The sequence below is a fragment of the Mesoplodon bidens genome, assembly GCF_964165515.1.
Source record: "Mesoplodon bidens genome assembly, chromosome: 5".
NCBI lineage: Eukaryota > Metazoa > Chordata > Mammalia > Artiodactyla > Ziphiidae > Mesoplodon > Mesoplodon bidens.
In genome coordinates, this window is record NC_138161.1 from 15,089,492 (window position 1) to 15,204,434 (window position 114,943).

Genomic DNA, 114,943 nt, shown 5'->3' on the forward strand with positions numbered 1-114,943 from the left:
GTTCCTAGAATTACTAAGGATTCTGTGGTTCTCATATTTGCATTCAAGTGCATTCTTCTGTGTGACATTGCTGTTAGCTAAATATCTTCTTTTTTTGAGTTTTTTTAGAACAATTTTAGGCTCACAGCAAAATTGAAAATTAGGTATTATGATTTCCCACATACTCTCTGCTCCCACACACTACCAATATCTCCACAGAGTGGTATACTGATTACAACTGAAGAACCTGCATTGACATAGCATAATCACTCAAAGTCCATAGTTTACCTTAGGGTTCATTCTTGGTATTGTACATTCTATGGGTTTGGACAAATATACAATGGCATGTATCCATCATTATAATATCATACAATGTATTTTCACTGTCCTAAATCTCTTCTATGCTACTCTTATTCATCCTTTCTCCCACTGAATATCTTCTTGGTACCACTGGCCAGACATGCCTTTGCTTTATTTCCAAACTTTTTCTTGGACAAGGGGAGGTGATGGGGAAGGATCACTGATTTCCTGGGAAGGAACTGCATTTCTATAGTTGACATCTAATGAAGGACATTTTCCCTTACAAGGCTGATCCATCTAGCACTTCCAGGATGCACTGGATCAGAGAGGTACAGTGTTCTATGGAAAATAGGTGTGGGGGATCTTTCTCATTTCTTTTTGCATTCTATTAGAGTGTTCTTACTATTCTATACATTGTCTCATGAATGGATGATGGTACAAGTCAAACCTGAGTAACAAAAAAGATGCTTTGCTGATAAGAGTTTCTCCTGGCTGTCAACTGTGGCTCCATTACTCAGTCAAGGTCAAGAAAACTGGTTGGCTCTTTCTTCTTTCAAGATTTATTCTCTCCCAGAAAATTCCTCAGTTTCTCTAGAGGAACTTTCTTTTTGGCTTATTTCATCATTCACCACATGGAACAAGCCTTTTGGAACAAAAACAGTGAACACAGATTGAATCCTCCTCTAGAAGGTTTCTTAGCCAACAGGCTAGAGCAGCCTGTTTCACCAGTTTGTCCGACATGACCAGACATGTCTGAATCCACTTAAATTCATACTTGGACCACTACTGCTTATCTCTTGAGAAATTCTTTTTATCCTTTTGTAAATCTAAAGGAAGAGCATTACTGTATGAACAATTTCCCACTGAAAAAGTGTTACTTTTTAACCTACACTGCAGTTTAGATTTCAAATTAAAAAAACAAACATGGGAAGCAAAAAAATAATAAATGAAAAAGAAGAATTCATAGATCAGGGGCTCAGTGTCTTACATAGAAGGTGGCTTATATTATGGGGATGACATGAAGCTCAGAGTGAACACACACCCAAGTGCTATTAGCTGGAAGGCATCAACTCAAAGAATCTCCAGAAGATCGCTTTGTATGCATTTAACCTTGCTAGTGATATATAAACTTTGTATTTTCATGCATAAAGCTTAGTATGTTCTAAATCCCTGGGATAAAATAGAAGAGTTTTTCAGATAATTATTTTGTCCTTTAACTAAAAAGGGCAATGGAATGATCCTTGTAGATTAATAATGATGATAATTGCAGTTCTTGTTCTATATGATTTATATCTTTGATTTTTTTTTGTTTTGTTTTTCGGTACGCGGGCCTCTCACTGTTGTGGCCTCTCCTGTTGCGGAGCACAGGCTCTGGATGCGCAGGCTCAGCGGCCATGACTCACGGACCCAGCTGCTCCGTGGCACGTGGGATCCTCCCGGACCGGGGCACGAACCCGTGTCCCCTGCATCGGCAGGTGGACTCTCAAACACTGCGCCACCTTGGAAGCCCCTGAGTTTCATTTTCTATTGTCTAAAATTTAACAATATGTGAGTTGATTTGCATGTACTCTGATAAACATACAAAATGTATGAGGCTTCTAGAGGACTATTACTTAGAATATATAGTATGTGATTGCTCAACTTAATTTTCTCCAGACAGATAGTACCTCCTACTAAGTATGACCTTGTATACCATGTATGTTATGTTTAAATATTGGCCTTATTTGAAGGTGCTTCTGATTTTTTGAACTGTCTAGATGCCATTAAATTGGATTTGTGCCCAAACATAATTAGTGATTCTCCTGAATGTCATATCTTTTAGAAGCATACTGCAAAAGTGACGTTTATGTCCTTGGTTAGATTGTAAAAGAATTGGAAGCCAGGAACATGAGACATTTTAAAATTGTGGTCACTAAATAGTTCTGTTGAGAGAATTTTGTTTATATCTATTAAGTCAGTAATACATTAGAAAATAAGTAGGGGAGAAATCTCTTGATTAAAAGTAAGGTCTTAATTTTGAAGAAAGCATAATAGTGTTAGTTTTACCCCTGGTATGCTAGTAAATAAAGACTGCATAATTTAGGATCCAAGATTAATGTTAAAGGATAGAGTGGAGGGAGAATAATTTCTTGAAATGTGGATACAAAAAGTAAAATTTCTTACCCCCACTAAAAAGGGTTTTAGAGACATAACATTCATAATCACAACTCATGGTCTAATAGTTTATTCTTACACATGTACCCTTTCTGCCTCCAGGCCCTTTGTTCTGGTATTTCCATCCACCTAATACTACAAGACTGAAAAATCAGTCATGAAAATAATTCTCAATTTGTCTCCTCTCCTCATGCATTGATTTATCTTTAATTCTGCCATTTAACTCTTCTTAAAAGAGATCTCATCTTCTTCATCACCAATTCTTCTCCTTTACTTGACATCTTTTCATCTCTTCATCACAATATTCTCCATTAAGAGTCTTCTTAAATCAACTTTTACTCCATTCACATCTTAAGATGTCATTCTCTTTTACATCCATTGAAGTCAGACTGCTTGGGTTACAATGTCAATGTCGAATAACTCTATTACCTTGGGCAATTTATTTTACCTCATTAAGTCTCATTTTTGTTATCTGAAAATTGAAGATGATTTCATTGTTTTCCCTGTAATGTTGTGAGGATTAAATGAGCTAATGTTTGTAAAGCCCAAAGAATGGCCAGAGTAAATGATAGACTTGAGCTATAAGTATAATTATTACTCTAATACTTTCATTGCTGTATAACACCTTTTTCCTCTATTTCATTCCATAGAAGCACTTCCTCATCCTGTAAGGCCTAGCATATAAAAAGTATTCTTACATCATGGTCCTGAAAAAAAATAAAAATAAAAAATCTGTCCTCAACTATATTCTTTTCACGTGTTTTATTTTTTCACAACAACCTTTATTTTATAATGTGATGTTTGCTTATCTTTCTCCCCTGCTCAATAGTGATCTCCTTCATTGAAGTCTAGATTTACTCAAGATTAATGCAGCTACATTGAAATTCATTACAGACTCATACAGTGAAATATCTTTCTTTTTTCCTTCATTGCTGTAATACTAGATTCCTATTAAGACTGTAATACAAGATGGTTCTTAAACTTGATATGATCTTATTATAAGTTGAATTTCTTTTATGCTATATTTTTATGCTAAAATGAGAACTGAAATAATTTGCTAAAAAGATTTAAACAGCCCATATAAAACACTGCATTGCTTCCTAGGTAGACAGTAAATGCACAATTAAATTATCAGAAAACACATTCCGACGATCATTTGTACCATATGAAGAGGTTCAAATCCACGTTCTCTCCACCAGTCTACTTCTTCTATCCACCTGTCTACTCCAAGGTTCTGTTCAGAGATCTTAGGAAAGCACTATTTACTAAGCAAGGAAGTAGTTAAAAGAAAGATGACCAAGTCATTATCATTGTCTTCATCGTGTACTTTTCTTCCAGAAGTAAGAATGTAAGGAGAAATTGGATATATCTAACATAGTTCCTGATTGGAAGAGATGGAAACCACTTAAAAATAAATTTATTGAGAATACAGGTAACTCAAATAACCTGTTGGTAAGCTGGGAGATTAATTTAACAAACCATACAGGATCCAAGGATGTAAAGATGGCTGGAATAGCAACCAAACCAATGCTACAGCAATATTCTTGTCACAATATCACTTTATCCATTACTGTCACAGTTGGACTTATGTGGTGGGACCAGCCATGTGGTTTTTATAATTGTTAGACACTATTAACAATAATCAGAAACTTTGGGGAAAAAAGAAAAGGTCTATTACTTATAGGACCTGGAGATTACACAACACACCTGGGGTCACACAGCGAGGTCAAGGGGAGAGAGAGGGAATGCATGGGTCTGAGGTTCTGCTTTTATTGATATTGAGGGTGAGGACTTAGGGTTTCATGGTCTTACTCTTTATTGGTGAATTAATACATAAGAGTGAGAATTTAAAGTTCAGGAAGAGAAAAAAACAAAACAACAAATGGCCCAAATGGTCAGTTATTGAAATCAACCAAGAGCTCTAAAACAAAGGTGGCTTGACTCTCTTTATCTAATCATATGGCTGGAAATGTGTTTATTTGAGATACCTTCTTTGAAGTGGATGTCATTTTGAAGTGGATGCCACTTTGAAGTGGATGCCTGGGTAATCAAAGCTTAAGTCAGGCACTTGATTTACAAAAAGAAGAAAAGCAAAACACGACAACTGTCAAGGGTTTACACTACATGGTGAGAGTATTTTCTTCTTCTTCTTCTTCTTTTTCAACATCTTTATTGGAGTAGAATTGTTCTACAATGGTGCCTTAGCTTCTGCTGTATAACAAAGTGAATTAGCCATACGTATACACATATCCCCATATCCCCTCCCTTTTCCATCTCCCTCCCATCCTCCCTATCCCACCCCTCTAGGTGTTCACAGAGCACTGAGCTGATCGCCCTGTGCTATGCAGCTGCTTCCCACCAGCCATCCATTCTACATTTGGTAGTGTATATATGTCCATGCCACTCTCTCACCTCGTCCCAGCTCACCCTTCCCCCCTCCTCGTGTCCTCAAGTCCACGAGTATTTTCGAGATGTGGTTAACATTTACAATTAGTCCACTTTAAGTAAAAGAGATTACCTGTGTAATCTGGGTGGATCTAAACCAATCAATTGGAAACCTTAAAAGCAAAAACTAAGGTTTCCCAAAGAAGGACTTGGAATGCTTTTAAGACTGCAGTACCAAGTCCTGCCTGAATTTCCAGCCTGAGCGTGTGTGTGTGTGTGTGTGTGTGTGTGTGTGTGTGTGTATACTATTGCTTCAGTTTATCTGGAGACCCCAAAGATGCACCTTCCAAACAATTCCTCCAGTTTTCTATAGGTGGTGAAAATTTCCCTAAATCAAAGCAAATCATCACTTAGCACTTAAGGTTATGACATGTGATCATGGTTAGAAATGTCAATTTATTTCCCAGGGTTTGAGTGCACAGACGGTACATTACTCCCCACCTGTTCCTGGAACACTAGACACAAAAATATTGGGAAGAAAAGGAAAGAAGAAAACAAAGAGATAAATCTGGAGCAAGAGATGTGGTGTCAAGAGGGCAGACTCATGTGGAGTGAAACAGTGAGAGCCTTGGAACCTGTGAATGAAAAATGTTACCCTCCATATCAGTAAACAAAGGAGTTTGCAGCCATCAAACCACTACAGTCATCCCCAGCAGTGAGCCCTGAGGGAACTCAGGATGGAGACAAATGGGCTGCCCACCGCCAAGCCCTCAGCCACTGCAGCTCCCCGGTGGTGCACCCCAAGGGTACTCAGGATAAGAAAGCACAGGATACTGATCCTGGATAGCTAAGGTGTATATTAAAGAGATAATTTTAATGAGACCAGACTCTTGAGTCTTCCCATACATAGAAAAGTGCTAAATTCATTAACTTGAGGTATCTGGTTTTCTTTAATTAATAGTAATCTTTTGCTGTTCCAACTACCTGGCATTTGTTGCAAAAACCCCTATACATCCTGGATCCTCCCTTATCTCTTCAGAGCAGTTCCTCAGAGTTCTTCTGAGAGGCTGTCTCCCTGGCTTGAAGTCTTCAGAAAGTCCTCCAAATAAAACATAGTTCTCAATTTTTAGGTTGTGCTTTTTTTTTTTTTTCAGTCGACAAACCCAGGGAACAGTATTTGGTGAGGGAGATCCTAAGAACAGATGTGACAGGGGTGAGAGACAGTGACCAAAAGGAAATGGATGAGAAGTCACCAAAGATCAATCACCTTTACAAAAATTATGCTCCAAGCTTTTACTTGTTCTAAGTGTGTTGTAGAAACACCATCAAGAAGTGTCTATCTTACTTCTCTTCTGGGGGCTCTCTAAATCAGCAGTTCAGGCAAGTGAAAACCAGATAAGCTCTCAGGCCTCTTAGCTAAATTCAAAACCAACTTATGCAGTTAATAGCTGTGATACCTTGGGGCATGTTATTACTTAAGTGTTCTGTACCATCTGTGCAATGGGGGTAATAACAGTATCTACCTCACAGGATGATTGTCTTAAATGAATTAATACATCTCAAGTTTCTAGCACATAATAAGTATGAATAGACACTATTTTTACTATTATTATTACCAAGCTGAGATTCCTTGTCTCTATTAGTTGTCTGATTATCTAATAAATAGCCTATAAAATCTGCAAGGAAAGTGCTACAACTTTCAAACCAAATGTTTCCATCTTTACCTAATGTTCAAAGTCATAAAAGATAACTTCTCTCTAGTGTTTACTGAAGAATCTACTGAGAATTTAAATTCGTGACTTGAAATAACTTGGGTTAACTGATTTTTATTTTCAAGATATTTTCTTACCCTTCACGAATGGATTTTTATTGCTAAAAATAAAATAAGTGAGCATATGCTTTTTGATGAGTTTGAGCTACAGTGCTTAGCAGTTAGTCTGGCTGGCCTCAAATTTAATCACCTAGGATCAATTAAATTGAATTTAATAAAAAATCAACCATTTAAAGCTGAATAATTTGCAACAATGTGATGAACCTGGAGGATATTTTGCTAAGTGAAGTAAACCAGACACAGAAAGACAAATATTGTGTGATATTACTTACATGTGGAATCTAAAAATGTCAAACTCATAGTAACAGAGAATAGAATGGTGGTTCCAGGGTCTTCGGGCTGGGGAAAATGAGCAGATGTTGGTCAAATTGTATAAACATTCAGTTATAAGGTGAATAAGTTCTGGAGACCTAATATATAGCATGAGGACTATGGCTAATAATAATGTATTGTATACCTGAAATTTTCCAAGAGAGTAAATTTCAAGTGCAAAAAAGAAGTTAACTATGTGAAATGATGGATATGTTTGTTCACCTGATTATGGTAATCATTTCACAATGTATATGTATATTACAACAGCACGTTGTACACCTTAAATGTATACAGTCTTTATTTGTTAATAATACCTCTATAAAGCTAGAAGAAACTTGCCATTTAAATGTGCCATTTCACACTAAACATTCTATCCTCCTCATATATCTGTAGATGGGAAAGAGGAAGAAGGAAAACCCCTCTCTTTCATAAAATTCACTAAGGTTTTATTCCCTTCCTTACAAGGCAATAGTTGTCAAAAGTACCTTTGGACTCATCAACTTTTTTTTATTTGTTCAATTTCTTCCTTCATTATATCTTCTTTAGGTCACTTTATTTTAATCACCTTTGTCCAAATTCCCCGTTCTTTTCTCTAAACATTTCCTTTACTGAAGAAGGCAAAAAATAATTCCTTTCCAACATGTTTACCTCCTTAAATTCTTCCTACATTATATCTCTAAATTAAAAGGAAATAATAGAAAAAACATACAGAATCAACTAAAACATCCCTTGACAGATTAGACAGGAAATATAAATAACAAAAACAATTCCCTTTTTGCGGTAAATATCAAGTATGTGTTTGCATTTGAACAAATGCATATGTAGATTTTGAACTTTCTATATGTGAGGACCGTCTTGAAAACTATTTGAAATGAAATTTGTATTAATGTTTATCTGCATAAATACTAAGAGGAATACATTCCATTTTGAATATGACTGAAAAGTTTTTGAGCATCTAACCTCCAAGCAGAAAAAAAAGAGAAAGGACTTTTAATATGAGTTGATAAAATACTAAAGTCCGTTGTTTCAGTCTGAGTGTTCATCAGCTAGTGTTACTGAATTGTGAAGACATAATTTTAAACACATCTCCTTCCATATCTTTTCTATGAGTCTCTTAAGGAAGAGAATTGAGTCTTCAGAAATCAAAATGAGAAGTGCAGAGAAAAGAGAAGAAATGTTTTGCTAAATTGCTTTAGTTCTTGTCAAACAAAGATTGAGAAACAGTACTATAGTAGTATCATTGTATGAATATACCACATTTTCTTAACCCATTCATCTGGAGATGGACGTTTAGTTTGCTTCTGTCTAGAATAATGCTCAATAAACATGGGAGTGCAGATACTGCTATTTCTATTTTGAGTGAAATGTACTGAAGTTTCCATGGGTGACTTTATAAAGCATTGACCTTATAAAAAATTAATATGGAGAAAAATGTAGTTGCAGAGAAGAAAAGATATAAGATTAGCTAGCATTAAAGATACTAAGAACTTTAGAAGAGACAAGTACAATAGGAGAAATAGAATATACAAAAATATTATAGACATCACTTATTAATTACCTAATTTAAGTCAGGCATTTTGAATACTTTACATAAACTCTGAAAACATTACTATCCCCATTGTAAAGATAAGGGAATTGGATCAGACAGTGGAAGTGACTTGTCCAAGACCAAGCAGCTGGTAGGTGGTAAAGTCAGGATTTGAATCTGTATTCAAAACCCATGTTTGTTCTTTATGCTACACCCTGCTGTTGCCAGAGAGAGGTATCAGTGGTGATATTTGGGATAAATTGTGGATGGCAAGAGATGATAGATTAACTTTGTAGTCTTCACTGGTTAATTTATATTGAGCATTAATTGGTAAAACTCAATAGAGTTTTAGAAACCAGAAAAAAATAGAGAAAATGAATTTTGCTTAAGATCATAAGTTTTTCATTGGCATATACCTGGGAAAATTTTAGGAAACTTTAGTATAAGCCAACTGTGAGTAGTTTTCTATAGAATTTTGTTTTAGCATATCAAATTTTACATAAATTGAAATAGATATTAATAAATACTTTGTGTATAGCTGTTGAACAAGACCTATAATTTTAAGTAGAGGATGTACAGAGAATCATTTAAATAGAGGAAAATTCATAAGGCTCAGGATCACAACAGTGGGACTCGGTCTAGTGGATACGGGTGAGGGAAGAATAGTCATGTAAGCAGCAGATTCTAATCTTTCTTCATCCTCCTGTTACTCTCTCTCTTTCACCATGGGATATATAATGTCTCAAACCCTAACTTTTAAGGAAGGGAAACTTTGCAAAAATTCTCCCAGGTGGAATAAGACATTTTGTGGGAGAGAGCCTAGGTATTTGGAAGAAGAAAATTTGAAAGTATAATCCAAATGGAGCACAGATTCTCAAGTAAAGGGAAGATGGAGTCTTCTCTTCATGGAACATTTTCCTAATGTGCAATGTTGCCTAACACATAAAGTCTAGCTTCTCTGTGCTAAGAGTGGTTGAATTATTATTAGAGGGCAGATGGTTTGAACAGCAGAGGTCATATAAATGAAGCATTAATTAAATGTAGTTGTAAATAAAGTAATATTTGAAATTAAAAAAAAAATCATGGTTGTGGAAAGACTGTATTTGATTTTCTCACGATTCAAGAGCCTCTAAAAATCCCTGATGCAGGCAGACATCTTTTTCGTTAAGCAAGACCAACGGCTGCAGAGGTACCTCTGTCCACCAGGGGGCATGTCACCATTGTTTACTCTCCACTTTCCACTTAGGAAATTTCTAAAGTAATTTTCAGAACTCTCCTTCACTCCCTCTCTTGCTCATCAGCTCATTGATCATTTGGTTATCTTTCAAGACTGCCTTTGGTCTCTTCTAATTTTATCCTGGAGTCCGAAGACCTTGAAGTTGGCTGGGAGTTTCTACTGCAAGTGTCGTTTATAGGCCGACTGAGAGACATTTTAAGATTGGAATAAATCTCTTCAAACTTTCTTTATTTCAAAGCCTAAATTCTTTGTTTTATTAAGCCTGACACTTCTGTTGAGGTAGAAACTGCTGCAAATTAGGATGAGCACGACCTAGTTTTATATGCTTTGGATGGTTGTACTCCATTGCTAGTTTGCTGATGATCTTTCTGACCTTACTTAAAACAATTCCAATGAAAATCAATGCCAAATCAGTGATACTTAAGGACACATGGAAAAAGTCCTAGAATACTGTCTAATGCTTCTTAAAGAAAAAATATTCATTAGCAAAAATCCTTTATTTTTAGTTATTAAAGAGTATAGATTTTTGAAACTACTGAACCATAATCCTTGGTGTACAGAAGGTACTACTGCAGCCTTTTTGCCTTTGTCAACAAAAAGAAAAGGAGATTTCTCTCTCTCTCTCTCTCTCTCACTCACTTGCTCTTTCTCTGTACACACACACACACACACATCTTTATTACAATTTCAGGACAAATTGAAATGCAAATGTAAAATACAATATAAAAACCGAGCATTCTCAGCCAATTGACTTTTAACACTTGAACCTGAAGGAAACAGAGGCTGTGTATCAATAATAGAAAGCATGATGTTCAATTTGCCTTGCAAGGCACAGTCTCTGTAAGGTGAATCCCTCATACCGATGAGAGTTAAGCAACATAATGGAGAACAGCATCTGACGTGGTTTCTGAGGCATGCCGTAAATCATATTCTATTTCAATTTGGAAATGTCTCTGCTGGCAACAACCTTTGCATTCGGGGATCAAGTGGAATACTCATCTCCTATTAAATCAATGCAAAATGCAAAGCAAAGCTTAGTGGCTGTGTTGTGGTTTATTTCTCAAGGGACTCTGGTAATTACAAGTGAAAAAACCCTGGACTGTTCTCATGATAGAAGATTGTGTAGAGAAATATACCAACGCACAAATGTTGCTTAGTAACCTGGTTTTCATAAGGAAAAACCAATTGTTGAACCTTTCAGAAAGTCATCACTGTGAGTATACCATATTCCAGTGCCTTTAGTGAAAAGGTGAGAAAACTGGAAAAAGGCACAAACACTTTTGACCCCACTGTTGATGCTAAACTAGTGATGTTTATGTGTAACTTCCAATATTTATTTACTCATGAAAGAATTCACATTTTTGGCAACATCTGCTACAAGCTAAGTGTGCACTCCAAATGTGATGTCAATATCTCACCTCATCAGAACAACATCCACTATCTCTTAAAGAAGTATCAGATTACAAATAAAATGATTACCATTTCATAGTACTTCCATATTTTTTTAATGGCCATAAACTTGGAAAGAAGAGCAATATTGTAGGGGTCATTGTTTAAAACTGTTTAAAACATTGTTTGTCTAGGTAGCCTTCTCTAATTACATTAAGTCCAATGAAATAAATAAAAATGAAATTTCTAGTATATAACAATAAAAAAAAGAAACCTGGGTTGGATGCTATATTAGATTTTTAATGATGTATTCAAATGGTAGGAAACAAACATACATAAATGTCCCAATACAAAGAGAAAAATCGTTGTCATAATATAAGTAGCAATATCATAGAACAGAGGAACACTTCTGAGAGGGTGAAAGTAAGAACAGGCTTAGAAAAAGTCGAGCATTTCAATATATCAAAAACAGAGCAAGGTCAAAAACAAAAGCAAATGTATATAAAAGCATAGTATAAGAGGAACTGATGAACAATTTGGAATATGGCAAGAAGTAAACTGGAAACAGTAGGTTGGAGCCAAATAATAGATTATTATGTGAAAGAACTGTACTGAAACGATGAGTTTGGATTCAGACTGAGCTAAGAATCCTGGCTCCAAAAATTATTAACCCTGTGTGTCCTTGGGCATATTATTTGTTTTCCCTGACTTCTAGTCCCAACCACACTGAGTTGTGAGAATTAAGGTACTTCATGCAAAGACGAGACCTCATATTTAAACAGCAATGAGAGCCAGGCACTTTATATAAATGAGTACAAGAGAGCCACACATAAGGATTCAGTATATCGTTTTTCAAATAGTGTCTTAGATTCCATTTATTTTTTTCTCACAAACACACTTGGTTAGTGTGGTTAGTGTACTCAGTATGTAGAAATAATCTTTCACAAAGAAGTACGTGCTTTAATATTTTTAAAAACATAGAGACCTCTCAGTATTTTTTTCACTTTTGATAGAGACTAGGGTTCAAGAAATGTTTCACCGCTTTTTAAATTTTACATTATGATAGAAAACAGTGCAAGTACTTAAAAAAATTCTAATCACATTAGTTCTCAGTTTAAAAGAAAGAGGTGAACTGCCGCAAAGTGAGGATCATATCCCAGGATAAAAGGAAATATATCTACAGCTTTAATCGATTGTCCTGTAGGAGTCAGTCTGAGACTTACCAGATTATAAATAAAAAATCCGAGTAGCAAGATATCTTTTAATTTCTCCCTGTTAAAATCTTGAAAACCTATTCAAATTAAAAAAACAAAAACAAAAAACACCAGGGCAATCAACATATGTCCGTTGAACAAAACTGGGAAGAATCATTGGCATACAGAGATTCTCCATAACTACTTATTGAATGAATGAATGATGACTGACTGACTGAATGATTGATTGAATAAATGAATGCAGGAGCAATGTGGCCCACAGTTTTTGAATTCTGAAGTAAAGTATGTATCATATATGCAAACAGATAGTTCTCAATAAATCTTTATTCTTGTTATTATCGTTGGGAAACCACTGAACATCTTTAAGGGAAGGATTGATATTATCTGAACTGATTTAAGAAGACAACTCTGTCTTATTATTCAACTCTGTTTTATCAATTAAATTCTGTTTTATTCAATGCAGAGACTAGATTTATGTGGAAAGTAACCAGATGCAGTGAAGTTCTTGCAATATTGCCTGACAAGAGGTCACACAGGCCTACATAAGCAAATAGGACAGAAATGAGAAGAAATGGTAGCTATTCAGAACATTTTAAAGTACAGACTAATCCGATTGGTTGTGAATGAAGGTTAAGAGAAAGATAAAAATCAAACCAATATCAAGATTTTTGAGTCTCAGTTACAGAAGTAATGGTTTATCTTAATAAAAATAAGATATAACAATGAGTTCAAATTTAACAAGCTGCATTTGAGATATTGATGGTTAACATACATGGCAAGACAGAACTTCCCTGGTGGTCCAGTGGTTAAAACTTCACCTTCCAGTGCAGGGGGTGCGGGTTCCATCACTGGTCGGGGAGCTAAGATCCCACATGTCTTGGGGCCGTAAAAACCAAAACATAAAACAGAAGCAATATTGTAACAAATTCAATAAAGACTTTAAAAAAAATGGTCCACATCAAAAGATCTAAAAAAATAAAACTACATGGCAAGAGGTATAAGAGATATCTAGGAATTAGTTGACATTCAAGACTTTCTTAGGAAAGTAGTTAAGATTTTTAATGCAAATTTTAAAATTATCTGCAACATTGATAGTGGAAAACATGAAAGAATATGCAATTGTCCTGGGAGGGAATATGGAGCTTAAGAAAAAGAGAGAGCATGGTACTCCATCTTGCAAGATGCCTACATTTGAGAACTGGATAGAAGGACATGGGAATGGAGAGGTGCATGGTGAGAGATCTGAATGACACAGAATCAAATAAATAGTTTCATGAGAAGTTCAAAGGAAGAGAGAATTTCAAGAGAATGTAGAAAAATGGTCCTATGACACAGTTTAGATAGGTCAGGTACGTTTAAGAATGAGAAGAAAAGTACTGAGTTTGATCACTAGCAGGGCATTGGTGACCACTAACTCAGCATTTCAGCAAGGAGGAAGTGGTGGTGGCCAACAAAGAGTGAGCAGGTAAAAAAAAGAAGAGACATCAAATATGAAGTTTATTTGTAGGGACTTCCCTGGTGGTCCAGTGGTTAAGACTCTGCGCTCCCAATGCAGGGGGCCCAGGTTCGATCCCTGGTCGGGGAACTAGATCTCATGTGCATGCCACAACTAACAGCACACATGCTGCAACTAAAGATTCCTTCACGCGTCAACGAAGATCCCGCGTGCCACAACTAAGACTTGGCACAGCCAAATAAATAAGCAAATATTAAAAAGTAAAATAAAAATAAAGTTTGTAGATGTTGGTAAGAGTCATGGAGGTGAAAAATGGGGATGGGACATGTAACTAGTATGGAGGCAGGGGAAGGGGCTGCGTCAGGCAATCAGATTTCACCAAATTGTTCATTTTTTTCTCTGTTCTCATGATATGTGTTTAACATTACACTTTTTATTTGTTACAAGTTGATGAGTTGTATTGTGATTGTTTTGAGTCAGTTTAGATTGTAAACTCAGCATTTTCATGAGTGCCTTGAATTATTATTGTTCTAGTGACTAGACCTGGTAATGTAAGTGGAATGTAAGCTCTCTGAAGTCAGGAATCTTCTCTATTTTGTTCAACACTCTATACCCAGCATGTCTGACACATAATGGGTCAAAGGATGTTGACTGATTGACTGATGTAGAAACCCCTTTTGACTCACTTGCTCTAACGTTTTACTTGCATATCTACTTTCTTAATAGGAATATAAGTATCTTAATGATGAGAGGTGTCAGTTTTTAATTCTTTTGTTTTCCCACAGTTACTTTGAAGATAGGTGATATTCTTAAAAGGTTTCTGGAAGGGTGGGTGGCAATTAGATTAAATTATAAGGTGAAAAATATCTGATAAAACTGTATTATCAGACTTTTTTCACAGGCCTCTCACTGTTGTGGCCTCTCCCGTTGCGGAGCACAGGCTCCGGATGCGCAGGCTCAGCGGCCATGGCTCACGGGACCAGCTACTCCGCGGCATGTGGGATCTTCCCGGACCGGGGCACGAACCTGCATCCCCTGCATTGGCAGGCAGACTCTCAACCACTGCATCACCAGGGAAACCTTATCAGATTATTGTTAAAGGCCTACTTTTTAGGCATCCAGTTAGCTCAGGTTGTCCTAGATGCTTAGTCATGGAACATACTCTAATTCAGTGTTTTGAGAATTAATGGTTAAAATTATGTGAAATAATTACTTTAAAAAGATAAAAGATTTCTGAAAATGAAGTATTTGATTAGATTTATAACCTATAAGTAAGTCTCCCTCACCACTAACTCCCAGGAAATTCAACTAAATATTAATGCTCATGACATTTCTGCCTGCAGTTTCATTAAGGTGATAGATTCATCCAAATATCATGGTTGGACATCACATCCATTAGTAAGGCACAAGGGTTAGAATACTGGGTGAAATACTTTCTCAGACCATTCCCTAAAAACAAGTGCACCAGAACCATTATCAACTGACATTCTGGAAACTTCAGTCAGGTCCTTAGGGTTCCCTTTAGCTGCTCTCCTTCATTCTTCCTATCCAAGCTACTTTATTCTCTTCTTCATGCTTTTCAAGATGGCTCCCAAATCCACGAAGGCTGCCATGATTCTTTCTGCAATGCCGTTCACTATCAGTGCTCAGCCCCTGTGTATCCAGCCAAAACTTTCTCCCTGTCTCATTCTTGACAAAGAATTTATACCAGATAGTGGGATTACAGAAATGGATTTTACCATCTGAGCAGAGAATCCCCTGGGTTTCCATCTTTAAGTTATGATCCCTTGTGATATCTCACCAGGTGGAGAAACTGGTCACCTTGCAACTGATACATGAGCGTCCAGGACCTATGGCTGAATGTGTGGGACTTACCAATCAATGTGCTGGCCCTTTTGTTGGGATTCTTCTGGTTTTGAATATTAGCAATCTGCAAATACTCCATTATGAGGACATTGTAATGCAATATCTTTGAGAAAGTAGTAAATACCTGTATCTTCTATAGTACAATAGATGGTGTTCACAATGTAATGTATGTGTATTAAAGTACCATATAAACTGTAAACCACTATATGAAAATTAAGGAACATTAAACTTTGTTAAGAGTTTTACTTGAAATAATTCAAACTTGAATAGGTACTTGATTAATATGTTTTGATTACAAATATAAGCAGAGATATATGTGAGTTATTTTTTAACTGATTTAAATTTGCATCAATATACTTTCCTAATTGTTATTTATTCCTTTTAGAATAGCAACTCTGATTTTGTCCCAAGTTATCTTTCCATCTAAAGTTTTGTAATTTCATCTGAAAAAACGTGTCCAGAAATCTAAGATTTCTTCTATGACCATCTAGTGACCCGTGGTAGAACCATTGTTTAATAGGAATTTTGTTCCACTTACTGGGAGAGAGATAGTGGGATGTTATATAAAATAATGGAAAATGTTTGAGATAAGGTTAAGTAGAAGGACATAGAATTAGCTGCTTCAGTATCTCCCATGTGGGTAATATCCTTAGCAAAATTTTCTATATGTGAGTTTTTTATCATTAATGGGTCACAAAATCTATTTATTGATGGTGACCAGTACTTCTATAGAATAGGATAGGATGGGATGGAATGGGATGGGAAAAAAATTTCAGAGTTATCTCACACATTTTTTTCTGAAAGTTTGGTTTTTAAGAGAAAGTAAGAGACACACACACACACATACACAGAGACACATACAGAGAGAGAGAGAAAAGAAAGTAGGAGAAATAGATTCTGAAGTAAAATGTGTTTCTCAGTATTGGTCAGGGTCACACATACTTGAAAGGCTCTGATATTATAAGAACTTTCCCTGTCTCCCATTGCCCTGCCTGCATAGTGAAGGCCAATGTGTCAGGGATGGTGTGGAAAATCTGCTAGTAGAAGAGAAGATACAGTTCGGGATACTGTTCTGGATACAGTTTTAAAGACTCATACATAGAAAGAGAAATAGTAAAATTCCTATGCAAAGTGTCCATTTTACTCTTCCAGCACTTGAAAACAATTTTCTTCTTGTGCTAGATGGAGTCTATTGCTTCTAATGCACTTAAATACACATGGGGATTTTCTTTCTTTCTGCTACAGTTTTTCTAACCACCATGTAAGTTGTCTGAGGGTAAGAACCATGTCTCTTCATTTTGTAAACCCAAGGCCAGAACAGTGACTTCTACACTGTTGACATTCAGGGTTAAGTATCCACTGAAGAAATCTCCATGCTTTAGGACTTATAAATTAAAACTAGTAAAAATAATACAGGGAAGGACCTAACATTTGTGACCACCTTCCATTAGATAACAAGTGGTTTTTTTTTATATAATGTCTCCTTTAATTCCTAGTCTAAACCTGCCAAATACAAGATTTTATTCAATTATAAAAATGAAGGAATTGAGGTTAGGAGGTAAGTCCCCAAGAGTCACCAGTTTGTATGTCAGGAAAAAGTCACCCTTGATAACTAAGTTTAAAAGGAAAAAAAAAGTTAAGTAGATTTCTCAAGAAGAAGATGTGGAAACTGAGAGATGGGTCATACTTCCACCATAACTGAGCTCAGAGGATATTCAGGATCTCAGTTTCTCAATAAAAAGAACCTCTCTTTATTACTTAGTGTTATTAGATTCAGAAAACACTTTACAAAAAAGGAAAACACTTTTATTCTTAATAGAGCTCATTTTATATATAAATATAAAATGGTTGTATATATTAAATGGTTGTATATGCAACAGAATAAGAACTGTAGATAAATAATGAATAGTTATGTGTACTCATTGAAATATAAGGCATCTTTTGGGGTTGATGTGAAGAATCAACAAACTAAATAAATCCTAATTCCTCATAATAGGATTTGTACAAAATTGGCCTATTTCATAATTTTTAAGGGGCTAGACTGAATTTGCATTCACTTGACCACTGCTTCACAGGAGCCTGGTACTACGAACTTAAGCAATTTAGAATTTATCATTACAGGCTTGCATCCCTCTGTTTCAAAAGGCAGCAAAAAATATTCTGTGCATGACATACAAAAGAGCAAATTAAAATGTTTCATAATTTTAATTTTCTTGTTTGTACTTTTTGTGTTCCTTCTATAATTATGTGAAATCCGATTACTTAAGTCAATCTCATAATAGTTGGAAATCTCTAATTTAGTTGTTATGAGAATGTGGTAGCCACATGGGTTTAATGAGACTGCATTGGGTCATATGTAAGAAAGCCTGCTCTTTGCTGGGGTCTTCTGCATGAACACTCTTGTCTTTGCATAGAGGTGTCACAATTTAAGTAAAATAGAGCCTCTCTTCAATTGCAGGCAATTTTGTCCAATTCTTCACACTATTTCTTTCATGTCATCATTTCTCAATTTGCACTTCACTTGCTCAAAAAATATTCTTAGATACTCATCATGCATATGGCTATAATTATTCAGAGTGTTTTTCAGCATTCATTTTACATTTTACTGGGCTTTACAAAATAAATTTGAAGAAATGCAATTTGTTAATGGCATAGATTCTTAATAACAAAATGCTACATTTTTCAAGGCCTTTGAAAAAGTAATGTTCAATATTTCCTTGATGTCAAAAGTTAGAAAATGTTAATAAGGAAAATAGATACTTTATTACCTAGAAGACTGTGATGGTTCACCATCAGGATGTGTTCTTTCTAAATTAATTAATTAATTATTACTCCTTGCATGGGTGATATGTTAAAAAGATAAAGTGTTAAAAGTAAAACTGAGTTTATAATGCATCACTAACTAGCTGTATGATCTTGGACAAACTGACTTCTCTGTACATTATTTAAAAACAAAACAAAAACAAACAGACAAACAAACAAAAACCTGAACTAATACCCAACCCAATTATTTGTCTTGTTTTATGGAGTATGAGTATATTGTTATAACATGTATTATTAAAAATGAAAGCCCTCAAAATTTAGAATACTGCTTTTAAAAGTAACATAAAAGTGGATGAATTAATGATTGTAATTGTGATAACTAATTTTTATTTTTGTCTACAATGAAACTTTTTAAATGTTATGATCTTTTTTTCAGCCAGCAATAAAAGCCTAACAATATAATTTGGTATTAATGGAGCGACATTTTTCAAAACGTCCTTACACACAAGCATGCTTGAAATTGTCATTAATAAGAAATATGTGCTGCTTCTGAGATGGAACATTCAGCTCCTTTGAGAGGATTGTTCTCTCTCCAAAATTTTCTCCTGTTCATCAGGAAGCATGACCTGTCTGCAACATAATAAGATACATGCCAGAAACACCAAGAAATAACAGAGATTTTTGTCGATCAAGACAACTTCTGAGGGATAGAAGATATCAAGGTAGTTTTCTACATTCAATAAATAATTTATAACTGAAGTGCTGTGCTCCCTTAAAAGAAGAGTGACTCAATTGTTAGCATTTTATTAAATGATACTCTGAAAGTAACAAATTATGAAGAAGATACAGTTCTTGTCTTGGGGCTTCCTTTCAGGCAAGTTGGCAAGAGTTGGAAAAAAAGGATATAATCCCCTAACTAGAAAATATTCCTAATACCTTTCTGGCCAGAATGATTCCAAATGATAAAACATGAAAAAAAAAGTGAATTGCAAATATATTGCAAAAATGTATTGACTAAAACAATCAAATGAAAGTTCTCATTTAAAAATCTGCCCCCCAAAATGCACATTAAATTGAGGTGACTGAATGAAATTCTAAAATTATTACTCAGAAGTTTCTATTGATCTCCAGTTTCTTATATAATATAATCTAAATTTGTAACTATGATACCCATGGCCAAATAACCTTTCTAGTTCAAGCTCAAGCTTCTTTTCCACACACAAAGGCAAGGGAGTATCCTCATATATACTCTTTGCCTATTTCACTTGTCCTATTTCCTGTGACTAATCTGCCTGTTCAAATGTATTATCTTCTAAGTCCTACCTTGAGCTTTACTTTTTCTGGGAAATGTCTTCCAATCTTCATGTCTTGTCTTGTGAGATTATATCAGTCTAACTAAAATTATAGTTAGTTTACAGTATTGTTGATAGCTGTGTGTCAGTTTCATTACATTATTACTTAAACTTGTATTCTCCAGGACCTAGCATAAACCCTGGCATACAGCAGGAACAAATAAATGTTTGTTTAAATAAACTTGTTTTCTTGTATTTGAAATATGAATCTCTTTGAGTAGATGAAATATTTAGCATGAAATATTTGGTAGATACAACTGAAGAAGTTCATAGTAAAGTACCCATATGATGAATTGAATTGAGATGTTGAGATACTTAGAGAGTAAAACCTGTGATGTCAGCTTCAAAGCCTCAAGTTGAAGAAATATAGTTTATAATCAACTTCATCACTGCTGGCACATACTGAAAAAGTTGAAGTTTTTTTGTGGAGTACACAGAATGAGTCAGACAAATTGAAGAAAGCTCTCAGAATGTCCAAGAGATATTGCAGCAGAGTCTATAAACCAGCAATTGGCCTCAGTTGGGCTTGACTATTTGAAACAGAGTGAGAAGATAACTAAGTCTTACTATTACTTTTTGGTCTAGGATGATCAGAATAGGTGTGATCCCAACAGACAACTTAGACATTCTAGAGCTGAGAAGCTTGTCACAAACATACCATTTTCTTTTCTCTAATTTTATTTGAACAGATCATTATAATTGTGATAGTTGTAAACATAATCACAACTACTATATTTATGTGCAATAGTGGAATAATGTTTGCCAAGTAAGTATTCAACATTATTTTAGATGTATGAAGTATAAATACACTTGGGTGGTCATCATTCATAACACCTCATTAATCCATGGAATAAAGTACTATTGCATTTTTACTGTTCTAAACCTATCCCAAATGTGGGATTTGTTCAGTGTTCGCAGTTAAGAACTATCCCGAACAGTTCATTCTCAGAATACCCATCTAAATCAGTCGTTCTAAACAAGGGCTAATTTCACTTCCAGGGGGCATTTGGTAATATCTGAAGACATACTTGTTTGTCACAACTGGGGTGAAGAGGGGATGGTAGTGGGAAGAGACCAGGGATGCTATTAAACATCATACAGTGCACAAAACAGCCCTATCCTAACAAAATAGTATCCATCCTAAATGTTGATAGTGCCAAAAGTTATGGAAACTGTGAAGAGAATGAATACATGTATAAAGTGCAGGAAACAAAGCAGGAAAGTAGAAAATGATAAAAGAAGGGCATGACAAAAAATGGGGGCATGAAAGAAGCGAGTGAAGCAAATATGAGAAATATGATGACAGAAATAGCATAAATTGAGCAAATAGATTAAAAATGATCTTGGAAATCAATTCTCTGAATATTGCCCTCTGCCCTAATAAGTCTCTTGTGCACAGCTGGGTCAGAGTTATGTTCTTAGCAGAACCACACTAAAGAGGCCAGAGGGCTCATTAGCAGAAAAGAAATGATTTTTGTGAACAAATATAGGCATTTTACTGAGACTTAGTTATTCTAGTAAGTGATCATGAAATTGTGCTAGAAATCTCTCTTACAAATTAGACATAAGAATCTGAGAAAGTGATTATTAAAAAGTATGAAAATAATTTTATAAACTGAGAGGAAGATTGCTTATAAGTAAAATTTTAATTTACTCTTGCTTTCAGTCTTATACAGTAATTTAAACCATATATTTTTTTATGAAACAGAAACTGTGAGCCCAGATTTTCTTGAAAATGGAGACTTTGATGGTTAATTTTGTGTCAGTTTGGCTAGGCTATGGTGCCCAGTTGTTTGGTCAAATACTAGTCTTGCTCTCATTGTAAAGGCATTTTGCAGATGAATTTGTCATTTATAATCCGTTGACTTTAAGGAGATTGTTCTCACTAATGAGGGCAGGCTCATTCAACCAATTAAGACCTGCAGAGAAGAAGACATTCTGCCCATCGAAAGCATGCTGTCAGACTCCGCTTTCATGAGTAGTGTAGCAAGTGTGTGTGTTTCCTTTAGGCTAAGAGGGTTGGCTCCACAGCAAGTGGATCCTAGCAGAGGAAAGCTGGGTGTGTGCAGCGCTGGTGGTGGGCAGGAACTGAGGGTGAGGACCTACGGAGAAGTTATGGAAGTGTGTGCTGTCAGGGTAACGGTTCAGTGCAGAGGGTCCCAGGGAGTGGGGCGGGTGGTAAGACGGTGGTTTCTGGAAAACATACCACCAGAAAAGAGCTAATATTCAGACATGAGTGATAAGTGAGGATATTCAACAGCAAAGACAGAACCATAGGGGGCACTTAGCACTGGCTAAGTGGAAAGACTTTTGATGTCCCTTTTGAACGTCTCATAATATCACCAGAAAATCTGTTAACTAAGCAAAACAAAGTGTATTCAAACTTCCTGCAGAAAAGGGAACACCGTTGCATGGAGACGTTTAGCTGCATCTCTATAGACAGACATTAGAAGTGAGATCTTAGGCTCAGATGGTTTCAAGGCACAGAATTGATTGGCACTGGGCAAATGTATTAGCTGATAGTTTAGAATTGATGGGCATGGCAAAGAGAGAGTACCAACATGAGTCTCTTGATAGGTTAACTGTTGCTTAATTAGAGAGTTGTTTTTCAGATCTGCAGACTGTTGTATTCAATACTACAGGAGTTTCCTGAAGCATACAGTGAAATGATTTATTGGTTTAGTCTCATCTTTTCCCAGGAAAAGTTTCCTGAATCAACTAGCTCATGCTGACACAGGTGGTCTAAAGCAGATTGAGACAGATGGCCTCAGCTGTCATTTCCTTTCCTCCCATCCTTTCTCTTTGGCTTGAAGAGGAGAAGCCAGGAGGAGCACATTAATATAAGACAAGGGAGAGAAAAGTGGGTAAATAAAATGATTGGGCCCCTCCAAGTCACAGGCGGCCTAGGTAATCACGACAGGCTTGAACTCAGGATAAAGGGAGGAGCTTTAATATGGTTGTAAGACTGATTTTTAATTTATACTGTAGTAAACTTAATTACTAATATGGAATAAATTTTTCTTAATATCTTAATGTGATCATAGGTCTGCACAAGGTATTATTCAGAAATTCAGGGAAGTTAGAGTCTGCAGGTCAAGAGTGAAGTTCCATAGCAGGAGAAAAATGAAGCACTTTCCCAATTATGCCCTACTGGGTCCAATCTGTTTAATACATCACTTGCATTTAAAATCAAAGGTGTCCATCCAATAATTCTCAATTGTTTCTCACATTCAATTGTAAGGTTTGACTTTCACTCAGTGAGTCCTATATAGGGTCTAATATAGTAATTATTTTTTTTGATTGATGAAAGTAAAATAAAGTATATTGAACTTAATTCATGGAAAAGTCTTTTCCATTATGATTTTACTGTTGTCATTATTTCAGCTTATTTGACATCAGAATAAATTTCATGAACATGGAAGCTATGAAAATGTAGCTCTCAGAACTTCCCTGGTGGCACAGTGGTTAAGAATCCGCCTGCCAATGCAGGAGACATGGGTTCGAGCCCTGGTCCAGGAAGATCCCACATGCCGTGGAGCAACTAAGCCCATGCACCACAACTACTGAGCCCACGCACCACAACTACTGAAGCCCGCCTGCCAAAAGTACTGAAGCCTGTGCATCTAGAGCCTGTGCTCTGCAGTAAGAGAAGCCACTGCAATGAGAAGCCTGTGCACCACAACGAAGAGCAGTCCCTGCTCGCTGCAACTACAGAAAACCTGCGGGCAGCAGCAAAGACCCAACACAGCCAAAAATAAATAAATTAAAAAAAATGTAGCTCTCATATCTCCCACTTCAGGAAGCATAACTGACTTACAGTCCCAGCTGCCAGTCTCTGAATCTACCCCCACATTTATGCCAAGGTCATGCTGTGCCCTGTTCTTGGCCAGTGACTGAGCTTGGCAGGGATACTCAGGCAGGCCCATCTCTGTGACTTGCGGGTGACTTATCAAAACTTTCTTGGAACTGCCTGAAGAAGATTATTCTAATTCAAACTTCCTTCCTTCCTTCCCTGTTTCTTTCACTGAGGTCAGACCTGCATTGTTGTCTGCTGGATCACCCAGAATTCTCCAGCTACCTCCCCATTTTCACTGACAGGTATTTTCCCCAATAAATATCTGTCATGTCAAATCCTAGAGAGAAGCTATTTCTCAAAGACCACAACTAACACATTAGAACAGCAAGATTTATATTTTTATATGAACTGGTAATTTACACTTACTATTGTCAATAATGAGTTTCGTGTGATATCCTCACCCTGCTTTGAAGTTCCTGTTCTTTGTGTCCCTTTGAAACATGTTTTTATCACCATTTTACACTTGCTACATGGCAGTGAGTTAAAATAGTGTGTGTGTGAATTCCATGAAGGCAAGGAATTTATGTCTTCATTCAGCATAAATGCCTCGTCTAGAACCAGAACACAATAAATATTTTTCAACGAATGCCTACCTAAAAACAAAATTTTCTAAAGCAATTAGATGAACAAATACACCCATTTAGGGATATAAATCTGTTAAGACATAAGATATGTCATATATTTAGATTCTCTAAACTTCCTCTTTTCTACCCAGCAAAATATTAATGAAACATGACACAAAGAAAACAACAACAACAAGATGTTTAGCTAATGAAGACAGTTGAAGTTACTGGATGCATTCACTAAATGTACCATATGGATAAAAAACTGGAATGTCATAATTCATGCTAGAGAAATAAGTTTATTTTAAATGCCATATCTATTTGAAATACACTTAAGTGAAAGAGTCTTAGGAGGAAAATAAGAATCTTATTAAAATAGTAACAGAAATGATTCAGAGCATTGACATAGGAATAAAACTTCAAGATATATCTCATATGTCTGATTTAGAAAAGGTTACAGGCCAAGGTTACTTTTTTACTTCTGGGAGGATTGTGATAGAGAGTCCTAGTGTTGAATATGGTCAGTAATCAAAGATGTTGGAGAGGCTGAGTATTAAAGTTTCATAAAGTGCAGATATAGTCATGAGGTAACGGGAGACATTCAGTAAATTATTCCAAAAAAGGGAGAGCTAAAGGCTGGTTGGTAACAAGATGATTGGCAATTTCTGGAGGAAAAGTAAGTTGGGCAGCAGAAGCTGGATCCACACCCCAGAGACTGGAAGCCAGTATTTCCATAACCAAAAGATCAAAGGCCAGTATTTCTAAAACCTAGAGATCCAGTGTAATTTGTATGGCAGGGACTGTGGAAGATGATATTTTTTGGATGGAAGTAGGATGTCTGGTAGGATCTGGTCACAGCCCAGGGTGTCTGGAAGCTGGCGGGCTTAAAAAAGGTCTCATGACAACCACCGTGGAGAGAGGAGCCCAGATGGAAAGTGCTGGGGTGGAGGTAGATTATATTGCTGGGGTAGAAAGAATCATAGGTGGAAACTGGGTACCCCCAGTAACCTCCGAGGGAGAGGGAGGAGAAGTTTCCAGAGCTGCAGTTGAAAGACATGTTGTCAGGAGTCCTAAGTTCAACTGAGTTGCAGAGGGAAGTATGTGAGTGTGAATATTACCTTCTATACTGGACAGTTATATACTGTACTCTAGCAATGGGTGTAATAGCATGTGCCCATTTTAATAAGAACGCTTAATTAGGTTCTAGTCAAAATGAAATGCATTAACCTTCAAAGACCTTTTTTTATGAATGTGGACTTTTAAATGAAAGAATTACATTCGTTTTTCAAAGTAATTGTTCATGAAGTAAAAATGTTACTGTACTATAATTGTACCTATAAGATTGGTGTTTTATTCATCCTATCCTTAAAGATATTGTATTGAATGGATAACACAGTGAGAATTTTGTTGTGTTTAAGGCTCTAAAAAAATACTTTGTGGTCTGGAGAAGACTTTTGTTTAGTTCAAAGTTTAGCAACCAAATTGAGAAAAAAACCCCCCTCAATATCTGCTCCATCTCCCAAATCTTGTGTACCTTATAGAAGAAATAACCCACTTACAATCCTGATTTGGTACAAACATTGAATGAGGGTTTAACACATTTACATTCTAGTTTTCTTATAGCACAGGTACCCAAGCTGCTCTTGTGTGCATGAGTTTTTGATTTAAAAATAACGGTTCAGTATTTGCAGGAATGCTTTGAAGATTACATTATAAAAATACTTAAGTCAAGAAATTTTTGTTCTGAAGTTGACTTGCTTCTTGAAAGAACTCATCAATAAATTTAATTCTCAAAAAAACTCTATCCCCATAAAGTTTAAGTAATTTTTGGTGGTGGTGATGTTACTGAGAAGTAAATGATAAGCAGTATACATTAAAAATGGGCTTTTATTCCCTTAGTTTTCACTCATAGAGTGGGATTTTTATTACAGAAGGTAAGTAAAATCAAGAAATTAAGAAAGTGTCTACCCCAGGTAAACTTCACAGAAAGATCAACTTAGAAAAATTCATAGTTACAAATGATCTTTATAAATTGAACTGAGAGTGGAGGGTATCAAAATGTATGATAATGTGAAAAAGAGAATGAATGCTTTGGGGACCTCTGATGTGGTAAATATATCAAATGATGTATATATATTCTGCCTAGAGGACTAGTATAAGTATTTTTCTAGACTCTCCCATAAAGTTCATCATCTCTAACTGTAAACAGAGTAGTGCCTGGTACAGGGAATGGCTTAAGATAACCTGTGGGTATAGCCAAATCTCTTAAGACATCTATCTTCAAAAACTGATGTATTGTCCAATGGAAATGAGCTGAGACTCATTCTATGAAGACTTGAAATTACTAAGTGGAAGTTTTGAGGAAAGATTCAGCCAAAAATCTAAAGCAAGGTACTTTTTCAGGTAATTGAGATTTCCATCTTGGGGGCACTTTTTAGATATCCACCTAAAAAGGTATTGCAAATGTGATTCCAACATGGTAGATTACTGAAGGTAATTGCAAAACTCCCTTCCAAACTGTAGATTTTATGAGTCTGAGCATTTTGAGTAGATAAATTGGTCTTCAATCATGTTGAATATACTAGGTAACATAATACATGCTCCATTTCTGTAATAAACAATTCTTATTTATTAGGCTTCTTAATTATAAATAGAAAAAAAACTTCTAGTAGATTCCAAACCTTCCTGTTTTATTTGTTAATAAATTATTGAACATCAAAACATCCATATAAATATTTAACTCAGCTAAATTGAATTTGCTTGCTTCAATGTCATCCACTCTTATATAAGCTATTTCTGTGGAAGAATATTCTATGAGATCAGATATTAAGTAATTTTGAACATCCTTTTCTCAACAAAGTGGAGGTTTGTATACCCAAGCACTTTTGTTCAAAAGTAGAAGGGAAATGTTTTTCTATGAAATGAACAAATCAAACAACACAGAAGCCAGAGAAAGATAAACCTTCTTAATCTCTCCTCTTCTTCAAGGTTGTCAATCTTCATTAGTCTACTACACAAAGGTGGAATACAAGTCATAGAACAACAACAAAAAAATGACGATTATATATATATTTTAGAAATTTTATAATACTTGTCAGAAACACCTGAAAACAATTTAAGTCAAAGTGATATATGTTGCTTTCTGAGGCAAAGGAAGAATCTGCTTAAGATGACTCCTTTGCTCCAAAAGTTCAAAGCAATTACCTTATAAACTTTCTATAGAACAGGGGCATTTTTCAGATTCTGGGGAATCCTTTCAGTGGTAAACATTGCTTCTTATTAGAGAGAGAAATACTAGGCATTTTTGCCACATTTTTAATGTTTTTTTTTCCAGCATCTTAGAAAAATAACCTCTAACATTCCAAAATAATATAAAGAAATTTATATTTATATTTAATATTTAACTCATTCTACAGTAAAGACACACACAGATGACAGAAAAACTAAGACTGACTCATTAGTTTGCATACAATTTTAAGCAGGGACATCAGAAATAAGGGGATCTCTCAGTTAATATTTCACTAAAGCCATTAAAATCGAGATCCGATTAAAAAAAAATCCTCATACATCTGCATGGTACCATTGCTCCTTCCTGATGGCACTGTCCATTAGGTAAACTTTCCACTTCCTGGTAACAGTCAATGTATGTTTTTGTTTTTGAAAAAATGACTTTGAGTAGATCAGTTAACAACTTTGCTATCCAGATGGCAACGATTTTGAGACAGACTTTGAAAGGGGTATCAATTATTTTTAATTAAGCCTGCTTCCCTCAGCCCAGACAGTACATCTAAAGTTTTCTGAGTGATCTGCTCAGTGACCGTTGGTAGAGAAGGATGACTAAGAGCTTTGAAAATTCAATACTATTACCTGAATTCCAAGGCACAAACATTACAGCACTTTCCAGTTGTAAACCCACAAATACTACATGTGTATAACTATGCTGATCTTTTCCAATTCAATTAAAAAGAGGAAGGAGACTTGTTTTTATAAACCATGTGGATGATACAGTCAATGATAAGTTTATATAAATGCCCCTGTTGAAAAAGTGACATTCAAACTTAGAGTATTCCCATTGTAAGTTACATGTCCTGTCAACATGTCCTACTACTACTGCTCTGGAAACTTTTCCTCCCACTCCCTTGGGGACCACCTGTGTTACTCAGGCTCCTCCTGTGGCTCTTCTTACCCCAGTGACCTGGTCTACAGCACTGATCGGTGCTCTCCCAGCTCCTGCCGTCTGGACTCCTCTCTCTACACTGGCTGTCAGGAGACTTGCTGTGATCCCATCAGGTGACAGACATTCCATGTGGTGTCCGGTCCCTGCCAGAGAAAAACTGTTGCAAGTTTAAATAAAAATATGATATATGACATCCACATATTGGCTTTAACATTATTTGTTTATTTTTTGTCTTCAAAACTACTTGTAAATATCTGGCTGGATATTTCTGTATCTTGTATTCATCATTTAAAAAATCTTTACTTTAAAATGTAAAATTGTCCAGTGTACTTTAGGTTTGGAAGAAATTATTTTATCTTTTATGTTTACTCCATCTGTTAATACCTTCATATGATAAAACCTTAAAATACATTTTTAAGACTGCAAACAAATAACTGTGACTTTTGGTTTTGTCGTGGGTTAGAAACTTGAATATTTTTATATAAAATAGTTACAAATTTTAAGGTATATTAAATTGACTACATCATATAATTCTGGAAGGAAAATTAATCATAAATACATTCTAAAATATTTGAGAAACTGAAATGGGGATATTCAGGAAGAACTTAGATTTTAGTGAGTTAGATTTGGTGAGAATTCCAGTTCTCCCAGCTTTACAGCCATATAAAAAATCAAATGAAATTTCTAATTGATTTATAAATGAAACGTCTAACACATTCCAGTACTTATTAGCAAGTAAGCCCAACATTTTCCATACAATCAGTTATACAAGTTTGATGGAGTCCCAATTGCTACTATTTTTTTAGTTCTGTTGATAACATTTATTGGAAAAAAAACAAACAAAAAGAAAATGAAACTCAAAAACAATGCAAATATTCTCTTGTTACAACATTCAACTAAATGTTTAAGCAACTGATCACTCCTGAATCAACAGTTATGCTCCAAACTTTTATCCATTATGTCAAGGACAACATTACTGAAAGATAGAGATGACCTAGATTCTCACCCACAGGGTAACCATATGTCTTGGTTTATTGTGTTTGTCTCAGCATCCAGTCCCATTTGGTAATTGTCTTAGATTTTTCACTTTTTATTTATAATGAATAATTGAGTTAACATAAGTGATGATCAGTTTAGGAAACCACTTTTCTTTTGCTATGGTTTCATCTAGTGGAGTATGACATACATGTATAGTGTACAGAGTTTTCACTTTAACCAGTGTTAAATCTGAAAGAAGACAAGCCATATCCTATCCTTTCTTCAGTCATCCTGCCTGAACAAAATGGAACTACTCCTTTTATTGCAGAGGGATCATGGAAAACAAATTACACTCAGATACAGGTGGTAGGACAGCTCACATGTTCAAATCTTGCTGGAGGGTCATTTGTCATTCTAACCTAGCCAGTACTGCTATGGCTCTTTCCACAGCGTGCAAGATGCAATAATACACCCCAAACTAGCAGTTGGTGGAGATAGTGAGGAATTTAGAATTACTGATTAGGTGTACATAAAATATGGGCCTAAAATTGAGGGTGGCACACAGCATATAAATATTAATCTAAATGCTCTTGCTACAGTGGCTTGGCCACATGTCGTATTGTTTAATCTACAACTATTCATTTTATTGTTTGGGAACATCTTTCTTCTTTAACCTTTGCAAAAAAATATATTTTTAGGAGCAAAGAGCTAAACTAAAAGTTCATATTTAATTTAAAAATGTGAATACTTAATTTCTATTACTAAAGCAAGTTGATGGTGAATATATGAGTTGTACAGCAATTCAATAACATTAACTCTCCACCACTGGGGTCAGAAATATCACTTACCACATGAAAAATAAAAGAGGCAATTTTGCTGAAGAAGCATCAGTATCTATTTCAAAAGATAGAAATTTTAAGACGATTACTTCCAAAGATAATTATTTGTCAGTAGTAGTTGCAAAAGCTGATGCATACATTTCATTTAGGTCACATAACTATTCTTTTTTTTTTTTTTTTTTGTGGTACGCGGGCCTCTCACTGTTGTGGCCTCTCCCGTTGCGGAGCACAGGCTCCTGATGCGCAGGCTCAGCGGCCATGGCTCACGGGCCCAGCCGCTCCGCGGCATGTGGGATCTTCCCGACCGGGGCACGAACCCGTGTCCCCTGCATCGGCAGGCAGGCTCTCAACCACTGCGCCACGAGGGAAGCCCCACATAACTATTCTAAATAATTTTCACTCATGTTAAATCCTAAGTTTTCTTGTGCAAGTAAAAACAAACAAAAAATCCAACAACAACAACAACAAAACAAAACAACAAATGAAGCAGTAGCTGATGATATGCTCCTCCATTAGCAAAAGAAAAACTTCACTAAGGATTAATGAAGCCAGTATTATGTCAGTATTGTTAAATGTTTCAAATCAAAAATGAATTAATTCCATTAGTAGTTTGATTTCTTCATGCAGTCCAGAGAATCCATGTAAAGCTATTGAAAGTTCATAATACTCTGACAACGCTAATGTAAAATCATTTAAAAAGTTCAACATCAAAGATAAAATTATTGGTTGTCTCAGTAACAATAAAAATACACATTTTGGTGAAGGACAACATCATGGTAAAAACAAAAAAGTAAGATTCCTAAGGAGAAAAAATACAGTTGTAATTGCTGTAAACATATAATCCATAATTGAATCCAAACATGCTGTAATATTCTGCTACTCAGAGTAGAAGCTGTAGTTTTAAAACATTTTTGTATATACACAGAGTAGGTTATTTTGGCATGTTTTTCCCTACCTCATCAATCACCTCTTCCACCTCTGTTGTATTATTGTTTTCCTCATGCCTTTGTGTTGTTGATTTTTATGTCATTAGTATGTTATTTTACATAACAAAGCACACACATAGGGAAATTATTTTTGTCTCTTGCTTGGGCTATACTTTCTTCAGTGCCTGATTCTCAATCTTTCTTCCACATTCTATGTTACTTTTGCATCCAATTATACTACTTTTCTCTCTGCAGGAACTTTCCCATGATTTTGTCCTAATTGACTCCTTGCTCCTTCAATCTGACTCACCAAAATGGGAATGCAGTTTAAAGATTAGTGAGATTTCACAGTTTGGTAATTTTACTTTTTTTTTTTTTAATTTTCAGGGAAAATCTTCTAGGAGTGACAGTGTTTGTGTTGGGGGAATTTGGAGGGAAGATAAGAAATCTGCCAAGTTATATAAGAATCATCTTTCTCTTTTTTTAAATTTTTAACAATAAGCCCATTATCTTCAATTTTTTGGTTGCTGGTATTGAACTTGTGTATGTGTGGCTGTGAAAGAGAGGGTTTCATTTTGTTTTGTTTTACTATTCTTGTTCATAACATTAGTTATTGAGAAAGGGAACATTATAATGTGACATTAATAATGATAATTAATATAGGATTTGTCATAGCACTCAGGATTTCTAGCAATATCTTCCTGAGGGGTAATCAAGTATTTCTCTTGGACTATTATTAAATATTATGGTTAATGCGAATGTTTTCAAGAGAAATTAGCTCATCTTTCTTTAGCTTCCTTCTCCTAAATGCTACATTTATTTTTATTTTTCTCTTTATTATGAATACTACTCATGAGGCTAATGAAACTAAATACAATAGGAGTTGAAGTCTATTCAGATAAAGCAATCTCTGTAGAGAAATACTCAAGGATCTTGGTTAGAAAAGGAGTTTTAAAGAACTTCAGGAATGAACAAGAAAAGCTTAATTCAAGATATCGGATTCTACTAGATCTTTGATGTATAACCTTGGGCAAGATTCTAATTCTTTTTGACTTTTCATTCCTTCATGTCTAGAAAGATCTATATGACATAATATCTGTCTTTCTCACAAGGATGTTTGAGCATTAAATGCAAGTGGTGTATCTGGTACCCTTGTATTCTCCATTATATCCTCATTTTCTCACCTATGATCCCAGGCACAGCTATGGCGAACAATTTCATGCAGGTTTCAACACTCTTTGCACAGACAGTCTCTCCCTTCATGCATAGACAACTTTTCTTTCACTCTCTACTTGGGCTTCTCAGAGGGCACAGCCAAGAAAATGAACACACTATGAATCCTCTTTGCACAGGTAATGAAGTTCCAGGAAAGGGACAAACATCAGGGACAACATTCTAGCAATGGGAGACAGAAGCTGATGCATAAATTCTTCCTCCTGTTGATTAGATTCTGGGGTGGACAATTCCTAAAGTCATTCTATACATTCCTAAAAAGGCCCTGAATGATTGTGTCCCCATTGCCCACCATAAAGTCAGCCAAAAAATATGTGAAATTTTCGTCTTTGATTCTTTCACCTTCCATGGTCTCCCAAACTATCTCCCTGGGGTCTCGTGGCAAATATACTGTCTGCACCCAATGTTTTGACTTCAGCTCTGCTTTTGGGAAGAGAGGGGTTCAGGCTAAGACTAATGGATACAAATGTTTGTTCAGCATTGCTCAGGTGTGGTGCTCTTAGTTGATGCAGTTTGAACCTTGGAGAAGCATCAGGAGGTTTTCCCACACCTCCTTAACCCAGTTACTCCTCACTTAAGGTCATTGTGCATCTCTTTACATATGTTCATAGGGAGGGCTCAGGAATGGATCATGCTCAGGGACCAGGCTCAGGGAAGGATCATGGTACTTATGTCAACCAACAGGGAGTAAAACATCTATCTTAGCAGTTATTTAAGGCTCATCTTTTCTCTTAGCTGAAAATCCACACTCAGATACTAGACTTTCAAGTATGTTTTTGGTTTATGTGTAACCTTATCTTATAAATTATATTGTATTCTTGTTGTCTGCATTTCTAGTTATGTGCCAATTTCTCTGTTTTCCTTTATCAGCAGAAATCCATGCCTCTATTCTCAGGCAAGTGTCACTGATATTGAGACATACAAAGTATGGACCTCCAGGAAATAAATACTCCCAGTAGGGAACATATGCATTGACAAAAGCAATTTGCTCAAATCTATCAAAATGTGTGTTCCCAAACCCAGTTTCAGAGTCATATTGATCTTTATTTAAAATTCCCAAATCCTAAATAAAATATAGGCAAATAATAAGATGAACAATATATTTCGGTGCTAGATGACAACATAAATTTATCAGATTAAGAATTTCATTTTCAACTGCTCTTCCAAGAAAATCCAATAGCATATTTTCTATCAATAGTACAGATATTAGGACTTCATATTGGGTTATTCATTAAATTCAGAGTCTCTCAAAAGTTGATGATGCAGGAAACTGATGATTTAAGAATAAAAGAGGGCCTCCCTGGTGGCGCAGTGGTTGAGAGTCTGCCTGCCAATGCAGGGGATACGGGTTCGTGCCCCGGTCTGGGAGGATCCCATATGCCACGGAGCGGCTGGGCCCGTGAGCCATGGCCGCTGAGCCTGCGCGTCCAGAGCCTGTGCTCCGCAACGAGAGAGGCCACAACAGTGAGAGGCCCGCATACCGCAAAAAAAAAAAAAAAAAAAAAAAAAAAAAAAGAATAAAAGAACAATGGTAAATGGTGAGAATGAAAATGATGGCTGTACTGAGTAAAGACTTTGATCTCAATACTCGAGAGGATCTAGACCCTCAACAAATTGAACGATAGAAACCGAATCCACATGTTGGTCTCTAACACGATGATTGGCAGCTACTAGAGGCAAAGTTTGTTGGATGGAAGAATCTGGATCCACAGCCCAGGGAAGGGAAGCCACAGACTCCATAACCCCGGGGTTTGAGACCACGGAATCCATAGCCCAGTGAGTAGCAGCTTCTGAATCCAGAGCTCAGGTAACTACAGCTGCTGGAGCTAAAGCCCAGACACCCAGCATAAGTTGTCCAGCAGGGACTGCAGAGACTGGAGGTCCTGGGGCAGTAGCAGGACGTCTGGCAGGGACTGGACACCACAAGGGACATCTGGCACCTGATGGGCTCATAACAGGTCTCCTGACTGTAGAGAGAGGAGACCAGCTGGCAGGTGCTGGGAGAGCAGAGGTCAGTGCTGTAGACCAGGTTGCTGGGGTGGAAGGAGCCTGGGTAGCAAAAGTGGCCCCCAAGGGAGTGGAAGGAGAAATTTCCAGAGAGGCAATTATGGGACATGTTGACAGGAGATGTGAGTTCAGCTGTTACTGTGAGAAGATTCTAAGTTTGAATGTCACTCCTGCACTATGGCATTTATATACTTTCAGCAATAGGTGTGACACCTATGGGGTCATGGGCCCTACATTAGATTTCCTCTTTTGCATATGTGTAATTCAATAGTCTTCTCTGTAATTGCAATTGCATTCAAATAGTTTTCTGCATTTGTTTTTAATGGGTGCTGTAATTTTGTTGTTATAGCCAAAGCCAATGGACTACTGCTGTGTCAGAAATGCTGACTGTTTTACATTAATGCACATCCCATCATGGCCAGGAAAGCAACAAGACCAGGAAAGCTTTTCCTCTGGTTTATGCTAATCTGATTCCTGTGTATCCACATCTGGTTTTGCTGGTAGATGCTTTCCTCTTAAGAGTGGGGAATGAGACAAAATCAATTTTCTTCTGGTACAATGGATCAGAGGCACAGTTTCTAGCTGGATGGAATCCTTTCTGGAATGATCCACCTTGTCAACATTCATTCCCATTCTCCAAAATCACTTGGTGGTAGTCTGTTATGGCAGCAATAGAAAACTAATACACCAAGTATCACAGTTACATTGTGTCTTTAATCCAATGAAGAGAGACAAAAAATAGATAAAACAAAGAGACAGAGAGAAATGGCTAGAAACTGAAAGACACTTTGCTGTGTATGTAAAGATAAGATGACACACAAAAAAAAGGCTCAGTTGAAATAGTACTAGGGAAGATCAATCTGGGCCCATCTCTATTCAGCCAGGAAGGAATAGTCTGATGAGGGGAGGAAACAAATGAAAGTTAAACAGGGAAGGCTCAGGAAATTTTCTTTTTCTATTGCACTAAAATTGTTGTCTGTTTCTTAATGTCTTTTTTTTTTTTTTTTTGCGGTACGCGGGCCTCTCACTGTTGTGGCCTCTCCCGTTGCGGAGCACAGGCTCTGGATGCGCAGGCTCAGCAGCCATGGCTCATGGGCCCAGCCTCTCCGCGTGGCATGTGGGATCTTCCCGGACTGGGGCATGAACCCGTGTCCCCTGCATCGGCAGGCGGACTCTCAACCACTGCACCACGAGGAAAGCCCAGTTTGAAGGTTATTTTTTCTTTCCAGTTCTCTTTTCCTCTACAGAACGTATGAATCTCTCTCTCTCTTCTCTCTTTCTGTCCCCACAGTAGCATTTTTCTTTCCTCCTTTTTCTATGCTTAACTTAGACTTTCTCTTCTGTTTTTTCATTTACATATATATGTGTGTGTGTGTGTGTGTGTGCATATATATATATATATAGCCTCTCCTTAACTACAGATTATAAGCTTAAAAACAAAGTTTGCTAGATTTTTCATATTCTGAGAGTATATACAGATACTTTCTAGTTAATTCACAAAATATTCAATGTTAGAATAAAACCAGTTAAATTATATTCCGGCCTCAAGGAAATATAGTGTTATGGTTGATGGCAATATTTTCTTATTTTATTTTCTAATAAAACTGTTATAAACTTACAAAAAATAATAATGTTAAAAATATTGAATTTTATCAATAAAATCTATGGCAACTGGGCTTCCTTTTGCTCTAAATTGCTAAATTTTCATCTACCTTAAATTAATATAAATTCAAGAAGAATTTGTAAACTCCCTAAATGTGGACTAAATTAAGCCCAGAGATTATATTGTTTGTTCTATGTAACATAAACCTCCACGATTATTTTTGTTCTTTTTTTTAAACAGTTATTTATAATAAAAATTTAGATATATATTTCATGTAAAATTTAACACTTTGAGCTGCACATCCAGTGACTTCTGATTTTTTAATTGCAGAGTCTAAACCCTTATGTTATGAACAAAGTAGTTTTGATATGTGAGGTGTGTTTCCAGCAGAATCTCATCCATAGTTGAAAGTTACAATGGTCGGCACCCAGCTGCTGCTCTTCTCCAAATTACCAGTTAACTTGTCACTAACCTGCTGGGGATGTTTCTTTTATTAGTCATCTAGGTTTGAAACAATAAACAAAAGCCAATACTTCTTATATAAAGATCCCCTTTAATCACTATCTATTATTACCTGTTAACCACAAAATATGTTCTTTATTATTATCCAATGTAGATTAGAAGACTTTTGAATTCTGTGTTCTTAAAAATATATTACTTGGACAAAGATATCATGGCTGCCTTTCTTAAATGTGCCACATGCAATACTAAAGCACATTTCCCTTTGTAATATATTCTTGGTATTTTTCCCTAGGACTTTAAAATTACAATTTATTTATTTTTATTAAAGTATGGTTGATTTACAATACTGCATTCATTTCAGGTGTACAGCACAGATTCACTTATAATGTACATATATATATATATATATATATATATATATATATTCCTTTTCAGACTTTTTCTCTTTAAGTTATAAAATATTGAATATAGTTCCTTGTACTATAATTACAATTTTACAAGGTGGAGAAACACTGACGATTTTTCAGTAAATGTATTAATGAGGCATCCAAGTATTTTTCTATAAATTATCTGGAAGCAAAGCTTGATAACATGGATTCAAGGGCAAGTTTTTTACGTGGGAGGTGATCACAATAAACACCTGCAGGGAGTGGGAAGATTGACAGGGAATGGAAGGAAAGCAGTACAGTGTGCATTACTAATCCAGGCACCACTGTAGACAGCTGGAGCTAAGTTCTAGTGGAGAATTCCCTGTGCAGGAGCTCAGCATGCCCTGGGAGGTGAAAAAGTCCTCAGGCAGAGCTTTACAGATGCCCTGAAGAATCAGCCTTCAGAATGTACAGATGATTACCCAGGAGACGTAGGCAGAGTGTGGACAGCTTCCGTTGGGAGTGGGGTGTCACTTAGAAAAACAAAGATGCAATAAATATGGGACAGAAGAAGTTAAGGTCTGGAAGGTTAAAACGGGATGAGAAAATCAGAAAGGTATGTAGGCACGTGGTGAGTGTAGGTCATATTGTAACAGTGTAAGGCATGGGAAGTGGTACAGGGTGGGACACAGGATTAGAAAGAAAGGTTGATACTCACAACAGAAGTATTTAAATTCCATGACTTCTGGTGTCATTTATTACTACTTAAACTGCTGTAACAGACTTTTAAATGGTCATCTTCACTGTAGCTACTCCCTTATTTGAAATGCTCTTATGTATTCTAAACATAAATAAACCTCTCAAAATTACATAAAATGAGCAAGCTAACATTGTTTAAAACATTAAACAATTCCTCTCAATGAGTATAGAAAAGCTGGAGAAATTAAGAAAAAAAATCTGTGTTTGAAAACTTCAGAGACATATCAAAATGTTCCAGAGTCACAGAGACACTATATGGGTCAGTACTGAAATCAAAAGAAACGAGCCTATATCTGGAGTTAATATTCCCTTCAAATTATATGTTGATTTTGGAAGCAGTGACTAAGAAGCTGAGAGAATTTTCATAAACTAACAGGGCTAGAGAAAAAAAATTAGAATTTTGGGCTGACCAAAGAGTTGCGGCCATGGAATATATCCCAGACCATGGAGAACCAGTTCCTAGAAGTAAAACTGAGTTGCTAATAGACAGCTTCCTATAAGAACTGAAGCCCAGGTTTGAATTCTCTCAATCCCTCTTTGAATTAAAATAATCTAGAATTCTGACATCTTTATCCTAGCAGCCTTCCAAAAACATAAGCAAATCTTTCTGGAGGGAGGTAAAGTCACCCAGGTTTTTAAAATATATATGAAATATCTATTACTCTAAAAGTATAGCAGGAATATGAGAAAATAAGACTGGAACAAAACAGAACAGGAGAAAATGGAATCTGAAATACACAATCCATATAATGGACATGTCAAAATCAGACATTAAAATACCTATGTAAAGAATTTAACAACAGGAAATAGGAAAATACTATTATCAAGGAATAGTTATGTTTAAAGAATTAAAGATAAGATTGAAGGTTTTGACAGAAAACTGAAAACTAAACAACAGAAACTAATTGAAATTTTTAGAAATTTACAAAATAATAACTGATTTGGAAAGCCTAATTTTTATGTTTTATCACGGGATTAAACATTGCTGAATAGACAATTAGTGAATTAGAAGATGGAATAGAAGGAAATTCCCAAACTAAAGCATAAAAAGACAAAAAGATTGAAAATAGAGAAAAGACTGTAAGAGGCATATATAACATAGTTTAATAGTGTATTTTGCTTATAATTAGAATCTCAGGGAAAAAAGGAAATAAGAATGGGACAGAAAAAATTCTTGAAGAGACTATAGTTGACAATTTATCAAAATTGATGAAAGGCATCATCTCACATGTGAAATAGTAATGAGGAAAATAAGAAGAGCTGACCTAAGGTTGAGATGGCTGAAAGATGATGGGCTTTAGCAAATGTTACCCAGAGACAGCCTGCAACAAATGCTCCAAAGCTAAACTTCCAAACTGTTTTCTTTAATTATTAAATAACTGAAATAATTTTATTTGTTAACCTGGTTGGCATGTACAAGACTGAATGTCCAGTCTGAATGTTTTACTACCCACCAACCGATTAGTTTAATTCCAAAAATGTGTAAATAAGATTCAGCATACTCAGATTACCTGCATTTTTCCCTCACCAGGATCTACACTTTGTATTTTAAATCTTGTCTTGCCTTTGCTTCTTTAAGACAAAGTTTAATGACTGTTTCCCTTACATTTAAAGTAAGCATTTAGAGTGTTTAACATGCAAAACAGAGAAATGCATCTGGGAATTCTTTGACACACAGATTAAGGAACCATCACAAATTTCAAACACAATAAATACAAAGAAAAAGATGGCTCAGGATGTCACACCAAAAAAAATGACAATCTACAAAGAGAAATATACAAATCCACAATCACAACTAGAAATTTAACACTCTTCTTTCACTTCTGATAGAAACAGATGACAGACAAGCAAACAATAAGGGCATAGAAAATATTAAAGACATGATTAGGAAATATGGCCTAAGTAACATGCATAAAACATTGTGGTCAAAACTTCAGAATATCAGTTATGTTCAAGTGCCCACAAAGCATTTACCAAAATAGATCATACGCTGATCATAGTGGTATAAGCTAAGAAGCAATAGCAACTAGAACAACAGAGTTAACTAGTAAATCCTCATATATTTGGAAATTAAGCATTATGCTTGTAAACAATCCATCCTCAAAGAAGAAAGCACAATAAAATATAAAATATCAAAATTAAACTGTGCTTAGTAAGAAAGTTATAGCCTTAACTGCATACATTTTAGAAGAATGGCTGAAAATCACTGAATCCATATCCACACTAAGGAGTGAAAATTGGAAAGTACATTAATCCCAGATTAAGCAAAAGAGTGAAATAACAAAAAGGCAGAATTTACTGTTAAAAAAATAAGGAAATAGAAAATCCGTAACATCAGATAGATTCTTGGCAACAAATCCATAGGGCCTGGAAAAGACATAGTTGGGCTGACAAAAGTCACTCCATAACTTACTGTGTTAGTACACATCATTCATAAAGCAGTCAACAAGATGGAATTAAAGGTACAATGATTTTATTGGGAAATGTCTGTGGGAGAAAAGAGTTGGAGGAGGGAGTGAAGAAGGCTAGGAAATGTCAGACTTCCATGCGAGTCTGACCAGAGTGAAGAAGAGAGGGAAGGACATGCCCCAGGTAGCCACAGATTGAAGATAGTTCCTCAAGGCCATTGGAGAATCCTCAGTTGTTGGCCATCAGGGGATTCCATGTGTCTCTGTTATGCTCAGTCATTGTCTGGGAGTAGCCCCATGAATAGGAATGCTTCCATGCCAATGAAGTGTTAGATTTCAGACCATATCATAGGGGGTGCCCTTGGTCAATCAAGCCTCTTGCAGATGAAGATCTGAGAAGTAAATTCTCAAGGCTGCTACACATACAGATGAGAATCTGTTAAGACTAGAGGTCTTATATCAGATACACTGAATCTAAAACTCAATTTTTCATTCCCTCATCTCAATATTTCTTAGCTCTTTGATTCTCTTCATAAGGGTCCAGACTGGCATGCACTTGTGACTCTGTCTTGGTTCTGTCCCTCACTGTCACCATGTCTCCAAATAATTGTCCAGGTTTCTCTCTGGTTGTAGCCATCAGTGATATTCAATTTGTCCTGGCTGATATTTTTGCCTCTCCATTGTACCTGAGACACATGTGTAATAGAATGTAATAGATGTGCAATAATTTTGGAGAATGAGAAAACATAGGGGCAAGTAAGGTCAGTATTTAGTAGATTCCTCATTCAAGCCAAAGTTGCACCTCTGATCCATTGACAAAGAAGAGATATAATTTTATCTTATTTAACCACCATTTGAGAAAAGTGTTTTCTCATCATTGCCAGACACAAAACACCCAAGGATTATGACAAGAGGAAAAGGAAAATGATGTTTATCTCACCATTTCCTGACTATGATGGGATAAGTATTAGTGTGAAACAGTTATAGCATTTCTGACATAGTGTAGTTCATTAGCCTTGGCTATAACACCAAAATTATAGCACCCATAAATACAATATGGAGAAAACAATTCGAACTGCAATTACAGAGCAGATTACTGAGTTAAACACATGTAAACAAGGGAGCACAAATATGTAAAAAATGACCCTGTAGGTTACCACACCTACTGCTGAGAGTATATATATACACATCTGTCCAGAAGGTTAAATTCAAACTCAGAATCTTCTCCCTGTAACTCAACTGAGCTCATACCTCCTGTCAACATGTCCTACAACAGCTGCCCTGGAAACTTACCCTCCTGCTCCCTTGGAGGCTATCTGTGCTACCCAGGCTCCTTCCAGCCCAGCAACCTGATCTACAGCACTGAGCTCTGCTCTCCTAGCACCTGCCTGCTGGGCTCCTCTCTATTACGTAGCTGTCAGGAGATCTGCTATGAGCCCATCAGGTTCCAGACATCTCGTGTGGTGTCCTTTCCCTGCCAGACATCCTGCTACCACCTCAGGACCTCCAGGCTCTGCAGTTCCTGCTGGACAACTTATACTGGGTGTCTGGGCTTTAAGTCCAGCAGTTGCCTCTCCCTGAGATCTGGATACAGAAGCTGCTACTCAATGGGCTTTGGATCCCATGGCTTCAGACCCCTGGGTAATGGAGTGTGTGGCTTCCCTTCCCTGGGCTGTGGATCCAGATTCTGGCACCCAATCAAATTTCCTTCCAGGAGTTTCCATTCATCTTGTTACTGGCCAATCTGTAGATCTGGCTTCTACTTATTAATATGTAAAAGAGTTAAATCCATTAAGAAATTTAGATTCTGTACTGTGATTATCTATTATCTTAATTTCCTCCATTAAAAAGTATTCTAATGTACCCCAATCACCGGCAACTCTTTACCTCTCCAGCCCTAGAACACTGGGTGATAGATTAACTCTGTCAACCTATAAGATTAATGAAAAATTCAAATTGAATTGTTGATAGAATTTATGGTTTTGTACTTCTCCCAAAGATAGATGGAAAATCAAATAATTTGATTTTAATAAACTCTTTATTCTGCTATCCAAATATGCTGTGAATATTGTTATTTACTAGTAACGTGTCAGCTAGGATTTGTATTATCATTGCTTCTGTTAATGGGCTTTGGTAAACTCAGATTTGGGGGACTATGCACTAATTTTGATTAGGCTTAGATATTTTTCTTTTTTTAAGCAAGAGTTTTTCCTGGATGCCCACAGTTTCTTGGTACAGACTTTCTCTAAAAGAAAATCCAAGTAATTTGAATATCTTTATTCACGCAATAAACATGGACCATGCATCTCGAAAGATATTATGTATGAGAATGGTTTTAAGAGTATAGGGAGGAGCTGGGGGAAGATGGCGGAAGAGTAAGATGTGGAGATCACCATCCTCCCCACAGATACACCAGAAATTCATCTACATGTGGAACAACTACAGAACACCTACTGAACGCTGACAGAAGACCTCAGACCACCAAAAAGGCAAGAAACTCCCCACGTACCTGGGTAGGGCAAAAGAAAAAAGAATAAACAGAGACAAAAGGATAGGGATGGGACCTGCACCAGTGGGAGGGAGCCGTGAAGGAGGAATGGTTTCCACAAACTAGGAAGCCCCTTCGCGGGTGGAGACTGTGGGTGGCGGAAGGGGAAAGCTTCGGAGCCACAGAGGAGAGCGCAGCAACAGGGGTGCAGAGAGCAAAGCGAAAAGATTCCCCCACAGAGGATCAGTGCCGACCGGCACTCACCAGCCCAAGAGGCTTGTCTGCTCACCCGGTGGGGCGGGCGGGGCTGGGAGCTGAGGCTCGGGCTTTGGTCAGAGTGCAGGGAGAGGACTGGGGCTGGAGGAGGGAAGAGAGCCTGAGGGGGTTAGTGCTCCATGGCTAGCCGGGAGGGAGTCTGGGAAAAAGTCTGGAGCTGCCAAAGAGGCAAGAGACTTTTTCTTCCCTCTTTGCTTCCTGATGCGTGAGGAGAAGGGATTAAGAGAGCTGCTTAAAGGAGCTCCAGAGACAGGCGTGAGCCACGGCTAAAAGCACGGACCCCAGAGACGGGCGTGGGATGCTGGGGCTGCTGCTGCCGCCGTCAAGAGGCCTGTGTGCGAGTGCAGGTCACTGTCCACGCCCCCCTTCCAGAGATCCTGTGCAGCTCGCCACTGCCGGGGTCCCGGGATCCACGGACAGCTTCCCCGGGAGAGCGCACGGTGCGCCTCAGGCTGGTGCAACGTCGCACTGGCCTCTGCTGCTGCACGCTCGCCCCGCACTCCGTACCCCTCCCTACACCAGGCCTGAGTGAGCCAGAGCCCCCGAGTCAGCGGCTCCTTTAACCCTGTCCTGTCTGAGTGAAGAACAGACGCCCTCCAGCGACCTACATGCAGAGGCAGGGCCAAATACAAAACTGAGACCCGGGAGCTGTGAGAATAAAGAAGAGAAAGTGAAATCTCTCCCAGCAGCCTCAGAAGAAGCGGATTAAAGCTCAACAATCAACTTGATGTACCCTGCATCTGCGGAATAAATGAATAGACAATGAATCATCCCAAATTGAGGACGTGGACTTTGAGAACAAGATTTATGATATTTTCCCCTTTTCCTCTTTTTACAACAAATTATCCCAAATTGAGGAGGTGGACTTTGAGAGCAAGATTTATGATTTTTTCCCCTTCTTCTCTTTTTGTGAATGTGTATGTGTATGCTTCTGTGTGAGATTTTGTCTGTATAACTTTGCTTCCACCATTTGTCCTAGGGTTCTATCCATCAGTTTTTAAAATTTTTTTTTTAATAATTATGTTTTTATTTTAATAATGCTATTATATTTTATCATACTTTATTCTATTTTACTTCATTTTTGCTCTTTCTCTTTTTCCTACCTTCCCTCCTTCCTCCCTCCCTCCCTCCTTTCTTTCTTTCCTTCTTTCTTTCTTTCTACTTCTACTACTAATTCTTTCTTTCTACTTTTGATGCCTTTTATTCTGAGCTGGGTGGATGAAAGGCTCTTGGTGCTGTAGCCAGGAGTCAGTGCTGTGCCTCTGAAGTGGGAGAGCCAACTTCAGGACACGGGTCCACAAGAGACCTCCCAGCTACACATAATATCAAGCGGCGAAAATCTCCCAGAGATCTCCAACTCAACAACAGCACCCAGCTTCACTCAACGACCAGCAACCTACAGTGCAGGTCACCCTATGCCAAGCAACTAGCAAAACAGGACACAACCCCACCCATTAGAAGAGAGACTGCCTAAAAACATAATAAGGCCACAGACACCCCAAAACACACCACCAGACGTGGACCTGTCCACCAGAAAGACAAGATCGAGCCTCATCCACCAGAACACAGGCACTGGTCCCCTCCAACAGGAAGCCTACACAACCCACAGAAACAACCTTAGCCACTGAGGACAGACACCAAAAACAATGGGAACTACGAACCAGCAGCCTTCAAAAAGGAGACCCCAAACACAGTAAGATAAGAAAAATGAGAAGACAGAAAAACACACAGCAGGTAAAGGAGCAAGATAAAAACCCACCAGGCCTAATAAATGAAGAGGAAATAGGCAGTCTACCTGAAAAAGAATTCAGAATAATGATAGTAAAGATGATACAAAATCTTGGAAAGAGAATAGACAAATTGCAAGAAACAGTTAACAGGGACGTAGAAGAACTAAAGATGAATCAAGCAACAATTAGAAACACAATAAATGAAATGAAAAATACTCTAGATGGGATCAATAGCAGAATAACTGAGGCAGAAGAAAGGATAAGTGAGGTGGAAGATAAAATAGTGGAAATAACTGCTGCAGAGCAGAATAAAGAAAAAAGAATGAAAAGAACTGAGGACACTCTCAGAGACCTCTGGGACAACATTAAATGCACCAACATTTGAATTATAGGGGTTCCAGAAGAAGAAGAGAAAAAGAAAGGGACTGAGAAAATATTTGAAGAGATTATAGTTGAAAACTTCCTTAATATGGGAAAGGAAATAGTTAATCAAGTCCAGGAGGCACAGAGAGTCCCATACAGAATAAATCCAAGGAGAAATATGCCAAGACACATATTAATCAAACAGTTCAAAAATTAAACACAAAGAAAACATACTAAAAGCAGCAAGGGAAAAACAACAAATAACACACAAGGGAATCCCCATCAGGTTAACAGCTGATCTTTCAGCAGAAACTCTGCAAGCCAGAAGGGAGTGGCAGGACATAATTAAAGTGATGAAGGAGAGAAATCTGCAACCAAGATTACTCTACCCAGCATGGATCTAATTCAGATTTGATGGAGAAATTAAAATGTTTACAGACAAGCAAAAGCTGAGAGAGTTCAGCACCACCAAGCCAGCTTTACAACAAATGCTAAAGGAATTTCTCATGGCAAGAAACACAACAGAAGGAAAATACCTACAATAACGAACCCAAAACAATTAAGAAAATGGGAATAGGAACATACGTATCAATAATTACCTTAAATGTAAATGGACTAAATGCTCCCACCAAAAGACACAGATTGGCTGAATGGATACAAAAACAAGACCCATATATATGCTGTCTAGAAGAGACCGACTTCAGACCTAGAGACACATAGAGATTGAAAGTAAGGGGATGGAAAAAGATATTCCATGCAATTGGAAATCAAAATAAAGCTGGAGTAGCAATTCTCATATCAGACAATATAGACTTTAAAATAACGACTATCAGAAGAGACAAAGAAGGACACTACATAATGATCAAGGGATCGATCCAAGAAGAAGATATAAAAATTGTTATATATTTATGCACCCAACATAGGAGCACCTCAATACATAAGGAAAATATTAACAGCCATAGAAGGGGAAATTGACAGTAACACAATCATAGTAGGGGACTTTAACACCCCACTTTCACCAATGGACAGATCATCCAAAATGAAAATAAATAAGGAAACACAAGCTTTAAATGATACATTAAACAAGATGCACTTAATTGATATTTATAGGACATTCCATCCAAAAACAAGAGAATACACATTTTTCTCAAGTGCTCATGGAACATTCTCCAGGATAGATCATATCGTGGGTCACAAATCAAGACTAGATAAATTTAAGAAAATTGAAATTGTACCAAGTATCTTTTCTGACCACAATGCTATGAGACTAGATATCAATTACAGGAAAAGAGCTGTAAAAAATACAAACACATAGAGGCTAAACAATACACTACTTAATAACGAAGTGATCACTGAAGAAATGAAAAAGAAAATAAAAAAATACCTAGAAACAAATGACAATGGAGACACGATGACACAAAACCTATGGGATGCAGCAAAACCAGTTCTAAGGGGGAAGTTTATAGCAATACACTCCTACCTTAAGAAACAGGAAACATCTCGAGGAAACAACCTGACCCTGCACCTAAATCAATTAGAGAAAGAAGAACAAAAATCCCCCAAAGTTAGCAGAAGGAAAGAAATCATAAAGGTCAGATAAGAAATAAATGAAAAAGAAATGAAGGAAATGATAGCAAAGATCAATAAAACTAAAAGCTGGTTCTCTGAGAAGATAAACAAAATTGACAAACCATTAGCCAGACTCATCAAGAAAAAAAGGTAGAAGACTAAAATCAATAGAATTAGAAATTAAAAAGGAGAAGTAACAAGTGACACTGCAGAAATACAAAAGATCATGAGAGATTACTACAAGCAACTCTATGCCAATAAAGTGGACAACCTGGAAGAAATGGACAAATTCTTAGAAATGCACAACGTGCCAAGACTGAATCAGGAAGAAATAGAAAATATGAACAGACCAACCACAAGCACTCAAATTGAAACTGTGATTAAAAACCTTCCAACAAACAAAAGCCCAGGACCAGATGGCTTCACAGGCGAATTCTATCAAACATTTAGAGAAGGGCTAACACCTATTCTTCTCAAACTTTTCCAAAATATAGCAGAGGGAAGAACACTCCCAAACTCATTCTATGAGGCCACCATCACCTTGATACCAAAACCAGACAAGGATGTCACAAAGAAAGAAAACTACAGGCCAATATCACTGAAGAACATAGATGCAAAAATCCTCAACAAAATACTAGCAAACAGAATCCAACAGCACATTAAAAGGATCATACACCATGATCAAGTGGGGTTTATTCCAGGAATGCAAGGCTTCTTCAATATATGCATATCAATTAATGTGATACACCATATTAAAAAATTGAAGGAGAAAAAACACATTATCCTCTCAATAGATGCAGAGAAAGCTATCCACAAAATTCAACACCCATTTATGATAAAAACCCTGTGGAAAGTAAGCATAGAGGGAACTTTCCTCAACATAATAAAGGCCATATATGACAAACCCATAGACAACATCATCCTCAATGGTGATAAACTGAAAGCATTTCCACTAAGATCAGGAACAAGACAAGGCTGTCCACTCTCACCCCTCTTATTCATCATAGTTTTGGAAGTTTTAGCCACAGCAATCAGGGAAGAAAAAGAAATAAATGGAATCCAAATTGGAAAGGAAGAAGTAAAGCTGTCACTGTTTGCAGATTACATGATACTATACATAGAGAATCCTAAAGATGCTACCAGAAAACTACTAGAGCTAATCAATAAATTTGGTAAAGTAGCAGCATACAAAATTAATGCAGAGAAATCTCTAGCATTCCTGTACACTAATGATGAAAAATCTGAAACTGAAATCAAGAAAGCACTCCCACTGCAACAAAAAGAATAAAATATCTAGGAATAAACCTACCTAAGGAGACAAAAGATCTGTATGCAGAAAATTATAAGACACTAATGAAGGAAATTAAAGATGATACAAATAGTTGGAGAGATATACCATGTTCCTGGCTTGGAAGAATCAATATTGTGAAAATGACTCTACTTCCCAAAGCAATCTACAGATTCAATGCAATCCCTATCTAACTACCACTGGCATTTTTCACAGAATTAGAACAAAAAATTTCAAAATTTGTTTGGAAAAATAAAAGACCCCGAATAGCCAAAGCAAACTTGAGTACAAAAAACGGAGCTAGAGGAATCAGGCTCCCTGACTTCAGACTATATTACAAAGCTACAGTAATCAAGACAGTGTGGTTCTGGCACAAAAACAGAACGACAGATCAATGGAACAGGATAGAAAGCCCAGAGATAAACCCATGCACATATGGTCACCTTATCTTTGATAAAGGAGGCAAGAATATACAGTGTAGAAAAGACAGCCTCTTGAATAACTGGTGCTGGAAAACAGGACAGGGACATGTAAAAGGATGAGATTAGATCACTCCCTAACACCATACACAAAAATAAGCTCAAAATGGATTAAAGACCTAGATGTAAGGTCGGAAACTATCAAACTCTTAGAGGAAAACATAGGCCAAACACTCTATGACATAAATCACAGCAAGATCCTTTTGGACCCACCTCCTAGAGAAATGGAAATAAAAACAAAGATAAACAAATGGGACCTAATGAAACTTCAAAGCTTTTGCACAGCAAAGGAAACCATAAACAAGACCAAAAGACAACCCTCAGAATGGGAGAAAATATTTGCAAATGAAGTAAATGAGAAAGGATTAATCTCTAAAAATTATAAGCAGCACATGCAGCTCAATAGCAAAAAACCAAAAAACCCAATCCAAAAATGGGCAGAAGACCTAAATAGACATTTCTCCAAAGAAGATATACAGACTGCCAACAAACACATGAAAGAATGCTCAACATCATTAATCATTAGAGAAATGCAAATCAAAACTACAATGAGATATCATCTCACACCAGTCAGAATGGCCATCATCAAAAAATCTAGAAACAATAAATGCTGGAGAGGGTGTGGAGAAAAGGGAACACTCTTGCACTGCTGGTGGGAATGTGAATTGGTACAGCCACTATGGAGAACAGTATGGAGGTCCCTTCAAAAACTACAAATAGAACTACCATATGGCCCAGCAATCCCACTACTAGGCATATACCTTGAGAAAACCATAATTCAAAAGAGTCATGTACCACAATGTTCATTGCAGTTCTATTCACAATAGCCCAGAGATGGAAACAACCTAAGTGTCCATCATCAGATGAATGAATAAAGAAGATGTGGCACATATATACAATGGAATATTACTGAGCCATAAAAAGAAATGAAATTGAACTGTTTGTAATGAGGTGGATAGAGCTAGAGTTTGTCATACAGAGTGAAGTAAGTCAGGAAGAGAAAGATAAATACCGTATGCTAACACATATATATGGAATTTAAGAAAAAAAAGTGTCATGAAGAACTTAGGGGTAAAACAGGAATAAAGACACAGACCTCCTTGAGAATGGACTTGAGGATATGGGGAGGGGGAAGGGTAAGCTGTGACAAAGGGAGAGAGAAGCATGGACATATATACACTACAAAACATAAGGTAGATAGCCAGTGGGAAGCAGCCGCATAGCACAGGGAGATTAGCTAGGTTCTTTGTGACCACCTGGAGGGGTGGGATAGGGAGGGTGGGAGGGAGGGAGATGAAAGAGGGAAGGGATATGGGAACAGATGTATATCTATAAGTGATTCACTTTTTTATAAAGCAGAAACTAATAAAAAGTTTTTTTAAATTAAAAAATTGTATAGGAATAAAATTTAGACTTCTATGATGAGGCATGTGCATAAAGGGTATTAAAATGGAAGACTAGTGTGTGGGTGTACATTTTTAGACTAGGAGCGCTTCTGAGCTTTAGATAATCGCAGTGGTGGAAATTTTCTTATTTTTTAATTGACTAAATCCCTGTACCCCACTTACTATTTTCAGTCTGCTCTAATTATTGCATTTGTATAAGAAGGCAGGCAGCAAACTTAGATGGGAAGGAACTAGGCTCATCAGGTGTGAGGCTGCACCTGGGTTCTTAGCCAACATAGAAACTGAATCTAACTGCAAACAAGAAAGCTTTAATATTATCAAAAATGAATGTTTCAATTGTATATTGAAACAAAATTGCATATTCTTTATTTTATGCCATTCTTCTGACATCCATGTGTTACACAAAGTAACATACTGACATAATATGATAATAACTGGAAACTTAATATCCATGTAAAACAAGTAATGATCAATTATTTTTCCTATCTTTATTTTATAAGATTCTCAAACATCCCTGAAATTAGAAAATGGGTTGCAGGTTATGAGAAGCTTAGCAAAATCTAATCTTATAAGTATTTCCCTGTCTTCTCATCACATTCTCTTTACTTCTTCCTTTACTACGAACGTGATCAAATATAAAACATAAAGGAGTTAAATAGAATTTTACAAGATTACACAGCAAGTTAGAGTAATGAAGTAGAATGACTTTATTTCATCCACCTGTACCATTCTCTCTTTTCTCTTCCCTCATATGCTCCTTCTCTTCCTCATCTTCTTATCCCTCTTCCTTCTCGTCCCCGATGTTTATGAAATAGTTATGGCGACTGTATAGTTAGAAGGAAAAAAATAAGGAATAATGAAAAAAAATTAGGAAAAAGTTCATCAGCCACTGCATTATAAAAATTTAAATGATAAACAGTAAACTCCTCTGTAAACTGTCCTGTTTATGAATCTTAATGATTCAAGTTCATCTCATGTGCATAATCTCCAACCAAAGAAATAATCAAATTTTAAACTTCAAAACATAAGCAACTGCAGAACATTCATGGGGAAAAACTGAAGTTTTTTGCCAAGCTGATGCCTTATATATTAATGTCTCTCAATTTGAGATGCAGGAGTGAAAAGTTTTCTGACGTTAGGAATATACTAATATCTTAGTTTTTAAATTATTGCTATAACAAATTATATCAAATAAGCCATACATATATATATATATATAGATAGATAGATATAGATATAGATATATAGATATATAGATATAGATATATACATATATACATATACATATACACATAATAGCTTAAATAACAATTTATTATAATTCTGTAGAACAAAATTCAGGCAGTCTTACTGGACTAATATCATGGTGCTCGAAGGACTACATTTCTTTCCAGTGGATCTAGGGGAAAACCTATTTACTTACCTTTTTTTTTTGTTTTCTAGAGGCCATCTGAGTTCCTTAGCCAATGTCCTACTTCCTCCATCTTCAAAGCCATCAATGGTGGGTCAAATCCTTCTTACAATATATGACTCTGACCTACTCTTCTGCCTCTCTCTTCCATTTTTAAGGATGCTTATAATCATGTTAGGTCCACCTGGCAATCTCTATTTTAACATCAACTGGTTAGCAACTTTAATTACATCTGCTACTTTCATTACCTTTGTCACATAACATAACATATTCAAAAGGTATATAAATAACTTTAAGGGGCCATTATTCTCCCTACCAAAACTAGTAAACAAGCAAATTTTTAAAAACAACTCCAAGATTTATTAAGTGTAACTAGCAGTATAATGAAGTGATCACAAAGAAACACTAAAATTCAATGGTGGAGACAATGAATTTATAATACTACAATTATGTCTGAAATTAAATATAATATCCCATTTCAGGTCGATAGTCAAAATAAGAAAACTGTATTATTTTTAAAACAAGAAACACAACTCCTGAACTGATGTCTTGCCTTTACCACTCAGAAAACTGCATCTTCCTCTCTCCCAAGTCTCTGGCACATTATAAATTTCTCAGAGTAAAGAGTTTATTCTTTGTCTATTTCATCAATTAATTATAGTATAGTGAATAATATAGTGGTCATCCAGATTTCATTAACTTAATCCCACTCTGCACAACTAAGAGGGAACCAGCTGGCACTTATCTGGCTTCTAGCTTCCAAATTCCTCCTGCTGCATGCTTCCACAGATGCATAACAGCATGGACTGTGAACCCAGGGGTTTGAGTCCCAAGCTGCTGCCCACACAACTAAATTTCCAGAAGCTGCTGATTATCTGTCTATCAAGTTGTTTACAGTTCTGATTTCCAAGAATAAATATACCCAGTTTCCCAGGAAATTTTCTCATGAATCATTTCTAGGCACTTGATATAACAATTTCTATTTATCAATGTTTATGTCATTAGTAATTACAGAGAACAGCTTTATCCTTCCCAACTCCCTGTACCCAAGTTTTTGTTTCTGTTTTTTTAATTAGTCACACCTCAGAACACATTGTCAAACATTTTGCCAGTAATACTATTTTCACAATATTTTCATTAAACCTCTACCATGAGCCAAAATCTCTGCTATGGGAATATATTATTGAATATATCTTTTAAAATAAAATTGTTTTCTGTATTACTCCAGAATGAAAAATAAAGTAAGAAGATGTGTGCTCTTTGTTCTAACAGGACTGAAAGTCTAACAGAGAAAGCAAATATAAAATAATGAGCTGTGAATGAGTCCTTGATGCTACAATAACATACAGCAAGGGAACCTCATCTAGTCTTAGAAGTCAAGAAAAGATTTCCAGAGGAACTGCATTTGAAACAGGTCTAAGGAATAAGTAGGGCATAGATAGGTGGGGCTTGCAGTAGTGTTTTTAGGACCAAAGTCTTGAGATGTGCATTATAAAACTGAAAGCCATTTTGTCTGGTCATTGAGGGGAAAGGAAGGAATGACTTGAACTTAGACCAGAAAAATTTGGGGGCCATTTTCCCCAGGTCTTTAGTGCTAATTCAGTATTGCACTTTCTTCTGAAAGCAACAAGAGCTGTTGAATGGTTTCAAGCATAGGTATAAGGTTGTTGCACAACACATTTTTCCCTTTTTGTTTTTAGTTCTTTAAATGTATCCAGTGATTTTAATACCATTTGTTGAAAATACATTTTTTCTGCATTTGAATTCATTTGACATCGTTGTAAAAAGAAATCGACAGTATACTTGTGAATCTATTTCAGACTTCTATTCTGTTCCTCCGAATAATCACCTATACTTTTTGCAGTACCATAATTTCTTAATATATCTTTATATTAAGTCCTGAAATGAGATAATAAAAAGACTTCCACGTTTAATTCTCTTTTAAAATATTATTTTGCCTAGCCCTGCTCTCATATAAATTTTAGAATCAGTTTTTCAATTTCTATTAAAAAGCCTGCTGGCATTTTTGTTCAAAATATATTGAATCAAAATGTAAAATGGGGTTTCCCTGGTGGCGCAGTGGTTGAGAGTCCGCCTGCCGATGCAGGGGACACGGGTTCGTGCCCCGGTCCAGGAGGATCCCACATGCCGCAGAGCGGCTGGGACCGTGAGCCATGGCCGCTGAGCCTGCGTGTCCGGAGCCTGTGCTCCGCGGCGGGAGAGGCCACAGCAGTGAGAGGCTCGCGTACCGAAAAAAAAAAAAAAAAAAAGAAAATGGTTAGCTAGTGGGAAGTTACTCCCCAGCACAGGGAGATCAGCTCAGTGTTTTGTGACCACCTAGAGGGGTAGGATAGGGAGGATGGGAGAGAGGCTCAAGAGGGAGGGGATATGGGGATATATGTACACTTATAACTGATTCAGTTTGTTATACAGCAGAAGCTAACACAACATTGTAAAGCAATTATACTTCAATAAAGATATAAAAAAATAATTAATTAAAAAAAATGTATTGAATCTGTAAATTAGGGATATTGAACAGCTTTCAATCTGTGATATATCTCTGTTTATTTGAGTCTTATTTAATTTCTTTCTGCAGTATTTTATAAGTATTAATATGGGAATCTAGAATCTTGAAATGTATTTTTAGATTATATGTTTTGTTGTCATTACAACATACTTTAGATTTAATTTTTCATGTATTTTTGGTTTGTATATAGAAATAAAATAGAGTTTTCTGTAGTAATTTTGTACATTCCTTAGGATTTTTTATGTAGACCATCATTATACCTGTGAATAAAGAGAACTTTCTTATTCCCTTGCTGATATTTATGCTTTTTATTTGTTTTTCTTGTTTGCTGCTCTGGCTAAGACCTATAGTACAATGATGACTGGAAATGTTGTGGGAATATGGTAATGTGGCTGATTTTGTGTGTGTTTATATGAGTAAGTAGAGTGCTACCTTCTCTATTCACAATTGATAAATATGTATCTTTTTAGTTTTAGGAGCCTGTTGTTTATAGTATCTAAGTATATCTGACCAAGAGAGTGAGTGAAAAATGACTGATATTATTAATCTAGTTCATTTAGAAGGCATTTGCAACAAAATCCCTGCTCTGTTATCCCTATGAGCCTGGGAACAATTTCAAACTCTCCTGAGATCAGGAAATGGGGTCTTTACACATAGTAATTGACTAATTAAATGTCTAATTCAAGATTGCCATACTCACTCTACCATATTATCCCTATTACCTCACTCTTTAAATTTCACTGTAACTCAGTTCAGTTCCAATTTCAGAAGAGGGAAAGAAAACTTTTATTCGATGATGTAAGAATTATAAAGGAAATGGCATTTAAAAATGAATCTAAAAGTTGAGACTCTCTTAAATATTGAAAACACAAAAGCTATGAGAATAGATAAGGGGAAATATATGAAGATGAAGTGAAATGACCAAAGCAGAGGGGAAAAATACACACGTGTTCAGGGAAGAAATGAAGTTCAGTTGGTTTATACTAAAAGGAGAAATTTATGTAGAAATGAGAGACAGAGATAGCAATATAGGATGGGTACATGTGGATATGCTGACTTCATTAAATATAGGTTTTATTATTTCTATTCAAACTGGTACAATTATCTAATTGGGTATCTTTGCTCCAGTTTCTACCTGGATCAAGCCATTTTTACTCATTCTCCAGACTTAGCTTATAAAATAGTTTCTCTGGGAAGCTTTGTTAACATCTCAGATTGCTATTAAGGTCTCATTGTTAAAAGTACTTATATGTTGAAGAACTGCTCTTTTACAGCTTTACTTATTGTTGTAATTAAATCATTATTTGGTTAACCTTGCTAGTTGGTAAGTTCAGAGAAATGGGAATCCCACTTAAAAACCAGTTTTAAATTTTTCTTAATATAGTGAAGTATATGAATGAAGGCATTCTCCCTGAAAAAAAATGTAATAGAACATTTGTTCATCATGCATTCCCTAAGAACAGAGCTAAATGAATATTATTTTGAGGACTGGTGCTGACAAGATGTTTGACAAGGTACTACTGAGGCATGACTAATAAAAAATATGGGAGTTAAGGCTGGAGAGAACAAAGCTGTTACCTATAATCAGTAATGTGACAAGAATAAATAAATAGAAATTGGTGAAATTAATTGCATGGAAATGACTCATGAAGAGTTTTCTGGGAAACTAAATACATTAATCCCCAGAAGTAAGAACCACATGCTGGCTGGTAAAAAAGATGACTGGCAATTCCTGGAAATAAAGTTGCTTTGGCAGCAGGAGGTTGGGAGCTGAACCCCTGAGTTCAAATTTCATAGAGACATTGAATGTAACAGATGGACAAGCAATGCAGCAGGAGGAAATCAGAAGTCTAGTTGGGGCAGGATCTATGAAAGAGATAATGGGAATCTGGTAGAGAGCATGGCTGCTTTCATAAGGAACTGAAGACCCAGAATCACTGTTGCTGGAATATAGGGAGAACCTTATCTTGATCCTGATAAATTCAAAGTGGCATGGACATAGATACACTACCAAATGTAAAATCGATAGCAAGTGGGAAGCAGCTGCATAGCACAGGGAGATCAGCTAAGTGCTTTGTGACCACCTAGAGGGGTAGGATAGGGAGTGTGGGAGGGAGACACAAAAAGGAGGGGATAAGGGGATATATGTATATGTATAGCTGACTCAATTTGTTATAAAGCAGAAACTAACACAGTATGGTAAAGCAATTATACTCCAATAAAGATGTTAAAAAAAAAAAAAACCGTTGAATCCGGCCTCTGTATCCCTACACCAAATTAAATCTCAGAAACAGAGTTTTGGATGAAGTAGAAAAGAATAGATTTATTGCTTTGCCAGGCAAAGGGGGACACAGCAGGCTAGTGCCCTCAAAACTGTGTCCCAAGAACTGGGGGGAGGGGAGTGGCTGTAAGGAGTTTTATAATCAAGGGGCAGGGTTACTGATAGGGATCCTGGTGCATGCAAGGTCCACATTCCCTCAATCCAGAGATCATCTGGCGTCAGGTGATGAGGGTTGAACTGTGACCTTCTCTGGAATGAAGAATATTTCATCAAGTAGTTAACATCTTCCATTTGGTGGTGGTCTTAGTTCTGCAGAAGAGGTCAAAGATATTGTTATGTGTTTCCCTTGATGGGGAGCCAGGACTGTGCTCCAAGGCTGCAGCCGGTGTTTCTTGACTGCTCTTCCCTTATCTCTGCATCCCCTGCCTTCCCTGATTAGCAACGGTTTGAACCTGCCCTTTGGAACTCAGGGAAGGGGACACAGAAAGGCTGTTGTGCCCAGGAACTCCACAGGGTCCTGCTCAGTTTCAGAGGTAGGGGTTGGCTGTTTCTAGATTGTTGTATGGGATTGGGACAGTTTCTTGAGAAATAATGATAAAAGTTTTTATACTTTGATACTTATATCTTTAAATGAGACTTTATTATATTTAACTTCAGCACCAGTTGTGATATTACAAATTTATTCTTTCCAACATTATAATTACAAGCTGTGTGTGAGTACTGCACTTTATGGCTGTATAAGTATTATTGAAACTATCCCTGATTCTTCTTTAAAAGGAAGTTTGCTTCCTTTTAAAGGCCAGAGGCCAGAGAACCACTTTCACAACTGAAATATGCAGGTAATTTTTAATCATCAGAGGCTGCTCCTACTTAACCAAAGTAAGCATTTGCATATGGGGATAACTTGTATTGTCACATTTTCAAAACTTATGGAAGTTATAAACAAAATAAGATTACACTCATAGGGGAGCAACCCAACATTACTATTTCAATTTCTGTCAGGGATGCCAAATAACATTTCTATATTTTCCCTCATTATTTTGATCCCTTTAGATTTCCCAGTAACAGTCTAAAAACCATGAACATTTCCCAAGCATTCTAATAGTGATGATGATGGTGATGATAATGGGGAGGAGAAGAAGAGAGAGAAATGACTGAAGGGGAGAGAAGATGAGATCGTGTGGCACAACTGAAATTACACTAAAATGAAATAGGAATTAGCAGTTCTGTTGTTAGCCTTACCATTAACTTCCCGAGTGACCAAGAAACGAATGCTTCTAGTTCTCAAGGTCTACATCTGTACAATAAGTAAGTTCAACTTGGGGATCTGTACAGTTAATTGTGTCACTCATATTTAATGTACTTAGGAAGAGAGTGGGACATTTTCATTTCCTTAAAGAAATGACATCTTTGGCAAGTCTGGTTCTCTTTGAGCCTCTCTTTTCTTAAATGCTAAAAGGACCTTAAAATATAATGAGCAAATTCCTCGCAGGTCTGCTTGAGTGTATAACAAAATAACGCTTAGGAAATTTCTTTAGGTTCCTTGGCTCTACACAAATATAGCGTTTTATTTTTATGTTTGGCTCATTTACAGCAAGTTATATTCTTAGCAACTTATTATTTCCTGAAATTATATGTATATTTATAAAAACTTAGAAAATAACCATAAAAAATTAAGTAGTATCCAATTTTATGGTGAGATGCAACCAAAACAGACATAGGAGCAGTTCTAGAAGCTCATTTTCAGCTGCTTTGAGTTTGAGACTTGGGAAGGCATTAAGATGAAACACATGTCTTCTGAACCTGACCATTCTAGAGCTTCTAGAGCAGCCCATATATCTGTTTTGGTTTTATCTCACTTAGGTTTAGAGATAACCTCCTTACATACACTTAAGAGAAATGAATCAGACTAGAAACTCGTTGTTGAAATGCAAAATTCAGATAGTTTTGCCAACCAAAATGAGGCTAATTCAACTATAGTTAATGAAAGATCATAGGCATTTTTTTCTCAAGTTTACAAATATATACTAGTCCTTCATTTACTTTTTTTTTAATATGAACCAGAACATATGAACTAAATTATTTCCTTGTTTTCCTAATTCTGTCCTTCTGCACATAGTCAATTGTTCATGAGTGAATTCAGCTCTCCTCTGCTTCGGAGATTTATAGTCAGAGAAAGTTGTGCCTTCAATGAAATTCCAGGAAATTACCATATTAAGACACTTAAAATTCTGAAGACATTAGTTAAGACCTTGCACAGAGCTAGGATTTCAAAGCCCATTCACAGGGGGATATTGATCTTTTGTTTTAATCCCACAAATGGACAAGAGAACAAAATTAGAAAATAAACAGATAACAAACCACCACATTGTTTTTGGATTAAGGGATTTATTACATTTAATTCATGTGAATTTCATTTTGAGGAGAAAATCTATTGAAATAAATTCTATCACAAATGGTGACATTAGACTTTACATTTGGTTTATTGTTCAGTTTACTGCTGGCAATACATTTTTAAAAGGTGAGAAATCTGTAGATATAAGATAAAAATAAACTACAAAGTTTAAATAAAAAGAACTTTATATGGCTGTAAATTAACACCATTCATAAAAATTCAAACATCAAAGAAAAAAATGGATGAAAATTTGGAAATATTTTAAAATGTATAATGATGATATAACCCAGTAAAATTTGAGAGGTACAGCTGTTTAGAAGGAAAATTTTAGATTTTAAAGTATATGTAACAATTCAAGAAAGCTTGAAATCAATTATTTTAGTACTTTATATGAGGAACTTAGAAAAATAACAATTTAAACCAAAAGTAACTTTATGATAGAAATAAGAAAGGTAAGAACAGAAATCAATGAAATAGAAGTCAAATATAAAACAGAGAAGGCTTCCCTGTTGGCGCAGTGGTTGAGAGTCCGCCTGCTGATGCAGGGGACACGGGTTCGTGCCCTGGTCCTGGAAGATCCCCCATGCCGCGGAGAGGCTAGGCCCATGACAATGGCTGCTGAGCCTGCGCGTCCGGAGCCTGTGCTCTGCAATGGGAAAGGCCACAAAAGTGAGAGGCCCATGTACTGCAACAACAACAACAACAACAACAACAACAAAAAAGGTCAAAATTTAGATTTTGAGAAAATCAATTATTTTAATTTTTAAAAGAAACATCAGGGCTTCCCTGGTGGCGCAGTGGTTGAGAGTCCGCCTGCCAATGCAGGGGATACGGGTTCATGCCCCGGTCTGGGAAGATCCCACATGCCGTGGAGCGGCTGGGCCCGTGAGCCATGGCCGGTGAGCCTGAGCATCCGGAGCCTGTGCTCCACAACGGGAGAGGCCACAACAGTGAGAGGCCCACGTACCGCAAAAAAAAAAAAAAAAAAAAAAAAAAAAGAAACATCATATAAGAAAAGAAGTGACCAATAGCTTCACAAAATTTACATAATTATTTGGAAAAATATTTAGTTTTCTATATTCCAAAGCAGAATTAATTTTTTTTTTCATTTTTTCCAGTAAGCGAGGTAAATATCTTAGCCTTCCTCATTCTCCCTCTTTTCCAAACACTTCCTCAAAATAGCCCTGTTGGCAAACTTAAGAGTAACCACAGGATGAGCAGGGAGCAGAACTACTCTTAGACAAAGTGGAAAGTTAATCCATTTGTTTTCAAAGGGTATAGAATCTTAGTTCATAACCTCTGCACCAATCAAAGAGGCTCATGGCCTCATTCTTTACTAGTTTATTTTCATCTTTAATTCTACATTTGTATTAAAGTGAATGATGAGGGTTATCAGTTGAAAGAGACTTCCTAGGAACTCAGAACCTGGTCAACCCAGCTCCAGTCTTGTATTGAATATTCTGTACAGTGTAGGCTTCCAGAGGCAGCTTTTTTTTTTTTAAGAAAAAAACTTAATTATAAAATGGCATTTCCAAAATACGTGTGGTCTTTACTATGAAATATTGACTTGCAATTTTTTTGTTTGTGAGTCTGTATTCCTTAGATATGGATCCAATTCTTTCTGATATGAGAAGTGTTATTGATAGATTACAGTGCTTTTTCAACTGCACCCACTTCTGGAAATTGTCGATCAAATCAGGCAGGGTCAAATTAAATATTTTACAGAAAATTTTTGAGGATAAAATTTTTCTGTAAACGTTTTTAATTTTTATTTATTTATGAAGGATATTTTGAACTGATATAAGTTGACATTTTAAAATATTTTAAATCTTTAACTTTCTATTTGAGAATATCCATTAGGTTGTTGTTTTTAAATGTACATATCTCTTAAAATTCCCTATATATTTATTAGTTATAGCCATCTTTTTCTTAAATTATTCACAAATACATCATGGGCATTTTAGCCAACTAATTCTAATAAGTGTGTTAAATGTGAATTTCCTCTTATTGATTGTTATTCTTTTGATGGGGGTGGTAACACTTACATGCTTTCTGACTTTTTTTTGTAATGTTTTATTGCATGACAACATTGTATATAAAAGAACAGTGTATCATGTAGTATAAATATTTATATTTTTGTACACATATGATTATATAATTATGTAATTGATACACATATATACACACAAATATATATATGAAAATATTTTGATTTAATGTTTTCAAGAGAATGTAAGTCCTTTTTTCTGCATGTTAGATGGGTCAAGGGCTTATCAGTAATGTTCTAATAACTGAGTTAGGCAGGCACAGTCTCTAATTTTTTTAAAAAAAAATTAAATTAAATTAAATTTATTTTTTATACAGCAGGTTCTTATTAGTTACTCATTTTATACATATTAGTGTATATATGTCATCTAATTTTAATCAGCTTGATTGAAACTCTAGTTTGCCTATACTTTGACCAGGTATTCTGCCACTCCCTGATCTGAGCTCATTATTATATTTTATTTCAGCTGGGAGGGATATTGGCCCATAGTTTCAGACTGTTTTAGTTTGCCTTTGAAGTCATTTGAGTTTTGTACATTTTAGTTACTGTATTTTACAGTTTTTGCATTTTTCATTTTCATCTTTATATATTCAAGCACTCTGTCAAAATTCTTAAACTTGTCTTTAATTTCTTAAGAAAAATAACCACAATTATTTTTGTGTATATTTCTAATATGTTCATTATTTGGGTCTCCTGTACACTTGTTTGTACTCTATGTTGTCTCTTGTTCTTGTCTTGCTTTTTTTTTTGCAGTATTGATATTTTTTAATCAATTACTATAGGTAATTTGAGGTCGATTTGCAGAAGAATTTACTCTGGAGGTACCAAGCTGGGGTAAGATTACTAATATTGTCATATCATCAAGATTGGTGTAATTCAAAGGTTGACTTCAGTTCCTGTGAAACATATTCTGTTTGTATACCCTTAAAATTCTAGTGGAGTCTTTAAAATCCTATAATGTTTCAAAATCCTAGAATGTTTACCAATATCCCCAGTTCCTTACAATGCCATGGGGGTCTAATTCTGTTCATTCACACTATGAGCCCATTGACGTTTTTGGATTTAGTGGGCAACTCTAGGAAGAAATCAGCCCAAATACTAACGTTTCTTTTGACTTAAAACCTCTCCTAATTTTGATCTGCAGTTCTTAGCCTGGTAATACTCCAGTGTTTGTGCACAGATTATTTTATCCAGTTTTACTAGCATTCTAGTATGATTTGAACTACCCACTTTGATGTTGACAAAAGTTATACTTGGTAAATAATATCATGCTACACTTCTATATATAAGGATGGTTAGTAAAAATATTTATTTTACAATATATGCAAAATTATTTAGAATAGACAAGAAATCTGGTGTGAGAATTATCACTCGAAGTCTGTTCCAGTAAATTTAATAGGCGGATAAGAAACCTAGGATTAATGTCATTAATGTCATTCAAAACTCAAACTTCAAAATGATGGAGTAATGTGCAGCCATTAGAAATGCTATCTAAATCTATTTACCAAATGACTTAATTGTCCATTGTAAATTAATTGCTCAAATATTCCCTGAATATACCAGGTAACTTTATATCTCTCTGCTTTGTCCATTCCATTTTATTTTTCCAAACTTTTTCTATTCTATCCTATACTACTTCTGTTTTTGCTTTTCCTAGGAGGTTCCATCTTTTAGGAAAATTGTGAACATCAATTTCTCTGTAAGACTGGGATCTTTGGCCGGATCTTGAGTCCCTTTGAACTTCCATTGCCTCATGTTTAAAAAACAAACAAACAAACAAACAAACATGTAGCACACAAAATTTATGCTCCTCTGAGTGCTATTTAAAGTTCTAAAGAAATAATGACTTCAAAATCTCTTTGAACATTTATTTAGCTCAACACAAAGATAATGCCCTTTTATTATTAGATTTGTCTCATTTTCAAAATGTGTCCAACAGCAATGTACCATTTTCTGAAATCTGTGTCCTATAAAAAAGATTAGCACATGACTATAAAAAAATAAAAGTAAAGGATATCCATTTTTACTGACATAAAGTTTGTGGTTCTCAGCCATACATAGCCTGAGCCACTGGAAAGCATAGAGATAAAAACCCACACATCCTGAGTCAAAATTCTTCACATCAAGAATAATTGGCTTCCTTCTTACATGCTGTAAAAACATCACTTGCATGGAAAAGTACTTACTGAGATTCAAAAATTTGGTCACTTTTACCAATCAACTTTGGATGAACTTAATAGAAGTTATTTGAGCTTTATATTTAGTATTTTCTGAAAATCTACAGACACAAGTTAGATTTATATTTAATTTTTGTTTTATGTACGAACCTAACAATATATCTAAATTTTATTCTTTCTCTCTGCATTCCATACATATCCACTAACTTTTGTGCTTTTCTTCTCCTGTGAAGAGAGATGTAAGGACACATGATTTAAAGAAAAAGGCTTTTATAGCTCTTGAGATGTTTATTTATACTAAGTCTAATAATAATAACATATATGGATGGCAGAATAAATGTGTTTATTTACTTAAGATAATTAAATACTGTTAAATTTTGAAGGATATTTAATAATTGGGTGATTTCCATCACCAATGCTGGTATATGATTTAAAGTTTACATTTGCTACTTAGTTTTACAATCTACAAGACCCAATCTATAAGTTAGGTTGGGTGGCTGCAAAGTGAGTGAACAGCCAGTCTTTGGGGACCATGAAGAGGGTTGTTTCTTGTGAGAATAAAATAGTTGTCACTTGGGTCTTCCCTGGTGGCACAGTGGTTGTGAGTCCGCCTGCCGATGCAGGGGACATGGGTTCGTGCCCCGGTCCGGGAACATCCAACATGCTGCGAAGCAGCTGGGCCCGTGAACCATGGCCGCTGAGCCTGCACATCTGGAGCCTGTGCTGCACAACGGGAGAGGCCACAACAGTGAGAGGCCTGCATACCGCAAAAAAAAAAAAAAAAAAAAAAAAAAAAAGTTGTCATTCTATGAAAAGATCTGGACATTCAATAAATTGATCTTCAGAAGACAGATCCACAGATAGGCCGAAAATCAAAATAGGTTGGGTGGCAGAATCTGGATCCATAGCCCAAGGTAGGAGAGCCCCGGACTCTATAACCCAGGTGTCTGAAGCTACTAGATCCACAGCCCAGTGAGTAGCAGCTTCTGGGTCCAGAGCTCAGGATGAGCAGCCTCTGCTGGACCTAAAGCCCAGAGACCTAGCATATATTGTCTAGCAGGGATGGTAGAGAATGGAGGTCCTCAGACAGTAGCAGGATGTCTGGAAAGGACGGGACACCACACTGAATGCCTGGCACATTGTGGGCTCATAGCAGGTCTCCTGACACCTCCTGTAGAGAGAGGAGCCCAGCTGGCAGGTGCTGGGAGAGTAGAGGTCAGTGCTATAGACCAGGTTGCTGGAGGAGAAGGAGCCTGGGTAGTGCAGATGACTCCCAAGGGAGCTGGAGGAGAAGTTTCCAGAGCAGCAGTTGTAGGTCATGTTGACAGGGGATGTGAGATCAGCTGAATTAGACTGACAGTATTCTGTGGCATTAGACTGAGAATATTCTGTGGCATTTATATACTCTCAGAAATAGGTGTTTACAGCTACAAGATCACCATTCCTACATGTCTGCTCCCTCATTTGCATAGTATTACCTCAATCATCATTTCTGTAATTACAGCTGCATAGTTTCCTACACATTGTATTTATGGGTGCTGTAATAGTTTTGGTTACAACACAAAGCCAATAAACTAGTCATGTCACAAATGTTATGACCGTTTTATATTAATGACCATCCCATCACAGCCAAGAATGTCCCTCATTCCTGGAATATGCTGCATGTGTATCTGAGTCTGGCTTTGCTAGGGTATGCATTCCTTCTAAGGGTGGAGGTCAAAATGGTACCATCTTTCTTTCTTATTTGGTTAGAGGCATAGCTTTGGCCTTCTAAAAAGCCTTCTAAAGATTGAAACTACTTGTGACTATTCATTTTTTTCTCCAAAATTAATTTCCAAGTATTAAATATTAATGCAGAGATCTCATATCCAATGGAGAAGGCCCAGCAATGTTACAAATGGAATGGAGGAAAGCTACTAACAGAGAGAACCCTGGGTCTAAAGCCATTGGATCCACAGCTCAGGGAGTTGCAGCTGCTGAACCTAAAGCCCAGAGACCCAGGGTAAGTTTTCCAGCAGAGTGTGGGGGTCCTTGGGTGGTAGCAGGATGTCTGGCAGTGACTGGACACCACACAGGACGTCTGGCACCTGGTGGGCTCACAGCAGGTCTCCTGACTGTAGAAAGAGGAGTCCAGCTGGTAGGTGTTAGGAGAGCAGAGGTCAGTGTTGTAGACTAGGTTGCTGGGTTAGAAGGAGCCACAGGAGAAGCCTGGCTAGCACTGGTAACCCCCAAGGGAGTGGGAGGAGAAGTTTCCAGAGCAGCAATTGTAGGACATCATGATGGGAGATATGAGTTCAGCAGAATTACACTGAGAATATTCTGAGGTCTAAGGTCATCTTGTGGACTGGGTAATTATATACTCTTGTCAATGGTTCAGTACAGTACTGGTGCAATCCTTTCAAGTTTTTCACTCCTCTTCTGCATGTGTGTAATTCATTAATCATCTCTGTAATTGCAGTTGACTAGTTTCCTACCTATTGTATTTACTGGTGCCATGATTTATTATAACAAAAAGCCAATGACCATTCCTATACAGAAATTCTAGGACAATTTGTCAGTTATCTTCATCCTATTAAGGCCAGGAAAGCCCATTTTTTACTTCCTGGCCATGTCTCCATGTATATCTACTCCTGCTTTGCTCTGGGATTTCTTCTGTCACTTTTCTACCATGTCAAGTGATCAGTGGCATAACTTTGTTTTTTATAAGAATGCTTTTAATGATTGATTCTACTTGTCACTACTGATTCACATTCTTCAAATTTATTTTCCATCTATCACATATTATTATACTGTGCTCCTCATATCCAATGGAGGAAAGAAAAATAACACATAATGAGAAATGGCTAGAAACAGAAAGGAACCAGGCAAACGTTTAAACACAAAGTGACTCCAGAAGACTGAATTGGGATGGAACCACAGGAAGAAACTGATTTGGGGCATGTGAAGAGGGAGTGGGGATAATGATGGTAGTTTAAGAAACTGGGAGAAGGGATGAAGAGACAGGGATTTCAGATATCTCTTCTACTTGCTTTGAGACTATGGATCTAAATGCCAGAAAAAACACTTCAGAAATGAATGTAGGGCTTCCCTGGTGGCACAGTGGTTGGGAGACTGCCTGCTAAAGCAGGGGACGTGGGTTCGCACCCTGGTCTGGGAAGACCCTGCATGCCGTGGAGCAACTGGGTCCGTGAGCCACAATTACTGAGCCTGCGCATCTGGAGCCTGTGCTCTGCAACAAGAGAGGCCGCGATAGTGAGAGGCCCGCACACCACGATGAAGAGTGGCCCCCGCTTGCCACAACTAGAGAAAGCCCTCGCACAGAACCGAAGACCCAACACAGCCATAAATAAATAAATTAATTAATAATAAAAAAATGAATATATATATATATATATATATATATATTTTGCATTACGCGGGCCTCTCCCAGTTGTGGCCTCTCCCATTGTGGAGCACAGGCTCCGGACGCGCAGGCTCAGCGGCCATGGCTCACAGGCCCAGCCACTCCGTGGCATGTGGGATCCTCCCGGACGGGGGCATGAACCCGTGTCCCCTGCATCGGTAGGCGGACTCTCAACCACTGCACCACCAGGGAAGCCCTATTTTCATATATTTTAATTACCTCATAAAAATTTTAAAAGAACCTGGATTCTGCATCCTAGAACAACTCAGGCTTTTCTCTGCTCATATTATGCGTGATTTTTGTGCATTTTTCAAAGTCAGTTCCTTTTCTGTAATTTCTTTCAAAAATATAAAATATTTTCCCTTTGTCACCCCTGTTCTCCATTTTATTTTTTCTGTTGTATAATATAATAGCTGAGTGCTAATTTCCAGTGGGTTAATTATATCAGATAAATATGCACTGAAATAAACACAGAAATTCTTTAGGATGAAGGAAAATAATCTTAACAGGAAACATTAAATTTCAAGAAAGAAGAGACTATTTCCTAGTTGGATTTTCCAGAAAGCAGGCACTGAGACAGGAATGGAAGAACAAAAAGTTTCTAAGAGAGTAACACTTGTGAAAGAAAAAAAGCCATTCTATCACCTGGTTCAGTCATTGACAAGGAGCTGCCATGAGAAAAACCTGACCTTGGCTTGAAATCCAAGGCAGATTAAAAATAAGCCGACAGAGAAAGGCTGTCAGCTAACCTCACTTGTCACATCTGGATAGTTATTCCTTTTGTTTGTTTTTTCTTTTACTTTTTTTTTTTTTGCAATACGCGGGCTTCTCGCAGTTGTGGCACATCCCAATGCGCAGCACAGGCTCCGGAAGCACAGGCTCAGGGGCCATGGCTCATGGGCCCAACCGCTCCGCAGCATGTGGGATCTTCCTGGACCGGGGTACGAAACTGAGTTCCCTGCATCGGCAGGCGGATTCTCAACCACTGCACCGCCAGGGAAGCCCAGATATTCATTTTTTCAAGTGATGTGATGCGATTTCCAGTGCAGATCTGTACCTGTCACAGAACACCATTTTCAACTTGAGGGTCAACTTACTAGGAGAGAGATTCTCCATAGCTCTGGTTGGCTTCTCTTCCTGAGGGTAAATGTTCAAGGGTGACTGGGGGGGAAGAAACACAGACTCTCTCACTGCATTTGAAGTTGGAGCAAAGGTGGGTACTCATTATTTCCCTCCTTCACAATCCATTAGAAATTTGCTTCACCCTCAGCTACAGCTTCTATTTGTCTCAGTGGATTTCTTGGTGGTATTTGTCTCAGTGTATTTCTTGGTGGTATTACCTATGTCCTTTCCTAAGAAGTATGAACACTGATAACCATAAAATTTTCTTGCTATAGTTACTGCATATGACAAATCAAATCCTCAACTGGGCAGGAATTTTCAAGGGCCATCCAAGTAGATCGAATGAGATCCACACATACTCCCTCTTACCCTCATGCTGTAACAGTAACCCTACTAATTTCTCTAAACAGGATCATCTACCCTTGGATTAGATGGTAAATTTTTTTTCTTTTTTTTTTTTTTGCTGGTACCTGAAACAAGGAACTCACAGTGCTCAGACAGCAGTCATAATTGTAGTTCAATGAGACCCTTGATATGTCCACTAGAAAGTCTGTCTTTGATAAAAGGTGTTCTATCCTTGGAAATTCCAGTCGCAGAAATAGGAAACACAAAGTTCTTAAATGGGTCATTGGGGATGAGAGTAAGTGGATATTTGGGACCCAATCTTTGAGGACATTGCTTCCATCCTCCAAGCAAACTTCAGCTGTGCTGTCAGAGGGGCTAATTAATGCACTATCAGGCAGACAGCTTCAGGGTCCTGAGGGTTTTGATATAACTTGTGGATCCCACTACTTGGTGTCTCTACTATGAAGTGGATTTCCTGATTAGATGCTGCCTTGTGAGGAATTCCATGCTGGTGGATCAAGTTTTTCATTAGCTGCTGAATAATATTGCTGATGAGATAAGCACAAAAAGCAGAGGCTAACGCTGCATAGGTAGCTATGTGTTTGAGGATGAACCACTGATCCGTTTATGGCACAAGGGGGCCATGTTAACATGCAACCAAGTGACCGGTTGGTCTCCTTGAGGAATAGTGCTATACTGAGAGATTAGCATTAGCCTCGATTGCAGAGAGATTGAACATTATTAGTGGCATTATTATAAAAGATTTGTAAGGGGGAGCTGATGCTGTTGGATCCATTCATAGCCTCTCTGGTCACTTATTCACATGCTCATCTTGCCAGCATTGTAAGGATTACCGGCTAAGGCAATCTAGCTCGACAGACAGTCATTTTGTCAACTTGAGTTTTTAGTGGCTCTTCCATGATAGATGCATTCTGGTGGGTATTAAGAAGAAATACAGAGATCTTGACACTTCGGACCTACTTGCATATATCCATCCATATGTCTCTATACCAGATTTTATTGTCTGAATATTATATATTCTCCCTTCCAGGTTTTTAACTAGCTGGTCTGGTCAATTGCAACTGTCCAGGAATCTAGATGTATCATCAACTGGGACCACATTTCTCTTTTATACAAAGTGGATAACCAGGTGCTACACATATGATTCTACACATAGAGAAACTATTTTTTCTCATCATGGTGTTTAAAGGCATCCATGCAATGAGCCAATCCGTCTGCAAGCCTTGCTTGGGCTTTTCCCTTCCTCCTTCAGCTGGTCATTTGAGGCACCACATGTGACCACACATGTGATCTGAGAAAGAGGTGGTGGTGCAATGCTGGTCGGTGACATGGGGGTCTGGGCTTCTGCTCATGGAGCCTGCTTTCTTGTTCTGCTAGCGTTCATTCCTGTATGAGCTATTTCTGTCTTACAGTGGATTGCTACTGAGTCCACCAGACTTCATGACTTGGAAGGTTCAACAGAACGCATCTCACGATGGACAGCTACAGATGTATGATCACTTGTCCCAGTGTCAAATTTTGTATCTCTAGCAGGTCCAAGGCGTTTTCAAGGATCTGATTATCCAAAGATATGTTAATTTTCAACTACAGATTATAAGACCTTGTTCTACAACTTTATTTGCCTGCATTGTAATTTTCCCACCGAGGTGTGCCGTAAACTCCATATGGCAGTTTTATTTTATTTTATTTTTATTTTCTTCAATACCACAGATGCCACCAACAACCTATGGTCTGCCAGATTGTTTGACCCAACCAGTAGGGTTGCTTGCATCTGAGACTAGACCTACAGAATCTTTTCCTGCTCCTGGTCTAAAGGAAGCTTTGTATATAGGCGACAGAGGTACTTCTACTTAGGGTGTATCTTCGTTCCAGAGCCCCTTAAAGCCTAGCAGATGCTCTGCTACTTTATTTGTAGTAGGGGATTTAAGAGATTTAACTGTTTGTTACATATTTTATATTTTTTATATTATGCTATATATTTAATATGAATATATTTATATAAAAAAGGAAATATAATGACATACGATTTTACACAATATTTGACAAAAGTTTTATTTTATAAAGTATTTTTAAATGCTTAAATAAGTAGAAAATAGAATGAAAATGAGCAGGCAGAAAACTATTTTAACAGTATGAATAAGAGAAGATGAATCCTAAGATTAATGTGATCCAAAACTCAAGATATCCAAAACAATGAAGTGAAAGAGACCTATTATACCTCTCTAGCTGGTTTTCCATTAGTAATCCATACAAATTGTAACTTGATTTTCAATAATTTCCTGAACACAAGTACCTTTGTACCTCTCTGCTTTGATCATTTTATTTCACCTTCTCAGAATTCTCCTTATTCTCTCCCATGTTGCTTGCATCTTCACTTCTTATATTAGTCCTCATCTATCATATAGATAGATGGTTTTATTTGGTTTTATTGTAAGACTGGGACCTAGAGCGAGCCCTTAATGGGCTTTGAGTCTTCATTTCCTTCTGTGTAAAATAACTAGTTCATAAAATGTGTGTTTCTCATGATTCTTATAGCGATCTGAAAAATGATGAATAGGAAAATTCTTTGAAACTTGTTCTTTATCTCAGTATAAAGATACTGTCTTTTTGTTATTTGTTTTAGACTTATCAATATGTTGCCTAACTTAGCACTAGGCTGTTTTCTGAAATATGTGACCTATAAAATGTCAGATTGCTACATAAAACATAAAAACGAGGAGTGTGTAAATGTGTTTTGCAATATGAATGAAATAGTGACTTGGGATGGTTTGAAAGCCTTGTTTTTTCCAGCCATGTTTAATTTGGATCTTGGATCCAATAAGGTGAAACTCTACATCTCTTGAACCTAATTAATTCTCACCGAATATAATTGGCTTCCTCTTTACACCTGTGAAGAAATCAATTCCATACAAAGGTACTCAGTGAGATGAAGGGGTAAGGTTTTCTGCCACCCAACGTTGACTGAATCAAAGAAAGCTCTCTAAACTAATGTACAAAACTTCTCATATAACCTAAAATTTTTCCCCATTCAGTTGTATTTTCCAAATGGCTTGCTTTTCTCCTTCAGTCAGCAAACATCAAGGCCCCATATTCTTTGAAGAAAATGTGCTCTATGCCACTTCTGAGATTATTATTCACGTGAAGTTTATGCATGCAATGTAAGGATTTCAGAAAACAGAAGTTTTGAAGAAGAAAATGTTGAAACCCTCAAATAACTTAGTTCAAACCTATCAATATTAGATTTTCAAAGTTTGCTTTCAGCGGTATAGTAAACGTTAACTCAAAAGCAGCCTCCAAAGAAAGCAAAAGCCAAAAAAAAAAAGAAAAAGAAAAAACACGCTTAACTAGTTAAAACTCACAATAAACTTAGTAGCACATTTGCAAGCCAGATTGAATGAGTTTATTAGATTATATTCATTTAGGTTTTTATCCATTTTGTGAATAAAATGCATGAACAAGGATCACATTAATTCATTAACATTAATTCATTGCTTGTTAACATGAATTTCATTAATTGATTTAGTAATATATTTCATTCATTTTTCTAATTCCGTTAATTTTTTCCATAAACTTAATCATAAGTTCAGTAGACGTGGCAGACCGTTTTCTGGTCAGTATTTTACGAATGGAAAAAAGGTGAAGAAGAGTTGATCCTCCCGAAGATCATGAAGATGATAGAAGCTCTGTATAGAGGTTGGACACATTGCTCACATCTGAATGTTCCACAAGCTGATCAATAGAAGGCAGATCCACAGAGTGGTCTGTAACACAGTGATTGGCAACTCCTAGAGGCAAAGCAGGATGGACGGCAGAACCTGGATCTATGGCTCAGCCAAGGGAAGGCATAGACTTCATAAGCCAGGGGTCTGAAGCCATGGGATCCAAAGCCCAGTGTGTAGCAGCTTCTGGATCCATAGCCCAGGGAGCAGCCTCTACTGGACCGAGAGCCCAGAGACCCAGCATAAATTGTGCAGCAAGGACTGTAGATCATGGAGGTCCTTGGACGGTAGCAGGAGGTCTGGCAGCGACTGGATAGCCCACAGGATGTAAAGCACCTGCTGGGCTCGTAGAAGCCACTCCGGAGAGAGGAGCCCAGACGGCAGGAGAGGGGGGAGCAGCGGTCAGTGCTGTAGACCAGGTCGCCGAGGTAAGAAGAGCCACAGGAGGAGCTTGAGTAGCGCAGCTGGTCCCCAAGGGAGCAGGAGGAGAAGTTTCCTGAGCAGGGATAGTAGGACATGTTGAGAGGAGTTGTGAGTTCCAATGAGTGACAATGAGAAGATTCTGAGGTTTAATGTCACCCCCTGGACTGGGGTGTTTTTATACTCTTAGCCATGGGTGTGACATTCTACACAGTCACCTTTGTCATGCTTGTAAAGTCTCATCTCTGTATGTGTAATTCAATAATATTTTCTGTAATTGCAGATGAAAAATTCATTTCATCTCATATTCATGTGTGAACTCACCGTGTTGTTAAAACACTAAGCTAATGACCTGTTCCAAAGTCAGCAATTCTATGACGACATGCCTTTGATGCCATCTCATCGTGACCAGAAAATCCCCTTCTCTTCTCACTGGCCAAGATTCTTTGTTCATTTGACTGTATGTTGGCTGGGGGATGCTTAGCTCTAAGGGAAGGGATTAAGATGAATTAATTTTTTTTTTCCTGTGGAATAAAGGCACCCTATTTGCCACCAATGATTTTCTTTCCCTAACTTTATTTCATTGCCTAAAATTATTTTTATATATTTTATTATAAAATTACTTCTCAAATTCTTTAGAAAGAGAAAATAGATCAGGTAAATTGAATAAGAAATATGGTGGATCACAGAGATAAACCAGAACAAATGTTTAGAGGCAAAAATGACTAAAGAAGTCTACTTTGAAGCAGAGACTCAGGGGATGCCAATATGTGCACATGTGAAAAGACTCAGAGTCAAATATTTTAGAGGCAAGAGGAGATGAGTAGTGACTTTATGGGGTTTTCTATCTCTGTAGTTTAAATTAAAAAGTTCAGTATGAGAATAGTTTATGGCTTTTCATATATATATTGTCCCTTTTTTCATCTATATTTAAAATTTTGTAGAGGTCTTTCTTCTCTAGAACAACTCCCATCAAGCAATACCTTCTGAACATTTCTACCTTCAGATTCTTTCATATGATTTTCTTTTTCACTGTAAAACATAATTTTTATCTACTCTATCCCTTTAAGATTATTTTTCCACTGTAAAATATCCAAATATCTTCTTTTTATAGAGCTTTCCATAACAGGTAAACCTGAACTAAAATGAATATTGAAGGATTTTCTCAAATTAAAAAGACAATAATCTCAGAGGGAAAGTTGGAATTGCAGCAGGTGAAAAGAAGACTGAAATATGAGTGAATTATGTCTAAATACACATTCTACACAGCACTAATAAAGTGGTTCTTAATATATAAGAAGAAGTAAACAGTAATAAATTAAGAATGATCATTAAAATCTAAGATTTTGCTTAAAAATTAAAAGCCTGGAAAAAATAACAAAAGAGTAAAATTATAGCATTAAACCATTTTATTACTCCTCAAATGCATGAAAAGAGACAAAAAGAAACATAAACGATGGAATAAATAACAATAAAATAGTAAATATGTAGGTAGAAATCTGACTGTATCAATAATTAAGTTAAATATAATATGACAAACAGTCCATATAAAAGACTTAGAATATCAGACTGGAATGAAAATCAAAACTGTTTTCTACATAAAAGAGATTCTCTTAAATATGAGGAAAGAGAAGAGGAAACAGAAAAGATATATCTCGCAAAAGGAAGAAAAATGCTACATCTACTTTATTAATCTCAAAGTTTGCTATGTGTTAAGAAGTTTATTGTATATTAAGCAAGATATTTCTTAACAATCAATCTGTCGGACTACCAGGAGGATACACATTATTTCACTAGTTTTTTAAATGTTACACTAAGGCCACACCATCCAATAGAGTAGGCACTAGCCACATATATTAAATTCAATTTGCATACATTCAATTCAATTCAATTAAAATTCAGTTCCTCAGTCATATTCATCACATTTCAAGTGCACAACAGATTACACGTGGCTAATGGATACCAAATATTGGAAATTGCAGATAAAACATATTTTCACCATCAAAGAAAGTTCTATTGGGCAGTGCTGCCTTAAAGATCACAGCCGATTGTTGATTTCCTAATATAAATTCATATTTTTACTGTTTGCTGTACAATGCAAGGATGTTAGAAATCTTAAGGCCACTTATCCTTACCCCAATTCATGTATTATTATGTTAGTATTTTCATTTTATGTATGCTTATGCATACTGATAAATATTTGTCCCCATGTTTTTACAGGCAGTATTTGCTTAAATGTACCCAATATATATTTTTTATTTACTCTTTATTCCTTCCTACATCTTTTTGCTATAGGTGAGGATCGTTTGCTTTTGACTATGTACAACTTTTGACTATATATTTTTGTGCTGGAAGGCGAGTGACAAGTTCTCGAAGTTTTCAATTGTCTGAAAATATCTGTATTTCTATTTCCTATTTGAAACAGATACTCACTAGTCATGTATTCTAGTTTTAAATTTTTCTTTCGTCACAAATTTGAGGCTATTTAATTGTTTTCCTACCTTCCCCTTTCTATATGTTTAGAGTTCAGTTCTCAATTTTACTGTTGCTATTTGTGGGTGTGTGTGTGTGTGTGTGTGTGTGTGTGTGTGTGGTACGCAGGCCTCTCACTGTTGTGGCCTCGCCCGTGGCAGAGCACAGGCTCCGGATGCGCAGGCTCAGCGGCCATGCCTCACGGGCCCGTCCACTCCGCGGCATGTGGGATCTTCCGGGAGCGGGGCACGAACCCGTATCCCCTGCATCGGCAGGCGGACTCTCAACCACTGCGCCACCAGGGAAGCCCAGTTATTCCTTTTTTGAAGGGATGTGATGTGAGTTCCAGTGCAGATCTGTACCTGTCACAGTCCACCATTTTCACCTTGAGGGTCAACTTATCAGGAGAGAGATTCTCTGTAGCTCTGGTTGGCCTCTCTTCCTGAGGGGAAGTATGCAAGAGTGACAGGGTGGGATGAAATGTAGACTCTGTCACTGTATTTGAACTTGGAGCTGGGGTGGGTACTCATTATTTTCCTCCTTCACAATCTATTAGAAATTTGCTTCTCCCTCAGCTACCACTTCTATTTGTCTCAGTGGATTTCTTGGTGGTATTACCTATGCCCTTTCCTAAGAGGTATGAACACTGATAACCATACTCTTTTTTTTGCTATAGTTACTGCATATGACAAATCACATCCTCAACTGGGCAGGAATTTTCAAGGGCCATCTAAGTAGATCGACTGAGCTCCACACATACACCTTCTTACCCTCACTGTGTAACAGTAACCCTACTATTTTCTGCTAAACAGGATCATCTACCCTTGGATTAGATGGTAACTCTTTTTATTTATTTATTATTTTTGGCTTGCTGGTACCTGAAACAAGGAACTCAAAGTGCTCAGCCAGCAGTCATAATTGCAGTTCAATGATACCTTTGATAGGTCCATTAGAAAGTCTATCTTTGGGAACAGGTGTTCTATCCTTGGAAATTCCAGTTGCAGAAATAGGAAGCATAAAGTTCATAAATGGGTCACTGGGGAAGAGAGTAAGTGGATATTTGGGACCCAATCTTTGAGGACATTGTTTCCATGCTCCAAGCAAACTTCAGCTTTGCTGTCAGTGGGGCCATTTAATGCTCTATCCGGCAGAGAGCTTCAGGGTCCTGTGGTTTTTGACATAACTTGTGGATCCCACTTCTCGGTGTCTCTACTATGAAGTGGATTTCCTGATTAGATGCTGCCTTGTGAGGAATTCCATGCTGGTGGATCAAGTTTTTCATTAGCTCCTGAATAATATTGCTGCTGAGATAAGCACAAAAAGCAGAGGCTTACTCTGAATAGGTAGCTATGTGTTTGAGGATGAACCACTGATCTCTTCATGGCACAAGGGGGCCATGTTAACTTGCAACCAAGTGACCGGTTGGTCTCCTTGAGGAATAGTGCCATACTGGGAGTTCAGCATTAGCCTCCGTTGCTGAGAGATTGGACATTTGTAGTGTCATTCATTATACGAGATTTGTAAGTGGGAGCTTATGCTGTTGGACCCATTCATAGCCTCTCTGGTCACTTATTCACATGCTCATCTTGCCAGCATTGTGAGGACTTCTGGCAAAGGCAAGCTAGCTCGACTGACAGTCATTTTGTCAACTTGAGTTTTTAGTTGCTCTTCCATGATTGATGCATTCTGCTGGGAATTAAAGAAATACAGAGATCTTGACACTTTGGACCTAAATACATATATCCATCCATATGTCTCTATACCAGATTTTATTGTCTGAATATTATATATTCTCCCTTCCAGGTTTTTAACTAGCTGGTCTGGTCAGTTGCAACTGTCCAGGAATCTAGATGTATCATCAACTGGGACCACTTTTCTCTTTTCTACAAAGTGGATAACCAGGGGCTAGACATATGATTCGACACATAGAGAAACTATTTTTTTCTCAACATGGTGTTTAAAGGCATCCATGCAATGAGCCAATCCATCTGCAAGCCTTGCTTGGGCTTTTCCCTTCCTCGTTCAGCTGGTCATTTGAAGCACCAGATGTGACCACACATGTGATCTGAGAAAGAGGTGGTGGTGCAATGCTGGTCGGTGACATGGGGGTCTGGGCTTCTGCTCATGGAGCCTGCTTTCTTGTTCTGCTAGCGTTCATTCCTGTATGAGCTATTTCCGTCTTACAATGGATTGGTACTGAGTCCACCTGACTTCATGACTTGGAAGTTTCAACAGAACGCATCTCACGATGGACAGCTACAGATGCATGATCACTTGTCCCGATGTCAAATTTTGTATCTCTAGCAGGTCCAAGTCGTTTCCAAGGATCTGAATATCCAAAGATATGTTAATTTTCAACTACAGATTATAAGACCTTGTTCTACAACTTTATTTGCCTGCATTGTGATTTTCCCACCGAGGTGTGCCGTAAACTCCATATGGCAGTTTTATTTTATTTTATTTTTATTTTCTTCAATACCACAGATGCCACCAACACCCTATGGTCTGCCAGATTGTTTGACCCAACCAGTAGGGTTGCTTGCATCTGAGACTAGACCTACAGAATCTTTTCCTGCTCCTGGTCTAAAGGAAGCTTTGTATCTAGGCGACAGAGGTACTTCTACTTAGGGAGTATGTTCGTTCCAGAACCCCTTAAAGCCTAGCAGATGCTCTGCTACTTTATTTGTAGTAGGGGATTTAAGAGATTTAACTGTTTGTTACATATTTTATATTTTTTATATTATGCTATATATTTAATATGAATATATTTATATAAAAAAGGAAATATAATGACATACGATTTTACACAATATTTGACAAAAGTTTTATTTTATAAAGTATTTTTAAATGCTTAAATAAGTAGAAAATAGAATGAAAATGAGCAGGCAGAAAACTATTTTAACAGTATGAATAAGAGAAGATGAATCCTAAGATTAATGTGATCCAAAACTCAAGATATCCAAAACAATGAAGTGAAAGAGACCTATTATACCTCTCTAGCTGGTTTTCCATTAGTAATCCATACAAATTGTAACTTGATTTTCAATAATTTCCTGAACACAAGTACCTTTGTACCTCTCTGCTTTGATCATTTTATTTCACCTTCTCAGAATTCTCCTTATTCTCTCCCATGTTGCTTGCATCTTCACTTCTTATATTAGTCCTCATCTATCATATAGATAGATGGTTTTATTTGGTTTTATTGTAAGACTGGGACCTAGAGCGAGCCCTTAATGGGCTTTGAGTCTTCATTTCCTTCTGTGTAAAATAACTAGTTCATAAAATGTGTGTTTCTCATGATTCTTATAGCGATCTGAAAAATGATGAATAGGAAAATTCTTTGAAACTTGTTCTTTATCTCAGTATAAAGATACTGTCTTTTTGTTATTTGTTTTAGACTTATCAATATGATGCCTAACTTAGCACTAGGCTGTTTTTTGAAATATGTGACCTATAAAATGTCAGATTGCTACATAAAACATAAAAACGAGGAGTGTGTAAATGTGTTTTGCAATATGAATGAAATAGTGACTTGGGATGGTTTGAAAGCCTTGTTTTTTCCAGCCATGTTTAATTTGGATCTTGGATCCAATAAGGTGAAACTCTACATCTCTTGAACCTAATTAATTCTCACCGAATATAATTGGCTTCCTCTTTACACCTGTGAAAAAATCAATTCCATACAAAGGTACTCAGTGAGATGAAGGGGTAAGGTTTTCTGCCACCCAACGTTGACTGAATCAAAGAAAGCTCTCTAAACTAATGTACAAAACTTCTCATATAACCTAAAATTTTTCCCCATTCAGTTGTATTTTCCAAATGGCTTGCTTTTCTCCTTCAGTCAGCAAACATCAAGGCCCCATATTCTTTGAAGAAAATGTGCTCTATGCCACTTCTGAGATTATTATTCACGTGAAGTTTATGCATGCAATGTAAGGATTTCAGAAAACAGAAGTTTTGAAGAAGAAAATGTTGAAACCCTCAAATAACTTAGTTCAAACCTATCAATATTAGATTTTCAAAGTTTGCTTTCAGCGGTATAGTAAACGTTAACTCAAAAGCAGCCTCCAAAGAAAGCAAAAGCCAAAAAAAAAAAAAAAAGAAAAAACACGCTTAACTAGTTAAAACTCACAATAAACTTAGTAGCACATTTGCAAGCCAGATTGAATGAGTTTATTAGATTATATTCATTTAGGTTTTTATCCATTTTGTGAATAAAATGCATGAACAAGGATCACATTAATTCATTAACATTAATTCATTGCTTGTTAACATGAATTTCATTAATTGATTTAGTAATATATTTCATTCATTTTTCTAATTCCGTTAATTTTTTCCATAAACTTAATCATAAGTTCAGTAGACGTGGCAGACAGTTTTCTGGTCAGTATTTTACGAATGGAAAAAAGGTGAAGAAGAGTTGATCCTCCCGAAGATCATGAAGATGATAGAAGCTCTGTATAGAGGTTGGACACATTGCTCACATCTGAATGTTCCACAAGCTGATCAATAGAAGGCAGATCCACAGAGTGGTCTGTAACACAGTGATTGGCAACTCCTAGAGGCAAAGCAGGATGGACGGCAGAACCTGGATCTATGGCTCAGCCAAGGGAAGGCATAGACTTCATAAGCCAGGGGTCTGAAGCCATGGGATCCAAAGCCCAGTGTGTAGCAGCTTCTGGATCCATAGCCCAGGGAGCAGCCTCTACTGGACCGAGAGCCCAGAGACCCAGCATAAATTGTGCAGCAAGGACTGTAGATCATGGAGGTCCTTGGACGGTAGCAGGAGGTCTGGCAGCGACTGGATAGCCCACAGGATGTAAAGCACCTGCTGGGCTCGTAGAAGCCACTCCGGAGAGAGGAGCCCAGACGGCAGGAGAGGGGGGAGCAGCGGTCAGTGCTGTAGACCAGGTCGCCGAGGTAAGAAGAGCCACAGGAGGAGCTTGAGTAGCGCAGCTGGTCCCCAAGGGAGCAGGAGGAGAAGTTTCCTGAGCAGGGATAGTAGGACATGTTGAGAGGAGTTGTGAGTTCCAATGAGTGACAATGAGAAGATTCTGAGGTTTAATGTCACCCCCTGGACTGGGGTGTTTTTATACTCTTAGCCATGGGTGTGACATTCTACACAGTCACCTTTGTCATGCTTGTAAAGTCTCATCTCTGTATGTGTAATTCAATAATATTTTCTGTAATTGCAGATGAAAAATTCATTTCATCTCATATTCATGTGTGAACTCACCGTGTTGTTAAAACACTAAGCTAATGACCTGTTCCAAAGTCAGCAATTCTATGACGACATGCCTTTGATGCCATCTCATCGTGACCAGAAAATCCCCTTCTCTTCTCACTGGCCAAGATTCTTTGTTCATTTGACTGTATGTTGGCTGGGGGATGCTTAGCTCTAAGGGAAGGGATTAAGATGAATTAATTTTTTTTTCCTGTGGAATAAAGGCACCCTATTTGCTACCAATGATTTTCTTTCCCTAACTTTATTTCATTGCCTAAAATTATTTTTATATATTTTATTATAAAATTACTTCTCAAATTCTTTAGAAAGAGAAAATAGATCAGGTAAATTGAATAAGAAATATGGTGGATCACAGAGATAAACCAGAACAAATGTTTAGAGGCAAAAATGACTAAAGAAGTCTACTTTGAAGCAGAGACTCAGGGGATGCCAATATGTGCACATGTGAAAAGACTCAGAGTCAAATATTTTAGAGGCAAGAGGAGATGAGTAGTGACTTTATGGGGTTTTCTATCTCTGTAGTTTAAATTAAAAAGTTCAGTATGAGAATAGTTTATGGCTTTTCATATATATATTGTCCCTTTTTTCATCTATATTTAAAATTTTGTAGAGGTCTTTCTTCTCTAGAACAACTCCCATCAAGCAATACCTTCTGAACATTTCTACCTTCAGATTCTTTCATATGATTTTCTTTTTCACTGTAAAACATAATTTTTATCTACTCTATCCCTTTAAGATTATTTTTCCACTGTAAAATATCCAAATATCTTCTTTTTATAGAGCTTTCCATAACAGGTAAACCTGAACTAAAATGAATATTGAAGGATTTTCTCAAATTAAAAAGACAATAATCTCAGAGGGAAAGTTGGAATTGCAGCAGGTGAAAAGAAGACTGAAATATGAGTGAATTATGTCTAAATACACATTCTACACAGCACTAATAAAGTGGTTCTTAATATATAAGAAGAAGTAAACAGTAATAAATTAAGAATGATCATTAAAATCTAAGATTTTGCTTAAAAATTAAAAGCCTGGAAAAAATAACAAAAGAGTAAAATTATAGCATTAAACCATTTTATTACTCCTCAAATGCATGAAAAGAGACAAAAAGAAACATAAACGATGGAATAAATAACAATAAAATAGTAAATATGTAGGTAGAAATCTGACTGTATCAATAATTAAGTTAAATATAATATGACAAACAGTCCATATAAAAGACTTAGAATATCAGACTGGAATGAAAATCAAAACTGTTTTCTACATAAAAGAGATTCTCTTAAATATGAGGAAAGAGAAGAGGAAACAGAAAAGATATATCTCGCAAAAGGAAGAAAAATGCTACATCTACTTTATTAATCTCAAAGTTTGCTATGTGTTAAGAAGTTTATTGTATATTAAGCAAGATATTTCTTAACAATCAATCTGTCGGACTACCAGGAGGATACACATTATTTCACTAGTTTTTTAAATGTTACACTAAGGCCACACCATCCAATAGAGTAGGCACTAGCCACATATATTAAATTCAATTTGCATACATTCAATTCAATTCAATTAAAATTCAGTTCCTCAGTCATATTCATCACATTTCAAGTGCACAACAGATTACACGTGGCTAATGGATACCAAATATTGGAAATTGCAGATAAAACATATTTTCACCATCAAAGAAAGTTCTATTGGGCAGTGCTGCCTTAAAGATCACAGCCGATTGTTGATTTCCTAATATAAATTCATATTTTTACTGTTTGCTGTACAATGCAAGGATGTTAGAAATCTTAAGGCCACTTATCCTTACCCCAATTCATGTATTATTATGTTAGTATTTTCATTTTATGTATGCTTATGCATACTGATAAATATTTGTCCCCATGTTTTTACAGGCAGTATTTGCTTAAATGTACCCAATATATATTTTTTATTTACTCTTTATTCCTTCCTACATCTTTTTGCTATAGGTGAGGATCGTTTGCTTTTGACTATGTACAACTTTTGACTATATATTTTTGTGCTGGAAGGCGAGTGACAAGTTCTCGAAGTTTTCAATTGTCTGAAAATATCTGTATTTCTATTTCCTATTTGAAACAGATACTCACTAGTCATGTATTCTAGTTTTAAATTTTTCTTTCGTCACAAATTTGAGGCTATTTAATTGTTTTCCTACCTTCCCCTTTCTATATGTTTAGAGTTCAGTTCTCAATTTTACTGTTGCTATTTGTGGGTGTGTGTGTGTGTGTGTGTGTGTGTGTGTGTGTGGTACGCAGGCCTCTCACTGTTGTGGCCTCGCCCGTGGCGGAGCACAGGCTCCGGATGCGCAGGCTCAGCGGCCATGCCTCACGGGCCCGTCCACTCCGCGGCATGTGGGATCTTCCGGGAGCGGGGCACGAACCCGTATCCCCTGCATCGGCAGGCGGACTCTCAACCACTGCGCCACCAGGGAAGCCCAGTTATTCCTTTTTTGAAGGGATGTGATGTGAGTTCCAGTGCAGATCTGTACCTGTCACAGTCCACCATTTTCACCTTGAGGGTCAACTTATCAGGAGAGAGATTCTCTGTAGCTCTGGTTGGCCTCTCTTCCTGAGGGGAAGTATGCAAGAGTGACAGGGTGGGATGAAATGTAGACTCTGTCACTGTATTTGAACTTGGAGCTGGGGTGGGTACTCATTATTTTCCTCCTTCACAATCTATTAGAAATTTGCTTCTCCCTCAGCTACCACTTCTATTTGTCTCAGTGGATTTCTTGGTGGTATTACCTATGCCCTTTCCTAAGAGGTATGAACACTGATAACCATACTCTTTTTTTTGCTATAGTTACTGCATATGACAAATCACATCCTCAACTGGGCAGGAATTTTCAAGGGCCATCTAAGTAGATCGACTGAGCTCCACACATACACCTTCTTACCCTCACTGTGTAACAGTAACCCTACTATTTTCTGCTAAACAGGATCATCTACCCTTGGATTAGATGGTAACTCTTTTTATTTATTTATTATTTTTGGCTTGCTGGTACCTGAAACAAGGAACTCAAAGTGCTCAGCCAGCAGTCATAATTGCAGTTCAATGATACCTTTGATAGGTCCATTAGAAAGTCTATCTTTGGGAACAGGTGTTCTATCCTTGGAAATTCCAGTTGCAGAAATAGGAAGCATAAAGTTCATAAATGGGTCACTGGGGAAGAGAGTAAGTGGATATTTGGGACCCAATCTTTGAGGACATTGTTTCCATGCTCCAAGCAAACTTCAGCTTTGCTGTCAGTGGGGCCATTTAATGCTCTATCCGGCAGAGAGCTTCAGGGTCCTGTGGTTTTTGACATAACTTGTGGATCCCACTTCTCGGTGTCTCTACTATGAAGTGGATTTCCTGATTAGATGCTGCCTTGTGAGGAATTCCATGCTGGTGGATCAAGTTTTTCATTAGCTCCTGAATAATATTGCTGCTGAGATAAGCACAAAAAGCAGAGGCTTACTCTGAATAGGTAGCTATGTGTTTGAGGATGAACCACTGATCTCTTCATGGCACAAGGGGGCCATGTTAACTTGCAACCAAGTGACCGGTTGGTCTCCTTGAGGAATAGTGCCATACTGGGAGTTCAGCATTAGCCTCCGTTGCTGAGAGATTGGACATTTGTAGTGTCATTCATTATACGAGATTTGTAAGTGGGAGCTTATGCTGTTGGACCCATTCATAGCCTCTCTGGTCACTTATTCACATGCTCATCTTGCCAGCATTGTGAGGACTTCTGGCAAAGGCAAGCTAGCTCGACTGACAGTCATTTTGTCAACTTGAGTTTTTAGTTGCTCTTCCATGATTGATGCATTCTGCTGGGAATTAAAGAAATACAGAGATCTTGACACTTTGGACCTAAATACATATATCCATCCATATGTCTCTATACCAGATTTTATTGTCTGAATATTATATATTCTCCCTTCCAGGTTTTTAACTAGCTGGTCTGGTCAGTTGCAACTGTCCAGGAATCTAGATGTATCATCAACTGGGACCACTTTTCTCTTTTCTACAAAGTGGATAACCAGGGGCTAGACATATGATTCGACACATAGAGAAACTATTTTTTTCTCAACATGGTGTTTAAAGGCATCCATGCAATGAGCCAATCCATCTGCAAGCCTTGCTTGGGCTTTTCCCTTCCTCGTTCAGCTGGTCATTTGAAGCACCAGATGTGACCACACATGTGATCTGAGAAAGAGGTGGTGGTGCAATGCTGGTCGGTGACATGGGGGTCTGGGCTTCTGCTCATGGAGCCTGCTTTCTTGTTCTGCTAGCGTTCATTCCTGTATGAGCTATTTCCGTCTTACAATGGATTGGTACTGAGTCCACCTGACTTCATGACTTGGAAGTTTCAACAGAACGCATCTCACGATGGACAGCTACAGATGCATGATCACTTGTCCCGATGTCAAATTTTGTATCTCTAGCAGGTCCAAGTCGTTTCCAAGGATCTGAATATCCAAAGATATGTTAATTTTCAACTACAGATTATAAGACCTTGTTCTACAACTTTATTTGCCTGCATTGTGATTTTCCCACCGAGGTGTGCCGTAAACTCCATATGGCAGTTTTATTTTATTTTATTTTTATTTTCTTCAATACCACAGATGCCACCAACACCCTATGGTCTGCCAGATTGTTTGACCCAACCAGTAGGGTTGCTTGCATCTGAGACTAGACCTACAGAATCTTTTCCTGCTCCTGGTCTAAAGGAAGCTTTGTATCTAGGCGACAGAGGTACTTCTACTTAGGGAGTATGTTCGTTCCAGAACCCCTTAAAGCCTAGCAGATGCTCTGCTACTTTATTTGTAGTAGGGGATTTAAGAGATTTAACTGTTTGTTACATATTTTATATTTTTTATATTATGCTATATATTTAATATGAATATATTTATATAAAAAAGGAAATATAATGACATACGATTTTACACAATATTTGACAAAAGTTTTATTTTATAAAGTATTTTTAAATGCTTAAATAAGTAGAAAATAGAATGAAAATGAGCAGGCAGAAAACTATTTTAACAGTATGAATAAGAGAAGATGAATCCTAAGATTAATGTGATCCAAAACTCAAGATATCCAAAACAATGAAGTGAAAGAGACCTATTATACCTCTCTAGCTGGTTTTCCATTAGTAATCCATACAAATTGTAACTTGATTTTCAATAATTTCCTGAACACAAGTACCTTTGTACCTCTCTGCTTTGATCATTTTATTTCACCTTCTCAGAATTCTCCTTATTCTCTCCCATGTTGCTTGCATCTTCACTTCTTATATTAGTCCTCATCTATCATATAGATAGATGGTTTTATTTGGTTTTATTGTAAGACTGGGACCTAGAGCGAGCCCTTAATGGGCTTTGAGTCTTCATTTCCTTCTGTGTAAAATAACTAGTTCATAAAATGTGTGTTTCTCATGATTCTTATAGCGATCTGAAAAATGATGAATAGGAAAATTCTTTGAAACTTGTTCTTTATCTCAGTATAAAGATACTGTCTTTTTGTTATTTGTTTTAGACTTATCAATATGATGCCTAACTTAGCACTAGGCTGTTTTCTGAAATATGTGACCTATAAAATGTCAGATTGCTACATAAAACATAAAAACGAGGAGTGTGTAAATGTGTTTTGCAATATGAATGAAATAGTGACTTGGGATGGTTTGAAAGCCTTGTTTTTTCCAGCCATGTTTAATTTGGATCTTGGATCCAATAAGGTGAAACTCTACATCTCTTGAACCTAATTAATTCTCACCGAATATAATTGGCTTCCTCTTTACACCTGTGAAAAAATCAATTCCATACAAAGGTACTCAGTGAGATGAAGGGGTAAGGTTTTCTGCCACCCAACGTTGACTGAATCAAAGAAAGCTCTCTAAACTAATGTACAAAACTTCTCATATAACCTAAAATTTTTCCCCATTCAGTTGTATTTTCCAAATGGCTTGCTTTTCTCCTTCAGTCAGCAAACATCAAGGCCCCATATTCTTTGAAGAAAATGTGCTCTATGCCACTTCTGAGATTATTATTCACGTGAAGTTTATGCATGCAATGTAAGGATTTCAGAAAACAGAAGTTTTGAAGAAGAAAATGTTGAAACCCTCAAATAACTTAGTTCAAACCTATCAATATTAGATTTTCAAAGTTTGCTTTCAGCGGTATAGTAAACGTTAACTCAAAAGCAGCCTCCAAAGAAAGCAAAAGCCAAAAAAAAAAAGAAAAAGAAAAAACACGCTTAACTAGTTAAAACTCACAATAAACTTAGTAGCACATTTGCAAGCCAGATTGAATGAGTTTATTAGATTATATTCATTTAGGTTTTTATCCATTTTGTGAATAAAATGCATGAACAAGGATCACATTAATTCATTAACATTAATTCATTGCTTGTTAACATGAATTTCATTAATTGATTTAGTAATATATTTCATTCATTTTTCTAATTCCGTTAATTTTTTCCATAAACTTAATCATAAGTTCAGTAGACGTGGCAGACCGTTTTCTGGTCAGTATTTTACGAATGGAAAAAAGGTGAAGAAGAGTTGATCCTCCCGAAGATCATGAAGATGATAGAAGCTCTGTATAGAGGTTGGACACATTGCTCACATCTGAATGTTCCACAAGCTGATCAATAGAAGGCAGATCCACAGAGTGGTCTGTAACACAGTGATTGGCAACTCCTAGAGGCAAAGCAGGATGGACGGCAGAACCTGGATCTATGGCTCAGCCAAGGGAAGGCATAGACTTCATAAGCCAGGGGTCTGAAGCCATGGGATCCAAAGCCCAGTGTGTAGCAGCTTCTGGATCCATAGCCCAGGGAGCAGCCTCTACTGGACCGAGAGCCCAGAGACCCAGCATAAATTGTGCAGCAAGGACTGTAGATCATGGAGGTCCTTGGACGGTAGCAGGAGGTCTGGCAGCGACTGGATAGCCCACAGGATGTAAAGCACCTGCTGGGCTCGTAGAAGCCACTCCGGAGAGAGGAGCCCAGACGGCAGGAGAGGGGGGAGCAGCGGTCAGTGCTGTAGACCAGGTCGCCGAGGTAAGAAGAGCCACAGGAGGAGCTTGAGTAGCGCAGCTGGTCCCCAAGGGAGCAGGAGGAGAAGTTTCCTGAGCAGGGATAGTAGGACATGTTGAGAGGAGTTGTGAGTTCCAATGAGTGACAATGAGAAGATTCTGAGGTTTAATGTCACCCCCTGGACTGGGGTGTTTTTATACTCTTAGCCATGGGTGTGACATTCTACACAGTCACCTTTGTCATGCTTGTAAAGTCTCATCTCTGTATGTGTAATTCAATAATATTTTCTGTAATTGCAGATGAAAAATTCATTTCATCTCATATTCATGTGTGAACTCACCGTGTTGTTAAAACACTAAGCTAATGACCTGTTCCAAAGTCAGCAATTCTATGACGACATGCCTTTGATGCCATCTCATCGTGACCAGAAAATCCCCTTCTCTTCTCACTGGCCAAGATTCTTTGTTCATTTGACTGTATGTTGGCTGGGGGATGCTTAGCTCTAAGGGAAGGGATTAAGATGAATTAATTTTTTTTTTTCCTGTGGAATAAAGGCACCCTATTTGCCACCAATGATTTTCTTTCCCTAACTTTATTTCATTGCCTAAAATTATTTTTATATATTTTATTATAAAATTACTTCTCAAATTCTTTAGAAAGAGAAAATAGATCAGGTAAATTGAATAAGAAGTATGGTAGATCACAGAGATAAACCAGAACAAATGTTTAGAGGCAAAAATGACTAAAGAAGTCTACTTTGAAGCAGAGACTCAGGGGATGCCAATATGTGCACATGTGAAAAGACTCAGAGTCAAATATTTTAGAGGCAAGAGGAGATGAGTAGTGACTTTATGGGGTTTTCTATCTCTGTAGTTTAAATTAAAAAGTTCAGTATGAGAATAGTTTATGGCTTTTCATATATATATTGTCCCTTTTTTCATCTATATTTAAAATTTTGTAGAGGTCTTTCTTCTCTAGAACAACTCCCATCAAGCAATACCTTCTGAACATTTCTACCTTCAGATTCTTTCATATGATTTTCTTTTTCACTGTAAAACATAATTTTTATCTACTCTATCCCTTTAAGATTATTTTTCCACTGTAAAATATCCAAATATCTTCTTTTTATAGAGCTTTCCATAACAGGTAAACCTGAACTAAAATGAATATTGAAGGATTTTCTCAAATTAAAAAGACAATAATCTCAGAGGGAAAGTTGGAATTGCAGCAGGTGAAAAGAAGACTGAAATATGAGTGAATTATGTCTAAATACACATTCTACACAGCACTAATAAAGTGGTTCTTAATATATAAGAAGAAGTAAACAGTAATAAATTAAGAATGATCATTAAAATCTAAGATTTTGCTTAAAAATTAAAAGCCTGGAAAAAATAACAAAAGAGTAAAATTATAGCATTAAACCATTTTATTACTCCTCAAATGCATGAAAAGAGACAAAAAGAAACATAAACGATGGAATAAATAACAATAAAATAGTAAATATGTAGGTAGAAATCTGACTGTATCAATAATTAAGTTAAATATAATATGACAAACAGTCCATATAAAAGACTTAGAATATCAGACTGGAATGAAAATCAAAACTGTTTTCTACATAAAAGAGATTCTCTTAAATATGAGGAAAGAGAAAAGGAAACAGAAAAGATATATCCGGCAAAAGGAACAAAAATGCTACTTCTACTTTATTAATCTCAAAGTTTGCTATGTGTTAAGAAGTTTATTGTATATTAAGCAAGATATTTCTTAACAATCAATCTGTCGGACTACCAGGAGGATACACATTATTTCATTAGTTTTTTAAATGTTACACTAAGGCCACACCATCCAATAGAGTAGGCACTAGCCACATATATCAAATTCAATTTGCATACATTCAATTCAATTCAATTAAAATTCAGTTCCTCAGTCATATTCATCACATTTCAAGTGCACAACAGATTACACGTGGCTAATGGATACCAAATATTGGAAATTGCAGATAAAAAAATATTTTCACCATCAAAGAAAGTTCTATTGGGCAGTGCTGCCTTAAAGATCACAGCCGATTGTTGATTTGTTAATAAAAATTCATATTTTTACTGTTTTCTGTACAATGCAAGAACGTTAGAAATCTTAAGGCCACTTATCCTTACCCCAATACATGTATTATTATGTTAGTATTTTCATTTTATGTATGCTTATGCATACTGATAAATATTTGTCCCCATGTTTTTACAGGCAGTATTTGCTTAAATGTACCCAATATATATTTTTTATTTACTCTTTATTCCTTCCTACATCTTTTTGCTATAGGCGAGGATCATTTTGCTTTTGACTATGTATAACTTTTGACTATATATTTTTGTGCTGGAAGGCTAGTGACAAGATCCCGAAGTTTTCAAGTGTCTGAAAATATCTGTATTTCTATTTCCTATTTGAAACAGATACTCACTAGTTGTGTATTCTGGTTTTAAATTGTTCTTTCATCACAAATTTGAGGCTATTTAATTGTTTTCCTACCTTCCCCTTTCTATATGTTTAGAGTTCAGTTGTCAATTTTACTGTTGCTATTTGTGTGTGTGAGTGTGTGTGTGTGTGTGTGTGTGTGTGTGTGTGTGTGTGTGTGGTACGCAGGCCTCTCACTGTTGTGGCCTTTCCCGTGGTGGAGCACAGGCTCTGGATGCGCAGGCTCAGTGGCCATGGCTCACGGGCCCAGCCGCTCCGCGGCATGTGGGATCTTCCCGGACCGGTGCACGAACCCGTATCTCCTGTATCGGCAGGCGGACTCTCAACCACTGCGCCACCAGGGAAGCCCAGTTATTCCTTTTTTGAAAGGATGTAATGTGAGTTCCAGTGCAGATCTGTACCTGTCACAGTCCACCATTTTCACCTTGAGGGTCAACTTATCAGGAGAGAGATTCTCTGTAGCTCTGGTTGGCCTCTCTTCCTGAGGGGAAATGTTCAAGAGTGACAGGGTGGGATGAAACGTAGACTCTGTCACTGCATTTGAACTTGGAGCTGGGGTGGGTACTCATTATTTCCCTCCTTCACAATCTATTAGAAATTTGCTTCACCCTCAGCTACCACTTCTATTTGTCTCAGTGGATTTCTTGGTGGTATTACCTATGCCCTTTCCTAAGAGGTATGAACACTGATAACCATACTCTTTTTTTTGCTATAGTTACTGCATATGACAAATCACATCCTCAACTGGGCAGGAATTTTCAAGGGCCATCTAAGTAGATCGACTGAGCTCCACACATACACCTTCTTACCCTCACTGTGTAACAGTAACCCTACTATTTTCTGCTAAACAGGATCATCTACCCTTGGATTAGATGGTAACTCTTTTTATTTATTTATTATTTTTGGCTTGCTGGTACCTGAAACAAGGAACTCAAAGTGCTCAGCCAGCAGTCATAATTACAGTTCAATGATACCTTTGATAGGTCCATTAGAAAGTCTATCTTTGGGAACAGGTGTTCTGTCCTTGGAAATTCCAGTTGCAGAAATAGGAAGCATAAAGTTCTTAAATGGGTCACTGGGGATGAGAGTAAGTGGATATGTGGGACCCAATCTTTGAGGACATTGTTTCCATGCTCCAAGCAAACTTCAGCTTTGCTGTCAGTGGGGCCATTTAATGCTCTATCCGGCAGAGAGCTTCAGGGTCCTGTGGTTTTTGACATAACTTGTGGATCCCACTTCTCGGTGTCTCTACTATGAAGTGGATTTCCTGATTAGATGCTGCCTTGTGAGGAATTCCATGCTGGTGGATCAAGTTTTTCATTAGCTCCTGAATAATATTGCTGCTGAGATAAGCACAAAAAGCAGAGGCTTACTCTGAATAGGTAGCTATGTGTTTGAGGATGAACCACTGATCTCTTCATGGCACAAGGGGGCCATGTTAACTTGCAACCAAGTGACCGGTTGGTCTCCTTGAGGAATAGTGCCATACTGGGAGTTCAGCATTAGCCTCCGTTGCTGAGAGATTGGACATTTGTAGTGTCATTCATTATACGAGATTTGTTAAGTGGGAGCTTATGCTGTTGGACCCATTCATAGGCTCTCTGGTCACTTATTCACATGCTTATCTTGCCAGCATTGTGAGGACTTCTGGCAAAGGCAAGCTAGCTCGACTGACAGTCATTTTGTCAACTTGAGTTTTTAGTTGCTCTTCCATGATAGATGCATTCTGGTGGGCATTAAGAAGAAATACAGAGATCTTGACACTTTGGACCTACATACATATATCCATCCATATGTCTCTATACCAGATTTTATTGTCTGAATATTATATACTCTCCCTTCCAGGTTTTTAACTAGCTGGTCTGGTCAGTTGCAACTGTCCAGGAATCTAGATGTATCATCAACTGGGACCACTTTTCTCTTTTCTACAAAGTGGATAACCAGGGGCTAGACATATGATTCTACACATAGAGAAACTATTTTTTTCTCAACATGGTGTTTAAAGGCATCCATGCAATGAGCCAATCCATCTGCAAGCCTTGCTTGGGCTTTTCCCTTCCTCGTTCAGCTGGTCATTTGAGGCACCAGATGTGACCACACATGTGATCTGAGAAAGAGGTGGTGGTGCAATGCTGGTCGGTGACATGGGGGTCTGGGCTTCTGCTCATGGAGCCTGCTTTCTTGTTCTGCTAGCGTTCATTCCTGTATGAGCTACTTCTGTCTTACAATGGATTGCTACTGAGTCCACCTGACTTCATGACTTGGAAGTTTCAACAGAACGCATCTCACGATGGACAGCTACAGATGCATGATCACTTGTCCCAGTGTCAAATATTGTATCTCTAGCAGGTCCAAGTCGTTTCCAAGGATCTGATTATCCAAAGATATGTTAATTTTCAACTACAGATTATAAGACCTTGTTCTACAACTTTATTTGCCTGCATTGTAATTTTCCCACCGAGGTGTGCCGTAAACTCCATATTGCAGTTTTATTTTATTTTATTTTTATTTTCTTCAATACCACAGATGCCACCAACACCCTATGGTCTGCCAGATTGTTTGACCCAACCAGTAGGGTTGCTTGCATCTGAGACCAGACCTACAGAATCTTTTCCTGCTCCTGGTCTAAAGGAAGCTTTGTATATAGGCGACAGAGGTACTTCTACTTAGGGAGTATGTTCGTTCCAGAACCCCTTAAAGCCTAGCAGATGCTCTGCTACTTTATTTGTAGTAGGGGATTTAAGAGATTTAACTGTTTGTTACATATTTTATATTTTTTATATTATGCTATATATTTAATATGAATATATTTATATAAAAAAGGAAATATAATGACATACGATTTTACACAATATTTGACAAAAGTTTTATTTTATAAAGTATTTTTAAATGCTTAAATAAGTAGAAAATAGAATGAAAATGAGCAGGCAGAAAACTATTTTAACAGTATGAATAAGAGAAGATGAATCCTAAGATTAATGTGATCCAAAACTCAAGATATCCAAAACAATGAAGTGAAAGAGACCTATTATACCTCTCTAGCTGGTTTTCCATTAGTAATCCATACAAATTGTAACTTGATTTTCAATAATTTCCTGAACACAAGTACCTTTGTACCTCTCTGCTTTGATCATTTTATTTCACCTTCTCAGAATTCTCCTTATTCTCTCCCATGTTGCTTGCATCTTCACTTCTTATATTAGTCCTCATCTATCATATAGATAGATGGTTTTATTTGGTTTTATTGTAAGACTGGGACCTAGAGCGAGCCCTTAATGGGCTTTGAGTCTTCATTTCCTTCTGTGTAAAATAACTAGTTCATAAAATGTGTGTTTCTCATGATTCTTATAGCGATCTGAAAAATGATGAATAGGAAAATTCTTTGAAACTTGTTCTTTATCTCAGTATAAAGATACTGTCTTTTTGTTATTTGTTTTAGACTTATCAATATGTTGCCTAACTTAGCACTAGGCTGTTTTCTGAAATATGTGACCTATAAAATGTCAGATTGCTACATAAAACATAAAAACGAGGAGTGTGTAAATGTGTTTTGCAATATGAATGAAATAGTGACTTCGGATGGTTTGAAAGCCTTGTTTTTTCCAGCCATGTTTAATTTGGATCTTGGATCCAATAAGGTGAAACTCTACATCTCATGAACCTAATTAATTCTCACCAAATATAATTGGCTTCCTCTTTACACCTGTGAAGAAATCAATTCCATACAAAGGTACTCAGTGAGATGAAGGGGTAAGGTTTTCTGCCACCCAACGTTGACTGAATCAAAGAAAGCTCTCTAAACTAATGTACAAAACTTCTCATATAACCTAAAATTTTTCCCCATTCAGTTGTATTTTCCAAATGGCTTGCTTTTCTCCTTCAGTCAGCAAACATCAAGGCCCCATATTCTTTGAAGAAAATGTGCTCTATGCCACTTCTGAGATTATTATTCACGTGAAGTTTATGCATGCAATGTAAGGATTTCAGAAAACAGAAGTTTTGAAGAAGAAAATGTTGAAACCCTCAAATAACTTAGTTCAAACCTATCAATATTAGATTTTCAAAGTTTGCTTTCAGCGGTATAGTAAACGTTAACTCAAAAGCAGCCTCCAAAGAAAGCAAAAGCCAAAAAAGAAAAAAGAAAAAGAAAAAACACGCTTAACTAGTTAAAACTCACAATAAACTTAGTAGCACATTTGCAAGCCAGATTGAATGAGTTTATTAGATTATATTCATTTAGGTTTTTATCCATTTTGTGAATAAAATGCATGAACAAGGATCACATTAATTCATTAACATTAATTCATTGCTTGTTAACATGAATTTCATTAATTGATTTAGTAATATATTTCATTCATTTTTCTAATTCCGTTAATTTTTTCCATAAACTTAATCATAAGTTCAGTAGACGTGGCAGACCGTTTTCTGGTCAGTATTTTACGAATGGAAAAAAGGTGAAGAAGAGTTGATCCTCCCGAAGATCATGAAGATGATAGAAGCTCTGTATAGAGGTTGGACACATTGCTCACATCTGAATGTTCCACAAGCTGATCAATAGAAGGCAGATCCACAGAGTGGTCTGTAACACAGTGATTGGCAACTCCTAGAGGCAAAGCAGGATGGACGGCAGAACCTGGATCTATGGCTCAGCCAAGGGAAGGCATAGACTTCATAAGCCAGGGGTCTGAAGCCATGGGATCCAAAGCCCAGTGTGTAGCAGCTTCTGGATCCATAGCCCAGGGAGCAGCCTCTACTGGACCGAGAGCCCAGAGACCCAGCATAAATTGTGCAGCAAGGACTGTAGATCATGGAGGTCCTTGGACGGTAGCAGGAGGTCTGGCAGCGACTGGATAGCCCACAGGATGTAAAGCACCTGCTGGGCTCGTAGAAGCCACTCCGGAGAGAGGAGCCCAGACGGCAGGAGAGGGGGGAGCAGCGGTCAGTGCTGTAGACCAGGTCGCCGAGGTAAGAAGAGCCACAGGAGGAGCTTGAGTAGCGCAGCTGGTCCCCAAGGGAGCAGGAGGAGAAGTTTCCTGAGCAGGGATAGTAGGACATGTTGAGAGGAGTTGTGAGTTCCAATGAGTGACAATGAGAAGATTCTGAGGTTTAATGTCACCCCCTGGACTGGGGTGTTTTTATACTCTTAGCCATGGGTGTGACATTCTACACAGTCACCTTTGTCATGCTTGTAAAGTCTCATCTCTGTATGTGTAATTCAATAATATTTTCTGTAATTGCAGATGAAAAATTCATTTCATCTCATATTCATGTGTGAACTCACCGTGTTGTTAAAACACTAAGCTAATGACCTGTTCCAAAGTCAGCAATTCTATGATGACATGCCTTTGATGCCATCTCATCGTGACCAGAAAATCCCCTTCTCTTCTCACTGGCCAAGATTCTTTGTTCATTTGACTGTATGTTGGCTGGGGGATGCTTAGCTCTAAGGGAAGGGATTAAGATGAATTAATTTTTTTTTTTCCTGTGGAATAAAGGCACCCTATTTGCCACCAATGATTTTCTTTCCCTAACTTTATTTCATTGCCTAAAATTATTTTTATATATTTTATTATAAAATTACTTCTCAAATTCTTTAGAAAGAGAAAATAGATCAGGTAAATTGAATAAGAAATATGGTAGATCACAGAGATAAACCAGAACAAATGTTTAGAGGCAAAAATGACTAAAGAAGTCTACTTTGAAGCAGAGACTCAGGGGATGCCAATATGTGCACATGTGAAAAGACTCAGAGTCAAATATTTTAGAGGCAAGAGGAGATGAGTAGTGACTTTATGGGGTTTTCTATCTCTGTAGTTTAAATTAAAAAGTTCAGTATGAGAATAGTTTATGGCTTTTCATATATATATTGTCCCTTTTTTCATCTATATTTAAAATTTTGTAGAGGTCTTTCTTCTCTAGAACAACTCCCATCAAGCAATACCTTCTGAACATTTCTACCTTCAGATTCTTTCATATGATTTTCTTTTTCACTGTAAAACATAATTTTTATCTACTCTATCCCTTTAAGATTATTTTTCCACTGTAAAATATCCAAATATCTTCTTTTTATAGAGCTTTCCATAACAGGTAAACCTGAACTAAAATGAATATTGAAGGATTTTCTCAAATTAAAAAGACAATAATCTCAGAGGGAAAGTTGGAATTGCAGCAGGTGAAAAGAAGACTGAAATATGAGTGAATTATGTCTAAATACACATTCTACACAGCACTAATAAAGTGGTTCTTAATATATAAGAAGAAGTAAACAGTAATAAATTAAGAATGATCATTAAAATCTAAGATTTTGCTTAAAAATTAAAAGCCTGGAAAAAATAACAAAAGAGTAAAATTATAGCATTAAACCATTTTATTACTCCTCAAATGCATGAAAAGAGACAAAAAGAAACATAAACGATGGAATAAATAACAATAAAATAGTAAATATGTAGGTAGAAATCTGACTGTATCAATAATTAAGTTAAATATAATATGACAAACAGTCCATATAAAAGACTTAGAATATCAGACTGGAATGAAAATCAAAACTGTTTTCTACATAAAAGAGATTCTCTTAAATATGAGGAAAGAGAAAAGGAAACAGAAAAGATATATCCGGCAAAAGGAACAAAAATGCTACTTCTACTTTATTAATCTCAAAGTTTGCTATGTGTTAAGAAGTTTATTGTATATTAAGCAAGATATTTCTTAACAATCAATCTGTCGGACTACCAGGAGGATACACATTATTTCATTAGTTTTTTAAATGTTACACTAAGGCCACACCATCCAATAGAGTAGGCACTAGCCACATATATCAAATTCAATTTGCATACATTCAATTCAATTCAATTAAAATTCAGTTCCTCAGTCATATTCATCACATTTCAAGTGCACAACAGATTACACGTGGCTAATGGATACCAAATATTGGAAATTGCAGATAAAAAAATATTTTCACCATCAAAGAAAGTTCTATTGGGCAGTGCTGCCTTAAAGATCACAGCCGATTGTTGATTTGTTAATAAAAATTCATATTTTTACTGTTTTCTGTACAATGCAAGAACGTTAGAAATCTTAAGGCCACTTATCCTTACCCCAATTCATGTATTATTATGTTAGTATTTTCATTTTATGTATGCTTATGCATACTGATAAATATTTGTCCCCATGTTTTTACAGGCAGTATTTGCTTAAATGTACCCAATATATATTTTTTATTTACTCTTTATTCCTTCCTACATCTTTTTGCTATAGGCGAGGATCATTTTGCTTTTGACTATGTATAACTTTTGACTATATATTTTTGTGCTGGAAGGCTAGTGACAAGATCCCGAAGTTTTCAATTGTCTGAAAATATCTGTATTTCTATTTCCTATTTGAAACAGATACTCACTAGTTGTGTATTCTGGTTTTAAATTGTTCTTTCATCACAAATTTGAGGCTATTTAATTGTTTTCCTACCTTCCCCTTTCTATATGTTTAGAGTTCAGTTGTCAATTTTACTGTTGCTATTTGTGTGTGTGAGTGTGTGTGTGTGTGTGTGTGTGTGTGTGTGTGTGTGGTACGCAGGCCTCTCACTGTTGTGGCCTTTCCCGTGGTGGAGCACAGGCTCTGGATGCGCAGGCTCAGCGGCCATGGCTCACGGGCCCAGCCGCTCCGCGGCATGTGGGATCTTCCCGGACCGGTGCACGAACCCGTATCTCCTGTATCGGCAGGCGGACTCTCAACCACTGCGCCACCAGGGAAGCCCAGTTATTCCTTTTTTGAAAGGATGTGATGTGAGTTCCAGTGCAGATCTGTACCTGTCACAGTCCACCATTTTCACCTTGAGGGTCAACTTATCAGGAGAGAGATTCTCTGTAGCTCTGGTTGGCCTCTCTTCCTGAGGGGAAATGTTCAAGAGTGACAGGGTGGGATGAAACGTAGACTCTGTCACTGCATTTGAACTTGGAGCTGGGGTGGGTACTCATTATTTCCCTCCTTCACAATCTATTAGAAATTTGCTTCACCCTCAGCTACCACTTCTATTTGTCTCAGTGGATTTCTTGGTGGTATTACCTATGCCCTTTCCTAAGAGGTATGAACACTGATAACCATACTCTTTTTTTTGCTATAGTTACTGCATATGACAAATCACATCCTCAACTGGGCAGGAATTTTCAAGGGCCATCTAAGTAGATCGACTGAGCTCCACACATACACCTTCTTACCCTCACTGTGTAACAGTAACCCTACTATTTTCTGCTAAAAAGGATCATCTACCCTTGGATTAGATGGTAACTCTTTTTATTTATTTATTATTTTTGGCTTGCTGGTACCTGAAACAAGGAACTCAAAGTGCTCAGCCAGCAGTCATAATTGCAGTTCAATGATACCTTTGATAGGTCCATTAGAAAGTCTATCTTTGGGAACAGGTGTTCTGTCCTTGGAAATTCCAGTTGCAGAAATAGGAAGCATAAAGTTCTTAAATGGGTCACTGGGGATGAGAGTAAGTGGATATGTGGGACCCAATCTTTGAGGACATTGTTTCCATGCTCCAAGCAAACTTCAGCTTTGCTGTCAGTGGGGCCATTTAATGCTCTATCCGGCAGAGAGCTTCAGGGTCCTGTGGTTTTTGACATAACTTGTGGATCCCACTTCTCGGTGTCTCTACTATGAAGTGGATTTCCTGATTAGATGCTGCCTTGTGAGGAATTCCATGCTGGTGGATCAAGTTTTTCATTAGCTCCTGAATAATATTGCTGCTGAGATAAGCACAAAAAGCAGAGGCTTACTCTGAATAGGTAGCTATGTGTTTGAGGATGAACCACTGATCTCTTCATGGCACAAGGGGGCCATGTTAACTTGCAACCAAGTGACCGGTTGGTCTCCTTGAGGAATAGTGCCATACTGGGAGTTTAGCATTAGCCTCCGTTGCTGAGAGATTGGACATTTGTAGTGTCATTCATTATACGAGATTTGTTAAGTGGGAGCTTATGCTGTTGGACCCATTCATAGGCTCTCTGGTCACTTATTCACATGCTTATCTTGCCAGCATTGTGAGGACTTCTGGCAAAGGCAAGCTAGCTCGACTGACAGTCATTTTGTCAACTTGAGTTTTTAGTTGCTCTTCCATGATAGATGCATTCTGGTGGGCATTAAGAAGAAATACAGAGATCTTGACACTTTGGACCTACATACATATATCCATCCATATGTCTCTATACCAGATTTTATTGTCTGAATATTATATACTCTCCCTTCCAGGTTTTTAACTAGCTGGTCTGGTCAGTTGCAACTGTCCAGGAATCTAGATGTATCATCAACTGGGACCACTTTTCTCTTTTCTACAAAGTGGATAACCAGGGGCTAGACATATGATTCTACACATAGAGAAACTATTTTTTTCTCAACATGGTGTTTAAAGGCATCCATGCAATGAGCCAATCCATCTGCAAGCCTTGCTTGGGCTTTTCCCTTCCTCGTTCAGCTGGTCATTTGAGGCACCAGATGTGACCACACATGTGATCTGAGAAAGAGGTGGTGGTGCAATGCTGGTCGGTGACATGGGGGTCTGGGCTTCTGCTCATGGAGCCTGCTTTCTTGTTCTGCTAGCGTTCATTCCTGTATGAGCTACTTCTGTCTTACAATGGATTGCTACTGAGTCCACCTGACTTCATGACTTGGAAGTTTCAACAGAACGCATCTCACGATGGACAGCTACAGATGCATGATCACTTGTCCCAGTGTCAAATATTGTATCTCTAGCAGGTCCAAGTCGTTTCCAAGGATCTGATTATCCAAAGATATGTTAATTTTCAACTACAGATTATAAGACCTTGTTCTACAACTTTATTTGCCTGCATTGTAATTTTCCCACCGAGGTGTGCCGTAAACTCCATATTGCAGTTTTATTTTATTTTATTTTTATTTTCTTCAATACCACAGATGCCACCAACACCCCATGGTCTGCCAGATTGTTTGACCCAACCAGTAGGGTTGCTTGCATCTGAGACCAGACCTACAGAATCTTTTCCTGCTCCTGGTCTAAAGGAAGCTTTGTATATAGGCGACAGAGGTACTTCTACTTAGGGAGTATGTTCGTTCCAGAACCCCTTAAAGCCTAGCAGATGCTCTGCTACTTTATTTGTAGTAGGGGATTTAAGAGATTTAACTGTTTGTTACATATTTTATATTTTTTATATTATGCTATATATTTAATATGAATATATTTATATAAAAAAGGAAATATAATGACATACGATTTTACACAATATTTGACAAAAGTTTTATTTTATAAAGTATTTTTAAATGCTTAAATAAGTAGAAAATAGAATGAAAATGAGCAGGCAGAAAACTATTTTAACAGTATGAATAAGAGAAGATGAATCCTAAGATTAATGTGATCCAAAACTCAAGATATCCAAAACAATGAAGTGAAAGAGACCTATTATACCTCTCTAGCTGGTTTTCCATTAGTAATCCATACAAATTGTAACTTGATTTTCAATAATTTCCTGAACACAAGTACCTTTGTACCTCTCTGCTTTGATCATTTTATTTCACCTTCTCAGAATTCTCCTTATTCTCTCCCATGTTGCTTGCATCTTCACTTCTTATATTAGTCCTCATCTATCATATAGATAGATGGTTTTATTTGGTTTTATTGTAAGACTGGGACCTAGAGCGAGCCCTTAATGGGCTTTGAGTCTTCATTTCCTTCTGTGTAAAATAACTAGTTCATAAAATGTGTGTTTCTCATGATTCTTATAGCGATCTGAAAAATGATGAATAGGAAAATTCTTTGAAACTTGTTCTTTATCTCAGTATAAAGATACTGTCTTTTTGTTATTTGTTTTAGACTTATCAATATGTTGCCTAACTTAGCACTAGGCTGTTTTCTGAAATATGTGACCTATAAAATGTCAGATTGCTACATAAAACATAAAAACGAGGAGTGTGTAAATGTGTTTTGCAATATGAATGAAATAGTGACTTCGGATGGTTTGAAAGCCTTGTTTTTTCCAGCCATGTTTAATTTGGATCTTGGATCCAATAAGGTGAAACTCTACATCTCATGAACCTAATTAATTCTCACCAAATATAATTGGCTTCCTCTTTACACCTGTGAAGAAATCAATTCCATACAAAGGTACTCAGTGAGATGAAGGGGTAAGGTTTTCTGCCACCCAACGTTGACTGAATCAAAGAAAGCTCTCTAAACTAATGTACAAAACTTCTCATATAACCTAAAATTTTTCCCCATTCAGTTGTATTTTCCAAATGGCTTGCTTTTCTCCTTCAGTCAGCAAACATCAAGGCCCCATATTCTTTGAAGAAAATGTGCTCTATGCCACTTCTGAGATTATTATTCACGTGAAGTTTATGCATGCAATGTAAGGATTTCAGAAAACAGAAGTTTTGAAGAAGAAAATGTTGAAACCCTCAAATAACTTAGTTCAAACCTATCAATATTAGATTTTCAAAGTTTGCTTTCAGCGGTATAGTAAACGTTAACTCAAAAGCAGCCTCCAAAGAAAGCAAAAGCCAAAAAAAAAAAAAAGAAAAAGAAAAAACACGCTTAACTAGTTAAAACTCACAATAAACTTAGTAGCACATTTGCAAGCCAGATTGAATGAGTTTATTAGATTATATTCATTTAGGTTTTTATCCATTTTGTGAATAAAATGCATGAACAAGGATCACATTAATTCATTAACATTAATTCATTGCTTGTTAACATGAATTTCATTAATTGATTTAGTAATATATTTCATTCATTTTTCTAATTCCGTTAATTTTTTCCATAAACTTAATCATAAGTTCAGTAGACGTGGCAGACCGTTTTCTGGTCAGTATTTTACGAATGGAAAAAAGGTGAAGAAGAGTTGATCCTCCCGAAGATCATGAAGATGATAGAAGCTCTGTATAGAGGTTGGACACATTGCTCACATCTGAATGTTCCACAAGCTGATCAATAGAAGGCAGATCCACAGAGTGGTCTGTAACACAGTGATTGGCAACTCCTAGAGGCAAAGCAGGATGGACGGCAGAACCTGGATCTATGGCTCAGCCAAGGGAAGGCATAGACTTCATAAGCCAGGGGTCTGAAGCCATGGGATCCAAAGCCCAGTGTGTAGCAGCTTCTGGATCCATAGCCCAGGGAGCAGCCTCTACTGGACCGAGAGCCCAGAGACCCAGCATAAATTGTGCAGCAAGGACTGTAGATCATGGAGGTCCTTGGACGGTAGCAGGAGGTCTGGCAGCGACTGGATAGCCCACAGGATGTAAAGCACCTGCTGGGCTCGTAGAAGCCACTCCGGAGAGAGGAGCCCAGACGGCAGGAGAGGGGGGAGCAGCGGTCAGTGCTGTAGACCAGGTCGCCGAGGTAAGAAGAGCCACAGGAGGAGCTTGAGTAGCGCAGCTGGTCCCCAAGGGAGCAGGAGGAGAAGTTTCCTGAGCAGGGATAGTAGGACATGTTGAGAGGAGTTGTGAGTTCCAATGAGTGACAATGAGAAGATTCTGAGGTTTAATGTCACCCCCTGGACTGGGGTGTTTTTATACTCTTAGCCATGGGTGTGACATTCTACACAGTCACCTTTGTCATGCTTGTAAAGTCTCATCTCTGTATGTGTAATTCAATAATATTTTCTGTAATTGCAGATGAAAAATTCATTTCATCTCATATTCATGTGTGAACTCACCGTGTTGTTAAAACACTAAGCTAATGACCTGTTCCAAAGTCAGCAATTCTATGATGACATGCCTTTGATGCCATCTCATCGTGACCAGAAAATCCCCTTCTCTTCTCACTGGCCAAGATTCTTTGTTCATTTGACTGTATGTTGGCTGGGGGATGCTTAGCTCTAAGGGAAGGGATTAAGATGAATTAATTTTTTTTTTTCCTGTGGAATAAAGGCACCCTATTTGCCACCAATGATTTTCTTTCCCTAACTTTATTTCATTGCCTAAAATTATTTTTATATATTTTATTATAAAATTACTTCTCAAATTCTTTAGAAAGAGAAAATAGATCAGGTAAATTGAATAAGAAATATGGTAGATCACAGAGATAAACCAGAACAAATGTTTAGAGGCAAAAATGACTAAAGAAGTCTACTTTGAAGCAGAGACTCAGGGGATGCCAATATGTGCACATGTGAAAAGACTCAGAGTCAAATATTTTAGAGGCAAGAGGAGATGAGTAGTGACTTTATGGGGTTTTCTATCTCTGTAGTTTAAATTAAAAAGTTCAGTATGAGAATAGTTTATGGCTTTTCATATATATATTGTCCCTTTTTTCATCTATATTTAAAATTTTGTAGAGGTCTTTCTTCTCTAGAACAACTCCCATCAAGCAATACCTTCTGAACATTTCTACCTTCAGATTCTTTCATATGATTTTCTTTTTCACTGTAAAACATAATTTTTATCTACTCTATCCCTTTAAGATTATTTTTCCACTGTAAAATATCCAAATATCTTCTTTTTATAGAGCTTTCCATAACAGGTAAACCTGAACTAAAATGAATATTGAAGGATTTTCTCAAATTAAAAAGACAATAATCTCAGAGGGAAAGTTGGAATTGCAGCAGGTGAAAAGAAGACTGAAATATGAGTGAATTATGTCTAAATACACATTCTACACAGCACTAATAAAGTGGTTCTTAATATATAAGAAGAAGTAAACAGTAATAAATTAAGAATGATCATTAAAATCTAAGATTTTGCTTAAAAATTAAAAGCCTGGAAAAAATAACAAAAGAGTAAAATTATAGCATTAAACCATTTTATTACTCCTCAAATGCATGAAAAGAGACAAAAAGAAACATAAACGATGGAATAAATAACAATAAAATAGTAAATATGTAGGTAGAAATCTGACTGTATCAATAATTAAGTTAAATATAATATGACAAACAGTCCATATAAAAGACTTAGAATATCAGACTGGAATGAAAATCAAAACTGTTTTCTACATAAAAGAGATTCTCTTAAATATGAGGAAAGAGAAAAGGAAACAGAAAAGATATATCCGGCAAAAGGAACAAAAATGCTACTTCTACTTTATTAATCTCAAAGTTTGCTATGTGTTAAGAAGTTTATTGTATATTAAGCAAGATATTTCTTAACAATCAATCTGTCGGACTACCAGGAGGATACACATTATTTCATTAGTTTTTTAAATGTTACACTAAGGCCACACCATCCAATAGAGTAGGCACTAGCCACATATATCAAATTCAATTTGCATACATTCAATTCAATTCAATTAAAATTCAGTTCCTCAGTCATATTCATCACATTTCAAGTGCACAACAGATTACACGTGGCTAATGGATACCAAATATTGGAAATTGCAGATAAAAAAATATTTTCACCATCAAAGAAAGTTCTATTGGGCAGTGCTGCCTTAAAGATCACAGCCGATTGTTGATTTGTTAATAAAAATTCATATTTTTACTGTTTTCTGTACAATGCAAGAACGTTAGAAATCTTAAGGCCACTTATCCTTACCCCAATTCATGTATTATTATGTTAGTATTTTCATTTTATGTATGCTTATGCATACTGATAAATATTTGTCCCCATGTTTTTACAGGCAGTATTTGCTTAAATGTACCCAATATATATTTTTTATTTACTCTTTATTCCTTCCTACATCTTTTTGCTATAGGCGAGGATCATTTTGCTTTTGACTATGTATAACTTTTGACTATATATTTTTGTGCTGGAAGGCTAGTGACAAGATCCCGAAGTTTTCAATTGTCTGAAAATATCTGTATTTCTATTTCCTATTTGAAACAGATACTCACTAGTTGTGTATTCTGGTTTTAAATTGTTCTTTCATCACAAATTTGAGGCTATTTAATTGTTTTCCTACCTTCCCCTTTCTATATGTTTAGAGTTCAGTTGTCAATTTTACTGTTGCTATTTGTGTGTGTGAGTGTGTGTGTGTGTGTGTGTGTGTGTGTGTGTGTGTGGTACGCAGGCCTCTCACTGTTGTGGCCTTTCCCGTGGTGGAGCACAGGCTCTGGATGCGCAGGCTCAGCGGCCATGGCTCACGGGCCCAGCCGCTCCGCGGCATGTGGGATCTTCCCGGACCGGTGCACGAACCCGTATCTCCTGTATCGGCAGGCGGACTCTCAACCACTGCGCCACCAGGGAAGCCCAGTTATTCCTTTTTTGAAAGGATGTGATGTGAGTTCCAGTGCAGATCTGTACCTGTCACAGTCCACCATTTTCACCTTGAGGGTCAACTTATCAGGAGAGAGATTCTCTGTAGCTCTGGTTGGCCTCTCTTCCTGAGGGGAAATGTTCAAGAGTGACAGGGTGGGATGAAACGTAGACTCTGTCACTGCATTTGAACTTGGAGCTGGGGTGGGTACTCATTATTTCCCTCCTTCACAATCTATTAGAAATTTGCTTCACCCTCAGCTACCACTTCTATTTGTCTCAGTGGATTTCTTGGTGGTATTACCTATGCCCTTTCCTAAGAGGTATGAACACTGATAACCATACTCTTTTTTTTGCTATAGTTACTGCATATGACAAATCACATCCTCAACTGGGCAGGAATTTTCAAGGGCCATCTAAGTAGATCGACTGAGCTCCACACATACACCTTCTTACCCTCACTGTGTAACAGTAACCCTACTATTTTCTGCTAAAAAGGATCATCTACCCTTGGATTAGATGGTAACTCTTTTTATTTATTTATTATTTTTGGCTTGCTGGTACCTGAAACAAGGAACTCAAAGTGCTCAGCCAGCAGTCATAATTGCAGTTCAATGATACCTTTGATAGGTCCATTAGAAAGTCTATCTTTGGGAACAGGTGTTCTGTCCTTGGAAATTCCAGTTGCAGAAATAGGAAGCATAAAGTTCTTAAATGGGTCACTGGGGATGAGAGTAAGTGGATATGTGGGACCCAATCTTTGAGGACATTGTTTCCATGCTCCAAGCAAACTTCAGCTTTGCTGTCAGTGGGGCCATTTAATGCTCTATCCGGCAGAGAGCTTCAGGGTCCTGTGGTTTTTGACATAACTTGTGGATCCCACTTCTCGGTGTCTCTACTATGAAGTGGATTTCCTGATTAGATGCTGCCTTGTGAGGAATTCCATGCTGGTGGATCAAGTTTTTCATTAGCTCCTGAATAATATTGCTGCTGAGATAAGCACAAAAAGCAGAGGCTTACTCTGAATAGGTAGCTATGTGTTTGAGGATGAACCACTGATCTCTTCATGGCACAAGGGGGCCATGTTAACTTGCAACCAAGTGACCGGTTGGTCTCCTTGAGGAATAGTGCCATACTGGGAGTTTAGCATTAGCCTCCGTTGCTGAGAGATTGGACATTTGTAGTGTCATTCATTATACGAGATTTGTTAAGTGGGAGCTTATGCTGTTGGACCCATTCATAGGCTCTCTGGTCACTTATTCACATGCTTATCTTGCCAGCATTGTGAGGACTTCTGGCAAAGGCAAGCTAGCTCGACTGACAGTCATTTTGTCAACTTGAGTTTTTAGTTGCTCTTCCATGATAGATGCATTCTGGTGGGCATTAAGAAGAAATACAGAGATCTTGACACTTTGGACCTACATACATATATCCATCCATATGTCTCTATACCAGATTTTATTGTCTGAATATTATATACTCTCCCTTCCAGGTTTTTAACTAGCTGGTCTGGTCAGTTGCAACTGTCCAGGAATCTAGATGTATCATCAACTGGGACCACTTTTCTCTTTTCTACAAAGTGGATAACCAGGGGCTAGACATATGATTCTACACATAGAGAAACTATTTTTTTCTCAACATGGTGTTTAAAGGCATCCATGCAATGAGCCAATCCATCTGCAAGCCTTGCTTGGGCTTTTCCCTTCCTCGTTCAGCTGGTCATTTGAGGCACCAGATGTGACCACACATGTGATCTGAGAAAGAGGTGGTGGTGCAATGCTGGTCGGTGACATGGGGGTCTGGGCTTCTGCTCATGGAGCCTGCTTTCTTGTTCTGCTAGCGTTCATTCCTGTATGAGCTACTTCTGTCTTACAATGGATTGCTACTGAGTCCACCTGACTTCATGACTTGGAAGTTTCAACAGAACGCATCTCACGATGGACAGCTACAGATGCATGATCACTTGTCCCAGTGTCAAATATTGTATCTCTAGCAGGTCCAAGTCGTTTCCAAGGATCTGATTATCCAAAGATATGTTAATTTTCAACTACAGATTATAAGACCTTGTTCTACAACTTTATTTGCCTGCATTGTAATTTTCCCACCGAGGTGTGCCGTAAACTCCATATTGCAGTTTTATTTTATTTTATTTTTATTTTCTTCAATACCACAGATGCCACCAACACCCCATGGTCTGCCAGATTGTTTGACCCAACCAGTAGGGTTGCTTGCATCTGAGACCAGACCTACAGAATCTTTTCCTGCTCCTGGTCTAAAGGAAGCTTTGTATATAGGCGACAGAGGTACTTCTACTTAGGGAGTATGTTCGTTCCAGAACCCCTTAAAGCCTAGCAGATGCTCTGCTACTTTATTTGTAGTAGGGGATTTAAGAGATTTAACTGTTTGTTACATATTTTATATTTTTTATATTATGCTATATATTTAATATGAATATATTTATATAAAAAAGGAAATATAATGACATACGATTTTACACAATATTTGACAAAAGTTTTATTTTATAAAGTATTTTTAAATGCTTAAATAAGTAGAAAATAGAATGAAAATGAGCAGGCAGAAAACTATTTTAACAGTATGAATAAGAGAAGATGAATCCTAAGATTAATGTGATCCAAAACTCAAGATATCCAAAACAATGAAGTGAAAGAGACCTATTATACCTCTCTAGCTGGTTTTCCATTAGTAATCCATACAAATTGTAACTTGATTTTCAATAATTTCCTGAACACAAGTACCTTTGTACCTCTCTGCTTTGATCATTTTATTTCACCTTCTCAGAATTCTCCTTATTCTCTCCCATGTTGCTTGCATCTTCACTTCTTATATTAGTCCTCATCTATCATATAGATAGATGGTTTTATTTGGTTTTATTGTAAGACTGGGACCTAGAGCGAGCCCTTAATGGGCTTTGAGTCTTCATTTCCTTCTGTGTAAAATAACTAGTTCATAAAATGTGTGTTTCTCATGATTCTTATAGCGATCTGAAAAATGATGAATAGGAAAATTCTTTGAAACTTGTTCTTTATCTCAGTATAAAGATACTGTCTTTTTGTTATTTGTTTTAGACTTATCAATATGTTGCCTAACTTAGCACTAGGCTGTTTTCTGAAATATGTGACCTATAAAATGTCAGATTGCTACATAAAACATAAAAACGAGGAGTGTGTAAATGTGTTTTGCAATATGAATGAAATAGTGACTTCGGATGGTTTGAAAGCCTTGTTTTTTCCAGCCATGTTTAATTTGGATCTTGGATCCAATAAGGTGAAACTCTACATCTCATGAACCTAATTAATTCTCACCAAATATAATTGGCTTCCTCTTTACACCTGTGAAGAAATCAATTCCATACAAAGGTACTCAGTGAGATGAAGGGGTAAGGTTTTCTGCCACCCAACGTTGACTGAATCAAAGAAAGCTCTCTAAACTAATGTACAAAACTTCTCATATAACCTAAAATTTTTCCCCATTCAGTTGTATTTTCCAAATGGCTTGCTTTTCTCCTTCAGTCAGCAAACATCAAGGCCCCATATTCTTTGAAGAAAATGTGCTCTATGCCACTTCTGAGATTATTATTCACGTGAAGTTTATGCATGCAATGTAAGGATTTCAGAAAACAGAAGTTTTGAAGAAGAAAATGTTGAAACCCTCAAATAACTTAGTTCAAACCTATCAATATTAGATTTTCAAAGTTTGCTTTCAGCGGTATAGTAAACGTTAACTCAAAAGCAGCCTCCAAAGAAAGCAAAAGCCAAAAAAAAAAAAAAGAAAAAGAAAAAACACGCTTAACTAGTTAAAACTCACAATAAACTTAGTAGCACATTTGCAAGCCAGATTGAATGAGTTTATTAGATTATATTCATTTAGGTTTTTATCCATTTTGTGAATAAAATGCATGAACAAGGATCACATTAATTCATTAACATTAATTCATTGCTTGTTAACATGAATTTCATTAATTGATTTAGTAATATATTTCATTCATTTTTCTAATTCCGTTAATTTTTTCCATAAACTTAATCATAAGTTCAGTAGACGTGGCAGACCGTTTTCTGGTCAGTATTTTACGAATGGAAAAAAGGTGAAGAAGAGTTGATCCTCCCGAAGATCATGAAGATGATAGAAGCTCTGTATAGAGGTTGGACACATTGCTCACATCTGAATGTTCCACAAGCTGATCAATAGAAGGCAGATTCACAGAGTGGTCTGTAACACAGTGATTGGCAACTCCTAGAGGCAAAGCAGGATGGACGGCAGAACCTGGATCTATGGCTCAGCCAAGGGAAGGCATAGACTTCATAAGCCAGGGGTCTGAAGCCATGGGATCCAAAGCCCAGTGTGTAGCAGCTTCTGGATCCATAGCCCAGGGAGCAGCCTCTACTGGACCGAGAGCCCAGAGACCCAGCATAAATTGTGCAGCAAGGACTGTAGATCATGGAGGTCCTTGGACGGTAGCAGGAGGTCTGGCAGCGACTGGATAGCCCACAGGATGTAAAGCACCTGCTGGGCTCGTAGAAGCCACTCCGGAGAGAGGAGCCCAGACGGCAGGAGAGGGGGGAGCAGCGGTCAGTGCTGTAGACCAGGTCGCCGAGGTAAGAAGAGCCACAGGAGGAGCTTGAGTAGCGCAGCTGGTCCCCAAGGGAGCAGGAGGAGAAGTTTCCTGAGCAGGGATAGTAGGACATGTTGAGAGGAGTTGTGAGTTCCAATGAGTGACAATGAGAAGATTCTGAGGTTTAATGTCACCCCCTGGACTGGGGTGTTTTTATACTCTTAGCCATGGGTGTGACATTCTACACAGTCACCTTTGTCATGCTTGTAAAGTCTCATCTCTGTATGTGTAATTCAATAATATTTTCTGTAATTGCAGATGAAAAATTCATTTCATCTCATATTCATGTGTGAACTCACCGTGTTGTTAAAACACTAAGCTAATGACCTGTTCCAAAGTCAGCAATTCTATGACGACATGCCTTTGATGCCATCTCATCGTGACCAGAAAATCCCCTTCTCTTCTCACTGGCCAAGATTCTTTGTTCATTTGACTGTATGTTGGCTGGGGGATGCTTAGCTCTAAGGGAAGGGATTAAGATGAATTAATTTTTTTTTTTCCTGTGGAATAAAGGCACCCTATTTGCCACCAATGATTTTCTTTCCCTAACTTTATTTCATTGCCTAAAATTATTTTTATATATTTTATTATAAAATTACTTCTCAAATTCTTTAGAAAGAGAAAATAGATCAGGTAAATTGAATAAGAAATATGGTAGATCACAGAGATAAACCAGAACAAATGTTTAGAGGCAAAAATGACTAAAGAAGTCTACTTTGAAGCAGAGACTCAGGGGATGCCAATATGTGCACATGTGAAAAGACTCAGAGTCAAATATTTTAGAGGCAAGAGGAGATGAGTAGTGACTTTATGGGGTTTTCTATCTCTGTAGTTTAAATTAAAAAGTTCAGTATGAGAATAGTTTATGGCTTTTCATATATATATTGTCCCTTTTTTCATCTATATTTAAAATTTTGTAGAGGTCTTTCTTCTCTAGAACAACTCCCATCAAGCAATACCTTCTGAACATTTCTACCTTCAGATTCTTTCATATGATTTTCTTTTTCACTGTAAAACATAATTTTTATCTACTCTATCCCTTTAAGATTATTTTTCCACTGTAAAATATCCAAATATCTTCTTTTTATAGAGCTTTCCATAACAGGTAAACCTGAACTAAAATGAATATTGAAGGATTTTCTCAAATTAAAAAGACAATAATCTCAGAGGGAAAGTTGGAATTGCAGCAGGTGAAAAGAAGACTGAAATATGAGTGAATTATGTCTAAATACACATTCTACACAGCACTAATAAAGTGGTTCTTAATATATAAGAAGAAGTAAACAGTAATAAATTAAGAATGATCATTAAAATCTAAGATTTTGCTTAAAAATTAAAAGCCTGGAAAAAATAACAAAAGAGTAAAATTATAGCATTAAACCATTTTATTACTCCTCAAATGCATGAAAAGAGACAAAAAGAAACATAAACGATGGAATAAATAACAATAAAATAGTAAATATGTAGGTAGAAATCTGACTGTATCAATAATTAAGTTAAATATAATATGACAAACAGTCCATATAAAAGACTTAGAATATCAGACTGGAATGAAAATCAAAACTGTTTTCTACATAAAAGAGATTCTCTTAAATATGAGGAAAGAGAAAAGGAAACAGAAAAGATATATCCGGCAAAAGGAACAAAAATGCTACTTCTACTTTATTAATCTCAAAGTTTGCTATGTGTTAAGAAGTTTATTGTATATTAAGCAAGATATTTCTTAACAATCAATCTGTCGGACTACCAGGAGGATACACATTATTTCATTAGTTTTTTAAATGTTACACTAAGGCCACACCATCCAATAGAGTAGGCACTAGCCACATATATCAAATTCAATTTGCATACATTCAATTCAATTCAATTAAAATTCAGTTCCTCAGTCATATTCATCACATTTCAAGTGCACAACAGATTACACGTGGCTAATGGATACCAAATATTGGAAATTGCAGATAAAAAAATATTTTCACCATCAAAGAAAGTTCTATTGGGCAGTGCTGCCTTAAAGATCACAGCCGATTGTTGATTTGTTAATAAAAATTCATATTTTTACTGTTTTCTGTACAATGCAAGAACGTTAGAAATCTTAAGGCCACTTATCCTTACCCCAATTCATGTATTATTATGTTAGTATTTTCATTTTATGTATGCTTATGCATACTGATAAATATTTGTCCCCATGTTTTTACAGGCAGTATTTGCTTAAATGTACCCAATATATATTTTTTATTTACTCTTTATTCCTTCCTACATCTTTTTGCTATAGGCGAGGATCATTTTGCTTTTGACTATGTATAACTTTTGACTATATATTTTTGTGCTGGAAGGCTAGTGACAAGATCCCGAAGTTTTCAATTGTCTGAAAATATCTGTATTTCTATTTCCTATTTGAAACAGATACTCACTAGTTGTGTATTCTGGTTTTAAATTGTTCTTTCATCACAAATTTGAGGCTATTTAATTGTTTTCCTACCTTCCCCTTTCTATATGTTTAGAGTTCAGTTGTCAATTTTACTGTTGCTATTTGTGTGTGTGAGTGTGTGTGTGTGTGTGTGTGTGTGTGTGTGTGTGTGTGTGGTACGCAGGCCTCTCACTGTTGTGGCCTTTCCCGTGGTGGAGCACAGGCTCTGGATGCGCAGGCTCAGCGGCCATGGCTCACGGGCCCAGCCGCTCCGCGGCATGTGGGATCTTCCCGGACCGGTGCACGAACCCGTATCTCCTGTATCGGCAGGCGGACTCTCAACCACTGCGCCACCAGGGAAGCCCAGTTATTCCTTTTTTGAAAGGATGTGATGTGAGTTCCAGTGCAGATCTGTACCTGTCACAGTCCGCCATTTTCACCTTGAGGGTCAACTTATCAGGAGAGAGATTCTCTGTAGCTCTGGTTGGCCTCTCTTCCTGAGGGGAAATGTTCAAGAGTGACAGGGTGGGATGAAACGTAGACTCTGTCACTGCATTTGAACTTGGAGCTGGGGTGGGTACTCATTATTTCCCTCCTTCACAATCTATTAGAAATTTGCTTCACCCTCAGCTACCACTTCTATTTGTCTCAGTGGATTTCTTGGTGGTATTACCTATGCCCTTTCCTAAGAGGTATGAACACTGATAACCATACTCTTTTTTTTGCTATAGTTACTGCATATGACAAATCACATCCTCAACTGGGCAGGAATTTTCAAGGGCCATCTAAGTAGATCGACTGAGCTCCACACATACACCTTCTTACCCTCACTGTGTAACAGTAACCCTACTATTTTCTGCTAAACAGGATCATCTACCCTTGGATTAGATGGTAACTCTTTTTATTTATTTATTATTTTTGGCTTGCTGGTACCTGAAACAAGGAACTCAAAGTGCTCAGCCAGCAGTCATAATTGCAGTTCAATGATACCTTTGATAGGTCCATTAGAAAGTCTATCTTTGGGAACAGGTGTTCTGTCCTTGGAAATTCCAGTTGCAGAAATAGGAAGCATAAAGTTCTTAAATGGGTCACTGGGGATGAGAGTAAGTGGATATGTGGGACCCAATCTTTGAGGACATTGTTTCCATGCTCCAAGCAAACTTCAGCTTTGCTGTCAGTGGGGCCATTTAATGCTCTATCCGGCAGAGAGCTTCAGGGTCCTGTGGTTTTTGACATAACTTGTGGATCCCACTTCTCGGTGTCTCTACTATGAAGTGGATTTCCTGATTAGATGCTGCCTTGTGAGGAATTCCATGCTGGTGGATCAAGTTTTTCATTAGCTCCTGAATAATATTGCTGCTGAGATAAGCACAAAAAGCAGAGGCTTACTCTGAATAGGTAGCTATGTGTTTGAGGATGAACCACTGATCTCTTCATGGCACAAGGGGGCCATGTTAACTTGCAACCAAGTGACCGGTTGGTCTCCTTGAGGAATAGTGCCATACTGGGAGTTTAGCATTAGCCTCCGTTGCTGAGAGATTGGACATTTGTAGTGTCATTCATTATACGAGATTTGTTAAGTGGGAGCTTATGCTGTTGGACCCATTCATAGGCTCTCTGGTCACTTATTCACATGCTTATCTTGCCAGCATTGTGAGGACTTCTGGCAAAGGCAAGCTAGCTCGACTGACAGTCATTTTGTCAACTTGAGTTTTTAGTTGCTCTTCCATGATAGATGCATTCTGGTGGGCATTAAGAAGAAATACAGAGATCTTGACACTTTGGACCTACATACATATATCCATCCATATGTCTCTATACCAGATTTTATTGTCTGAATATTATATACTCTCCCTTCCAGGTTTTTAACTAGCTGGTCTGGTCAGTTGCAACTGTCCAGGAATCTAGATGTATCATCAACTGGGACCACTTTTCTCTTTTCTACAAAGTGGATAACCAGGGGCTAGACATATGATTCTACACATAGAGAAACTATTTTTTTCTCAACATGGTGTTTAAAGGCATCCATGCAATGAGCCAATCCATCTGCAAGCCTTGCTTGGGCTTTTCCCTTCCTCGTTCAGCTGGTCATTTGAGGCACCAGATGTGACCACACATGTGATCTGAGAAAGAGGTGGTGGTGCAATGCTGGTCGGTGACATGGGGGTCTGGGCTTCTGCTCATGGAGCCTGCTTTCTTGTTCTGCTAGCGTTCATTCCTGTATGAGCTACTTCTGTCTTACAATGGATTGCTACTGAGTCCACCTGACTTCATGACTTGGAAGTTTCAACAGAACGCATCTCACGATGGACAGCTACAGATGCATGATCACTTGTCCCAGTGTCAAATATTGTATCTCTAGCAGGTCCAAGTCGTTTCCAAGGATCTGATTATCCAAAGATATGTTAATTTTCAACTACAGATTATAAGACCTTGTTCTACAACTTTATTTGCCTGCATTGTAATTTTCCCACCGAGGTGTGCCGTAAACTCCATATTGCAGTTTTATTTTATTTTATTTTTATTTTCTTCAATACCACAGATGCCACCAACACCCTATGGTCTGCCAGATTGTTTGACCCAACCAGTAGGGTTGCTTGCATCTGAGACCAGACCTACAGAATCTTTTCCTGCTCCTGGTCTAAAGGAAGCTTTGTATATAGGCGACAGAGGTACTTCTACTTAGGGAGTATGTTCGTTCTAGAACCCCTTAAAGCCTAGCAGATGCTCTGCTACTTTATTTGTAGTAGGGGATTTAAGAGATTTAACTGTTTGTTACATATTTTATATTTTTTATATTATGCTATATATTTAATATGAATATATTTATATAAAAAAGGAAATATAATGACATACGATTTTACACAATATTTGACAAAAGTTTTATTTTATAAAGTATTTTTAAATGCTTAAATAAGTAGAAAATAGAATGAAAATGAGCAGGCAGAAAACTATTTTAACAGTATGAATAAGAGAAGATGAATCCTAAGATTAATGTGATCCAAAACTCAAGATATCCAAAACAATGAAGTGAAAGAGACCTATTATACCTCTCTAGCTGGTTTTCCATTAGTAATCCATACAAATTGTAACTTGATTTTCAATAATTTCCTGAACACAAGTACCTTTGTACCTCTCTGCTTTGATCATTTTATTTCACCTTCTCAGAATTCTCCTTATTCTCTCCCATGTTGCTTGCATCTTCACTTCTTATATTAGTCCTCATCTATCATATAGATAGATGGTTTTATTTGGTTTTATTGTAAGACTGGAACCTAGAGCGAGCCCTTAATGGGCTTTGAGTCTTCATTTCCTTCTGTGTAAAATAACTAGTTCATAAAATGTGTGTTTCTCATGATTCTTATAGCGATCTGAAAAATGATGAATAGGAAAATTCTTTGAAACTTGTTCTTTATCTCAGTATAAAGATACTGTCTTTTTGTTATTTGTTTTAGACTTATCAATATGTTGCCTAACTTAGCACTAGGCTGTTTTCTGAAATATGTGACCTATAAAATGTCAGATTGCTACATAAAACATAAAAACGAGGAGTGTGTAAATGTGTTTTGCAATATGAATGAAATAGTGACTTCGGATGGTTTGAAAGCCTTGTTTTTTCCAGCCATGTTTAATTTGGATCTTGGATCCAATAAGGTGAAACTCTACATCTCATGAACCTAATTAATTCTCACCAAATATAATTGGCTTCCTCTTTACACCTGTGAAGAAATCAATTCCATACAAAGGTACTCAGTGAGATGAAGGGGTAAGGTTTTCTGCCACCCAACGTTGACTGAATCAAAGAAAGCTCTCTAAACTAATGTACAAAACTTCTCATATAACCTAAAATTTTTCCCCATTCAGTTGTATTTTCCAAATGGCTTGCTTTTCTCCTTCAGTCAGCAAACATCAAGGCCCCATATTCTTTGAAGAAAATGTGCTCTATGCCACTTCTGAGATTATTATTCACGTGAAGTTTATGCATGCAATGTAAGGATTTCAGAAAACAGAAGTTTTGAAGAAGAAAATGTTGAAACCCTCAAATAACTTAGTTCAAACCTATCAATATTAGATTTTCAAAGTTTGCTTTCAGCGGTATAGTAAACGTTAACTCAAAAGC

At 37.1% G+C, this 114,943-nt stretch overlaps 8 protein-coding genes across 8 annotated transcripts; 1 reads left to right on the forward strand and 7 right to left on the reverse strand.

Moving 5' to 3' along the window:
• Positions 1 to 33,986: 33,986 nt before the first annotated feature.
• On the reverse strand, positions 33,987 to 63,702 carry LOC308618204 (keratin-associated protein 13-1-like; the record flags this gene model as incomplete). Its single annotated transcript, XM_081235725.1, has 2 exons — positions 33,987 to 34,376; positions 63,613 to 63,702. 2 exons carry the CDS (start codon positions 63,700 to 63,702, stop codon positions 33,987 to 33,989), a joined length of 480 nt encoding a protein of 159 aa, XP_081091851.1.
• LOC308617504 (keratin-associated protein 13-1-like) lies at positions 41,208 to 41,792 on the forward strand (the record flags this gene model as incomplete). The annotated part of the gene is made up of 1 exon (XM_081234710.1): positions 41,208 to 41,792. The coding sequence occupies one exon, from the start codon at positions 41,208 to 41,210 to the stop codon at positions 41,790 to 41,792; it is 585 nt and encodes a 194-aa protein (XP_081090836.1).
• A 7,304-nt stretch (positions 63,703 to 71,006) lies between the features above and the next one.
• On the reverse strand, positions 71,007 to 71,510 carry LOC308617892 (keratin-associated protein 13-1-like; the record flags this gene model as incomplete). Its single annotated transcript, XM_081235323.1, has 1 exon — positions 71,007 to 71,510. One exon carries the CDS (start codon positions 71,508 to 71,510, stop codon positions 71,007 to 71,009), a length of 504 nt encoding a protein of 167 aa, XP_081091449.1.
• A 6,880-nt stretch (positions 71,511 to 78,390) lies between these two features.
• Positions 78,391 to 78,894, reverse strand: LOC308618196 (keratin-associated protein 13-1-like; the record flags this gene model as incomplete). The annotated part of the gene is made up of 1 exon (XM_081235713.1): positions 78,391 to 78,894. The coding sequence occupies one exon, from the start codon at positions 78,892 to 78,894 to the stop codon at positions 78,391 to 78,393; it is 504 nt and encodes a 167-aa protein (XP_081091839.1).
• A 6,880-nt stretch (positions 78,895 to 85,774) lies between these two features.
• LOC308618198 (keratin-associated protein 13-1-like) lies at positions 85,775 to 86,278 on the reverse strand (the record flags this gene model as incomplete). Its single annotated transcript, XM_081235719.1, has 1 exon — positions 85,775 to 86,278. The coding sequence occupies one exon, from the start codon at positions 86,276 to 86,278 to the stop codon at positions 85,775 to 85,777; it is 504 nt and encodes a 167-aa protein (XP_081091845.1).
• A 6,903-nt stretch (positions 86,279 to 93,181) lies between these two features.
• On the reverse strand, positions 93,182 to 93,685 carry LOC308618199 (keratin-associated protein 13-1-like; the record flags this gene model as incomplete). The annotated part of the gene is made up of 1 exon (XM_081235720.1): positions 93,182 to 93,685. The coding sequence occupies one exon, from the start codon at positions 93,683 to 93,685 to the stop codon at positions 93,182 to 93,184; it is 504 nt and encodes a 167-aa protein (XP_081091846.1).
• Positions 93,686 to 100,583: 6,898 nt separating this feature from the next.
• Positions 100,584 to 101,087, reverse strand: LOC308618200 (keratin-associated protein 13-1-like; the record flags this gene model as incomplete). The annotated part of the gene is made up of 1 exon (XM_081235721.1): positions 100,584 to 101,087. The coding sequence occupies one exon, from the start codon at positions 101,085 to 101,087 to the stop codon at positions 100,584 to 100,586; it is 504 nt and encodes a 167-aa protein (XP_081091847.1).
• Positions 101,088 to 107,985: 6,898 nt separating this feature from the next.
• Positions 107,986 to 108,489, reverse strand: LOC308618201 (keratin-associated protein 13-1-like; the record flags this gene model as incomplete). Its single annotated transcript, XM_081235722.1, has 1 exon — positions 107,986 to 108,489. One exon carries the CDS (start codon positions 108,487 to 108,489, stop codon positions 107,986 to 107,988), a length of 504 nt encoding a protein of 167 aa, XP_081091848.1.
• Between the last annotated feature and the right edge of the window lie 6,454 nt (positions 108,490 to 114,943).